Source organism: Tenrec ecaudatus, chromosome 14 (assembly GCF_050624435.1).
Source record: "Tenrec ecaudatus isolate mTenEca1 chromosome 14, mTenEca1.hap1, whole genome shotgun sequence".
Taxonomy (NCBI): Eukaryota; Metazoa; Chordata; class Mammalia; order Afrosoricida; family Tenrecidae; genus Tenrec; species Tenrec ecaudatus.
Window position 1 is genome coordinate 69,080,406 of NC_134543.1, and position 144,179 is coordinate 69,224,584.

At 46.1% G+C, this 144,179-nt stretch overlaps 3 protein-coding genes and 1 pseudogene across 3 annotated transcripts in view; 3 read left to right on the top strand and 1 right to left on the bottom strand.

Annotated features, from left to right (window-relative positions):
- Positions 1–4,897, top strand: part of SLC25A21 (solute carrier family 25 member 21) — a 584,085-nt gene extending 579,188 nt beyond the window's left edge. Inside the window, exons 8-10 of the mRNA XM_075530895.1 lie at positions 790–971; positions 1,988–2,040; positions 4,737–4,897. Of these exons, the coding sequence (XP_075387010.1) occupies positions 790–971; positions 1,988–2,040; positions 4,737–4,798 (297 nt within the window). The 3' untranslated portion in view covers positions 4,799–4,897. The remainder of the gene's footprint in view (positions 1–789; positions 972–1,987; positions 2,041–4,736) is intronic.
- A 3,429-nt stretch (positions 4,898–8,326) lies between these two features.
- PAX9 (paired box 9) lies at positions 8,327–27,795 on the bottom strand. The gene is made up of 6 exons (XM_075532210.1): positions 27,700–27,795; positions 26,955–27,534; positions 23,275–23,441; positions 21,963–22,689; positions 18,864–19,006; positions 8,327–9,342 (listed from the first exon to the last, which is right to left on the bottom strand). The coding sequence occupies exons 1-6, from the start codon at positions 27,793–27,795 to the stop codon at positions 9,088–9,090; spliced, it is 1,968 nt and encodes a 655-aa protein (XP_075388325.1). The 3' UTR covers positions 8,327–9,087.
- Positions 27,796–29,382: 1,587 nt separating this feature from the next.
- Positions 29,383–72,232, top strand: LOC142426604 (formin-like protein 3; annotated as a pseudogene).
- A 45,385-nt stretch (positions 72,233–117,617) lies between these two features.
- Positions 117,618–118,942, top strand: NKX2-8 (NK2 homeobox 8). Its single transcript, XM_075530584.1, has 2 exons — positions 117,618–117,777; positions 118,374–118,942. Exons 1-2 carry the CDS (start codon positions 117,618–117,620, stop codon positions 118,940–118,942), a joined length of 729 nt encoding a protein of 242 aa, XP_075386699.1.
- Positions 118,943–144,179: the final 25,237 nt, after the last annotated feature.

A 144,179-nucleotide genomic window follows, 5' to 3' on the forward strand; every position in this document is an offset into this window, starting at 1 on the left:
AATCAGACCAATTTGCAGGCCCTCAATTCAAATGGAAAGAAGAAAATCATATTCCTCTTTCAACCCCTCTCCGGCTCCCTCTCGCTTTTTCTTCCTTTGCCATGAAGCAAGAATAAGATTCAGAAACAATGGGTTGTAAATTCTTCGGCCAATTAGTCCAGTGCCTTACTACTGTTTATAATGCACAGAATGTCACAGGCTGTTTTGCAGCCGCCCCAAGTCGGTTTGTTAATAACAGGAAGCTAGCACTTCTCAGTACAGTGGATCAGCTACACGTGAAAATAAATGCAAAAAACCTGGAGGGGAATGGCAGCAGACGGGGAGTAGCCTTGATTTAATTTAACATTTGGGGGTCCACACACAAATGAGCATTTTAGTAGGCTTCATGGTGGAAGTTGCTGTCATTTGTAAAATATTCTGGCCAATTAGCTAATAGTGTGCTTGGATTTCTCCTGTTTTGATACAGTAATACTAAGTACATTGTGAAGCCCAATTATACAAATCATCCCCATATGCCATACCAGTCTCTCTTTATGAACTGTGTTTATAAATCCTGTGTGAGGAAATGTGTACTTCAGCAATTTAGACCATGTGTAAAAACATGGCCAATGGGATTGCGGAGAAAACAAGTTCCAGCCCAGGAGATCCTAATGTGTTCCACTGGAGAACAGGAGGGTGCCGGCGAGGGCCATGCTCGGGTAATACACAGTGCTTGACAGTGTGGAACCCACTTAGGGGCTTCCGCTTCCTTCCTCTGCCGTGACTCCTGTTCCTCTTCTGTTCTTTTAGGATCCGACCTTGGAGCTTTTGCGAAAGTTTGGGATCGGTCTTCTCTCGGGAACAATAGCGTCAGTCACTAACATCCCTTTCGATGTTGCCAAAAGTAGGATTCAAGGGCCCCAGCCAGTTCCTGGACAGATCAAATACAGAACCTGTTTTAAAACAATAGCCACCATCTACCAGGAAGAAGGGTAACACATTCTTCTTTGATGAGGATGCGACTGCTCAGGTTTTGCTGGGTGGGGGGGGGGGGGAGGCGGGGGCAGGCAGGCCGGGAGGATCCCTATTGTCCTTCCGTTTTGATGAGGGCTGGGAAGGCCTCCTAAATGGAATGTGTGTCTAAGAAGCTAGGATCACCTTTGCAAGATAAACATTGTCAGGGGATGTTGGCAACACCAGGAGTCACGATCGTACAAGATGCAGCACATTGGCCTTAGAACACCCAGGTGAACATTCCACTTCTGAGCGTGCATACACTGTGCTATTGCGCCTTATATCAGCACTGCTAAGAGGGGCGGGGCCGAGACATCTTCCCACCGTTCATCAGAATATCACCCAATTTTATTCTCCTGAGAAGATTAACTAGAGTTCCGCAGAATTGCTTTTTAAAATGTAAAGTGTGTGTCTCTTTTTTCTTATATTATTGTGCTTCTGATCATTATGTTGGCCTCTTCCTCTCGCCTCAGCCCCGTCAGTCACAAGTAAACAAGTGTTATTTTATTATTTTGATCTGAACTGCATCACATTTCCTAATGTGAAGACTGAGTCTGCGGTCTTTGAAATTCAATTGCAAACGTCATTTTGTCCATATGCACAGCTGTCTTGCAAGCAAAATCCATCTTGCTGATGAAAGTCTTATTTCTGATTGGACAAACTCAGCACAGCTTGGATAATAACGAATCGATTACCATACCTCTTTCCCCTCCTCTGCTTTGCTGCATAGACTACTCAGCCAGATACTGCCTGGCCTGGGGTGTGTGCGATTTAGTTATATATTGACTTTGAAGTGCTGAACTCCCTCCCTCTGTAGTGGTGTAATGGTTACGCATTGGGCAGCTAACCACAAAGTCAGCAGTTTGAAACCCTGGGAGGGAGACCGGGCTTCCTACTCCTGCAAAGGCTGAGCCAACATCTCCATGAAGTTGAGGGAACGCAACGTCATTTGATGATCAGAATAAGAATGTTGCTCTTTCCCTTCTGGTTATAGGTTTTTTGCTTTGTACAAAGGTCTGATTCCCAAGATTATGAGACTTGGACCAGGTAATGACATTTTTATTATTATTTATCGCCTTCCGTCTGTGTTCTTGTAGTTGGTGTCTTGTTCTTACTTGTATCTGTTAACAACACTAATGAAAGGTTAACCACACTTGTGAAAGACAGAAACCTGGAGGATATAAAGTTGTCTGGGAATATTCAAGCCACTGAAGGCATCCACTGGAAATGTTCTACCTTTGTTTATAAATTGCTGTTTGTGGACTTACCGGGGGCTGACAGGAGCCAAATAATGACTCGAGTAAATAGGACAGGACCCGCAGCCAGCTGGAGTTTGAGGCAGTGTTGTAACACACGGTGGCTTCTGGCTCAAGGGAAGGACTTCCACCTGAGTGAAGGCACAGGCTAACAACACTTTTCCTCGAGTTCCCAGTTCACTGTGCCCCTGCCGAACTTCACTGCGAAAGGAAATGAGGACCACTCGCCTGGACGAACAGCAAGAGCCGCTTGTCTTCACCGGCTATTCTGGAAAGTGGTAAAGCCACAGCCTGGCCCTCCTCACCTCTCCAAGCCTGCCTGTGGAGGCTTCTGGCTCAGAGCCCTACCTCAAAAGTAAAAAAAAAAAAAAAAAACCAGCTGCCATTCCCACAGGGAGAGTCAGCTGCCTCTATGTAAATAGATAAGAAAATGACTGCTGCCGACTCAACTGCCTGGGCAAATATTCCTGGATTATAAGCGGCCTGGTGAATCAGTCCGGAAGCATGCAGGAGACCGCACAGTTTGTTCCTTCTTTCCAAGCAGGTCACACTCACCTACCTGGTGCGCGTCCCTGGACCTTCTCCCCCTGCTCTTCCCCTCCTTTCCCAGCAGCCTGCTCGCCCACCACACTCACACACAAGCACCTTGGTCTTCAGGGCTCAGCCCACTGAGACCCCGAGATAGAGAGCAACAGTCTGGCAGTGCAGGCTGCTGAACACTTGGGATTTGGATGTATTTCACAAACACTTCCAAAATCCCTTGCCTTTGCACCCACTGATCCTACCCTTTCTAGGCATTTAAGCATGGATTTTGTTGCACTTTTGAGAGTCAGATCTGCCTTATGTTAATTACTGGCCTGTGTGTCAAAACTAACCCAATAATAAAAATGTTAGGAATTTTGTGCACTAGTAGACCTAGTCTTAAGTGTGTTTGTTGGGGTGGGGGGCGAGGCGGGGGGATAACAGAAGGGGCCCTAAACCCACTTTCTCAGAAGGATGTCACCTCAAAAGAGTGGTGACGTGGGCAAAGTTTAGCTAAAGTGGCAATTGACTGGAACCTCAATCCAAACCTCGGGAAAAAAAAAACCGCCGCCAAATTTTGTTGGAGGCTTGCAAGTATTTGCGCATGAGGTGTTCTAATTCGCTATGGTGGTAAGTCCACTGCGAAGGGCAGCTGTGATATACTGTCCAGGCTACTCCACACCGGGGGGAACTGGAAGCCTCAATCAGGAACCTCTGTCCACACGTGCAAATCTGAGCATCTTCAAAGGAAGAAGAGGTAGAACGCTAAGACTTTGGAGTTTAGGGTAAATTTTTTAAAAGAAAGGAAAGAGAAACCTAGACCGGTCCCCCTGCTGAAGCCTTCATGAGTTGAAATGAGAATTACAGGCAGATAGTGATCTTAGTATATGGTAGCAGAAACACGTGCAGCCTGTAGCTTTAAAGAGGGGGAAGCACATGGCCACATGTACAAATGAACTAAGATGAAAAATCAAGCTCTCTTTCTCGCTGTCTGCAGTCAGCCTTCTATTCCTGCGGCCAATCTCTCAGTTGTGCTCAGTATATTTGCCCACCGTCTGATTGTGTCACTTTTAATACAGTTACACAGGAGCAGATAAGGAGAGCGGACCCTAAAGGGCACCAGACACGCGTTGTCGCTGCTTCAACTGGGACCCAAAAGCACCCGCGTACCAACATTTCTCCCAGTGGCTAGTCAACTGCCTCCTTGTTTATTTTCCGTGTGATGTTCCTGCTGACACACTACGCAGCATCCCTCAGTGCAGCCAGTTACCTCGTGCTTCTCACCCAAGACAGGCAATGGTCTCGTGCCACCTAACCCCAACTACGAAATTTTCAAGTTCGTTCCATGCAGATCAGAGGCACAGAAGTGCACAAAAAGCAGCTTTCAAATTCCCCGTTTTTACAAAATATGCCGCAGCTATTGTTCACCCTGCAATCCAGTTTGAAAGGTGTAAAGGCAGACTTGTCTGCCAAGTGCCCTTTTTTAGAGACGGCCTCCCTCAACACAACTAAGACTAAGAGCCGGCTGCAAAGGCTTATGGTGGGACTTGGAGCAAGAAAGCCTTTGCCGACATAGGAAGAATCTGGACATTGCTGTTCACAAGAAAGCCACGCGCCCTTCCGTGACCACATGTGTCTACATGTATTCACTTTTGGAAGTGTAAGGTGCTTGAAAAAATATGATGAGAATTCATAAAAGTGAAAGAAACCCGTGAAAGGGTATGGATCTCGAAAGTCCAGGTGGTCTTGATTTTACCCGCGGCATTCCCACAGGAGTGGTGCATAGCCAGAGGTGGTGGGTGGATGGTGACTGGAAGATAAAGAGGTGGACATGCATATGCACTGGCGTTTCAGAACTGTTGAGCAAGGAGACGACGTGGGGCTTTATGAATTCAGAAGCCCAGTGGGAAAGATGTTGATGTTTCACAAGATTTATGACAAACAGCCAGCCCTTTTCTTTTCTAGGTGGTGCAGTGATGCTGCTGGTTTATGAATACACCTATTCATGGCTCCAGGAGAACTGGTGATTGCCTACGAAGTGTTTTCCACCCCCCTTGAGATAATGGGTATTTGCTAAGCAGCCCCACGAAGACGAAAGAACCCTGGTCAGCCAAGCTAGGCGTACAATTATACGGGGTGGGGTGGGGGGTGGGGTGGGGGGTGGTGGGGGGTGGGGGGGTGTAGGGATAGGACCAAACAGATTCTGATCCTTTCAGAATCCCTCTCGGGACATTGAAACTGCAGTTCTGACTGTATACATAAAACTGTGTGGAATAAATATAATACAAAGCAATGAGGTATGTAAATTGAATAAACAAATAGCATAGAAATCAGATGTCTAATAAAAATAATACAAGCTTTGTCACATATGTTCCTCCTACATTTTGTCACAATTAAAGTTATTCATTGTATCGATAATGTAGAGAAATGCTTGAAATAAAATCATTGGTGGCCAGTTTTTAGAGAATTATTTGAGAAAAGACTAGATGAACCTATTTAAACATGTTTCACAAGGAATTAAATTTGTCCATAAATAATGCTTAAAAGGCACAAGGAAAATGTTTTGAAAGCGCACTAATGCACATGTCCTTTTTTTAAAATGTTTTTTTAAGACGTTAGAAATATCAACCTGACAATTTTCTTTAGGAATAAAAGACACCTCAGCTATATTTTTTCAAATGTATTTTACACTTGAAACTGTGTTGAAAGAAAGACGTATTTGTCAATCATGATATATTTTTTACAAATATCATGAAATGACATTAAACTACTTTCTTTCACATAGTTCTCTTGGAAGGCAAGTTTTATTGCTGGGATTTCTTCATGTTAAATCCCACATTGGACCTACTCCTTGGGCTTATTTGTATCCTCTATATTTGGACCCAAATATCTTTGTTGAGTCCTCTTCTGTGCATCATGCTACATTACTGTGCATCATAATTAATGTGCACCTGCATTACAGTAGAGTGCATTCCAGGCTGGTCTATGAACTCTCAGGTGTAAAGTCAGCAGGCTATAGTATCAAAATAAATATTATGAAGGGGAAAATGTTGAAAATAGAAATACATTCTTAGCATTTCCAAGAACGCCTGTGCTAACATGCACTCCAGAAAATATCTCCTTGGTCTTGATAGAACCACATTTGATTTTCCTTCTATCCCCTAAAAGAACTTCCCTCGGTTGGTAACTGAAGTCAACAAAACACCTGCAGGTCCTAGATGCCCGTCTTCTTAACTGCCACGACAGAGGCATTCCACTATGTAGAACTGACACTAAAATAATTTGAAAATAAAAAGTAAAAGATAGCAGGATAATTATCACTTTTTATTAATTTAGAGCATTCAACGTATAAAAATAAAAGGCTTTTTTAACATACTGTATATACATACACAGCCTTCTGTTGTACATCCTTTCCAAGTGTTTTTTAATTTATATTTCAGCCCAATGTCAATATGAGGGTTATTGGAAGCAGAAAAACTAAAGGGAATGTGCTTCTGTTGCACAACTGAATTTCATCCTTGCAGGTGAGAGACAGCACAGCCTGCAGAGTGGAGGTCACGGAATTGAAGCTTGTCCCTGCCTGGGGGGGGTGGGGGGGGGCGGGAAGGGCAGGGGAAGGCTCTCTGAAGAGAGCATTTGCTAGCTTGAAAACAGCACCGTTGCCCTCTGAGGAGCAGGGGAGATGTGGCAGTATTAACCAACAATAGAAACTTTTAAATATTAGACAAACCAAATCCCATGTCCAATCCCATTTCCCATCTCTTATTTTTTGAAGCAGCTGTGAGTAATGATTTGCTTTGAATAGCGGATGGTATTGGGGTGCTCTGTTGCCTCTTCCAATGAAGTCCATGTGAACGCATTGTGGTTAAAATAAGACCTAGAGAGAAAGAAAGGAGAACACCTGGAGACCACTGGTTATTTGAATTTTTAAACTACAAGGACCAGGAAAAATATTATAAATAGCACAGTAACAAGATATTTCTTAACTTAAAGAAAATAACACTCAGTTGGGTTCTCATACAATTGAGTTTTTTTTTGAAGACTCATATCGCCACTTAAAAACATTTGACAAGGATCATTCTGTACCTTATGTCAGTTTTTCTGGACAGCAGGAGAGTCCCTGTATGGTGTGGTTTCCAACTTTCCACCCAAATATTGGACTGGTACTTTTATTCCATTCTGTTGCTGGTCTATTTGCTCACCAGCCTGGGAACTCCAGGTGTCAATGGGAGTTTGACTAGATCAAAGGAAGACTACAGCCCTGAGAGTTCACCTGCTCCTTCTGCTTATTCTTCTCCTGAACTTATAATCCTCTGTTTGTAGCACTGACATCTCGGTTGCTTTAGATACAAAATGCAGTTCAAGCTCTCTGTGAAATATCTGCTGCGTGGAAAAGCAGTGCCTTAGACATCACTGGAGTGTCAGAAATCTGCTTACTGTTTCTATCCTAGTGATTGGGGAAACGTAGCTAATCTGGCCATCTGAGTTTGAAAGGAAGCCATGAAACCAGTGTGGCCGAGCTGGATTGCATGTGGGCTGTGCACAGCCCAGACAGGAGGCCACCAAAACCACCTCGTGGTGCATCGTCAACATCCATCCCCCGGGATGTGCCCTTGGACCTATTGCACAGAAGTCACACCCAAAACTACGACACCCGCAATATATTAACAACTCCAACAGATGAACTGTCCCCATTTTTAAAGGCCTTTGCAAGCCCCTATTGCCAAGCGAGGAAGAGCTCTCTCAACAGCAGAGATTAAAAAACAAACTGTCGAATTATGCCCAAGAAAATCACTGGCTGTACGATACAGCGACACATAGTCTCACGATCACACTCAAACACCCATCCACATATCCCACAGCTCCGCAATTAACATTGAACAGAGAGCTCGATTGGCCTAGAAAGTCTCGTCAGTTGCACCGTGTCCTGTCACTCCAAAAATGAGTAAGGGGCGTTGGTTAAAATTAAATAGCATTGTATTTCTAGTACCACCACCGTTGCCTACACAGGAAACACGCTTCTGTACACCAACGTAAACTTCACCGCAAGCCATCGTTACATTCATGAGAGCAGAATTTTACATTTTCTTTAAATTACATGGAAGTTGGGGCTGAGATTGCTGGACACACAGGTAAGCCAACGGTAGCAGGACGGTAGCAGGGCGATTTCGTTTCACAGTGGTTTTCTCAACATCAAGTTCATGGTGAGTGTCTCCGCAAAGCACTTCACATTAAACATATGCTTCTAAGGGACTTCCCTTTAGGGCCTTCTTGTTCAGACCTCCCCCCCGCCCCCCCCTCGTGTCTTTATGTGCTTGGCATGTGTGTTGTTTAATCAGGGTACCACATGGGAGGCTGGCTTGTTTTATCTGCTTGTTTGCGTCCTCTGCTGTAGGACAAGGGGGGAAATGTCTGTCATCAGATGGTGAAGCCTTCCCTGCGCACACAGAATCTGGGGCGAGTCCAGGCCCAGGAGCCCGAGGTGCCCACCACCAAAGAGACAAAGAGGTTTCCAGAAAGTCACCTTTTCAAAAAGAAAGGGGGAAAAATGTCTGGGGTCAGGGGTAGGTGGATAACCCAGGGAATGAAAACACAAATAGCATTAAGAGCCCATATTTACAAATTCATAGAACATATAAACATAATTGTATTTGAAACCAAGTCAAAATGCCAGGGGGGCGGCGGGTGGAGGGAGCTAAATCCCGATATTGCTTGGGTCCTATGCATATTTCTTTCCACAAAATAGGTCATCTCTTAAAAATAAACAAAGGATCACTCAAGTCAATTATTGATTGGTTTTGTGAAGATGAATTAAGGCTTACTTGGTTACGGTGTTTGATTAGAGGGTGTAGCATAACATTTTTCTATATTTTCCTTTATTGATTTTGCAAAATCTCAACAATTGCACGTTTCAAAAGTTCAGGTTGATTTAGAATAAATATACATGTGTGGTTTTACCAAAGACTAGGCTTATTTGGTTTGGTTTTTTTGTTTTTGAAAGTTCTTTAAGCCCTTTGAGGGGTGCAGGATTCTTCACTACTTAAAAACAGTGTGTGGGCAGCCCAAAAAGTCTCATTCGATACTTAACATCGCTGTTGTTTTTAAATCCTGAAGTCAGGCCAGGTTTGCTGTGAGAGAGAAGTTATGGCAAGAAATATTTACGTGTCATCAGCACAAAGGATGTACGTCCGTTCAGCCAGCTTTCAACACAGGAGGGCTAGGGGCTGGCGGGGTGGGGTCTGAGACCGGGGAGAGGGGGAGGGCGTGCTGAGAGGGGCCCGAGCCGGGGCCATGCTGCTGGAGGCGGAATTTCCCATCAGAGCGCAGAAGCTGCAACCGAATGACTACCTTCTCTGGCTGCCTGCATTCCCTTGAACGCCAGCGACGCAGGAATGTCACAGTTGTGGGGGGTCAGCGGGGTGCCGCTGGCATGTTGCCATCCATGTCCAGCTACATAACCAGAAGGAGCAGCGCTGTAGGTCATATAAGGCGACACTTGGGCCGGGGTTGGGTAAGGAGCCATGCTGGATGCTGACACAAAACTGCTCACAGCTGGGAGGCCATTTGGTGCCTGGGAGGAGTGGGGAAAAGAGAAGACGTTTTAAAAAACAAAACCAAAAGAACCAAAACAAAACAAACAAAAAGCCCATAATCCCATGACAGTAGTCAACATTTCACAGGTTCTCAGAAGCAAAATGTAAGTTCTGAATAAGCTCACCATATTCTGACTCTACTCCCTGGTTTTGCAGTTTTGACCTTAATGGTACGTATTCTGAAAGGCAATCACGGTCTTGCTACCGAAGCAAACATGTCAAAAGGCAAGATGTGATTCTTTGCATAAAGGTTTTGAGGAGGTTACAGCCAGAAAACCGCAGCATCCGACTTTGCCATTGGGAACAATAGGAGAGAGACTCGGGGTGCAAAGGGAATTGAATGATGACTCCATACTCTTAGCATCTGTCCGCCCATCCCTACTGCCCTGGGTCAATGTCCCAGGGCTTCAGCTTGGTTCGGCTCGTTTGCTGAGGCTTTTGCAAAGGGCCTGGGCAGCTTTCGTTTCCAGCACAGAAGGGCGCAGAGTGTGGGCGACCACGGGAGACGCTCAAAGGGAGCACAGCCGTTGTTACAGGAAACAGGGCAGTGTGTCCTAGGACGTCACGTTGAAAACGCCTGGCTAGCAAAGGGCCTGCAAAACCAGACGGCTTGTCTTGTGAGGTCTTGCCGTGAAGAGTGGGTCTATTTCTCCTTTATCACAAAGGAAACTGCCTGTCCAAATATAAAAGAGCCGCATACGCGTGGTTTTGAAATTGGACTATTTGCTTCCAAAGTTTGGGGGCCCTGCGTGGGGAATTTTGAAAAGCCACATGAATAAATCTCTTGAAATGAATTTCAATGTAAAGTCTTAGTTTGAAAGCAAAATGCAGTCGCTCTGAAGCCAGTACGCACTTGGCATTCATTAAATGATTGTTGGTTTCATTACTATTAACAACCCCCAAAACCCTGTTTTCTAATCCTGGTTCTGGCAGAAATACTCAGCACCTCTGCTCAAGTAACTTAATTTCCCCCCTCAATTTCAACATTACTCAGGAATAAAGAATAAGTCGTGTTTCCTGGTGGCATGAATGAACGAACATATCCTTGTATTTCCTTGAGAACACAGGACCTAAATAATAGAATTATTATTAGAGGTAAAAACAATTTCATCCTTACAGCCAAGTGAATTCGACATATGTCAGCAAAGCCCTTTTTTATATTTAAGTTGTGAGATTCAGATTGTTTTCTCATTGAATTCATTTGATTATTATTTTTTCATCCCAACATCTATGAAAATACAATAGTGGAGGCTTATCAACTCCTCAAAGTAGAGCAGATAAGTAAAATAAGAATGAGTCCTTAGTCTGTAAGGACTCACACCTTATGATCTTGTTCCAAGTGCATGTACTTTGAATAATGGGGAAAGAAGAAAACGAAGGTTTCTTGAGTATGTGCAAAGTCCCAGACACCCAGGAATATCAAATATATTTAACCAAATAATGTAGATCAATGAATTATATAGCTCATTATAGACTCCTTGGTTTATAATAATTATAATCAGCAGAAACATAATATTCCATTGAAAATTTTAAGGTATTTCAGAGTCCCAGAGAATGATGCTGTAATTTTTTAACCATTGTATATCATAAGAATATAGATGAAAGGATTTAGCCATTTACTTAAAAGCCAATTAGTAAGTTGAAGTAGAGAGATGAGGCTTTCTCCTCCCATAAAGATTTGCAGTCTCAGAAACCCACTAGGACATTTCTCCCCCTGTCCTATAGGGTCGCATTAAGTTTGAATTGACTCAATGGCAGGGAAGGAATTACTAAGTCAGTGGCAGTGTGTTAAAATAGTTGATCGCCCCTGGCTGGTGCAGGGGCCAATGCAGCATGCTGTGCTGCCTGTCCTGGGCTATTCAGAAATAGGATCAAATCTGAAACTAGAACATCTCTTACGAGAGCATCTGATAAAAGATCCCTTCCCTTTCTAGAACTGATGTTCATTGGTAGATCCTCATTCTGTTCCTTGGGGGGAAAGGTGGTGCTGGTGGGGAGGGGGCGTGAGAACGGCTTATTCCTTCTCCAAGTGGACACACTTTGTGGATCTCAAGAGGTGAACATCAAGATCAAGAGCTATCAAATTTCAGGGGAAATCTAGTATTATGTAAAGATTACAGTTCTTTTTTTTAAATCATTTTATTGGGGCTCATACAACTCTTATCACAATCCATCCATCCATCCATTGTGTCAAGCACATTTGTTGACATCATCATTTTCTTTCTACTTGAGCCCTTGGAATCAACTTCTCATTTTCCCCTCCCTTTCCCACCCTCCCTCCCTCATGAACCCTTGATAATTTATGAATTATTATTTTTTCATATCTTACACTGACCAGTGTCTCCACCCATTTTGTGATTGGTCCCCCCTATCTGCCCCCACCTTCCTCTTCCCCTCCTGGTATGACTGCTCTCAATATTGGTCCTGAGATTACAGTTCTGATGATTTTTATGTAGGATTTCCAATAACCTGTGAGAAACTAATTTGGAAAGGTATCATTCCAATTTAGTAATGAAAAGATGTCCATGTCTATACTTTGCCTCTGCTAGAATTAATCAGTATTTTACAGAACTAACACGAGGATACATCAAGAATAATAAAATAGGGTAATAAGGAAAGGGGGAGGTTAAAATTACTTTTAAAATAATGAAAAGTTTAGCCCAGCATTTCTTAAGAACATATGGTTTAAAGAGTTAATATTAGACATGAGAAAAACAATGGTTTAGACAAGAAAATCTCTTGGTGATTTCTTTTTGTCACCACAACTTAAGTTTTTTTTTCCTTTGTATTGTTTTTCTACTATCTAAAATTACAGTGAAAGACTTGCTCTATTATCGCCTCTCCTTCCACCTTTGCCCAGGGAACCTATTGCTCTTTGAGCCTATATCTCTGACTGTAGCTAGTCTGCTGCGACATCTGCAATGCTGTTCTGTGAACCGACTTCTTTACCCAGAGATGTTCCTTCTTAGATTATGGGCCTCCCAGAAAGCAGACTGAATTGGACCTTCATCTCAGATGAGTTTAGAACATTGGTTTTAGGCTGCTGTTAACACCACTTGTATTTCATATATGCATTCAGCTGTCAAGCATGAAAAACAAAAATACTCTTTTTTTTTTTTTGCCTAGTTAGTGCTCCAAACTTGCTTTCATGTTATACTTCTTATTAGTGATCAAGAGCTCAATGTTCTCGCAATGGCACAATCCCCTCTGCAGAAAGGAGGGCTGCAGGGGACTCTTAGAGTGTTGACCTCCTTATCTTGTAGAAAAAGGGAAGCGGAGGCTAACGTGTTTGCTTTAAAGGCAAAAAAAAAAAAAAATACTAAAATAAGGATACACATCTTTAACCTTAAGCAATATAGCAACACCCCTGGGCTTTTCCTTATGTTAAATTGTGGCCCAGACTGGCGTAGGGGATCTGTCTTCATTTCATTTTTCACTTTTGAAGTTAAGATTTGGAAACTTGAAAAAATGGCTCACATGAGATGAGAAAGCTTCAAGTGTGCTTTAACTGTACCTGCCCCCACCTGGCCACCTTCACTATCCACTCATTCTGGCAGCGCAGTAAACACATCAATTCCTGACTATTAATTTTGAAACATGGCATTAGTAAAATAAATAAATCTCTACTGGGTAAAGTAATTGTATTTACGAAGCAGTTGCTGAAAGAGTAAAATTTTCCACTGCAAAGGAAAACAGCTACAGGTAGCATGGATTTGTTTATCCTTTTCCAGAAAAAGAGTACATGACTTAAACTTCCCAAATCTGCTTAATGTTTTCAGTGAAGGGCATGTAATTCATCTGAAAAGCCAGTTGAGTATAGACTAACAAATGTATACTATAAATATAGTGGGGCAAACACGCTAAATTACTCTATTTAATTGGATTGTAAATATGATTCATAAATCAACCAGCATATGGAATCCCCAGGGAAGAGTAAACAAATTTTCCAAATGAAGCCCCAGCAATGGGCATGTAATGGAAATTTCATTTTTGAAAATGGCTTTACCTAAAGATTCCATAAATAAGGGTTCAGCCCATCAACCCCTTTTGCATGTGAATCTTCTATTGGTGCCGAAGAGGGTTTCTTTCCCTCTGAAAACTCTGCAAGGGTCCTTCCTGAAGCAAGCTATTCGCCATCACACTTTGAGAATGGCAATTACTAATCCAAACCCAATAGTAAACTAATAATACACCAGATGGCACGCCCTGCCATAAAGAAGGTACTTGCTTTGTTGAATCGGTTTTAGAAAAAGACAGACTTCGTTTTCATAAGCAGGAAAGGCAGAGCCCTGAGGGTACTCTGCCGGATTTTATGCTGCTCTGCTACCTGCAAGGTCAGCCGTTCAAAACCACCTGTCGCTCCCTGGGAGAAATGAGGCTTTCAACTCTTGTACGGAGTTACAGGCTCTATTAGTATTGGCTTCTATTTTATTTTCTGTAAGATTTTATTCTCGGTAAAATTAGAAACCAGAGCAGTTCTACCCTGGCCTATGATGGCCCAATAGTAGGGATTGACCCCACAACTGCGAGAGATATGAAAAGAAATTGGGAAAATACACAAGATGAAATGTTTTTGTAGCAAGAATGAATGAAAGCACCGTTTCTTATTGACTCGTCCTAAAGAGAGAGAAAGTAGACTTGCTAGTTTGCAGAAATTCCCTTGAGTCAAAAGGTTGAGGCGCTGTTTTGGTAAGCGGGCCAAGCTGGACAGTGTGAGGGCCGGCCTTGCCTGTATCATCTGGGACTGGAGTCCACAGCCTGTGACAATGGCACGGTCCCCCAGGCAGGGCACACACCCTCGGGGTTTCATAAACTTTGGTAAATTTAAGTTAGGGCAGTCTTGTGGGGTGGGGGGAAAGATGTAATAGTCTGGCTTTCAAAAACAAATCAGAACAAAACTGAGCAAGCTTGGTCACAGAATAAGCATTACACTTTAAGTAAGCGACATGAATAAAGCTCTTGAAAAAAGTAAATAGAAGTTCTAACTTAGGTATTTCATTATTTGATTTATGGTTGTTCCATTTATTCCCCCTGGAGAAAAATGGAAATGCATTAGTATGCAAACACTTGTATCCACAGAGAGAAACTGGGATGGCGACTGTCCCGCACTCAGGTGTTATAGATTATTCTTCAATTCTAAGGAGCATCTACTCAACATTTTCTCTCTTGAAGAAAAAGTACAAAACTGCGCCTGGGCCTCGATCTACAATCTTTCATTCACTTGTCAGTGCTATATGGTCCTCCTCATATGATAAAATGAGTGCACCCCGGCTCTCTAATAAAGCACGCATGGCCACAAATACAGATGTTCTTCACAGAGAGTTGTAACCTCAGGATCGAAAAAGGTTTGGGTCTGAAAATAAACAGGGTTTTTCTCTCTTTAGGGGTGAAATCATGTTTCTGTCATTCTTCTTTTCTGAATTATGTAATAGCCTAGTAAAACAAATTTGATAATATTAAATGATGACTGTAAATACAGGTTCACCATTCAGTCAAAAGGATCTTAATTATGCTTGGCTAGCACCTTGCAAATCTAAATGTCTCGAGGGAATGTCAAGCTGCTGTTTAAATTTTGTTTCTAATCCTTCTTGCCAAAATTATATTAAAATTTTCAATGATCTTAAAAAATTCTTAATTGACATTTTTACTAGTATTTTTACTGACACATTCTCTACTTATACATTATCATTAATTTTGACTTAAAACACTCCTGATTAAAAGTCAATCAGGTTAAAGGATGTATTTCAGGTTTGGTAACATTATGGCTTTTAAAGGCTCTATTAGTATTGGCTTCTATTTTATGTTCTGTAAGATTTCATTCTCAGTAAAATTACAAATATTTCCCAAAAAGTACAACTTCCTTTATATTTTCAAGAGGCCACTGTAATTATATAGACAATTTAAAAAAATAATTCGCTAGAAAACTACACTCATGATTTTGAAATACTATCATTTAAAATCCCATGTTTCATACGCATTGCAGATTATTGTGCTTCCAAATTCAACCATTTTCTTAATTTGCTGAACTCTAATTTATGTCTGCTTAAATTCAAGCCTTTACAGATTACTCTCCATTTCTAACATATCAATTTACAGCTAGATTCTACATTAAACTTGTTTTTTCGAGTTAACATGTGTTATCCTAAAAGGAGGATACTCAAAATTACTAATCAAACATTCAAATTGCTTTTACTTGGGGTATCACATATACTATTTTTTCCAGTGAAAGTACATCCCATTGTAGAAAATGGTTCACAACTATTTGTAAAGAATTTTTTAAAGAAACTATCAATTTTCCAAATAATATTTTAAAAGGCAGATATAATCCTAGGTTTCGCTATACAATGGTTCTTTACTATGTGGTTATGTTCATAGGACTTTTAGACATTCAAAAGAAGATAAATTAAGAAGCAGAGAACATTGTTGTCATTCAGAATTAGATGAGATTAATGATTTCTAGCCCAATATTAAATGTGAGAGAAAGGAAAAGCCAAAGTAAACATTATTTTCCTCTCTCTTCAAAGGTGGTAATATGGAATCCAGAATGGTACTATAAAATATTAACTAGAGTGCAATATTAGTGTTTAAGATAAGTTTGAATATTTCAATGTTTCACACACCAAAGGTAAGAGTATATATAACTGAAATGTTCTGACCTCCAGGAACCAAGTATATTTCTTTGCGGTTTAAGTTGAAAATAGGAACTCTAGATGATAGCAATTAATTGTAACTATTGCAATAATCAAGTTTACCCATAACAATTGTCAATTCACCCACTTTGGTAATTTTACAGATGTCTTCTGGGAAAATAGTATGTGCTAAGCCCTATGGCTCTCAATTCTTAATTTCCTCCTTTATATATCAAAATGAAACTGATACTATGTAAGACTGACTGCCTTAGGTAAATCCCCTAAAATGTGTGCAAAAAATGTTGATACTTCCTTTCTTTGTTAACCAAAGCCTTTCAAATGGAGTAATACAAATGGAGGAAAAAAGCATGTAACCTGACTTTAATTTTACATTTTGGTTGAAATACACGGACGATACTTTGAAGAACAACTTTTAAGGATAAAGCTGCTCTTTAAATATGGGTGAGAGAAGCTGTTACATATATCATAACTAACCTTTGCATGTTTGTCTATGAGGAAATATTAATGTATGAAATACATTCCCTCAAGGAAATCAATGTTTAAATTCCAAAATTGCTCACAAAATGACATAGCTTAGGTTGTTATGACTACTTAGCACTCTTCAGTACTAAGCACTAAATGTGATCATTATATTAGAATATCCACCAATTTGCACTGTGCTCAGAAATTTTTCAGTGTTTTGAAAATTTGCATACTTAAATTGCCTTAATGCCTGGCACTGCTTACAATTTACAAACTATGATAAAAAATTTTCCAAATTTTTTTCTTCTGGGGAAAAAATACTTAATGTGTTCTCTTAAGGACTTAAAACAATATTTATTTCAGCACAATTTTTTGAGTTGCTTCCTTTTATGAGTTCCAAAATTTAGTCATTCAGTAACAACATAATTGATTCTTAATGTTGAGAATACACAAAGTAGGTTGTTTGAAATCATGTTTTCAATTTTCATTTAAAATACTTTATCAGTTTAGGCTTGAATTGATTGTGTAACCATTTCTAACGAAGTTGAAAATCCAGGTCTGTAATTCAAAGAACTAAAAATGAAAATAATCAGAAGGCATTTGGGGCATGTGAGATTGCTATGGCAAACTGGCTGCGTCAACTACATGTAGAAAATCTTCTCAGCCTGATACTTCACAGTGTTATTCTAAGAAATGAAGACCTAATAAAAATTAACTGCATGTCTATTACATGCTTGCTACTATGCTACATGCCTTAGATAGCTGCTATTGTTTGTAACTAAATGCCTTGAAATTTTTTGACTATGAGCTCTCGAAGCAAGGAATATTGTGGAGGGGGAGGGTATCACTTGTCATAAAATGTTATCTTTCATCACCACTCAGAACCAGAGGTAATATTTACTGAACATTTGCTGTGTACCATAGGGTTGCACGTGTACCTATCTTATGGGCCTGACAGCTCCCCAGGTTGAAACTATCCCTCCCCCTTTTTACAGATGAACAAACGGAGGTGTTGCAAGTTTAAACAACTTGTTTGAAAGTGGAGCCATAAGAGCGCAGGCCATCACCATGGCACCATACTGCTTCTTCCTGCAGTAAAATATGAGTGTTTACGATAAAGTTTGAATATGTCAGGGTTTCGCACACCAAAGCTAAGAGCGTATATAACTGAAATGTTCTGATCCCCAGGAACCAAGGATCTTTCTCTGCAGTTTAAGTTGAAAATAGGAACTCTAGATGACAGTAACCAATTTTAATCAATTACAGAACTACTGGCCTTGTTAAAGAAAGTTATATAGGTTCTTATAATTTCTGATTGGCATTCTTTTCCACAGGCAAAAGACTGGAGAAAGGGACTCTGCCAGCTGCCACCCAAGAGCTGGTGTGATGCTGTCCTAGCAGAACAGCTGGGAAGAGAGAGCGGAGGAGGCATTTGCTGGAGAAAATCACCACTAGGATATTTTTTCACAAGGGAACAGAAGTAGCAAATTTCATTTAGTTTAAAAAGCTGGATGTGGGCAGTTAGGAAAACATGAAAAGTTGTAAGGGTTCAAAAGACTCCAACGGAAATTGCGCACCTTGCGCCTCTGGAGCTGGGAGTTAGGATGGAGGCATTTGCAAACCTCTGTGAGTGGGAACCTGGGGAAGGGCAGGGAGTTTTGAAGGGTTTGCCCCAGTCCTGCTCAAGGAACCTATAAACGCCGTTAGCATCTTTTCCTTCCTTCTTTTTTTTTAAATTTGGCTGGCGGTGATGATAAATTTAGACACAGAATGCTTGCGCTTTTGTGGTAGCAGCTTTGCTCGGGAGCTGGCGGGGTGGGGGTAACTTTTCTTTGGGAGAGGAGGAGGAGGGACAGAGGGAAAGAAAAATTAAACGGTCCACAGCCAGGCGGTATAATTTGAGGTTTCTCACTAACCTCCCTTGGGAGATTACGACGTGACCTTTAATCGGGAAAAGGTAACTTCATTACGATCATCCGGCTGTCCCTCTTCCCGTGTGGCCCGCGCTGGGCAGGGAGAGCGCAGGAGAGGGCCGGCCCCGACCGCCCTACTCGCGATCCACCGGCCAGCGCTGCGGGCCGCTCCGCCAGCGCGGGTCCCCGAGCCACGGGCGGCCGGCCCCGCGCTCGCCGGCCCAGCGAAGGCCTGAGATGCGGCCTCGCGGCTCCTCCCGAGGCCACGCGGGCCTGGCCGCCCGGGCCGCTCGCAGCCCCACGAGCGCCCCGCCAGCGCCCCGCAGCCCGCGGGGAGGCCCGGGTCTGGCTAGCTCGAGGCCCCCCGGGGGCCGGGCCGGGCTCGATGACCGCCCTGAGAAGGCCCGGCTCCGCCCTGAGCCCCCAAGCCGCCCCCTGAGCCCGCGGCGGCCCGGCCCCAGCGCACCTCCTCACCTGACCGTACTTGGCTTCCTGCTCCAGGGCGCCCTTGTCCAGCCCGTTGACCGCGTGCGGCGCGGCCGCGGGGAAGTTGCTGCGGCCCAAGCTGCTCCACTCCTCCACCTTGGGGCTGTGGTAGGGGGAGCTGTCGCTCACTCCTGCGGGGGAGGAACAGGGTCAGCCTCCCTCCAGAGACAGGACCAGAACCCGCGACCTTGGGGCGACCCCCTGCCCTCGAACTCCCTGGGGCACGGGCCCCTGCTGTCTCCTCCGCTTCTAGCCTCGGGCCTGGGGGAACTTACATTTAGCTTCCGAGTAGGCCTTGCCAAACTCACCCCTGTGGGTAGAAAGTTGTCCCCCCCTACCCCCACCCCCAGCCCCCACTGGTCTTTGAGTTCCTCCTCTGTCCCCAGCTTCCTCGGTGCCAAGGAGTGAAATAAATTTCTCCGAGATGGAAAAACAACCTGTGAGGCTGAGCGCCGCATTTCTTGTCCTCCCCTGGACGAACCCAGGTCCGGCCAAAGTCTGGGACTGGGCCGAGCTAAGCACGGAAAGAGATGTGTCCGGGTCTAAGAGAGCCTGTGCTGATCCAGAGACCTTCATAAAAGTACTCACGGGGCTGGGAAGGTTGGGTACTTGAGTCAACAGACTGAACAAAAGATCCGCTGGGTCATTTGCAAACCAATAATTAACCGAAGCCTACTACATACTTGCAAGGTCTGCGTGCTTCGGTTTCTGCAGAAGGTATGCCTAGGACACTTGAGAAATACCTAAGGTTTGTGTTGTAAGAGTTAGAAAATGCATTTTACCGGCACCATTCTGCCCCGCACCAATGGCAGTGGCAGGGTTAAAGAGAGAAGGGGTTGTTGCTAACCCTTCTGCTGTTTGCAAATAGGACACATATAGAAAATAAAAGAGCAAAAACCAAGCAGAGTGAAGTGTTTAGCCATTAGTTGCCCTCTCAGTTCTTAAGGAGATGCAAAGAATATTATAAGGTGTGAAATAATTACCACAATGCTGAGGTTTGTGCCTATCTGATCATTGGTGTGTGTGTGTGTGTGTGTGAGAGAGAGAGAGAGAGAGAGAGAGAGAGAGAGAGAGAGAGAGAGAGAGAGAGAGAGAGAGAGAGAGAGAGAGAGAGAGAGAGAGAGATCAGGTGTAATTTTAAAGAGAATGAATATATTGCAAGGAGGCTACGGAGGAATGTATTTTTGTGTTTGGCACCTATGTTTGGAGGAGTCAAGTTTGACCAAACCTCTGCAACCTGATTTAAACACTTCCATCTGAGACTGTGTTCAGAAAAGATGGTCACTGTGTAGAAAGCTCTAGTCACAAATGAAATTGGGTTGTATGAAGTTGGCACTCAGAAGCCACAACCATATCTGGAATTAAGAGTTGCTTCGAACCATAATCCAATACTTTATGGACTGGCATTTGCTCTGCTTTTGGGAGTCCCTAGGGAAGACACGTTTTCTTTTCAACTCCATCAGCATTTTTTCCCACTTTGCCCCTCTCCCCCTAAAGAATTGGATTGTATTCTTATTTGCACCAAGAAAGCATGTTTGGGCCCAAAAGTGCCTGTCTCTCTTTGCTTTCCCAGACAAAAGGTAGTCCGTGGGCACAAGCCTAAAGTTATCTTAAGAAATTGAGATCCCCCTGTGAGCCCCCATTTCTGCTGATCTCACACTTTCCCATGAACAGGGGTTTCCTTTAAATGTCAGTGAGGTCAGGTTAGCCTATAAATCAAGGGCAAACTCTCTCCCACCATCTCAGAATACGACAAAACTGGGTTCTTCTAGAAGGGTTTTGTAAATTCACAGAAAACAAAAAGATGAGAAATCAGGGCACTATTTTAATTACTAACAAAGAGATAATTGTGATAAGTGTAACCAAGAAAGGCAGGAAATAATTTTTAAAAGCATTTTCTCTCTTTCCTAGTCCATCTTTCCGTTGTAAAAGGACCAGTAAGGAGACAGGCTCTCTATCTGCATTATTTGAATTCTCCGTTCAAGGCATTTGGATTTTCTTCTCTCCCAACCAAGAAAGACGTTAATGCCGGTTTAAAAAAAAAAGAAAACCGCAGTAAAGAAAACAAACTCGGGTCTCCAGCGGAAGTCGGGCCAAGCAAGAGGGCTCCCGGAGTCCAGGCCGCGCCGAAAAGATGCTGACGACCCGGCGGAGGTCAGAGGTGAGCATGGGATGGAACAGTGGGGTGGCATCGCCGAAAAGGTTTAGGGACTACTAGCTGTCCGCTCGCATTCCTGGGCACTGGCGGGCGGAGGGGCAAATGCGGAAGGCAGAGGAAAGGACGTCACTTTCTTTCCACCACCGCAGGGTTGGGGGCCACTGATTACAGATGTGAATCGAAGTCTGTTAAGGACAACGAGGAAATGAAGAGCGAGCGAGAGAACGAGCGAGCGCGAGAGAAGTAATAAAGCAGAAAATTAGTCCCGGAATGAGCTACATGCAAGTTACTAGTAGTAACTTCGGGACCTCCATTTCCGAGGAAAATGAAGTGAAGCATAAGAATGAAACCAATTAGGTGACATTTGAACTTCCTGCCGGAGCAAATTTGGCCTGATTGCCAGAACCCGAGAAGGAGAACTCAGCCATTTCCCCCTAGTGCCGGACTCTTCGCGGCCGCATCTGACCCCCACCCACCCACCCACCACCGAGCGGGCAACCTGCAGAGTCGCCTGCTGCCCGCGGCCCCACAAACCCGCCCGGGCCTCCCGGGCTGCGCCCCCGACCGGCCCTGGCCGCGCGCTCCGAGGGAGCCCGCCGGATCGAGGCCGCGACGGCGCAGGGGGCGGGGGAGGGTGGAAAATGTGAACCATGTGTCAGGGCTGGGGGATGTTCAGGGTCTGGTAGTTTGAGATGAGGCAGGCGACTGTGGGTGGCAAGGAAACGAGGGGCATGAATTTCAAGTTAATGAGAGCAGGGCACCACCCCCACCCCCACCCCGCCGCCCCCCAGAAGGACGCCTGATTTTCCAAAGGCAAAAAGGCCTGGTGGTAGCATGGGCAGGGGCCTGGCGGCCTCAGATCCTGGGATCTCAGCGAAGAGGAGGCGCGGCACACTCAAACTTACACACCCCCAATCCCGGAGACTGACCTTGGTCGGTGATGGAGCGGATGCCCAGTATGTCTGTGACGGAGTGCGAGGACGGCCAGGTGCGCGGCAGAGCCACGGAGCCGGGGATGGCGGGGACCCCCGGCGGTGTCGGTACCTTGGCGGCCGCCGCCGTTATGGGGCTGGGGTAGGAGTAAATGTGGTTGTAGGGGAGCGCGGGCTGTGGCGCCGGCTGGTGCTGCTTGTAGGAGTCGTAGTGGCCCTGCTGAGCCAGGTTGCCGATCTTGTTGCGCAGGATGCGGCTGATGGAGCTCACCGAAGGCACGTTGTATTTGTCGCACACGCCGTCCGCCAGCAGGCGGTCCCGAATCTCCCAGGCGAAGATGCCTGGGTCCCTCTGCTTGTAGGTCCGGATGTGTTTCACCACCGTGGGGGTGGTGACCCGGGGCTTGCTGCCCCCGATGGCCCCTGGCAAGATCGAGCCCGTCTCGTTGTAGCGCGCCAGGATCTTGCTGACGCAGCCGTGCGAGACCCGTAGCTGCCGGCTGATGTCACAAGGTCGAATGCCCAGTTGGGCCAGTTCCACGATACGAAGCCGGATGGCGTTGGGCAGCGGCCTCCCGTTCACAAACACTCCTCCCAACTGGTTCACCTCCCCGAAGGCTGGCTCTGCAAAACGAACACAAGGCGCGCGGGGACGCGCACCCGCCGCTTGGGACAGCTGCCTGACACCCGGCCTCCGCGCGCGGGTGGGGGCAGGGCGAACCCACTAGCCGCGGGACAGGGACAGGGATTGTTCCCAAATCACATGCTCCACGAACCACGCCGATCGGCTCAAAGCCGGGGTGGGGTCCGGGCCCCTGTCGGTCCTGAGGCGCTAGTGGCGCGATCGCCAGGGCACTGGAGTGCCCAAAAACCTCTGAAGCAAAGCAGGGAAATCGATCTTGATGTCCTACCACCGGCGCCTTCTCTCCTACTTGGACTGAAGACCTTGGACTTCTTCTCTGACCAGCGCCCCGCCCCGGGATCGCGCAGACAGACTAAGTCTGGGAGAAGCTCGAGAATTTTTTTGGTTTTGTTTACGTGTGTCTGAAACAAAACTTGGTCTGCCTCTTCTCTTAAAATCAGAAAATGGCATCGACAAGAACCCAGCTACCGGCGATCAGAAAGAACTGCTGTGCACCGCTGACCCTTAGCGTGTTCCTACAACTTGTAGAAACTCTAGCAAAGTCAATAAGGAGGGTGCGAGCGCCAGTGGCGCGCGCCCTCGCGCCCGCGCCCTCCCTCCTTTCTCGCGCCCGCTCGCTCCCTCCCTCCCTTCCCGGCTCTGACAGCGTCCCCCGCCGCCACTCACCCATTGCTCCAAGCAGTACACCAACCGGGTCCCAGTTCTGTTCTCCCAGAAAGAATCTTTTCGCACGGCCTCAGTGGACCGGCCTATGATTGCCCTGGGCCGCCGATGCCTCCGCTTCTCCCGGAGAGGAGGCGGCGAGAGTGCAAAAGGAAGGAGTAAAAGGAAGTCTGTGCGGGGATGAAAGAGGCTTGAGTTCTGCATTTCAATCTAAGCAGCAACGTGGGCTGGGTTGACCGGGGCCGGGCGGCTCCGGCTATCACTCACTAGGGACACGCCCCCAAAGAGGCGGGCCCCAGGACAAGCTGCGCGCTGATAGGGACGAGCCGTTGAGCGACTGCGCAGGCCGGGAAACTCCTTCCGTTGTCTCTTTCAGATTGCTCTGCACCTGGGTGACTAAATACAATGAAAATGGGTGTTTGACATCTTCCCAGGAGCAGCGTAAACAGACTGCAAAATGAGACTGGTGAAAATGCTGAATAAGCAAATGAGAGCGTTTAGTCTGAGAGTGACTCCGAGGGGGAAGCCTCCCCTCCCCCAGACCTTTTTCAGAGAGTGACTGACATCTCTGGATTGAAGTTAAGACTCTAGGTGGGAAGTGGGCGCCAACTGGTTCTGAGATGGGCCTTAGAATGACCTGTCATCCAGGCTTCCAACCGGTTGTCAGAAGGGGAGCAAGCGCAGCACCGGCTGATCCTACCCCCACTTCAGTCCACGCCAGGTGTCGAGATCGCAGGTGTAACAAGGTAGGCCCACGGATAGACCTGGAGGATGTCAGGAAGCAGAACCAGAAGCTTGGGGGCGGAGGGGGATGTCTGGGCTGTAGCTTCTCCATTGCGGTCCCCCAGTAGGTGCATCTGAGAGCGCAGCCTCACCAGCCAGGCAGGTTCAAGGCAGGGGCCATGCTTGCTGTACCCAGAACTTAACTACAAGCAAGCACAGTGCCCAACGTCAACTGACAGTGGGCAAGTGGGGTGCTCACCGGAGAGACCCACGCTCCACCAAGAAAGCTCAGCCATGAGGCTGGGCCTCTTCTCCCAAGCTTTTAAATATGCAAGGGATTTGGTTCAACGAAAGTGAGCCTGCACATGTATGTAATTCCCAAATCTTCCATGTCTCTACTAGAGGTCCTGAGATTCTGCCTACTTCTGCTATTTCACTTTTGTTCTCTCTAAATTGAGCCTGAAGTGTATCCTAGTTTGGGGGCTCCTAAAGTTACCCATATTTGGCAAATATAAATCAAAATAAAAAGAAGAGGTACTTTTAATGTATTTGAGAGTTTGTGCTGTTTCGGATGGAGGATACTGTTACCTGACAATCACCAAGTCTATTTCTTGTGCTTTCAGTATTGGGGCGGACCCTTCTACCGTCCTGAGAGACAGGGGTGTTATAATCAACGTCAAGCACACAGCGAAACTGGAAACTGACTGGGCTCAGACCCAGACTAGTAAGTGACAAAGACACAAGGAAAAACTAACCATCACCTGTGCTTCTTGAAGCTAACGATGATTCACTGAGCCAGGTTTGATGGTGAGGGTACATTCTAAGTTCAAATTTAGAGGTGTGAAGGGCTAGAGAGAGAAAAGGAAAGGTGGGTAAAAACAATACCCTTAATACTGTGTCGTCGGGATCTTAAGGCAAGTCCCATATTGAGAAGTACCACTTGAACTTGGCCTTGTATCCTTGAATTTGGTTTTAAATCTCGAATTTTGAGCAAATAGCGATTTCCTCCTTTTCTGACTCGATACCTGTTGTGCGCACCACCTGTTCCTTTACAGCACCAAGGATCTTTGGAACTCCAAGAATTCGGACGCAACATCAGCTTCTTCGGACTAGAGAACAAATTGGCTGAGTCTTGGAGATCACTGAGTACAATTTACGACGTTGCTTCTTCGGGATCTGCTCTTTTGCTCGTTTAAAAAACGAACGCGCCCGGCTTCTTGATCAGAAATTCCCTCCAAACGCCCTGCACAAACCCATAGACAAAAAATGGAGAATAACAACTCTGACTCCCGCGCCCAGGCTGTTCGCCTTCGGGCTGGCAAGGCCGAACGCGGCACAATGCAGAAGAGCACTCTGCGGACTTTCCAGGTCCTGCAACACAGGCCCAGATTGCTCCTCAGACTTGAATGATTTGGAGCGCCCACGATCAAGTGACCTAACTCACGACTCTCTCTCCTTCAACCCTGGACTGCCTCTTATCTCCAACTGCTGGCCTTGGCTGTGGTCATGGGTGACCTCAGCCGTTGTGGCCTCGTTGGGCCCTCAAAAGCAGGACCCAGTCCCTTCTGGGGGACAGGTGTTAGCGCTCTAGGCTCAGTCCATTCTCCAGAATGTGTCCGGAATCTCTGGTGCTTTGAGGCACCGAGTACCCGTGTCGCCACTGAGAGCAGGAAGGACCGGGTCAGGCGGAGGAAGCGGAAAGCTTCCCGGGGCCACCTGGAGCCCCTGGCCCTGCTGAGCCCTGCCGAGCGATGACCTTGTCCCAAGCAGCTCGCGGACTGACTGGAGGCGAAACAGAAGAGAGCCCTGCAGGACAGAAAGGCTAGACGGTGGACGAAGGGATGCAGGGCTGGGAAAGAGCAAGGGTCAGCTGGGGGCAGCGCCCCCTGGTTACTGCCTGGGGGAGATCACGCCGGGGTCGGAAGAATTTCGACCATAAAAAGGAAATTTAAGAAAACCAAAACGCAACCAGCAAGGCCTGCAGCTGACTCAGACAGGGAGAAGCCAAAAGTCCGTCCCTGGGCGCTGGAGAGGCCTCCTCCCAGGGGCGACCCGTTCTCTGGGTAAATATTTATTCAGTGGGGGCCTGGAAGCTGGCCGGCCCCGCGTGTAAAGGAAGGGACTCCAGTGGGGTGCGGCGGGGGGGGAGGGCGGGAATGGGGGGGGTGGAGAAGACCGGGACGCTTTGCACCGGCCGGCAGGGACCTGTCCAGCCCGAGGGGAGCCGCGGCCCCAGGGCTCCAAGGGCGGCTGGGCCTGCGCGAGCGGCAGGGGAGCTTCAGTCCGAGCGCGCCCGCCTCCGCCTCTGGCTCAGCGCCCTGCCCCAGCCAGATGCTGTTCAGCCTCCATCAATCTGTCAGCGGTCCCAGGGCCGCGGGCGGTCACCTGCGGCGGCCCCCTCCTGGCCCCCCGGGCGGTCAGAGGCGAGCTGCGGAGAAGGGATCAAAATCCAGCTCCTTCCGAGGTCTAGCACGCGGCCGGCCCCCGGGCTGCAGGCTGTGCCGGTAGCCGGTGCCCTCGGCTCTTCAGCCTGGATCCCTAGCGGGGCGGCTCAGCCGGACCTTCGGGTCTGCGGGTCGCTAGCGGCAGGCAAGGCGGAGATGGCCGGAGAGAGGCGGGTGGGTGCGCGGGAGGGGTGGGTCCCAGCCGCTGAGCTGAGCGGACTGAAGGAGAGCGGACTGCTCCGACCCGCAGGGGACACACGGGACCTCGGGCTGCCCGCCGCGCCCCCCTCCCAACCACCCTAGGGAGCCCCGGGGATCCGGGAGCAGCCCGGACCCCGCTTTCCCGAGCCGAGTGACGTCGGAGGGGAAAAGCGGTAGAGACCAGAGCTCCCGGCCGCTGGCCACGCGGGAGCCGGGGAGTCTCTTCGAGGGTGAGTGACAGCTTGTGCGCGCCGCAGACTTCGAGACTTCGCCTAACCGCGCCGCCATCCCCCACCCCCACCCACCGGGCCCGGCCTGGGGCCCCAGCCTCCAGGCGGCGGCGCGCGGCCGGGCTCCGCGGCTCCGAAGCCCACTCGGCCTCCTGGCGAGCGCGGCCCGAAGGAGCAGCCGGCAGCGCGGCCGCCGCGGATGGCCAGCGTGCGTCCCCGGGGGCCATCCGTCCCGCCCGCCTGGCGCGTGGGAACCCCCGCGGGACAGCGGCCAAGGACGAGCTCTGGGGCACTGAAGGTGCTCGGGAACCCTCGGCCCCAGCCCGGCTCGCCAGCGGCGCGGCACACTGACCTGCTGCGGGCCTGGACTCCCTGGGCCGGGGGCCGCCAGCCGGCACACCTGCCTGCGGAGACAGTCGCCCCGAGAGCAGCCGAGGGTCGCGGGGAGATGCTTTCCGGTCCTCGCAGTCTCCCAGCCTCGCCGTCTTCCCGGCCACCGGGCCTCCAGGGCCCAGAGAGTCCCCCAGTTCGCCCGGGTGGTGCGGGCGCCTGCCCGCCGCGTCGGCTGGAGCGCTGAAATTCCCCCGGGCGCGCGGCGGGTCCGCAGCCTCCAGTCCCGAGCGCGCGGACCGGGGAGCGGGCGGCGCGCGCTCGGAGTCGGCTTTCTGCTCCGAGAGCAGGGGAGGGGCCTACGGCCGCCTGGAACCCGCTTCTCTTTCTCCGCCTGCCTGTTTCCGATCACCCGGAGTTGGCGTTTCTGTTTGCTCACTCCTTCTGTTACAATAAAAACAATAGACATTTCTTTTCCAGTTTCCCCATATTAGCGTCACTCCGTAATTGTTCTCCACCCCAGTGGCCCCCCCCCGCCGGTGTCGAAGGCGAGCGGGGTTGCGGGTCCCCTCGCGTTGGAAGCCTTCCGAGTACATAAGCAAATTTCCCCTTAAAGACTTTAAAGTAAAAATAAATAATGGCCCGGGAAATTGCGGTGACCCTGACATCACTTTCTGAACGCAAATTACACCCATTTTTCAGTTTTCAACAGCGGAATTGCTTTCAGAAGGACGGCGAGGAGCCCCGTGTGATATGGTTACATTTGTTTATGAAATCCGCAAATGAAAGAGAGCACATTTTTGCGCGAGGGGGCAAAGCTCCTAGCTGGCGGGCGGCAGCGAGCAGCGAGGGCGAGCGAGGATGGGATCCCGGCGGAGGGGCCGAGGGGAGGGGCCCGGGCGGCTGCCTGGAGGTGGGCCCCAACGTTCGCCAGAAGGAGGGGGCTTTCGCCTGGAAAAGATCGCTAGGCTCAGGGGCAAGAGGACGCTCTGGACGGTCACTGTCCAGCCCTGGGCTGCGCAGGCTCCGTGCAGGGGGCAGCTGCGGGCTGCCTTCGGGTCCTTCGGAGCAGCTGTTTGATGCCCTGCCCTCCCTACTGCAGTCATCCACGCGAGGACAGCGGCGCTGCCTCCTTCCGGAGACCCAGGCGGCTGGCCTGACTAAGGGATGTCTGCACCCGACAATGGAGAGGCTGTCCCCCACCCTCGCGGCTCTGCTTTTGGGCTCCTGGAAACAGGGCGGCAGGAGGGTCGGGGGCGTGGGGGCGCGGGTTATGCTGAGTGCAGCTTTCATTGCTGGTCCTGTGGCCTGCCCGCTGACAGGCCCATTCCTCTATCCTCTAGCCAGACGGCCAGACAGTGGCCTAAAGAACCCCAAGAACCAGCTGGGCCCGACGCAGCTGATCCACAGACCGGGTTAACCGGGTCCGAGGGACCAGAATCTAAGCAGGAGCTGTCTCTCTGGTCATGGAAATTCATCTGATTTTCAGTGACATGCAGACCTAGTTTTGCTTAACCCAGGGGCCCTGACCAATAGCGAAGTGGCCCTGCCAGCCGCGACCCGCACACCCATCCTGCGTGGTTCTGTGAGTCGCTACGGGTTGACAGTAAATCAGGTGGCAAGGTCAACAAGCCCCGCACGGTCAAGGGGTAGGACGGCCAGACTTTTGCGTTTTCCGGGAGCATCCCACCAGTCCCTAACTGTGCTGAAAGCAAAGACTTGTGCTTCCCTGTTCTCGCCGTAACCTGGGAAACAGGGGGACTTAGGAGCAGCAGGTGAGGGTGGTGGGCACGCACCCTTTTCACCGCAGCCAGGAATCCCAGATCAATTCGCTTGCAGCCCCTGCACCTCGCCACAGCGCCGCCTACTGACTCCAGAGTCGATCCGCACTCCCGCAGTCATTTTTGCTAAACTTGGAAAAGGCCTTTGGAAATCCACAGGATTGTCACAACTGTCGCTCTCCCTTCCAGTTCCTCGCGCCTCCCCCAACTCTCCGCTGGACCTTAAATCCGCGCATCTTCTCCATCCGAACCAACACGAACTGTCCTCCCCCCCCACACCCCCCTATGAAAGTGCGAGCAAGTTGGAGACGAAGGCTCTGAGCACTGGGGAAAGGGAGGTTAAAGTTCCAACTTTCTTCTCCGCTCATCCTACCATGTGCTGCAGGTCACAAGAGAGCCAACATGACCACCATTGCCCGCTCAAACCTTCACAACAGCCGTGCTGTCAAGGAATCAGGACAATTGAAGATGTGTGAGAAAAACCAGGCTTTCTACTCCCATGAAGAGTTCTAGTCTCAGAAACCCACAGGGGCAGTTCTACCCTGTCCTATTGGGCTGCGACGAGTCGGAATCAGCTTGGCGGCAGCGACTTTACCGTTTGGAAAGTTATTCAACTGTTTGAAAGTGTATACAAAGATATTTCAGTGCCTACGTTCCCCTTTCGCGGAGGCAGTGAAAGCAGAGACTTGGACTAAGGCAGGGCACATCAAACTCTTCCAGTCCGTTGAAGTCACAGGGACATCAGTCACCAGAGTTGGGTTCCGATTGCCACTTTGCTCCCAGGGTCCAGCCTCCCCACCACCCACCCCTTCTGCTGCAGGAACAGCTCCGGGGACTGCCACCCAAGTCTGCAGGGCAAGCGGATGCTCCAGACCTCCCTGCAGGCGCTCACTCCCCATGCCCAGGTCAGGTGGACGGGACCCTTCTGCCAGTGCCCACCCTGCTGAGGCTATCTAAGGGGCATGGATTGAGGGATCTCAGGTACCTAGGCGTAGACGACATCCCCCAGGGCGCCAGGCCCAGTGACAGCCTAGGAACTTAGCGAGGCCCGGGAGCCCATTGGATTTGTTTCTCCACTGCCCGGCCTGGCTCCCCTGAGCTCTCGGAAAACCACTCTCACTGGGGACGCGTTCTGCTGGATCCCTGCGTGTGTTTCTTTTTAAGACCATTTGTAGTAGGCACAAACCAGGGGGAGCCGAGATGCAATAAAATTAGAACCCTTCATCAGCACCGGTACCTGGACCCAGGTGACTCCGAAGTGCCTGTCGCGCTTCTTTCCCGGCGTTTCCACCGCAATCACACTTCTCTTCCTCTAGGCATCTTGGGGCTGGGCTCAGATCCTTTCGTTCTCCTTCATTTAGAGGAGAAAGAAATGATTTTCTTTTAAAATTGTACTGAGGAAGGGTTGCCAGCGCCCCCTGGGAGAGATGGGCGCCAGGAGAAAAGGGAACCGCCGCACTGCGGGGCAGGGGGGTGGCTTTACCCGCTGAAGGGATGCCTGCTCCGCTGGCCTGCGGGCGGGCGAGCGAGCAAGGAATTGCTTCCGTGGTTGACACGCCGTCTGGGGAAGGGGCGGTGGGGGCGGTGGTTTTTGAGTGAACCCTTGAAACTGCGATCTAGAGCAAGATCCCGGGAGCTGGCGTCCCCAGAACTCTGCGGCCCGGAGGAACCTGCTCTGTGTCCTGGCGGCGGCGAGAGCCAGCTGTACCTAGAGCGCCCGCCGGACTGGGGGCGAGGGAGGGCCCAACCCGCTGGCCTTCTGTCTAGGTTAGCGCCTCCCTCCCTGGGGGCTGGGCAGGCTCGGGTCAGCCTAGCTGCCCAAAGGCATTGACCCCAAGGAACTCACTTGCTCCACCCAAGGCGCCCTCTTCTCCCCAATTCTGCCGCCCGTGGCGTCCTGCCAGCCTACAATTTTTACCCCACGGCCTCTGGCGAAAAAGCCGACCCAGTGGAGACACGCACTGAGCCAGTGCGAACACGGAGTCCAACCTTCCGGCGGGCAGGAGTGAAGAAATTGCCAAAGGACCCCACAACCTGGTGTGTCCTGTGTGCATGCCCCCGCTGAGGAGGAGAGATGTGGAAACGAAATAAATATAATCTGGCAAAACCATCTGAACTGTTTCCTAAATCGACAGAGATGAAACGAAGCACATCTGAAGAGTTTACGAGTCCCACCATCAGGGACAACTTGGATGGTTGAGGTTCTTATAACTATGGCAGAGAAGGGGCCAATACTGCCTTTAGATACTTTTTTCCATTCGATAAAATGTTGCAAAGTTAATTCAAATTAGTCCCAAACCCTCAGGAAAACCCAAGCCAGTGATTTCAGTTTGCTTCAGCAAGGACTTGGAAAGATCATTTAAAGCAGTTTGCCTATGCTGGAGTGGAATTTGCACTTCTTTAAGGTTTTTAGCCTTTAAACCTACGGGCACAGCTCTATCGGTGTTTATACTAGCACTGTAGTAGAGCACTTAATAAAAACTATCGTTTGGGAGTGACATTGGGTAAAAAGCTTTGGATTGCAATGATGGACATAGTAGAGACAAAGAAGAAAAACATTTCCTGGAGGAAGAGTTTAGAAAAGTAAACGGTTTGGGACAATAAGAATGCTTCCTGGGCTTTATCCCCATCCCTGCAGTTCTGTCACTTACACATGGACAGGCCCCTGCTGCTGCACCATCTCCAGCCCACAGATTTAATGGGTGCAGGAGGGACATGAGGAGAGTTGCAACACCTGCACCACTGGAGATGAGCACTCCCAGTACTGGGCAGTGTACTATGGATAATGCCTTAGTCTCAGTGAGGATCCCAAGTTTTTGTTTGTTTGTTTTTTGACAGACTCCAATAACAAAAGGACTGGGGGAAGTAGGTTGATTCCAGTTCCTGGTGTGTGTGTGTGTGTGTGTGTGTGTGTGTGTGAATCAAGATGCCAGCCCAAGATGGTGACTGACCAAAGAACCATTTCTTACAAGGATAGAAAGGCCATGACATCATCGGGGACCCTTTAAAAAGCCCCCTGCGCACCTTCTTTCAGAACCAGAGGTGTGAATCTCATGTTCAGGTGAGCTGGCAACACAAACTCCCTTAGCAGTTTTATCGCCTGTGCTGTTCCTAATTCTTTGGGGATTCCTTCTACTCAGCCACACCGTTCCATTCTTGGAGACACACCTTTCAGTAAGGGAGAAATAATGGCCCCATTACTCAATGTAAAAACCAAACCCAAACAAACGTCAGCAATGCCAGTTTAGGACTGAAAATTTAAGCCCATGGAAGGCAGGAAATAGAAATGCTAAAAATCCTGTAAGTCAAGTTAAATCACCCTTCTGCACATGCTGTATAATCTCCAGGCCATTTACAAGCCTCTCCAGCCAGGCCATTCCAGGAACCAGGCACTGCCTCTGCTGCGTTTCCAAGGAGCACAGCATGGCCACTTGCCTGGGCCACTCGCAGTTGGAACATTTCATGCTAGCAGTTTTCGATAGTCATGTGCTCGGTGAAAGTAGGGTGCTGAGTGTTTTGATGCAAGGAGTTGAGGCATCCGGAAAGCAAATAAATTTGTGGGTAACAAAAACTCAACACTGGACAGAGCCTTGATTTCAATGTCCACATACTTCTCAGCTCTTCCACATCTCAAATTCAGATTTCCGTTTCAAGACTAGGTGCCAACTCACTTAACAATGAAGCTCTTCCGTGACAGCTGGAGTGAGCAGGTGTACTTTCCTTATCACTGCCCCATTTTCTTGTTTGTTTAAAATCACCCAAAGCTTCCCCAAGAAGATAGTAGAAAGACAGATTACTTAAGGTCTCTGCTGGAATTGCAGACGTTGCTAAGTTGTCTGTTAACTATGACTTGCAGAAAAAACAGACATCTCAGCTCCTCCTTTAATTTAAGGGGAGCCCGAAAGTGTGCATAAATTTTCCTTTGCAATCCAACTTGCTTGGAAGATTTCAGCTGCTAAATGAGATCACCGTAAGGTTTCTTTTCTTAAGAGCTCTTTAAGGTAATGATGATTAAAAAAAAGAAGCAGAAAACAGAGGGTTAATCTTGTAAGGTTTTGTGTAAGATGAGCCATGGCTCGTGGCCACACAGCACTCACTCCAGGTGTTCATCATGGAACTGCTAAGGCACATGATGGGCTTGAGGGGATAAAGGTATTAGGTGCATAGGAGGTATTATTATTTCTATTACAGCAAATTAGTCTCATTGAGGAAAATATACCCTTGGGGTAAGGTAGACATTGAAATCTATAGGAAGAATGAATACCATACCCTTGGATGATACTACATAAAAGCTGCATTTCTCCACCTCCCCACCCCCACCCCCACCCCTTTAAGGGGAAGTTTCTGTGTCAATAGAAAGGATGAGGGCAAAAGCCATGCAGTTTGTACATGTCACCAGAACTCAAGGCATGATTTGGGATTTCACAACTCTATACTCCAGCTGTCCAAAAGGCTTCAAATAAATGTCTTTACAAGACCCCTGAAGACATGCTTCTCATCATGTAGTTAAGTCTTAATGAATCAGATCACTATGGGAAGCCAATACGGATGAAATTTGAAGAAGTACATAGTGCCTTGGGAACCATTTTCTGATGACCTGGGTATAGCAGGTCTCTGAACAGGGCAAGGCATGAGATAAGGAAGTGTCTGCACACGGTTATGTACTTTAGACAAGTTTTTACCTTAAAACCATTTTAAAAATCCACTTACATGTGTTTTAATATTTTTCTCCCACAATATGTATAGGGAGGAGTTCAGAAAGACAAACCCAAATGGATGCTTCTCTGGTAGCCAAGCTTTCTTGAAAAATACCATGCTTAAGTAGAGCTGAATGGATATCACTCGTGATCTATGAAGGTGGTGTAGAGAAAATCCATGTAGAAAGGCCAAAATGCCTTCTTAGATGCATAGAAGAGAAAGGCAAACACTTTTTGCTACTTTTTCTTCTCCTTTTACCACCCCCTCCAGGCATCTGGGAAATGTAGTAAATGCTGGATTCAAAGCAGAAGGATATAAATATTGTAAGTTAAATTTGCTGCTGAGGTGCAAACAATACCTATTGCCCACAAATTTGGGTCTGTCTGAATGTGTGTGCAAATCCGGATTTATTTATAAAAACATATTTTTTGCCAACATATGTTTGAAGTAAACCCTCAATGTGAGGCTTTCAAAAACGCCCTGGTTATAAAGGAATTTGCAGATCCCTCTTTTGGCTTCTTGAGTCCCGTGAAGATACTTTATTCAGCCTAGAGGCTGCTTTGTAGGCCCACAATTCCCCTTTGCCACATTGACCTCACAGAAAAAGTCAGTCCTCACTTGGAGAAACATAGGATCTTTCTTTTGGTGCATAACATCACTTGTGCTTAACCTGAGAGTATGGTATGGCTAACTGTACCCACCAGATGGAGAAGTTTGAGACAACAGAGAAGTTTGCTTTAAAATTGATACCTTGTCTCTACTGCTTCCTCTCCATAGTGCCTTCCTCACACTGCCTTTCTCTGAGACACCGTCACAGACACACACGGGCACACACCATCCCTATGCACTCCCCAGAAGAAAGAAGTGTTCTACATAAGATTTTGATTTTTAAAATGTTCCTTTCTAGTTAAAATTCCATGAAATCCTTGCAATGTTTTAAGGCATACCAGGAAACTAAGCATAACATTACCGAGATGAGTTACAGTGAGGTCATAAAGCAGTGAGCTTTCTTCATATTAGATTCCTAAACCACCATAAATGCTTATATACTTGGCTCTATCTTGAAGCTTATATTTTAAACAACCCATGAAAAGTATATCCAGACCTTTCCATGTTTGGGAGAAATTAGCATGTAGCTAACACAAGGTCAACCTGTGCTATCTGCGCTTGCTTGCAAATCTCTCTTCTAAAAGCAGCCTTAGATCTAGAGCAGTAGGGAAACTTGAGCATCAGCCAAACTCCGCTCTTGGAGAGACTAGATGGGACCAACGTTATCAGAATGATGTGGTGGCTGCTTCTCCTGATCTGTGGTTTAAGCTCACATATATAATTGTATCAGAATCAATGATTTCTACAGAGCATGGCATGGCTTCTCTCCTGTAGCGTTCTTCAAACATCAGGCAGTTCTTTGGTGTCATATAACCAACTCTAAATGCTGGTCATTCATGGGACCTGTCGGTAGCTCTAAATTCTAAAGTCTATTTTCAACAACTCGCTTTTCGGGTCATACGCCAAATAGTGTGTGACCATTTACATGTGTGTCAGGCTTCTTGTGGATAGTACAGAAAGCAAAGCTTTTGGACAATGCTTAAGGCATCTCATCGATCTTCCCAAGAACATTCTCCATCACAACCTGAAGCCAAGTGATGTGCTCCAAATGGATGCTTGGACAGCGAACATCACCAGGATTGTCTTTCGGCAAGAGTATGTACGGAAATGGACAGAACATTCATTTCCCGGCTTTATTTCTCCAATAGGAAGGCCAGCTTGCAGACCTTTGGTCCCCAATAAAGGACTGCTGTGTTTAACCTCCTTAACATCCCCCCACCCCCTTATAGGAAGGAACAAAATAAAAGGTTTTGTGGAAGTTTATATTGAAATGAGGTCAGGTAAACTAATGACTGCTCGGTATTTTATGACAAGTTTTACAACCTTGGCGTTGCCATAACTTTCAAACGATCATCAATAAAGTTTTATTGTGAAAGGGTTGCGGTGTGTCTGAATGCTTTTGCACTAGTCAAGGCCTGCAGTTCCATTGGCTTAGCTGGTCAACCCCTTTCCCCCCTGCCATGAAGCCCTCCTCTGAAGGTGGAAAGCTTCTCAGATCTGCTCTTTTCCATCAGACTGGCAGTTTAGGAATTCTTGGATGGTACTTCTGTATGATTAAATCATTTGGACATAACCACATCTACAGAATGTATGTGGGGGCGTGAAAAGATCTAAAATTAGATTGCCAAGGGGCTCTTTTAATAAAGGAAATGACAGTCTAATGTGGTGCGGGTGACAATAGTTTACTGTGGAAACGTGTTTTGTGGACACAAAACAAAGTTTATCAGTATACCCTAGAGGGCTACCATTAAATAATTAGGTGCTTAGGGATGGATAATGGTCTCAAAGACCAAACAATAACAAACTACTAAGCCTACTAGAGATTCTTAACTATTTAGGAAGAGTTGTACCCTGCCTTGAACTCTACCCTAGAAGGGAGAGAGGCTGGGGTGAGGGGTCTAGTTGTGCATTTCCTGCGCCGTGTGTCTGATTCAGACCGCTGTCTACTGTTCAAGTTCAAGTTCGCTACACTAACGCTTCTCTGTTCGCTGCCCCATTCCATGTTCGTGAACAAAAAGCTGAGATTTTAATGTCCTACTATCTGGACAGAAAGAACTGGAAGCAAAGATTGCCTAGAAATTAAGCCATATTTTAAAGCGCTTTTGGCCGTCTTTCTCCCGCAGGGTAGGGTGTCTTGTCCTGGAGGATGGGGAAGGAGGGCCAAACCTGGAAACCTGGCTGCTCGCTCCTGTCCAGTCAGGACCCTGAATGAGCAAGCCTGCTCAGAGTCTAGCAGGCCCAAGGTGGGGAGGCCTGGGGGTCCAGTTTAGTTTGGCTTTGGACCTCCCCCCTCCCCCCAAATCGCATGATTGTTCTCGGGTAGGGCCCGCTAAATACTGCGTTCTTTCAGGTCTCTGGACATTCTCCCCAGCGCGCCCAGGCTCCTCGTCCAGATGGGACCTCAGCCAAGCGGAGTTCCCTGGGGCGCGCCCCTCCTGAGCCCCTGTCCAGAGGACTGGCGTGGTGATTGCGACGCTGGCGGAAGGGCGGGAGCCCGAGGCTCTGTTGAGCACGCGAGCCCCCTGCGGCGAGCGGGAGGTCCAGGCAGAGCCCCCTAAGGGCGACACGCAGGAACTCAGGACTGCCGCCGGAGGGAATCCCCCACACTCTCCAGGGTTGGCGAGCCACCTATTTCGAATCCCCAGTAATTCGGACCTGACAGGCCTCTTATGTTAGGTGGCCCCCTGGAGCGGGCTGGGGAGGTCCCCGCAGTGGAGTGGGTGTGTTGGCTCTCAGTTCACCCCTCCTCTCCGACCCGTCATCAGCCCAGTCCTTGCCGGGGGCGCTCCCACTGAGGCCCAAGACCAATCGCGGCCATCAAATGGCGCGCGGCCACCAATTGGGCGAGCAGGGATAGAGCTCAGGCCCCTGCACCCCTGCGTCCCTCGCGTCGCTCGCCGAGGCTCGGGACGCGGCTGCGGGGGCCGGGTGGCGCCCGCCCGGGGAGAGCGAGCCTGCCGTCCTCCAGGCTCCACGGTGGCCGCTGGGCTCGGCCCAGGCGGAGAGCGCGCAGCGGCGGCCTGTGGCGCCATCTCCCGAGGAAAACCGAGCGTGAGTTCTGCTCGGGTGGTCCGAGCCAAGGCTGCCCCAGGGAAGCGCGAGGGCCCCTCGCCGTCCCCAAATGTCTGCAGAGGTCGGTGGCCACCGCGCTTAGCACGATGCCTGCTCCAAGAGCTGGCAGGAAAGTCTCCGTTGGCTGGGACCGGACGCAACACACACACACACACACACACACACACACACACACACACACACACACACACACATCGTGCTCTCCTGGGAAGGATGCAGTTACAGGGGGATTTACTCTTTCCGGGGGCCTGGACTCCGCACGCCTGAGGGACCCAGGTCCCACAGGGTCCAACAAGAAGTGGGGGGTGGAGGGACTAGCGGGGCTTGCGGGCCGGAGGCCGGTAGGAGCAAGGCTTCTAGAAGGGACTCCTTATTGGAGCAGAGCTGGGCTGCCTGTGGTCCCGTCGCCTCCCGCCGCGACCGCAGCCAGCCGCTCTCAGCGCCACCACTAGAGGGAAGGAAGCTTTTCCTGCCCGACTTTGCCACACGGCTAGATGTTCACGCTCAAAGTAACGTTTTCAACCAGAAATTCAGCCAGAGGCTGGCAACAAAACCCCACCCGCCTCGGAAGCATGGACTGAAGAGCATTGTTCAGGGCCAGGTTTCCCACGCTACTGAGGGTGGAGTTGAGGAAGGCATCCTGAGCCCCCTTCTCTGCTCCACCCCTGACGGTGTTACTCTAACCCAGGTGCACTCATATCCATTCTCATGGTCGCCCCCTTACAGGAGAACTGTGCTCCTTAGGGTTTCCAGTTGCTGGATCTTCATCCAACTCATAATGACTCTCTACAGGGTTTCCCCGGGCATCTTAACGGGCGCAGATCAAACCCACTGCCATAGATGATAAGGAAACTGACTTCATAGGACAGGGGAGAATTGCCCCTGTGGATTTCTGAGACGAACTCTTTACAGGAGTAGGAAGACTCATCTTTCGGAGGTGGGGGGGCGACGACACAGCCTGTGGTTTCTAACTACAAACATGGTGGTGAGCAGCCCCGCCCCGCAGGTAACTATTCTGTCATCAAGGCTCCTGGAAGCAGACAGCCTCCTCTGTCTCTTGCAGAGTTGCTGATGGATTTGAACTGCCCACCTTGTGGTTAGCAGTTTGACCCCTCTAGCTGGACTTGAAACTCCAACAATTTAATTAGCCGCCTAGTGGTAAACCATTTTCTGCAAGGCTCCTTATGAGCACCTAATTGTATCCATTCTCGGATGGCTGTGAAGGGAGACATGTGGGAGACGGGTTCTTCTGGTCCACTTGTGCCTTGCTTAACCACTCTGGGCAGATTCTTGCTGCAATTAGTCTGCCATCTTCATGCCGACCTGGGAGGCATTGCTGCCTACCCTTTTAAGGCTCTGGGGGACCTTACATACCTTCTGTCATTAGTCTGGAGCAGCACGTGGATTTCGTTTGACACGTATGTATTGAGTGTCTGTTCTATGTAAGGCACTGTGCTAGGCGCTGGGAACACAGCAGCAACGTGTCTACACAAGCACCGCTGGAGTATGCGATGCTAGGTTTCTACTCTCAGCTTGAGGGTCTCTATAAGATTAGTGGTTTCCTCCTTCTAAAGGCAACTCTTCTTTTCCTCCATGTGTCCTCAAACACAACCCCCATTGCACATCACAGAGAATGTGTTAACTCAGCAATGACACCAAGGGACTCCTGGATCGGAAGTGCGAGACACCTACCTGCCTAGGCTTCTGACAATTCCACCAACACGGTGTGCTCTTTCCTCTTCGCTTCAGGAGGAAAACAGTATCCAGATGCAGGGAAATGCTTGGACACTAACTGACTCCTCACAGGAATATCTTTTTGTCGCAGAGTAAACCCTGCGCTTGCTGGGACCCACTGGATAGGGCAAGGCCGCTGCCCTGCTTATCTCTCTCCTTTTCTTCCATCCTCTTTTCCAAGGGCAAAGGGCAACCCTGTGTTATAACCTTTAATGATCTACTGAGGATATTCCATAGCCAACCCAAAGAAAGAACTGCAGGAGGACCTCTCTGGAAAACCCCAGAGACCAAGCCAGAGGGCAAGTCCTGGGTGAGGAGCATCTCCTTTCCCCAAGAAGCTTGCTGGCACCGGGAGCCACAGGGTTGTGGTTGATTCGACTCCAGGCTTCCCCCTTTGAGCCTTTTCCTAGGACTCTGTCAGAGGCTTTGTTTCCTGCCCCTAAAGGGAAGCCACAAGCCACGAAGTCTTTCAAGGTTAATAAATATAATTTCCTTTTATGATAAGGCTACTAGAAGGAGGGAATGAGTCCAGTTTGCACCTGCACATCTGGCAGTTATATGAAGCATTTTTAACACATATGAGCTCATTTCTTAATCTTGATGAGTCTTTGCAGTCTACTCAGGGAAGCTGAGGTAGTGAGAGCGAAATTGCTTTATGGAAATGGAAGGAAGTAGAGCTGCACATCCATAGCCTTGCATTTCAGTAAGACTCTTGACAAGACTTGTGACCCAGAGACAGAAAAGTGACCTGGGGAGTTGAATTGGTTAAATGACTCATACATTCATTCTTCTAAATAAACACCTTTTCTTTTAATTCCATGTGTCAAGAGTTTTGTCTAGTACTGAAAATACAAAATAGATAAAGCATTGCCCTTAAGTAACTCACAGTTAAACAAGGCAAAGGACAGTTAAAAACTTAGCATCATAAAACAATCATATGACATTGTGATGGGGTTTAAATATGAAATGTGGGGAACTGATTACAAGAATCTACATATAGACTCCTCCCTAGGGGATGGACAGCAGAGAAGAAGGTGGGGGAGATGTCGGATAGTGCAATATATGACAAAATAATAATAATTTATGAATGACAAAGGGTTAATGAGGTGGGGGGAGTAGGGAGGGAGGGGGGAAATGAGCAGCAGATATTAAGGGCTCAAGTAGAAGGCAAATGGTTTGAGAATGGTGATGGCAACAAATGTACATATGTTCTTGACACAATGGATGGATGTATGGATTGTGTTAAGAATTGTACGAGCCCCCAATAAAATGAATTAAAAAAGAAAAAAGGACAAATATTAAAAATAATAATAATTTATCATTTATCAAGGGGCCACGAGGGTGGTGGGGGCGGGGAAAGAGGAGCTGACACCAAGGGTTCAATAGAAAATAAATTCTAGAAAATAATGATGTCAACATATGTACAAATGAGCTGTAAGAGCCTTCAATAAAATGTTCAAAAGAAAAAAAGGAAAAAAATATGAAATGCTATGGGGATCAAGAAATCCCCAAAGATGGTTTCCAGTGGCATCTGACTGATAATATTTTTGTTGGCATTCTCTCATGTGTGTGGAAAGCATAACTCTATAAGGGAAGAAGTTTGAAAGAGGACACATTCAGTACACACATAAAAATATTTTAATGGTCAAGAGTAACATCATAATTAACACTTGATATGAGTAACACAAGACCTCTTGTAAGTGTTAAAAAGCAAGGAGGTTATTTTTTTTAACATTTTATTAGGCGCGCATACAACTCTTTTCACAATCAATACATACATCAATTGTGTAAAGCACATTTGTACATTCTTTGCCCTCATCATTTTCAAAGCATTTGCTCTCCACTTAAGCCCTTTGCATTAGGTCCTCTTTTTTCCCCCTGCCTCCCCGCTCCCCACTCCCTCATGAGCCCTTGATAATTTATAAATTATTATTTTGTCATATCTTGGCCTGTCCAACATCTCCCTTCACCCCCTTTTCTGCTGTCTGTCCCTCAGGGAGGAGGTCACATGTAGATCCTTGTAATCGGTTCCCTCTTTCCAACCCACTCATCCTCTACCCTCCCAGTATCATCCCTCACCCCCCTGGTCCTGAAGGTATCATCCGCCCTAGATTCCCTGTGCCTCCAGCTCCTATCTGCACCAGTGTACATACATCCTCTGCTCTATCCAGACTTGCAAGGTAGAATTCGGATCATGATAGTTGGTGGGGAGGAAGCATTTAGGAACTGGAGGAAAGCTGTATTCTTCATCGGTGCTACATCACACCCTGACTGACTCATCTCCTCCCCTAGACCCCTCTGCAAGGGGATCTCCAGTGTCCGACAAATGGGCCTTGGGTCTCCACTCTGCACTTCCCCCTCCATTCACTGTGGTAAGATTTTTTTTCCTGATGATGCCTTATACCTCCCTGATCCCTTCGACACCTCATGATCGCACAGGCTGGTGTGCTTCTTCCATGTGGGCTTTGTTGCTTCTGAGCTAGATGGCCGCTTGTTTACCTTCAAGCCTTTAAGACCCTAGGCACTATCTCTTTTGATAGCCAGGCACCATCAGCTTTCTTCACCACATTTGCTTATGCACTCATTTGTCCTCAGCGATCGTATCATGGAGGTGTGCACCCAATGATATGATTTTTTTGTTCTTTGATGCCTGATAACTGATCCCTTCGGAACCACGTGATCACACAGGCTGGTGTGTTCTTCCATGTGGGTTTTGTTGCTTCTGAGCTAGATGGCCGCTTATTTTTCTTCAAGCCTTTAAGACCCCATACGCTATATCTTTTGATAGCCGGGCACCATTAGCTTTCTTCACATTTGCTTTTTCACTCGCTTTGGCTTCAGCGGTTGTGTCGGGAGGGTGAGCATTATAGAATGCCAATTTAATAGAAGAAAGTATTCATGCATTGAGGGAGTGCTTGAGTAGAGGCCCAAGGTCCTTCCGCCACCTTAATACTAAACCTATAAATATAGACACTTAGAGCTATTTCCCCATCCTCATATATAAATATATTTGCATATGTACATGTCTTTGTCTAGACCTCTATAAATGCCCAGCTCTTTCCTTTATTTCCCTAGACTTTCCTCCTGTCCCACTATCATGCTCCATCCCCACCTGGGTTTCAGCTATACCTCTTTGTTACCTTACCCTTGACCAATCCCTACCAGGCCTGCCACACCCACCTCACCACCAATTTGGATCCCTTGTTGTTCCCTTGTCCCTGGGTTTGTTGACACCACTTCACAGGAGGTTATTTTGAGGACTAAGGTGTACCTGACCCAAGCCATGGTATTTTCAACCACCTCAGATGCACGGGAGGTTGGACATGAACTAAGGAAGCCTGGAGGAGAATCTGTGCACTTGGAGAACAGCGTTGAAAGCATTGAAAGCACAGCGGACTGTCAAAAAGAACAGGCAAACCTGTCTCGGAAGAAGTACAACCAGAATGTTCCTTAGCAGCGAGGATGTCAAGACTTTGTCTCATGTACTTGGGACATGTTTTCAGGAGAAGGACATCGTTCTTGGTCAAGTGGAGGGACAGTGAAAAAGAGGAGGTAGCTCAAGGCCAGGTGGTGTTTAGCATTACTATGAGTCAGAACAGACTTGATGGCACCTAACAACAACATATTTTAATATATGAATAAGTCTAAAGTTCTACAGTTAAATACAATACAACTGTATTTGTTTATTAGGTATGAAGGGATTTCCAGAAAGGGAGCATAGGTACATGATCCTGGACTGTTAATGGACTTAACTTTGGCTAACAGAAGTAGAGTATCCGACATAATGATGATGAGTACTTTGGTCCATTGGTGTTGGAATATCTCTCAGTTCCTAGCTCAACACAGAAAGAAGAGATAGACACAGGGAGGCCACTAGGACGGTGAAGGACCTGAAATAAGTTATGGAGAACAGCTGGTGTCACTGAGATGGTTGATAGAAAGCAGAAGACTCAAAGAGGGCAATCAAACTTTTTTCAAATACTAGAAGGGCTCCCACATAAAAAACTATTCAACTAATTTTGTCAGAGGAACAGAGTAAACGTTTGATCAGTTTGCGACCCCGGCTTAATGGAGCACAGCCGCCCTCTCTGTGAACCAAACTATCCTTTCTTCGTGGAGTCGAAGCTCCATGAGCGCAAGGGCCAACTGGGTCATACTCAGCCTTTAACCTTGCTCATGAAATACTGTCAATAAAATTTTGAAATAAGAATAAATGAATTATTTTCTATGACTCCACAGGATAGGTCTGACACTCAAGAGCAAAAGTGTAAGGTCAGCTGACAAATGAAACCAATTAATTTGGCTACTAATTAGAATCATTCATGTAAGTGAATACCTGATCCAGGTTTTTAATTTCACCCACCCCTCATCTGTTAGGCAGGAACTTTGATTATTCTTACACCTGTTCTTCTAGAAAGGATTTGATTAAAGAAGAAAATGGGTCGTAATGGACCTTGGGTGGCATCCTAGTTCCATGAGAACTGGAGGCACACCAATACATAGATTTGTCTTTCAAAGGAGAGGACTAGAGGGTGGGGCATCGTCAGAGTTTGTGATCTTAGCTCTAACGCAGACATGTAAGTTTTGGTCCCAGGGTGATTTAGATCATGCAGGGAAATGATTATTTATGTTGGGCTTTGTGTGTATGTGTGTGTGTGTATGTCAGTTCAGTGGGTTTCGAACGTTTTTTTCTAGAGTCCTTTGCATGGCATGTAGAACAAGGTGGCAGTGAATTTAGTTTGGGAACGAGGTTGGCTCCTCCCTCAGAGGAGCCCTAGAATTCTTGGGAGTTCCAGCTCATAATCACTGACCTATTGGATCCCAGATGTAAGGCGACCATGTGTCCTGACCAAACCACAGTATTAAAATTCAGTTTGGCTGGGATGACTTTGACCTCTTTTCAAATTCAAACTGTTCATTTTTTTTAACCCACCAGTTATATACTTTGCTGCTTTCTCAACTGATACGTATTCCAAGTGTTACCAAGTAGCGGCTCCCTTAGACCAGGTGTGCTGCAGTTCCTCAGGAGGCTTCTCAGCATTCCGGAAGACAGATGAGAAGTGGTCAGGAATATCGCCCACTCGCTCAGGAGTGTCAATCCCCAGGTTTTAGGATGTTCTGTGTCATGCAAGGTCAAGAAAGGTGTCAGATACCAACTGTTTCCTAAAGCAAAGCATTGTTTCTTAAAGGACCAGTTCACAATACTCACTGATGAAGATTATAGTCGAAGAAGTGACAGGGAAGATGACCTCAGTCCGCCTCTGCTGAGGAGGGAACACGTTGTTGCCCCATCTTTCCCTTTCCTCTTCTTCCACGGACAGAAGTTGCCAGAAGAATGCTTAGCTGTTAATCTTACTGAGAAAATACACAAGTTACAATGATAAAAGCTAATATTTATTGAATGTGTCTTCAATTACAGGCATCGTGATAAGCCCCGAACAGTCGCGGTCTTATTTAAGGCTCACACGAATCCTGCAAGGCTGTTGTTGTTAGGGGTCAGGTCGGTGCTGACGCTTAGGCGCCCGTGTGCCGCGGAATGAAATGCCGCCGAGCCCTGTGCTGCCCTGTACTTGTTCGGCTTGGGTCCTTTCAGCCACCGTGTCCGTCCCTTGCCTTGAGGGGCTTCCTCTCCTTCACGGACCCTCCGCTTCACCAGACACGACGTCCTTCTCCAGGGGCAGGTCTCTACTGAAAACATACACAAAGTACCCAAGACGACGTCTCACCAGCCTTGCTCCTGAGGAGCATTCTGGCTGCACCTCTTTTAAGAGAGATTTGTTTGCTCTGGAAGTTCATGAGCCCTTTAGAAGCCTCATTTTGGAAATGAGGAAGTTCAGACAGGAAAGCTAGACAACTTGCTTAAGGTCACAGAGGGGTGATGGGGTGGCCTCAGAATCAGGGTCGTCATTAAACTCAGGCTTGCCTCGGTCAAGTTGAGGCTGACTCACGGCAACCCTGGAGGACAGCTCAGAACTGTCTCTGTGTGCTTCCAAGCCTGTAATTCTTTTTTGTGGTTTTAATTCCCTTTTTAGGAGCTTTAAAAACTATTTTGAGGTATAATTTATACATCGTACACTTCCAGAGCTAAGTCGCATTAAAAAGAGTTATATAATTATCACCACAGTCAGTTCTAGAACATTTTCTTGTCTTCATTCCACCCAACCTCCCCACTTGTACCTAATAAACATTACACCAGTTATTGCCTCTATAGACTTGTCTACCCTGGATTTCTTGAAAACATACCCCCCAAAACAGCATATGTATGTATGTGTACATATATGTATTATATATATACACCTATATAAGACCAACAACACAATCAAAACAAACCAGAGAAAAAGCTCACTTGAGGAGAAAAAAGGGAAACAATGAAAAACTAGAAAAAATTTTAAATGGTGCAAAGGGAGATAAAATGATTAGGTATGATATTTTAACCTCATTGCATCTGCCATGATCAGGCTTACAGTACTCTCTGTTGGGGAGCAGCGTTGTTCACATCTCTCAGCCACGGTCTGAGCGGGTTCATCAGGGGCTTCTTCCATGTCGGGACCTGCACATGGATTTTGAACTCCCACTGCTCCCCACAGCCTTCCGCACATTGGGAGTTCACGATGTAAGCTCTCATGCCAGCCCCTTATTTGGATTTTATTATTTATCATCCTTGGATCACATAGGCTGCTGTGCTTCCTCCATGTGTGTTTAGTTGACATCCTACTTAAATGGCTGCTTGTTTGAAGGCAATTCTCTAAGACCCCAATACATGTATATATGTATATGTATATATGTATATATGTATGTGTGTATGTGTTTGACACCCAGGCAACCGTCTGCTTTCTTCAGCACACTTTGCTGCAGCACCTACATCTCCAGTGATCTCTTTATGAGGGTGAGCCTCAAGCGGTGCCATGCCACAGAACGAATTGTTCCTAGATTGGTGCTAGAATTAAGTGCAAGACCCAAAGGCATTCACTTACCTGTCATTTATGTACATCTCTGGCCCACGTTAGAGGGTTCATTATCATTTCATGATAGAGAACATGATCATTCTACCTTTGGGGTATAAGATAATCTATTGATAGTGCCATTAATTTGTCCAATGATATAGAATTTAACATATGGCTGAGAAAAGGAAGTTATACAAATACAGACAAGCTCTGAACCACAATCCATGAGTTGCTAATGTGTACAAATTAAACTCTTAAATAATGGAGCACCACTTTCATTGACCATGGTTGGTTATAGGGGAAAACTTCCAGTACCAATCATTCACAAAGGCAGCATCATGCCTATCACATTAATATATGTCACAGCAAAGCACGGAGGTCATTGAAACTGTAACTATATGGTCGTCCGAGTCACCTGTCATTGAGCACCCACACAGCAAGTGATCCTAACAACTTTCAATAGCGTGGGGGTGGCAGCCACCTATTTTTTCTCAAACCAGGAAGTTTCAGTCTTATGTCTAAGGGCTACAGGCAAGTTTGAGGTAAAGCCCACTTGATTTAGTGGGATTTCCACAGCAAGTCCTTCTGGTGTGGCCTATGAAGGATGCTGTGTTCCTTGAAAGGACAGTCTAAGGCAGGGGTTCCCAGCCTTCCTAATGCCACGACCCTTTAATGCAGTTCCTCGTGAGGTGACCCCCCCCAACCATAAAATTATTTTTGTTGTTACTTCATAACTGCAATTTTGTAGTCATTTATAGCACACTGCCTGGGTCACCAAGGGCTGGATAAGAACTAGGTTAAGATGAGTCTCATTCCCCTCTCTAGAAATAGGTGTGACAGAGAACAACACTAAACCTACAGGGGGGCCAGCATGCCATATGGGAGCAGACCAGGAAGGAAGAAGAGAAAGAGAGAGCCAGACTGGAGCCCACACTGGCACACCAGGCCCAGAGGATGATGTCCCTGCAGGGAGCTAATGAAACACAGAGGAGACTGGGCAGCTGACAACAGTTCGTGTCACGTTGTCCCCTCACTGGAGCAGACTGTGACAGAGGACAATTCTGGGGTCACAGGGTTGGGAGGTAGTGTGGTCTGAACCCCCCACCTCGGGACTAATGAAGAAGGGAGCATACCAGACCAGCAGATGGAGCAAAGCAAGCTATGAAGCCCCTGAGGAGCCCCCAAAAAGAGACTCCAGGCCGGGAGGGGCAGTCACGAAGGTCAGCAACCAGACCCGGGATTTTAAAAAAAAATCATTTTATTGGGGGCTCGTACAACTTTCATAACAACTCATCCATACATCCATTGTGTCAAGCACATTTGTACATTTGTTGCCATCATCATTCTCAAAGCATTTGCTTTCTATTTGAGCCCTTGGTATCAGCTCCTCATTTTCTCCACTCCTTCCCTGCTCCCCCCTCCCTCAGGAACCCTTGAAAATTTATAAACTATTATTTTGTAATATATGTCTTACACTGTCGGGCATCTCCATTCACCCCCTTTTCTGTTGTCTGTCCCCCAGGGAGGGGGTTATATATATTTACATATAACTTATATGTAAATCCTTGTAATCAGTTCCCCCTTCCTACCCCACCTTCCCTTCACCCTCCCGTATCACCACTCTCAGCACTGGTCCTGAAGGGATCATCAGCCCTGGATTCCCTGTGTTTCTAGCTCCCATCTGTACCAGTGTCCATCCTCTGCAGACCCAGGATTTTTGTATACTTCTTCTCTTTTTGTTTTGTTCTTTTCTCCCTTTTCTTTGTCTTCTTGTTTCTTCTCCTTTTATCTTCTCAATCTTTTTCTTTCTTTTCTTTCCTTTTTATTTTTATCAGTTTGGGGCAATGTCATTGTTGTGTCCTGCCTATCTAACATAGGCATGGGAAGCGTATGGCAGGAGAAAGCAGTGGGGCCAACAGTCCCCAAGAGACCTGGGGGGGGGGAAGGGTGGTGGGAGAAGGGGGCAGTGAGCAGACTGTGCCATATACAGGGGGAAAACTAGGGTATTAGAGCCAATAACAAGGAGGAGATAGGGATCTGGGGAAGGGGGGTCGCAGAGCAACAGCAAACTAGCTAAGAGGAGGTACCAAGAGGCAGAAATAAGGGGAAAGTGATGGTGGGGCAGGAGGAAGGTAAAAGGAAACAAAGGAAGGGCCTAGGAAGCAAAGAATTGGATAGAGGTATAAACATAGCGGTGCACATATGTAAATACATTAATTCAAAAAATAGAGGTATTGGCCAGGTACATATATTTATAATAACAGAGGCATTGGCCTATGTACATATATTTATACGTCAATACACTGAGGTAGGGGATGGACTTTGGGCCTCTATGCATACCGTCCCTCAACACAAGAACACTTTGTTCTAACAAATTAGTAGTCTGAGATGTTCACCCTCCCAATACAATTGCTGAAGACAAATGGGTGCATAAGCAAATGTAGTAAAGAAGGTGGATGGTGGCCATCTGGGGTCTTAAAGGCTTGAAGTTACATAAGCCGCCATTCAGTAAAGAAGCAACAAGTCCCCATGGAAGAAGCACACTGCTGGTGCGATCATGAGGAGTCATAGAGACCAGAGGATAATCGGCATCAGCAGTCACAAAACAAACAAAAATATATTGTTGAGAACAAGGGGAGTTGGAGCGGAGATCCAAAGCCCATTTGTAGACAATAGAATAATCCCTTCACAAAGGGGCCACAGGGAAGGGCTTCGTCACCAGGGTGCAGTAAAGCATCAATGAAACACACTATATTCCTCGAGCTCCTTGAGGCTTCCTCACCCCCCACTATCAAGACCCCAGTGCTGCTTCTCAGTTCAGACTAGACCAGAGCATGTACCCAGGTATAGATAAGAGATGGGAGCTCACGACACACAGAACCAGGAACAGGGGTGGGAATAGTGATACCAGAAGGGTAGGGGGGAGAGGGGGAGAGGAAGGGAGAAAGAGGAACCCATCATAATGATTGACACACCCTTCTCCAGGAGGAAAAATAACAGAAAACATGGGGGAAGGGAGACAGCGGTTGGTGTGAGATATGAAAACAATAACAATTTACAATCTATCAAAGGGTTATGGGGGAGGAGGAAAAGAGGAGCTGATCCCAAGGGCTCAATAGAAAGTAAATGTCTAGAAAAGAATGAAGGCGACATATGTACAAATTCGCCTGATGCAGGCGGTGTATGGATTGTAACAAGAGTTGCAAAAGTCCCTAATAAAATGAGCTTTTAATTATAAAAAAGTCACAACCAAAAGAAGTGTTTCATTAGGAACATAGTTCTGGGCTGGAGTTCTCTATACCTATTGTTAAGCATCCCCTGCCACCCCTGCCCCAGGAAGCTGCTCCTTCCTGTTTACCCACCAACAGAAGCCTCAATGCCTCCCCTGAAGCTCTGACACCGCCCCCCCCCCCCACTCTGCCACCGACTGTGATTCTTTCTGAGTGTTGAAATCTTTACTGTTCCCTGCAGTGCTTGCTGGCTTTGAACTTCTGACCCTGTGGTTAACAGCCCAATGTGCTACCATTGCCAGGTGAGAATGTTTTATTTCTGCCTCTTTTCTGGCTAACATCATGAAATGATGGATTGAAAATTGAGGCAACTTTATTTTTATAAAGTATTATTGTTAACAAATATTTTTGTATAGTAATGTTGACAGTTAATTCCAACAGATTAGTTCATCACTCAGATTTATTGGTATTTCAGTCAGTGAGAAACAATGTTCTGTTGTATTTAGTATAGAAAGTTTTGAATTTCAATTAGTGTCCAGATTCATCCAAGTCCGTATCTGTTTCCTTTGAAGTTGGCACTGTGAGAGCCATCAGTACAGACTTGACAAGCTGGGATACAGACAACCTGACCTTAGTCTTCCAAATCCTGAAATATGATACCTTTGTCTTGTTAACAAGAAACAAATAATAGTTATCACTTATATGTCCTTTGCTTTGCGTCAGGCCCCATGATAAGCATTTATGTAAAATTATCTCACAATATCTATAAAGTAGATGCCATTATTAGTTGCCTTTTTCAGGTGAGGAGGCAGAAGCAAGAGGGGTCCAGGAGCTTGTCAAAGTTTACATAGAAAGGAAGTTTACATGGGGCCAAGTCAGCCCTCGACCAAGTAGATCCAACGACATGCTGGGCACTTTCTGTCTTAACTGGGGAGAGTCAGTTATTAAATTTTCAGGGTCTAGGGAGCCAAACCTTAAAAACAACCATTACTAATTTGAAATTACTTACATTTAAAATTAAATAATTATTTGAAAACAAAAGCACTTTTCTCCTCCCTGGACCATCGCTTCTTTTTAAAATTTTATTATTTTTCTTTATTTTATTAACATATGTTTAAATCATTTTATTGGGGATGCATACAATGCTTATCACAATCCATCCATCCATCCATTGTGTCAAGAACATATGTACATTTTTTTGCCGTCACCATCCTCAAAACATTTGCCTTCTACTTGAACCCTTGGTATCTGCTCCTCATTTTCCCCCTCCTTCCTCACTTCCTCTCCCTTTGAACCCTTGATAATTTATAAATTATTATTTTGTCATCTCTTACACTGTCCGACGTCTCCCTGCCTCCACTTTTCTTTATATGTATATGTAGATCCTTGTAATCAGCTCCTCCTTTCTCCCCCACCTTCCCTGCACCCTCCCGGTATCGCCATCCTCACCACTGGTCCTGAAGAGTTCATCTGGGGCCTTAAAGGCTTGAAGGTAAACAAGTGGCCATCTAGCTAAGAAGCAACAAAGCCTACATCAAGACTTTCCTGGATTTAATTGTAATTAACTGAGGATGTCCCTGAATTATGGTATGCCACCAAACAACAACCAAATCCATTGCCATCAAGTCAATTCTGACTCACTACAACTCTATGTGTTACAGAGTTTTCTTGATGGAGCAGTGGTGAGAACTTGACCTCTAACAGAGACTGGCCATTGGAATCCACAGCTGCTCCATGGGAGGAAGATGTGACATTCTGCTTCAGCTACACAATCTTGCTACTCCATGAGGCTGGGCCACTCTGTCCAATAAAGTCACATGAATTGGAATTGACTCCGAGGCAGTGCGTTTTGTTTGCTTGGTTAATCTGTAGGGCAGCTCTTTGCCAAGGAGCTGCTGGGTGAGTTTGAATCGACAGCCTTTAGGTTAGCAGATTATCACAGAACACTTGAACCACCAGGTGCCTAGAGTATAAAAGATGCTGTGAAAGAATTTCAGCATTTCCTGGGTCTCAGTGTTTGGGGGTGCACATTACACTTGTACAGGAGAACTACGGGGTAGGTGAGCTTCGCTAAAGATGAGGATTTGGAAAACCTGTCTATACACTCTTTTCTCTCAGCATCACGCTTTCTCATCTGGAATGTCTACTTTCACTGACACGTTTTCTTAAGCATCTTTATTCATTCTCACCCTCTCTGTCCTGTCCAACTTCCCCACCATGCCGCACATATCTTCCAGGGCTGATGATGGGTCGCTGCTACCAGCAACAGTACTTCCCTCACGCCACATTTCCCAGAGGAGCAAATATTGTACAGATAACATGAACAGATTAGGATTTTAAATCTTTTCCCTCTGTCTCTTCCTCCCATGTGGAACTCTATTGCTTTTAAAGAATTAGAAGTACTCCCGTGTGTGTGTGTGTGTGTGTGTGTGTGTGTGTGTGTGAACACATGGGAAGTAGCTGTTTCGAAAAAGCATAGCTTTAACGTCCCGGTGTTGGGAAATGCTTAAAGGGCAGAGTCAAATGTGGGTGCACATGTGCCGCTCAGATTGAGGCAAGAGGGGCCTCTTGCTAAGTCTCACATGCCATTCAGAATGAGTTTATTTTCTCTACTAGATGAAACCTTAAGGTTTCGATCAGCTATTTGTCAGCAAGAGCACATATGATGCTAAAACCCATCTTAACCTGGTGCATTGTTATGATCTGGGAAACGAATGTGCTAAGTCCTGACCCGCAGATATTCATACGTCTCCCATGGTGAGGCTGAGAAATTAAAAACACAAGGTGTGCACATGAAGCCTGAGCCGACTTAACACAGGGTAAATATAGGATGACTCAATGACGAAGCTCGTTGGCCTTAACGGTCGAGATTAACTGCCTATCAACAGTTGGCCTTTCCAGCAGTCAGACCCTGATGGACAGGAAGAAACCTGTTGGAACTATCTGATTCGTCGTTCACGGACGAAATGTTCACAGAAAAGAAAAGACTTTAAGGTGGAGGCAAAGTACATCGGGCCTAGAACCCACCAGGTAAGTTCTCAGCGGGAACTGCACAGCTTTTCATTATTACAAAAGCAGCACATATGATAGCAAATCAGAAAATAAAGACAAACATGTAAAGAAATAACATGCTCTGTCTGTACCAACCACTGTTCATTCTGTGTGTTTCTCTGTGTGTTTGTGTAGGTTTACACCAGGTGTGTATGTGTGTGTTTACTAAATGAGATCATGCCGCACCTGTTTCCTTACTCAACAATCCAACTTCCATGTTATGAAGTCTTCCGGTTTTTGTCTGATATAAACATGAAATCAAATTCAGATTTCCCAGTGACCCCAAAATGTCCTCTACAGGATCGAAACTAGCCCTCCTGTGGCATGTGGTTGTGTCTCTGGTGTCTCAGTCGGAATCAAGCATAGTTACAATCCGAACTTACTGAAGGTGTGGAGACACTTGTCAGCTAAAATTGGATGTGGCTTGTTGTTTCCTCAGGTGTTTGCTCAGCCTGTCTCTCCGCCCCTGATAGCTCTTAGATTGGGAGTTTGACTTTTGATTTGCAGGTTTGGAGTGGGAGCTGACCAGAGCTTTTGTGAGAAGCAAGGGGTTGTGACTGTTGTTAAATGTGATCTTCAAGAACACGCCCAGGACCGAGAGTGGAGAAGAAAACACAGCGAAGGGATCATGATGGCTGGGGCTGAAAGCTCGCTGTCGACATGTCTTAGGGATCGTTCTGGACTTCCCAGCAATAACTGAGAGACGCTAAGTGGGAGCGAGGCTCCTGCACATGCAAGGCAGGCTCAACACCTCTGCCCTTTGGGCATAAAGATCAATGTGATATCAATTATATCCCCCCCCCCAATTCTATCACCAGTCTGGCAACATTTGGGTTACAACATTTGGGTTACAGAAAGCTGTTCAAGATATCTAACTGTAAAGATAATACATACACATCATTTTAAAGCCATGCTGTAGAGGGATATCAGACATAAAAGTAAGTTTTCCCTTGCCTCAATCCCCACTGCCCCTCCCTATTAATAATTTCTGCTTCTGTTGGAAATTTTATTATTATTATTATTAACAAAATATATCATTGCACTTCTTCTTCCTTTTAAAAACTCAAGTTTAGTCATCACCCTTAGCCTGCAGGTGCCCATGTGAAGAGTCTGGAAGGAGATGTACCCCTCACCTTGATTGTTTTGCCCTTCACAAACATTTTAGCAGAACTATGGGCTGGTACAAAGCGATGGACTTCCCATGGGACAAGTTCAAGTGAGTGCCTTTGTACAGGAGTTTGGCTGGCAGAGTGCACTGCCTCTGGGCACTTAATCGGGGAAGTTGGGCTTGCTGACCCACAGTTGTGGACCTGGATGCCTTTGGGCTGAGGCATACCGGCATGGGGTCCCTCTGGGCACTTCATTCAGGGAGCTGGGATTGCTGACCCGTGGAGCTTGAGCTGAATGACGGCAGGTTGAGCAAAGTGGTGTGCCCCTCGGGGCATTTATTAGTAGACTGTACCATATCCTGATAAACACTGAAACCTTAAGCATTGATCACTTAAATTAAAGCTTGTTAACTTCCTTAGTAAACCTTTTATTTATTTTTAAAGCCCTTTAATAATAATAATAATAATAATAATAATAATAATAAAATCTTCTGAAAACCCCCGTCTAAATGAGTGCCTTAGACCCTTTCTTGGTCAAATCTGATCACTGCAGCTTCCTGTGTCTCACGCTTTCCTCTTTCCCGGCCGAGCTGTGGATTTTGCTGGGTTACTTCTCAAGCCATTCTTTCTTACTGGGCATGTGGATTGTAAACTTGTCGAATTCTTAGGCATCTCCGAGTCTGCAGATGCTTTTCATTAGCCCTCGCACGGAAAGCTGGCTAAATATAGAAAACTCGGTTCAGGTAGGTGCCCTCAGTGCAAAAGAGCGCCCATTCATTTCTGGAGCTTCTGATGCTGAATGAATCGGTGCTGTCAGGCTGGGAGCAATCGCCAGTCAGGAGAGCTTGTGTCTGCAGGTGAAGGTCTTCAAGGTGGTCTGCGAAGGTGACTCAGCCTTGATTTCCAGGGCTGTCGCAGAGGCCCAGCTTGATCTCACACTCAGAATTGTTTTCTCTGCAGTTTCCAGGAGCTCTCACATCTTCTCTGATCTACTTTCTGTGTCGTTTCGAAAGCACAAGGAGCCCTAGTTGTGTACTGGATTATGAGATGGGCTGCTAACTGGAAGGTCAGCAGTTTGAATCCACCCGCTGCTTGGTAGGAGAAAGATGAAGCTTTCTGTTGCAGTAAAGATGTATAGTCTTCGAAACCCAAAGGGACAGTCCTACTCTGTACTATACATTCTCTACCATGGTAGTGAGTGAGGTTGAAAGCAAAACCTACCTCACTGCTGTGCTGTTTACAGAGTGAGGGGAAGTAGCTCCAGATGGTGCAAATGCAAATTCTATAATAAAATATTCCAGGCTGGTTGGTAAATGTTAAGCTAGAAATGTGGGGAAGGGGCTCCATTGTGCAGGTCAGCCTTTATCTGTGTTTGGACTTCTGCAACCCCTGATCTCACTTCCTCATTGACCAGATTCCTCCCTTTCTGCCTCGATTGGAATCCTTCAGATGTTCAGGCTCACAGAATCTTGCTGGTCACTGAATTTTAAACTACTGTATAAAATCATTTCAATGGGACCTTTGAAGACAGAATGGGGAGACTGTGCAGCAAGGCAAGGCACATTGTGAACTGAATATGATTAAGTACAAACTAGTATGCCCACAAGAGAAATATTGAAATGACTGCATGGCCAAAGCCTAACACTAGTTATCCTGCATCCAGTAGGCAAATGCGTGTGTCTATAAAGAAGCAAATGACCACATCACAGAAAGATACAGAGCGAGGCTGTAAATCGAAACAGGGAGAAACGTTTTCAGTTGGCTCTGCAACTGTTGTCTGCGAATGCAAGTGAATTTTAGCAAGCCCTGGTCTGCAAATGTAAGCCAATTTCCCTCCTTAATACTAATTTTGCATGAGCGCTCCAATAAAATCAAAGAATACAAAACATTTACTCGGCACGGACTCTGGGAAACCCCCAGTAATGCAGTCTAAAGGAGGGAGCTGCTCCAGGCAAGGATGGATGTGAGGGAAGGCAAGCAGTCAAAGGCTACCTCTGGGTTGGATCCATCCAACAAGGTCCAGTCTGCTTTGTACTAGAGAGCCCCAAGAGACTGGGTAAGTTCTGGGCCTCCTTCCAGGTGTTCGAATCTCTGCGGCTATAAATGTCATGTTCCCCATTTAATCGGATGCCAAAAGGGCTTCTTGGCAGAAAAGTATGGGAACTACTGTGGCAAATCAACTACAAAGACAAACCAGTTTATTGGGTCAGTCTTCAGAAGAAACCCTAGATGAAACTAAAATTTGCTGCAAGAAAAATGTGATAAATCTAGTATTACTTAAAAGCTTCTAAAGCAATGGCAAATAATGATAATAATATGTTGCATACCTCATCCACGTGCACAACTTCTGCCCTGTGACTTCAAAGAAAGTTGCTTGCGTCCTTGGGGAGATGCACAGCTCTGCGGAGGAGAGCTTTATGGGGCTGTTACGGCGCCTCCGATGGTCGTATTATGGTCACCATTGGAAGGTCAAGATTGCCAGGTCCACGGAAAACAAAGGAGGCACTTAAATGGGGGTTGCTTTTACATATAACACAAACGGTCAGGTTCGTATTGCTGTTGAATTTTGAACTCTTGGCATTAATTCTACTTCTCATATGCGTCACCCATTTTAATATGAAGAAACAGAACCGGCCAAGTCCTGAAAGCAGCTTGAGTGGAACAGAGAGTGGGTAGCTAGCTATTTGGTTAATTGAGTAAACGTAAGCAGGGAAGGAGTCATAGCAGGTGAGGTTTGCACAAAGGAGTTTAGAAGGCTCAATTAAATCTAATAACCTGGTTGGGACAACACCAGCATGCTGCTCTTTGGCTAAAGGTCAGGGAGTGGCTGTACTGTTGGGGTTACAACCCCAGGGGCAGTGGTAGGTGGGGCATCCAAGTTGAAATGCAGAGGCCTCTTCTCCTGCCCTGCAGGGTTGCTCTCAGCTGCCAAGTTGTTAGCGTTGTTAGTCACAGGCAAATTGCCATCAACTCCTAACAAGTCCATGTGACAGAGTAGAGCTGCCCAGGGGGGTTTCTAGTCTGGAAAAGAGGAAGTCCTATCATGAGCTGGGTGGACACAGTGACCGCGACTATGAGCGCAAACATAGGCACGGGACAGGACCAGGCAGGGCTTCGTTTTGTTGTTGCCGCGGTGGCCCCGGGTCAGAGGCCACTCAGCAGCAAACAGCCCTCATGATGGGCACAGATCCGCAGGTCTTTCTCCCAACGGAGTCGCTAAGTCCATTGAGCTGCCAGCCTCTCGGAGCTTACTGCCACGGCTCCTTCAAGCTGCTCGCCTCCGAAGCAAACTCGCTACCATCACGTCGATTGCACCCACAGGACAGAATCGCCCCGTTAGGTTTCCCAGGCGACGGACAGAAAGGCTCCTCTCTTTCCCTGGGAGAGGCTCGTTGGATCCAACTGTGGCCCTGTGTGCTAACAGCCCAGCCTACAACTCCACCACCAGGGCTCCGCAGACTTCTGTCACGCAGGGGGAGAAAGCTGTAAGAAGCACTCTTTTGACCACTGGTAGGTATAAAAATTCTTTTTCAAGGTTGAATGCATTGAGATCGTGGTATTTTAAGAACACTTCTAGTGACGTAGTTGGCTATGAGTTGGGCTGCTATCGGCAAGGCCAGTGGTTTGAACCTACCAGTTGCTTTGTGGGGGGGAGATGAGGCTGGCTGGTCCTGTCAAGATGGACAGTTTCAGAAACCTTAGGGAGCTGCTTGACTCTGCCCTATAGGCTGGCTATCTGTTGGTGAGTTTGGTTTGGTTTGTCTGGGTGAAATTTTACATTGATTAAAAACAAAAGATAACTCTGAGATATTATTGGTGTTGTCTTGATCCTCTAAGTTCCCAAAGCAGTGAAAGATTCCATAATTTTATAAAAATATGAAAGAAGTCTAATTCTAAAGTAACTTACATGAAAATGATTTGACATCTTGTCAGATAACAGGCCACAGACAGGAGGCGCACTGTCTGCAAATATATACATAAGTGGATAATTGGGGGATTGTGTATTATACATGCAAGGCAATATGTATGTAAGACAAAGCGCTGTTTTGAAATGATCCTGCCGCAAATTGCTTCATTTCTCCTCACTTCCACAGAAGTGAAAAGAGTGATATGGTTCTTGTGGGTGCTCGTTCAGGTGACTAACCCTCAGATCATGAGACAGAACTTCTTAAACATCAATAACCATGCCCATCACCTGGGGATCTTGTCAAGCCATAGATCCTGTCTCAGTCAGTCTGCGGCGGGGGGGGGGGGGGGGTGAGGGGCAGCCTACTGCAATAGGAACAAGATCCCAGGTGATATCAACTGTTGCTCACCTGAGAAGTACCCCTCGGGCAGGGACGAGCTGCGTTGGGAAGCTGCACTACGTCACTGCATCGCTAGAGACAGATGCCCAACTTAAATGTATAAACTGAGAAACATTTTTAAAAGGTCTTTACTGATGTAGAACTGACTCTGAAAACATGAAATCATCCGATGAAGAGTTTTGACTGCTCTAGGTGATGGGTTAAGGGTGGGTTGCTAACTACGAGGGGCTGGTTCAAACCCACCAGCTGTTCCATGGGAGAAAGATGAGGTTATCTGCCCCGGTTTTATTTAGTCTCGGAAAACCCTGCCGAGGGTCTCTATGAGTTGGAATAGACTCAATGGCCATGAGATGGGTTTGTACGTCTCTCTCCCTACTTCTCCTCCATCTCCACCTTGCAATCATCTAAAAGCCAGACGAAGTGCCTAAAGCCCCTGGGTTTCCTCAGTCACCCCGTCTGAACCTAGCATCCGTGAATTTAATGAGGTCACCCAACAGAGAAATGTGAGACATCACTTCCTTACATGTTCCTTCGTCACCTCGAAATGTAATCAAGTACTTAGATCATTTGAATTCTCTTCAAAGAGTTATAAGGGGGGGGGCGTGATATTAGCACTGGCTTTATGATATGGCTGTGAGATACTTGTACACTTTAGTCAAAGACTTCAATTTATTTTCTTTTGTTATATAATTCATCCTTTCATTTTTCTAGTATTTTATTTTCTATCAATCCCAGACATTACATCATATCATGCTTATAAATGCTGACAAGCATGGGGCATTTCAAAAAAGTAGAATTATAATACCATTACCCTATCTATCAAAATGACAATAGGTCTTTGATATGATCCCCAAACTCAGGCAATATTAAAATGCCCATACTTATCTTTTGCAGGTGATCGTTTACACCCACTTCTTGAATGATTTGCTCATTATGTTCTAAGGAATCTTTCTCTCTCCTCATCATGCTGCTGCCTTGTTGAGGAAACCAAGTCAATTGCCCCTCTATCCTGTTTTGCAGAAGTTGAATCTGTTGAACCCGCCAGCTTTGGGAAGGAAGACACCTGCTCATTTATCTGAAGAGAAGTTCTTTGAAGCAGACCGAACCCGTACTCGCCTGATCTCGTTCATGGAAAAGATGGGGTGAAAAGACTGAGCGATGTGTCCAGTGAAGTGGCAGGAGATCAAAAACTAAATTCCCATTGCTCAGCTCGTTATCAAATTACATTTCTACTAAACTTAAAATCAAAGACAAAACTTTTAAATTGTGAATTAGGTGAAGGTTTCCAGAGGAAGTCATAGTTTTACATTAATCATTTCATAGGCATTCTGACTCAACTCATCCATTAGGATCCCTCCCTGGGCCTCTTATTTCCACTCCTCCTTCTCTCCCAGCTCTCTTAACTTTGTCCTTATATAAATGCTTCCCTTTTAATTTTAAATGGTGGGTTACTCTAACATCGAGGTAGGTTTAGGTACAGACCTGAAGGGCAAGGACCATGGTCTTGTGGGTCCCACCAGTCTCCATTTGACCAGTAAGCCTGATGGTCTCTTGTATGATTTTGAGTTTGGTTCTGCATTTTTAGCCCACTCTGTCTAGAACGTTTTACTATCATCCTTTTCAGAGCAGTTGGTAGTTGTAGTTGGGCAACATCTAGCTCTGGTCCCAGGGCTATAAAGATTCATGGTCTCATCATTTATTGGACTAATCATTTCCAGGTGTCTTTCAATTTTTACCATGCTTCCTTCCTCTGGCTAGTGAAAGGCCAATAGATTCACCTTAAATAAATGCTCACAGGGGTTTAAGACTCCGCTTGCTACTCGCCAATTAGGATTCTACTTAACTTTTTGGTTTTGTTTTTATGTTAAAGATGAAATTATGGTGAAGTGTCATAAATACTACTGCTTTCAAGTCTTTATCTTTACCATCTCCATGACTATATTACAATTTATTATCTTCTCTACGTGGATTGAGCCAGTTGTGCAAACAGAACAAGGGAATAGTATATGGTTTAAAATGAGGAAAGGTGTGCATCAGGGTTGTATGCTTTCACCATACTCATTTAATCTGTATGTTGAGCAAATATTCTTAGAAGTTGGATTATAAAGAGCGTGGCATTAGAATTGGATAAAGGCTTATGAACAACTTGCCATATGCTGATAACGCAGCCTTGCTTTCTGAAAGGGAAGAGGACTTGACGCACTGACCGAAGAAGATAAAGGACTGCAGCCTTCAGTGTGGATTATAGCTCAATGTAAAGAAGACCAAACTCCTCACAACTGGACCACTAGGTAACATCATAATACATGGAGAAAAGATTGAAGTTATCAAAGATTTCATTTTGCTTGGATCCACAATCAGTGCTCATGGCAGCAGCAGTCAAGAGATCAAACAACTCATTGCAGTGGGTAAATCTGCTGCACAAGGCCTCTTTAAAGTGTTGAAAAGCAGGGATGTTATTTTGTGGACTAAAGCATGCCTGACCCAAGCCATGGTATTTTCAATTGCCTCCTGTGCATGTTGGACATTGAATAAGGAAGACTGAAGAAAACTGATGCATTTGAATTAGGGTGCTGGTGAAGAATATTGCAAATGTCATAGACTGCCAGAAGAACAGACAAACTTGCTCAACCAGAATACCCCTTAGAAGACAGGATGGTGAGAGTTTGTTCACGTACTTTGGATAAGCTGACCTTGGGAAAGGACAGCATGCTTGGGAAAGTCGAAGAGGGGCAGCAGAAAGGAGGAAGGCACTCATCAGGATGGACTGACATAGTAGCTGCAACAATGAGCTCCCCTTTGAGAACAATTGTGAGGATGGGGCAGGACCCAGTGGTGTTTCGTCTTATTGGACATGGGTCACCATGAATCGGAACTGACTGGATGACCTCTAGCAATAACAACAGCAGAGCAGTCATGGCAGAGCCCTGGCAGTGGTAAAAGCACTTGGCAGCTAACCAGAGATTAGTGGAGATTCAACTTGACCAGTTGCTGTGTGGGAGAAAACCAAAGCCAAACTCAAAGTGCCATCAAGTTGATTCCAATTCATAGAGGCCCCGTGGGACAGGGTAGAACCATCTCTGTGGGTTTTCAAGACTGTGACTCTATCTGGGTGTAGAAAGCCTCACCTTTCTCCCATGGAGCAGCTGGTGGTTTTGAACTGCCAACCCTGTGGTTATCAGCCCAACACCTAACCACTATGCCAACAGGACTCTACTTCTGTGAGAGGAAGATGTGGCCATAGGCATTTGTAGGATGATCACGTTGGAAGCTCGTTGGAGCAGTTCTCCTCTGTCCTGTAGTGTTTCTAAGTCAGAACTGACTCAACAGGAACCAGTGGGGTTGGGTTGGGGCAGCCATGACTTGTGTATATATTATATCTTCCTTCTACTTTCCTCACCCCAGCCACTTCCATACTTATTATCTCCCTTCATGCAGCAGTAGGGATTTCACCTGTATTCGTCTAATTCATATTCTTAAACATGTGCAACGATTTCATGCTCTTAACTGACTGAGCATTTAGCTGATCAGTATTGTGGATGGTCTTTGTTTCAGGAATTCATAAATGTATGAACTAGAAATTCTTTGCTATTTGACATAAATTATTATGTACCCAAATTTACATTCCCAAAGCAAGTAGGCAATCAATGGGTAATGTCTCAGATGGTGAAAATCTGACCTGTTGAATAAGATATTTATCATTTGGGGTATACACACTTATATGCACTCCTTTTGTTTTTCCTTATAATAAAACAAATTGTTTACCAGTGCAGGCAAGTGACAATACTGGCTATAGCTCCAAATACTGCCCACCGTCTCTGTAACTCCCACCACATGACAGGGTCAAAACTCACTGCCATGAAGTTGATTCAGGGTCAAAACTCATAGCCATTAAGCTGATTCTGGCTCACCGTGACCTACAGAACAGAATAGAACTGTTCCTGTGGGTTTCAAAGACTGTAAATCTTTATACGAGTAGAAAGCCTCATTTTCTCCCAAGGAGTGGCTGAAGACTTCAAACTACTGACCTTGAAGTTAGCAACACAACATGAAACTGACTACACAACCAGGGCGTGCAAGTACAGCGGACTCTAACTCAGGGATTAGCTTCGCCATTCCACTGGGTATTTTGTGAACCATTTTAGAAGAAGGAATAAAAATCTCATGACCATCAAAAATAAGAACCACGAGCACGGAGCACATCGGAAATCCCTGCAGAGAGTCGCAGAGTAAGCATGTTGAGACAGCCCCAGGCTTCCTAGCCCACCGAAAGAGTAAAGCTGAGTGCCTTCAGGCAGACAGGTCTGCACACCGGGTGTCTTTTGGCATTCATCAGTGCTAAAGGAGCTTTGTAACATTTGCCTGAGCAGGTCAAAGAGTCTGGGGATCAGGGAGAAATGTGTCTGATGGGATGGCATGACTAAGAAGAGGTGCTGCTGCGGACCCAAAAGCTGTCTCCTTAACATTTCTGATGCTGATTTGTAACCTGCTAACTTCTTTGTAAACCTCATAATCATGAGGATTGTCTGTGAGCTCTGTGTGGCTTTTGCCCCAGATCAGTGAACTCAGCAGAGAAGTAGAATGCTGTGGGAGAACAGTTGGTATCAGAATAGGGTAAAGAAAGTTGGAAGTTAAAGGCACGTCTGCCCTCTGCCTCTTAGGAATTGTTCGGGGGTTAGTGTAGTGGGCAGTTGCTTTCTCTTCCCCTCAAACTGAAACCCGAGGATGTCAGATGTGGGCTCCAAGCCATTTCCTCAACTAGCCATTTAGAATATTTCTCCCCGCACGCCCCGGGTTTATTTTAAAGAGATTCTTTCTAAAGGGGTTGGGCACACGTACTTCTTCAATTTGATCTTGAACACAGGTCTTAGTAATGTGAGCGTATATGGCTTAGGATACCCTGCCCTGCCCCGCCCCGCACCACCTTTGGAAAATTACTTTGAAACATTTGGAAGGTTTGCGTTGGAGGGAAGATTGGGGGCGGGAGCCGCTTTTTCATGCGTGTCTTTTATGGGTTGTGGCCAGATATTTTCAATGTGCTATTACCCCCAGTTTTTATGGAGTTCTTGGACCCTGTGGATATAAACATCTGGGAATAAATGGTTGAGTGAAAGCAAAGCTATACGCTATTTTGCCTGAGAAGAAATGCATTTGTGTTGTATTTAAATTTTAATGAATTATTCACAAGGGAAGTCATAATTTAATAGGTATATGAGCTACTATATGCCAAATATGAGAACCACTTTAAAAATATATAAACAGCTCTTCTACAGGTTGTATACAAATATTTCATGTGTGTATTAACTACATGCATATGATCCAATCAGACGGATTCTTGTCTTCACCAATGGTTCTTCTGAACACTGGCGTTTTGGGGAAAGAGGCTCATAAGGGAATGAAGGAAGCAGTCTGCTACTGAAGTACTTTCAGGAGTTAGGCTGAGATGGGACATGAAATTGGATTTCATGGTACTCACTTTTTGAAGGGAGAAAATCGATATAGCGAAGATGAAACCCTCTTTTTAGATGTCTTCTTGATTCTCTTCTTTCTCAGACTTTAGTACTATAATTAAATAACTCTGAAAATGTTCTCTCATTTCCCCCCCAAAAGAATTCCTTTTATCTTTTAGCCTTACTTTCTCCCTCCATGTCTCCTTCTCCCCGTTTCCCACCCCCTCTGTGAGATGCTCTGGCACACGTGGAAGGGCAGACATGGGGTCCTGTGTCACTGCTGGTGCCCCATGCTCTGCCAGTGTAAGCTCCAGCTTTGGGCACCCAGTCTCTGTCTGGGCCAGTTCTGATCGGACTCAGGACAGCGATCCTATTTCAGCTCTGCAGGGAGGCTAGTCCCTCTGGCCACAACTTTACCAACAATTCAGGAAACCGGGTTCTTCCAATTGTCCCTTCGCCTGGGCAGAGCTTCGGAAATCGGCGAGGACGGCGCTAGAGGAAAACAGCTACTTGTCTCTCGGGTGGCTACGGCTCCAACAGGCAGCAGTCACCAAATCACAGATGCCAGGACGACAGGAGCTCAAATGCTTATGGGTGAACGGAGACTGGGGTATATCCAGCTTTGATTTTGTTCTTCTGATGAAAATTGATCCAAGCTGAGAAAAGCGATGAAAGATAGAGCGAAGGAAAAGGAGGGAGGGGGTGAGAAAGAAAAAGAGGACCCGAACACATGTGCATGTTCAAAACCCCATTAGGATTGGGTGAGAGCCATCGAATACCTGGTCCACTGCGATAGTAAAGTCTGCTTTCACCATCAGGAGTGGGCTCTGTCATCTGGAAGTGATTTCATTCTGTGATTACCTTTGGACTGCAATGCTTGTTGGTTCTTTACTAACAAGCAAGCCCAGACCCAGACCAAGGCTTTCATGCTAATAAGCACGTAAGTCATCATGCTGCAGATTTCAAAACCAGAGGCAGAAAGCGGATGTGAAGTGGGTCAAGATGCTGTGGCTTCTCGGGGGAAGAAAATTGGGAGTCGGGGGAAAGTGCCTTTGTCTACCTTAGTCTCCTCATAAAGTACGGAGAAAAGCCAACAATTATTTCATCAATCATATGTCCAACTCAAGTATTTATCAATTTTTGGAATGCATCAAACAGCGCCTTAAGCAAGACACCGGGTTCTGTAATTGTGTACTGGCAGTGCAAGATACCAGATTCTGTCCAACAGCAGAATCCAGCATCACCGAGCCATGTGCCTGAGGGCTATCTTCCTCTGGAATACTTGGGACCCACAAACCCAGTGAGAAGATCTGTGACGATATTCTCCCCTCTCAACAGAATTGCCAAATGTGCCAGGAAACCTTTGACCACTCACTTTCACAATGCACGCATTCAAAGGTGGGCAAGGCATAGAGATGGCATCTGAACGACCAGCTTCGCTTCTCTCAATCTGTGACACTTGCCTCTGTGGAACCATCCGAGTGACCTGCTCTACTCTTGAGAAGCCTCCTTTTGAAGGGTCAGCTACGAGCATCAAGTTTCCCAAGACTGTGGCCACAATTGACACATGCTGGTCTCATCAAAATGAATTTTTACCATTGGCCAGTTGTATAGATCCTTGGGAGAAATAAGCCAGCCTTTTTTTAAAAAGCCTTTTTATTTCCATATAAAAGGAAATAAAATAGATTAAAATACACTACTGGAAGAATAATCAGGCCGTCGGGGCTGCTGCTGTTAGATGCCATTGACATGGCTCCAAGTCAGGGACCCTGTGCACTGCAGAATGAAACGCTGTCTGCTCCCGTGTCATCATCACAGTGCTGTTACGTCTGAACCCATCTTGAAGCCACCGTGTCAGTCTGTCTCATGGAGGAGATTCCACTGTCCCTCCCACTTGCCCAACAAAATGTCATCTTCCAGGGACTGATCCCTCCCGATAACATATCCAAAGTACACGAGACCTTGCCAACCTTGACTTTGAATAGCATGCTGGCTGTGCTTCTTCCGAGGCAGATTGTCCCTTTTCTTTTGCTATCTAATTCAGTATTCTTGGCCAACACCACAACCCAAAGGCATCAGCTCTTCTTCGGTGTCTGGCTCTCACATGCATATGAGATGGTGGAACAAAGATTTCCAAGGGAAATCTTTGCTTGTCCACACTTGCAAGAAGTCCTTTGCTACAGATTTCTGAATGTAATTACATCGTTCGATTTCTTGACTTCCATGGCAGTGATTGTGGTTCCACGTAAAATGAAATTACTGACAACTTCAATCCTTTCTCTGCTTGTTACGTACACGTCAAATTGTGAGGCTTTTTGTGTTCTTTAAGTTTATGTGCAAATCATACTGACGGCTGTAGTGTTTTATCCTCGCCAGCAGTTGATTCACTTTCTCCCCTGGAGTGTGAGAATGACTTAGTGACTGAACGAATAGATTAAGGCAAAATTGTTGCAGTGTCACCACTGCCACGTTGATGTCAGTTCTTCCTCAGATGGACTCTGTACAGTAGCACGAAGCACTCGCCAGTCCTGCGCCATCCTCACTGCTAGGTTTGAGCCCGCTGTTTCACCCACCATGTTAACTAATCTCCTGGATGGTCTGGCTCCTTTTACTATCCTACTTTACCAAGCATGATGTCCTTCCTTCCCAACTGGTCTCTCCTGATGACACATCCAGGGTAGATGAGATGAAGTCCTACCACCGTCGCTTCCAAGGGGGCTTCTGGCGATACTTCCTCCACGACAGATTTGTTTGTTCCTGGAAGTCCCTGGTATTTTCAATATTAACTACAGAGAAATCACAAGATACGTTTCTCACTGGTTCGCTTTGAAGGAGCCAACTAACGTGATAAGCTGACATAGCTAGCTTATCAGGAGTGCAGGGACAGAGAATTATTTAATGTAGCTCTATTGGCCAAAGTCTCTACCTACCACCAAATGACCTTTACCTCCCTGGGTCTGGTCAGAGGGTGAGGGAAGATACAGATAGGATTGAGTCTCCTTTGAGTAATTGCAAGCAGGTGTCCCTGGAACGCCATCCTGCTAGGTATCAAATGAGGCCTCTGAGAAGCAGGCAAGAGCCAGGACCGGAGATCCCTGCCCAGTGACCTTCCTGGATCTAGATGACAGCTATACATCAAAGGAGCAGCAGAAGCAGGAGCCAGAGCCCAGACTCCAATGATGGGCTTCCCCACCTGCAGAGCAAGCAAGATGAGTGTTTGGGCTTGTGGGGTGGGATGCCTCTGGACACTTAACTGGGGAAGCTGAACTTGCTGGCCGCAGAAGTGGATGTGAGTGCCTTCAGGCTGAGGCCTCTGGGCGCTTAATTTGCTGCTGTGTGGAGCTTAAGCTGAATGTTTTGGGGTGAGATTCACAGCAGAGCGATATGCCCTTTGGGCATATGTTAGAGACTTGGCCGAACTTTGAAGAATGTCCCGATAAACAATTGAAAGCATTTCTCACTGGCTTTCCAACTTGTTAACTTCCTTAATAAACCCTTTAATGGTGAAGGTTGTTGTGAGTTCTGTGGAGCTATTGCAGTGGATATTAGAACCTAGAGCTCAAGTGGAGAAGTACAAGAGGGAAACACTCATTCAGGCATTGCAGGGAGCTCCTTGCCCACTAGGTAAGGAAGTTGCATTTCTGGCTCACAGCCCTCAGGACCTGAGAGCTGCCAGCAACCAGGAAAGTCCCTTTTGAAAGGGACTCTCCCTTAGCCAAGCCTTGAGAAGACTGCCACTCTGCAGACACATGATGGCAGCTGAGCCAACGCTCAACCGACTCCCGGATTATCAACAGTCAGAAACTAAGATCAAACCTCATTGTTTGAGACCAGTCGGTGTTGGAGTGATCCCACGCCCCCGCCCACGCAGCCACAGATTTTCTATGGGGGAAAGGCGGAGAGAAGATTAAGGTTTACCCTCTACAAGAAACCAGTGGGACACCTGACCTGACCGAGAACCCCAGTTCAAGGACTGCGCCAACCCACGGCTTCTTTAAGCTATTTCCTGTCACCAGACGGGCAGCCTAGCTGGAGCCAGATTGGAACACCAGGAGCGCCCATCCCATCTTGACTGCTCAGCTGCTTTCGCCGCTTCCTCCCACTCGGCTTATTGGAGCGTGATTGATTGGCGTGTTGATTGGCTCCGGAGAAAGAGGAAAGTGAATTAAAATGTTTACCCCTTAGACAAAGGCCAAAACCAAGGCAGAAATGGGGCATTCCCTCAACTAAGAGCGACGATCCAAACAGGCTCACAGCCTGCCCTCCCTGAGGGAGACCACGCACCCTGTGAAGGTAGACCCACACCAGAGTCGCGGGACCGTGGGCCATCTTTAGAGATCAAACGGTCCCATGGCACGGCCTGGCCTAGCCCACTGCTGTTGAGTGGACATCCTCATGAGTCCTTAGGAACGCAGACTGCCTCATCCCGCTCCTGTGGAGTAGCCGTTGGGCTCAAACCGCCGTTTTAGCAGGGATCCTTGCCTAGCATAGAGTTAACTCAAAAACAGTGCAGCGTGCTGACCAAAGAATAAAGAAATGTACTTTAAATCTTCATTCCGTCTTGGGAGGTAATATCCAATTGGAGATTTCCATTCTCAAAGCCTTAGCAAACATCGTTTAAATCTCCTCTCCCAGTTTCAGCCAGTCTTAAAATTCTCCTGACTCTTGGCAGTTCCTCTTCCTAATTCTCTCTCCCTTTCTCTTAATTCCCTGTGTTGGATTCTTTAAAACCTGGCTTCGGACTCCTGTGCCCTTTGCTCCACTGTCCTGCCCCCTTCCTGTGTACCTCCTCTCACCCACTGCAGGCTGCGGGCAACAGGAGGCTTGTAGTTTGCTTCGTTTGGCTCCCACATCAATCAAAGACATTTGTACAGAAATCCACGGCTTGCCTTGAAAAATGGTTAGGGCTGCCCAAACTAGACCTTCCCTTTTGCCTGGCAAAATTTGGGTGGACAGAGCTGAGCTCAGGGCTTCAGCTCCTGTATTATTTCATGGTCCGGCCTCTCTGCTGCTTCCACAACCACAGGCTCACCATCGTATACCCAGCCCTGCCCCCACAAGGGCTACCTGTTGTGACTCCAATTTTAGCTTCACACCTTGCTCCCCACACTGATCCCATGGTGAAGAAGCAAAGAACACATCAAGTGGAGAATTCCAGGACTCTCTTTAGCAGGGAGAAGGAAGAAAAGGTTAGCGGCTGAGAATACATCTGAGTTAAAAACGTGTGACTGCTACATGTAAAACTGCAGACTGACAAAAGCTACAGGAGAAACACATGGATTCTCCCTCAGTGATGGGCAAGCACGTGCTCTTAACCCTCAGGCTGTGTGGCCTTACTAGAGGCTGGAGTGTGGCTTGGACGGAGGATTGGTGGTGTCTGCTGCCCATGTCAGCACTGGGAAGGGGCTGTGAGAGCTGCTCGCATGCCACGGGAGCCTGGTGAGAACAGACAGAGGGCATGCGCGCTGCAGAGTGCCATGGCCCTGTCCTGTTCAGAGAAGGAAATCAGAAATGAGCTGATGGGTTTGCTCTGGCAGCAAGATACAGAGCTTGCTTAGGGAGGAAGACCAAGGTTTATTATGATTGGGTAAAGTCCTTAATTGCCACTTTGGCTGGAGCTTAGCTTTTAAATTCATATTCTGCTGCTAAAGGGCCTCTCTTCATACAGAAGCACGGCAGCTAATTAGTGTCTGGGCATCTTGTAAGAAATGGCTATTTTCTCTATTTTTAGAAAAACCTTCTTGGAATTTTCCTGACTTCTGCCCACTTTCAGTGGCCGTGGCTGCCAGAGGTTGTTAACAGGAATGAACAGGGTTGGAGTTTGCTCACAGCCAGGGGCCTTTTGACCCCACCCCACCCCACCAATGGAGAAAAGAGCATGGCTTCTAGGTCCTTTCAGGCTGCCTCACCTGGTGGCTCACGTGGTTGTGGCAAGAGCAGGATCCCAACAGTGACCCCTGATAGTTTTTCCTTCCAGGATCTGCATTTTAACAAGGGCTTAGCGATGTAGTGGTCTTGTAAAAAAGGGGTGTGTTGAAGAAGAAGCCCTACAGCGCACACCTATTAACTGGATGTCATCCAGATCCACTACCTTCTGTCCTCCCCCTGCTCCGAGCCCCAGAAGGCCCACCTGGTTGGACCGCACCAACCAGCTTCCCGTCCCTCTGCTTTTTATATTGACCAGTGAAGTGGAATTACATGGTATGGCCCTTCTGTCCATAGTCTTTGTCACTTCTATACAGTGACTGTGTGGGGAGCATGCAAATAAGGTGTAGAGTACTCGCACTCAGGGATCGATTGGTTTTGCCTTTCCACTGGGTTTAAAAAAGGAGTCATCTCAGGAGCAAGACCGGGGCTTCCAGAACCCTTAAGAAAGAAGAGCCAGCAGTGGAGTGTGCGTGCGATCCTTGCCTGAAGCGGTGGAGACAGTAGAGGCAAAAGAGGCTGAAGCACTGAGAGGAAGAGGCCCAGGAACAGGGTGGTTGGGAGGCCAGGGCTAGAGAGCAGCATGTCTGCAGCATGGCCGGAAGGACCGTGACAGGAAACAAACAAAACGATATCTTTACTGTTTTGTAACTTATTAGCTTCCCCAGTAGATTCCATCAAAGATCATGTTGTCTGTGAGCTCTGCATGGCCACTGCACCGAATGAGCAAACCCAGCCAGGAAGGAGAGTGTTGTAGGAGGGACTTCATCCTGTCGGAATTGGATGAAGAAGGATGGAGGGTGGAGTCACGCCTGACCTCTGCCTCATAGGAATCATCTGTGGGCAGATGTGGCCGTGGCCTTGGAGGCTTCCTCCGTCTTGCGTAACCACAGGAAGTCAGAGGTGATTTCCATGGCATTTCCTCAGTGATGTGGCATGGTTTAGAATCTGGAAAGGTGCACGTTAGGGTTGCATCCTTCTTCAAACTTCTTCAGTTTGTATGTTGAGCACATAATCCGAGAAGCAGGACTGTGTGAAGAAGAATACAGCATCAGGATTATAGGATGTTTTATTAAGAACCTCTGAGAAGCAAATGGCCATGCCTGTGGAAAGTGAGGAGGACTTGAAGCAACTACGGAGGAAGATCAAGGACTACCGCCTTCAGTGTGGGTTACAACTCGGCGTAAAGCAAGCAAAAATCTTCATAACTTGACCAAAACAAAAAAGATGGAAGCTGTCAAGGATTTCATTTTGCTTAGATCCACAATCAATGCTCATGGAAGCAGCCGTCAAGATTTCAAACATTGAATTGTATTGGGTAAATCTGCTGCACCAGACGTCTGTAAAGTTCTGAAGAATAAGGATCTCACTTTGAAGGTGAAGTGTGCCTGACTCAAGCCACGCTCTTTTTCATCATCTTATTCATATGGAAATTGGACACTGTCTCCAGCGAACTTACCGATGAGAAGGTCTTGGAGGACCTGGAGCTGAACAAATTTGAAGAACTATGCAAGATGAAAGGCCAGGGCCCTGCACTTGACCTCATCTGCTCTGAGAATAAGATAGTACAATAGGCAAGGTGACCCTAATTGGAAGTTAATCGTACCAGTTACCTAGCCATCAGCCGTCACATGGCTGGCCACTTGGCTAGGAGATCTGCCATCCATGCAATTGACCTACAGACATTACCAGTGGACTTCATGGAGTGGCTGATGAGCTTCCTGCCCACTGAGGCCTAGGCCAAGCTGCTGCAGCAATACGAGCAGGACTTGCAATCCCTGGAAGAGCTGATGACTCAAGATTACTTCCTGCTGCTCTATCAGCAAAGTGGAGCAGCTGACATCGAGAGTGGCTGGCATTGCCTTCCTGGGCAATTTCCAGGACAACTTGCAGATGCTTACACAACTCAATGCCATCATTGAAGACGTGGTCGCTGTCAAGTCCTCACAGAAACTGAAGCAGGTGATGAAGATCATTCTTACTCTAGGGAACGACATGAACAGAAGTAAGAGATAAGCTGTGATGAGCCCTTCAGGACCAGGGTGTGAGTGGCGATACTGGGAGCGTAGAGGGAGGGTGGGGTGGAAAGGGGGAGCCGATTAAAAGGATCTACATGTCACCTCCTCCCTAGGGGACAGACAACAGAAAAGTGGGTAAGGGAGATGTCGGACAGGGCAAGATATTACAAAATAATTTATAAATTTAAGGGTTTGTGAGGGAGGGGGGAGGGGGAGGGAGGAGGGAGGGGAAAAATGAGGAGATGATGCCAGGGGCTTAAGTGGAGAGCAAATGTTTTGAGAATGATGAGGGCAATGAATGTACAGGTGTACTTTGCACAATTGATGTATGTATGGATTGTGATAAAAGTTGTATGAGCCCCTAATAAAACGATTTTAAAAAGAGAGAGAGAGAGAGAGAAGCTGTGTGTGGCTTCAAGCTCTACAGCCCGGACCTGCCTCTGGGCACCAAGTCTACCGACAGAAAGATGTCATTGCTGTGTTTCATTGCCTTGATGGTGAAGGAGAAATCCCCTGACCTGGCTAACTTTTTGGCATGAGCTGCACATTTTGGAGAAGGCTAGAGCAGTGTCCGCGGAGAACGTGCCTGGAGACGTGCGGGAGTTGGGCAGGGCCGGTCCTGATTTGGTAGGAGTGCAGTCTTCGGCAGCACCGGTAAAGGCAAACTGGACAAGCTTGAATGAGATGCCAAGATGGCTAATGAAGCCTGCCACACAGGTAGTCACCACTTTGGGGAGAGTCCCAAGACCATACCTTCCTTTGTATCTTTCCCAATGTTTGCTAGTTTCATTCATTCTGATGAGGAAGCAGGGCACGAAAATGAAGCCCACCATAGGCAGGAGGAGGTACGGCGGGGGAAGCCGCTGTCTCAGGAAGCTTATCAATGGGCCACCAAGACACCCTTTCCTCTCCCTGTGGAATGAGGTGCAGTTCATTGCAAATTTGAGGAGGTGCCAGGCCATGGAGCACCAGTTTGTGTTTGAGAAGGATGGGACCATTGAGGACAACATCACAGAGCTGAAGTGTCCCCTTCACAGCCCCTGCTGCCAAGGGAGGGTTTTTCTTCTTCTGCAATGCATCCCAGGATGCTGAGTCAAACTCCTAACCTCAAGACTTCCACCATCAGCCCACAGTCATTAGACATGCACCGCCCAGCAGACCCCCTCAGAGTCCAGGCCCCCACCCAAACCCGATGAGGGGGCCAGAGTCCTGCTAGTCCAACCAGTGGACCTGGAGCCCTGGAATCTGCCTAGGGCCTAGCAAGGGTCCTGCAGTTTTCATGATGGAAAGGAGCTTAACAGTTCCCTGGTGCCTTCATGACTGCACTTTTCCCAAGGCCTTTAATGTCATTTCCCTAAGTCTCATCAAGGGCCAGTGCAGTGCTGGGAAAATTCATCCTCTGTTTTAGTTTACAGGGGCCCCGGGCCCCTCTCCCACAATGGTCCAGAGAGGAGAAACAACTGTTTCTGTTTTCCTCCTCCTTCTTCCTAGGTCCACCAATCATCTCTGGTCAAGAGAAGTAACCCGATTGAGTCACCTGGTCCCAGGAACAAGGACCTCCAGAGCTGGGCACCAACCAGCCGTGTCCTAGTGATAAGGGTAGAGGACAGACACAAGAGGGCCACCCTCAGCCATGCGTGTGTTTCAGTCTAGGCAGCTCTGGCCTGCCCGAGGTGGGCAGACGTGTAGGAGTTTTCTCTGCAGTCACAGCTGGAGGTAGGATATGCCAGCAAGCCTCACTTTCTTTCCAGAAGGTGGGAATTTAGTAGAAAAGGGATGGTGGCCTCAACTGGCGGTGACTCAGTTTCCTGCCAACTCCTTCTTAGTCCTTTTTGTACATCTGTTTCCCCTTCTCTCTTGTACCTAAACATCAGCACCAGGAAAAATAATTGTAGGTTTTGCATAAATTTTCAGGAAAGGAAGAAAATAATCCCTAAGTCGTTTCATGAGGGCAGTTATATCCTTACACTTAAGCCAGGCAAGAGCATTAGAAGAAAATGACGGGACAGAAATTCTCATAAGCAGAAATGCAAACATCCTCAACAACATATGAGGAAATTGAATTCAGTAATATGTGTTAATACATCAGGATCATCAATAAATACAATCTTCGTTCAATGGTTGAAAATCAGATCTAATTTATCATGTCAACCAACTAAAGAAGGAAAACCCTATCCTTGTGTCAATAGATACAGTGAGGAGAAAGCCTTTGACAGAAATCTAAAATCTGTAACAATGGTGCCCTAAGGAGCACTCTGGCCTTGCTTCTTGCAAAATAGATTGGTTTGTCATGTTGGCGGTCCATGGTATTTTCTTCCCAAGCAGCACAGTTGAAATGCATTTGAAAGTCTCCTGTGGTCTTCTTTCACCAATGTCCAACTTTCACATGCAAATGGGGCAATTGAAAAATACCATGGCTTGGGTCAGGTGCACCTTAGTCCTTAATGGAACCTCCCTGCTTTCTCACACTCTAAAGAGGTTTTCTGCAGAAGATTTGCCTAATGGAACTCAACTTTCGATCTCTTGACTGCTGCTTCCATGAGCCTTGATGGCGGATCCAACCAAGATGAAATCCTGGACAACTTCGTGGATTCCGGTTGTTGTTGTCATGTCGTTGCCTGCTGGTCCAGTTGTAGCGACTTTGTTCTTTATGTCAAGTTGCAATCCATCCAGAGGCTGTAATCCTTGATCTTCATCAGCGAGGGCTTCCGGTCCTCCTCACTTTCAGCAAGTGGTGTACGTCATTATATCAGCCCCGCTCTACAGAAAGGCAGCACTTATGACGAGTAAGAGAGCTTAAGCCCTCCGACGAGATAGCCTCGCACAGAGAAAAGAGTAAAGGCTCCCGGTGCTCCAGTCCTGGTCGCTCCCTCACTAACGGTGAGCTTCATAATATTGCACTGGATTATACTTAACATCTACTGAGCCTTGGTTTCCTTTTCTATAGATTAGGGAAATTACACCTCCTTTAGGGGTGGCAATAGATTATATGAGATTAGATACGTGGAAAAGTTAGAACATACAATTTCTCAACCAACACTTATTATAATTATTATACTCATTTATTTCATTGACCTAACAAAGAATGCTGTAAGAAGTGAAATAAAACGTGTGGTTGTGTAAGGGAAAGATAGAACTGGAGTTGCAGTTTAGTTTGTAAGGCAATTCACAAAAATCCGTACAAGTAGAAGGGTGAAAAGCAATACTCAAGAAAGAAAATATGGGTAGGAAGTAGTAATATTCGTACCAAGAACTACGTATATATCCTAGGTCTTGATAGCTGCTCAGTGTGAGTCACACATTTGTCTTTGAAATATTTTGATAATTCATTATAAGAAGGAAGATGTGCTGAGATTCAGGATCCATACTTCCCAGAGGCTGAAAACAAGGGAGCTCAGGGGGAGAAGCACATCTTTTCCTTGCCCCCCAGAGACCTCCTACGGCAGCGAAAGTGCTGCCATGGAGTGGACGGTTTCTCAGCCACAGCCATAAATTTAATAGCGCATCTCTCATAAAATCCTTCAATACAGGCCAAAGCACAGACCCATAATTCTACAAAGAAGCACAATCCTAAGGTAGAATTTAGAGATATCTAGAGGAATGCCTGCCTGTCCTTCCAAGCCAGTCTATAAATACTTCTTGAAAACTGCTTTTTGGGTGCCGGAGACCAGACGGTCTCAAAATTGTCATTTCTGACCAGGACCTGACAGTGGCTATTTTGGGTTTTGAAGAGACAGCCATGGGGACAATGGTAGGATTAAGCTCCATTGCAAATTCAAGAAGGAACACTGGTGGCACTGTGGTTACAGTGCTCAGCGAGTAACTGACAGGTCAGTATCCTGAACACCCTGGCTACCCCATGGGCGTGTCTGTGTGTAAATATCCAGGGCCTTGGAAACCTCAGGGGCACATCTGCACTGTCCTACAAGGTTGCCAGCACTCAACATTGACTGCCTCTATGACATGGGTTGTTTTGGTAACTAAAACCCACTTCCGCCTGGCGGTGGTCTGAGGACCGTGCGTAGGGTCAAAAGCCCTCCTAAGGACCAGTCTTGGGGCGTGCTCTCACACAGTGAAGAGCAGGCAGTTGAGACCCAAAATTCTAAGCTAAAGCATAAGGCCATTCTGAGCTGAACCTGGAAAAATTTCAGAGCAGATGTTAGCAATCACCCACCACGGGCATTGAAAAAAACACACAACAAAACTCAATAAAATACACGTAGCATTTCTAATTTTAGGCAGTGTAGATTCTAGTCAAATACTTCAAGATGAGTTAGTTGCAAATCCCATTCTCTGATAGCAAAATGATTTGACCAGTTGTGGGGAACTATTGGCCATAAACCACATGGAACGTGGAACATGTGTGCCAAAGATGATGGATGGGGTTGGGAGGAGTTGTCTTTTTTCCTGGCAAGATTTAGATAGCAGGGTGAATGTGTGTGTGTGTGTGTGTGTGTGTGTGTGTGTGTGTGTGTGTGTGTGTGAGAGAGAGAGAGAGAGAGAGAGAGAGAGAGAGAGAGAGAGAGAGAGAGGTAGTGGGGGTGGGGGTGGTTTGTTTGCTTTGTCTTCGTTTTCCCAGATCATTTCCTGGATATGCTAGAAACATTTCTGCCCCTCTGGAAGTGGCTGGACTGGGCCAGGTGGTAACTGGGCGTGGGCGGAAGACCGCAACAGAAGAGTAGCTTTCGGACTGCAGGCCATTGGGTGAGTTTCAGTGGAAGAGGCATCAACCGAAAGAAGATCTGCAGTTCTGAAGGATTTCCAGAGAATCGAGGGGCCACGAGCAAGAAAAAGTATCAGCCTTTGGAATCTACCATTACATAATGCCCAGATCAACCTCTCAGGACCGAAGCATGTATTCCCCCAGCTCACAGAGGAGGCCCCCCTCCCTCCCCCCTCTCGCCTAGGAATTGCCTTTGCCAGAAAGAAGCCACTGTACTCTCTGGAGGCATCCTGAATCCAGTTTCTTTTCTTTCTTTCTTATTTTTAAAATCATTTTATTGGGGGCTCATACAACTCTTATCACAATCCATACATACATCAATTGTGTAAAGCACATTTGTACATTCATTGCCCTCATCATTCTCACAACAGTTGCTCTCCACTTAAGCCCCTGGCATCAGTTCATTTCCCCCCCACCCGAATCCAGCTTTCTTTAGAAGCTGGGCTTGGGTCTGTGGTACCATTGAAAGACCATCCCTGCTCTGAGCACCGTTGGGCTTGGCTGAGCCTCCGTGGTACCTGCATTGCAGCCCACCTTCTCCTTTTGCTCAGTCCTGCTTCTCTCACTCCCACATAGGTGTTTTCCTGTGATCACCCTCCCCCCCATACCGTTCTCCTGTACCCAGAGACCTTTTATAGAGCCTATTTCCCTGAGCTTGAAAACATCGGTCAAATAAGACTTTTCCTCATCCCAGTATCTCCTCTCCTCCTTCTCTCCCTGTCCTGGAGGAGCCACAAACAATGGTTCCTAACTAAGGAGAGGAGGAAGCCGGGGTACCCGAGTCCTGGTGGATCAGCACTCCACAGACAGATGAAAGGTCAGTGGCTCAAACTCACCAGAGGCGACACAGGAGAGAAGGCTTGTCTCTGCCCCGATTCAAGAAACTCAAAACCCAAACCCATGCCAGAGTCATGGCGATCCTATGGGGCAGGGTAAACCTGTCCCTGTGGGTTTCCGATATGAAAGCTCTGTAGGGAGTAGAAAGTCTCATCTTTCTTCCCAGGAAGAGCTGGTGGTTTCAAACTGCTGACTCTGCAGATCAAGCCTGCCGCGTGACCACTACACCATCAAGGTTTCCTTGGTGATTACAACCCAGGAACTTGGGGGTGGGGGAGAAGTTCGGCCCTGCCCCATAGGGTGGCTTTCAGTCAAAATCATAAGAGTAAGTAGAATAGGGGAAAGACTTAGAAGACAAAGAATCAATCCTAATTTTCTTCCCCACTTCAGACTTTCAAGGCTGAGGCAAGCCTGAGATGGGCGATTGAAGGCACTTCAATGAAATTAGTGCTGGTCGTAATGCTATGACTGTGTCCGATTTTTTAATAACTAAAAATAATTGTGAAAAGTATTGAGCAGCATGAGATCCCAAGCAGAAGTAGGAAGAAATGGGCTTACATGGGAGATATCTGAAATGGTCGGGGGTGGGGTGGCAAGAGGAGAATTGCTTTCCAATTACACACTATCCAGTCCCATGCATTCAATGGGTGGGTGAGATGCCCCAGAGAGTGAAGGAATGAACAGCAATGATGTCTTGGGGATTCTACAGGGTCTGAACAAAGGGAAGAAATGAATGCATCATTAGGGACACAGATCGGCAACCTGTCCAGGAAGCAGGTGTGGGAGTACAGATGGTATGGGGTGAGGGTTTTTGTACCCTCTGGACATCTTCTATAACTGTCCTTTGGCCCGGAAACACCTCCCACTTTTTTACGTACACTTGCTGCATGAGCAGCGGTCCCAAGTGCTCTTTTTGCTCCAGTTGCTTGAGAATCTGCGGGAAACAAACGCGGCACCATGACTCAGAGGATGAAATCAGAAAGCAACTTTATTTTTTACCGCCTTCATATGGAGAGGGAAGAGCCCAGAATTAGCAGAGAACTTCTCAGGAAGAAGAACACAGTGGGAGGGTTTGCTTTACCTGACTTTAGCACATCCTAAACAGCCACAGTTGTCAAAACCGCCTGGTATTGGTACACTGACAGATACGTAGATCAATGGAAAGGAACTGAAAACCCAGAAATAAAATCATCAGCATACAGACAACTGATCTTTGATAAGGGCCCCCAAAATATCAAATGGTAAGTGGATGCCCTCTTTAACAAGTGGTACTGGAAAAAATGGATATTTAACTGCAGAAAAATGAAGGAAGACCCGTATCTCACTCCATGCACAAGAATAAAGTCAAGGTGGATCACAGACCTTGAAGTTAAACCCCAAATTATTAGGGCCATCAGTGAGGGATTTGGGACCAACTTGAGAAGTTTGGCACAGGGAATACATAGGCTATCAGAAATAGGGAAGGGCAGAAACACAGAGGAGGCACAAATTGACAAATGGGATATACTGAAGATAAAACACCTGTGTATATTGAAAGACTTAATCAAGACAGCAATAAGAGAGTTCACGGACTGGGAAAACATCTTTAGTAACGACACATCAGACAAAGGCCTTATTACTAAAATCTACAATACTCTGTTAGCTTTCAAAAAGAAAAAAACTAATTGCCCACTTGAGAAGTGGGCAAAGGACTTGAGCAGAAGTTTCACAGGGGCAGAAATCCGAATGGCCAGCAAACATATGAGAAAATGTTCCTGATCTTTAGCCATAAGAGAAATGCAAATTAAAACAACAATGAGGTATCACCTAATACCATCAAAGGTAGCCTAATTCAAAAAATCAGAAAACAACAAGTGTTGGAGGGACTCTGGGGAGATGGGGACTCTCATCCACTGCTGGGGGACTTGTAAGTATGTACGACCACTATGGAAATCGATCTGGCGATATCTAAAACAGATGGAAATTGAGTTACAATACAACCAAGCAATACCCCTACTGGGCATATACCCAGAAGAAGCAAGAAACAAACCAAGGCCAGACATCTGTGCTCCAGTGTTCATTGCAGCACAGTTCACAATTGCAAGGTCTTGGAAGCAACCCAAATTTCCATCAGCTGACGATTGGATTAAAAAAACTGTGGTATATACATACAATGGAGTACTACACATCACTAAAAAGCAGTGATGAACGTATGAGGCACATCACTGCATGGGAAGAACTGGAGGAAATCATGCTAAGCAAAGTAAGTCAGGCACAAAAGGACAAGTACAACATGAGTCCGCTGAGGTAAATGTTAAAAAAAAATGCAAAAGGGGCATAGGGAAAAAGCTACTATATACAAACATTCTTGGGGTGAGGACTGTGTAGTATCCCAGGGGCCAGATCAAATGCAGGGATACACATGGTAGACAACTGGGGAGGAGGTGGGGAAAGGAAAAAAATTATGAAAATTAGGAAGAAATGGGTAGCGGGGCTAAGGGGCACTAACCCATGCAAGGGGAGGGTATTGTTTATATCTCCACAGAGAAAGAGGGACCAGACTTCAACCCAGTGCCCCAAGGTGTGAATGCAACATTCTGGAATGGAGTAGATAAACAGTGGAGAGGTCTGAGGGGGGCTGGCCCCAGTCCCAAATACTAAATGGATGCCTGCCCCTCCCCCCCCAGAAGAATTTCTTTCAAAGCACGGCATTGAATCTGCAGCTCTGGTAGAGGGACATATCTGATTGGAGCTTAGGGGAACAGATGAAAGGGGAGGAGGAGAGAGTGGAGCACATCCTGGCCCACCAGGCCTTGAGGACGATGACCCCAATTAGAGCAGCCAGTCCACAGAGAGGACCACATGGCCAGGCTCACTATGAGACATGATGCCCCTCATTGGCCCATGGCCCTGGGGGGAGGGGAGAGCACCGGAGACACAGTGTGGAAATTGCACCTGATCTGATCCCGCCACACCGAGGCAAAGTACTGGGGGAGTGCAGCAGAACAGCAAGGGAATGGAGCGGCAAGGTCCCCAGAGAATGCTGAAGGTGGACTTTGGGGGCCAGGGCGTGGTGCTCCAACAGACTGGACAGGAAAACACTCCTAAAGGCCAACAAACAGTCCCTGAACTAACTACAAGCTTTTCTTTCTTGTTGTCTTTTGTTTTGTTCTTTGTCAGTGGTTTGTTGTTGTAGTATATTATTGCTTGGTTTTGCTCTGTCTTGTTTTTGGGCATGTTATTATCTCAACAGGTCTGTATAAATAAGGTAGGCTGGATGAACAATCTGAAGGAGAAAACGAGATTGATAGTTCCGGGGGGGCATGGGATAGGGAGAAGGTGGGGGTAAGGTAGTGGTGTTAACAAACCCAGGGACAAGGGAACAACAAGTGATCCAAATTGGTGGTGAGGTGGGTGTGGGAGGCCTGGTAGGACATGATCAAAGGTAATGTAACCAAGAAGAATTGGTGAAACCCAGTTGGGGACTGAGCATGATAGTGGGACAGGAGGAAAGTCAAGGGAAATAGGGGAAAGAGCTAGAAGGCAAAGGGCATTTATAGAGTTCTAAATAAAGACATGTACATATACAAATATATTTATATATGAGGATGGAGAAATAGCTCTATGTGCCTATATTTATAGGTTTAGTAGTAAGGTAGCAGAAAGACATTGGGCCTCCACTCAAGTTCTCCCTCAATGCAAGAATACTTTCTTCTATTAAATTGGCATTCTGTGGTGCTCACCTTCCCGACACAACCGCTGAAGACAAAGTAGGTGAATAAGCAAATGTGGTGAAGAAAGCTGATGGTGCCTGGCTATCAAAAGAGATAGTGTCTGGGGTCTTAAAGGCTTGAAGGTAAATAAGTGACCATCTAGTTCAGAAGCAACAAAGCCCACATGGAAGAAGCACACCAGCCTGTGTGATCACGCAGTGTTGAAGGGATCAGATATCAGGCATCATCAGAATAAAAAAATCTTACCATAGTGAATGAAGGGGGTAGTGTGGAGTGGAGACCCAAAGGCCATTTGTAGGCCACAGAGGTTCCCTTGCAGAGGGGTCTCTGGAGGAGACTAGCCTGACAGGGTGCGATGTAGCAACGATGAAAAATTCAACTTTCCTCTAGTTCCTAAATGCTTGCCCCATCTCCCCACTATCATGATCCCAATTCTACCTTGCAAGTCTGGCTAGACCATAGGATGTACACTGGTACAGGTAGGAACCAGAAACACAGGGAATCCAGGGCAGATGATCCCTTTAGGACAAGTGGTGTAAGTGGAGATACTGGGAACGTAGAGGGAGGGTGGGTTGGAAAGGGGGACCTGATTACAAGGATCTATGTGTGACCTCCTCCCTGGGGAACGGACCACAGAAAAGTAGGTGAACACAGATGTCAGACAGGGAAAGATATGACAAAATAATAATTTATAAATTATCAAGGGCTCATGAAGGAGGGGGGAGAGGGGAGGGAGGGAAAAATGAGGACTTGATGCCAGGGGCTTAAGTGGAGAGCAAATGTTTTGAGAATGATGAGGGCAATGAATGTACAGATGTGCTTTACACAATTGATGTATGTATGGATTGTGATAAGAGTTGTATGAGCCCCTAATAAAACGATTAAATAAATAAACAAAAATGAGACACATTAAAATAAAAGAAAAAAAACGGAAGGAACGAACAATATGTTGCTGGGGGAAAACACAAAACCAAACCAAACCCTGTGCCGGCCACTTAAAGGAGCCATCAGGGCTCCAAGTTACCAGCAAGGAAGTCACGAATTTTTTTTGTTTAAACGTGTGTAGGTTTGAGACTGAACTCTAGAGGGCAGCAAAGACACAGTTTCCTCGATAAGCTTGCATTCACAATGCACACTTTCTGCGGAGGGAGCGAAAGTCTCTGACTGGCGTCTGTCGAGTCTAGATTATTGTCGAAGCACAGAAATTTAGTGACACCACATTAAATCAATTTTTCATTAAGGCAGGCATCCAGTTAGATAGTGGCAAGTGAGACCCATCCAGATCTCGTCTCTCGGTCTTTCTTACATGCACACATGTGAATTTCCTTCCAAAATTTAAGCCAGACTTTGGAAACCGCCTGGAAAAAAAGTTGCTTTATCATTCTGGCGGCTTGAACTCAGTCCTGTATTGTCTTGTGAAAAGGGCCCGATTGGTATCGGTAAGCCTGAAGCTGGTGGTATTCAAGGGCTGCAGAAATCTGAGCAGAGCTTTCTTCCAAGTACCACATCCATTTCCATGTCCTGAGCGTACACTTCCAGGCTTTGGAGCCTAGGTGGCGGCATTGGACCTTTGTTGTGCTTTCTAAGAGTGCCAGTGATTCAGGAAGAATAGCTAGAAAACCGTTTCGGAAGACTTGATTCTTGTGGCTCTTAAGCGCAGGTGGACTAATAGCATTTTCTCTTAGCTCAGCTAATGATCGGGCCTGGACGCTCATTTCTCAAATGCTATAATTACCTTCATCAGTGACCGCTATCTAACGCATACTGCTCAGTTCTGCCATGTTTGGCAGGGTCACAGCCAGAGCGAAGAGCAGTTTTGTTGATTTTAACTTCTTACTGTATTCATGCTGCCGCCCCTGGCACCGTCGCTGCCTGCCGCCTCTTCCCAAGGTCCCCCATCCAGTCGGGCAGTGGGACTCGAAACACCCCCACCCCGCCTATATTCCTCACTCCGTATTCTTACTGCAAGGAATCATCTTAAAATGGTTATAAAGGATCGCCCAAAAGGAAAATAGGGTTCAGAGGACGCAGTCTAGTCGATTGGAAATCAAGGACAGCTGCCGCCCAGCGGGATTTCGCCAGAAGTCGTCTTGTGAGAACGTGCGAATAATCCTGGGTCCCACTCCAGACCTGCTGGGTCAGAGTCTCTTGAGAAACCGTCGTCGTTGACTCTGCCTGCTTAACGAGTTCCCAAAGAGACTGTTTGGGGTGCACTTGGTCAGTACGCTCAGCGACTGCCCACGCGGTTGGAAGTAGGTGCCCATGCAAAGGTGCCTCGGAAGAAAGGCCTGAAACCTTAGCTATTGGCCACCCCATGGAGCAGTCGTCTCGGCCAGAGCAGGCTTCTGTTTGCGCTGGATTCTGCTCAGTGACAACTGGTGGTGAGTCCCAAGGGTTCCCGAGTGATAAATGATTTGTGCTCTATTGTTCGCCTAAAGGCCGGCAGTTCAAGCTAACCCAGAGATGCGACTGAAGAAAGGCCAGCCCAACTGCTTTGGTCAAGATTAAAAAAAACCCATGCTGTGCTTCTGACTCAAGTTACTGTATTTTGGTGCCATCAAGTCGGTTCTGACTCATAGCGATCTTGAGAACAACAGAATCAAGCATAGCCCAGTCCCACACCACGCCGACACCAGCTGTTAACGTAAGAGCCCATTGTTGTGGCCACTTTGTCATCAATATAGCTCCTTGACCATCCTACCCCGTTTTGGCTTTCCCTCCACTGTACCAAGCATGCTAGCCTCTGAGAACATGCCCAAACTATATGAGATGAAGTCTGCCAACCTGGCTTCTGAGGAGCATTTGTGGTTGAACTACCTCCGAGACAGATTGCTTTGCCCTTCCCTTAGTCCCCGGCCCTCCATAGGGTTTCCAAGACTGAATCTTCACTGGAACGCGCGCACAGTTCAACTCTGTCACACGAAGGGTCGACACAAATCCACTAGAAGGCAAGGGATTTGGTCTTTGTGTTTTGTGTATTCACGTAAAGAAGTTGTGAATCTTTTTGGATCAGTGGGTGGCGCTATCTCCATCTCCCTCACTACCGCCTCCAAACCAAACCAATCTTAACTCACCGCCATCGGCTGGGTAATTCTGACTCATAGACACCACCTCCTACTATCAGAACGAATTTAAGGCCCAGTTTCTATTGCTGAATGTGGAACCCCAAAGTCCACCAATGAAAACTAACAGAACCCGCTCTTTCTTCCGCTTTCCCCTGCAGTCACCTGGCCTCGTAGCACCTAACTAAGGCCTTCAACTGAGTTATAATCCCTTAATGTGGCCCTTCTAGCTGTGATGTCTTATGTGATACCCTTCTGGACTTTATCTGCCGATGGCTCTAGTCTCATTTTGGAAGGACGAGGAACAGGATTTCATTGAGACTTGACCTTCATAAAGGGTGTGAATTGGGCTACACTCCTTGTTTACTCGGGCTTTCTTGGTACAGTGGTGTCGCTATACAATTCTACACAGCCATTGCCTCACCTGGAAAGCCAGACCTCTACTTCCCCCCTGAGCTTCATGTTAGTCAGGGGACTTGCTGTGGACATTTTTTGCTTCTGCCTCTGAACCCTACATGTAGCTCAACCCTGACCTGACCTTGGGACTTTGGACTGAGCAGCACCCACCACCTGAGGCAGTTCCTCAAAGCGTCTTTCAGTTTCTATGGGACAGATGTGACAGCAGTTGCCAGAACCCGGGAGTGCGAGGGAGATACTCACAGGAGGACTGGGGAGCGGGAGGTTCGGTGGGCATGGAGCAGAATAGCCTTGGAAAAGTTGGACATTTGGGACACCAGTAGTCTCCATCTTTGGGACTAGTCTGGAATTAGTTCTTCTAAATGCGATCCCTACCCCACCACTAAGTGCGAAGGTCATGTGGAAGTTGTCACAGAGACCTAGGTTTGAACTTGGGTGTGTGGATGAGTTATTCACCATGGAAGGGCATCCATTTCATCAACTGTGAAATGAGGCTCTTAGTTTCTGTATCTTAAGGGTGTGGTGGGGGCACAGTAGTTCAATGCTTAGCTGCTAATCTAAAGGCTCATGGTTCAAGCCCACTAGCCACTCCATGAGAGAAGGATGTCGCAGTCAGCTACCATAAAGATTTACAGTCTTGGAAACCCTATGGGGAGAGGGCAGCTCTTCTCTGCCCTGTAGGGTCCACATGAGTTGAGATTAACTCAATGCAATGGGGTTGATTTTTGTTATAAACTTGGTTTTCCTCCCCTCTCCTCAGACACAACTGATGCGAAATGAAGAACTGCTTTCTTAGAGCAGGTGAGCGTCTTCACAATCTGAGGGGAAGTTTGCAATCAGTGTCTTTAACGGAAACGCACTCTTTTAAAATTAATCCATGCATGACTTGGAGGACGCGAGCTGCTTAGGAATTGATTAAATTAAAGGGGCTCCTTAAAATCAGAAATACTTGGGGCTCATCACCTCTGCTGGGTGATTGACAGGGGTCTTCAACCATCATCCTTCTTGGAACAACTTGCCACAGAATCCTCTCCATTTCAGAGTCTTCTGGATTAGGATCGATTAAGACCCCAAATAGAAATGAGCTATGACTATGATCCCTAAACTGATGCCCTAACACCTTCACCTGGCAGGCTTCTGTGTCATAGAGGAGTGACACACAGCCAGGCAGCACCACAGGGGCAGCCATAAGGACCATGACAGCCCTGGGAGCGATCCCTGGGTTTTAAGCCAAAAATGAGCTCTGTAGCTGTCTTGCCCCTCTAAAAATATTAGGAGAGCAGAAGACATAATTTCTACCCTTTAAAACAGAACCCCAAACCCCTCACTGCCTTTGAGCCTATTCGGACTCAAAGTGATCCAACAGGGCAGGGGCAGGCTGCTCTGATGAGTCTCAGAGACTGTCACCATTTAAACCTCGTCTTTCTCCTTCAGAGTGGGAGGTAGTTTCAAACTGCTAACCAGAGGTTAGCAGCCAGACACGTAACCACGACACTACCAGGATTCTTAATATCTTCCCTCGGGGATGTTTTAATCACGTATCCTTGCATGCAGCAACATTCCTGCTCCCAGTGACTCCACGAGACAGTAGAACTTCGTCCCACCCCACCCAGGGGATCCTAGCTATCATCTAGGGGAGCAGATCACCAAGTGTAGCTGCAGAGGCATACTGCACGACTCTGAACCACCGATTTTTCAGCTAGTGTCTGATTGCTTAACCATTGTGCTTAACCCAGGGCTCCGCAGGAGCACAAGGAGTCAGAATCAACTAGACAGTCCCCACCATGGACAGCAGCACGTGGCCACTAAATGAGAAGCTTTACCGGTAAAAGGAGACGCCACCGTGGCTGGCGGCAGATTGAAATAGCACAGAGAAGGAAATGAACCGCATTACAATTTGCTACATGCGAGAGGAATGTGGAGCGTGCCATTTTCTCCTAGAATTTCAATGCTCTTTGACTCAGGGAAGCCCTGCTGGTGTAGTGACCATGCATTGGGCTGCTAACCAAAAGGTCAGTAGTTCAAAGCCACCAGCTCACTCTTGGAGAGAAAGACTGAGGTTCTCCCTTCCCATAAAAGCTCAGTCTCAGAAACCCACGGGGAAGTTCTACCCTGTCCTCAAGGGTCATTATGAGTCAGAATTGACTCAATGGCAATGTCTGGTTTTTGTTTGACTCTGAAGCACTTAGGTAATTTGAAGTACAATTTAAGTTTTGATGATTTCCGTGATTGAATATTTACCATCATTGGATACTATGAGTTAGGCGCTGGGCCACTAACCACAAGACTGGAGGTTCAAGCCTACCAGCCATTCTGTGGGAGGAAGATGAGGCTGCCTGAAAAAAATCCTGTAAAGATGTAGTGCCTCAGAAATCCCAAATCAGGCGGCTGTAAGTGAGATTTGACTGGCTGGCAGTATGTTACCTGTGGCTTGCAGGAGCCCCCCGTAGTGCTGTGAGTCAGGTGTTAGTGGTTCAACCCCACCAGCTGCTCCCCAGGAGAAAGATGAGGCTGTCTGCTCTCATGAAGATTTGTTGTCACCTGTTCCGTCATATTGGAGCTTGTGGCAGCCTGCTGGGAACAGGTCTTTTAAAGCAAACATATGTCTGGTAGGCGGTGATCCAAGGCCATTTTTGCTGGCTACAGACTGGGTCTTCTCAACCAGAGGACACTCACAACTCTTCCTAAAATCGAAGGTGTTCATGCCTGAGAGGAAACTGAGTCCTCTCTAGGCAAAGAGATGTGCTTATGTGCACAGAGCAAAGAACGGCACCGTGACTCCTGGCAGCAAACCTTACAAAGCAGGGTCCTCGGGGCAAGGTGACGCGCGCCATGGGCACAGTGGCGTGGTCCCTGCCACATCCCGGAGCAAACCATGTGACACAGAATCCATGTGACACTGTGCTCTTCAAGCATGTCAACTTACTGAAAAGCAAATAAATAAAATTGTGCATTTGTTTTTTAAAAATTGCTGACTCAAAAGAGGACCTGATGCAAGGGGCTTAAGTGGAGAGCAAATGCTTTGAGAATGATTGGGGCAGGGAATGTACGGATGTGCTTTATACAATTGATGGATGTTTATGTATGGATTGGGATAAGAGTTGTATGAGTCCCTAATAAAATGTAAAAAAAGAAAAGAGGAGAAAAATGATTAGGGCAAAGACTGTACAGATGTGCTTTATACAATTGATGTATGTATATGTATGAACTTTGATAAGAATTGTATGAGCCCCAATAAATTGTTAAAAAAATAAAATAAAATTGCATTTTTCATTTTAAAAAAATTGCTGACTCAGAAGCCCTCTCTAGACAGGGTCGCTATGAGTCAGAATCGACTCAATGGTTGTGAGCATTCCTATCTGCGGCTGTCAGGAGGCCTGGTGGCAGGCTACTGCTGTGGCTAAGTGTCATCAAGCCACTTCCAACCCGTAATGACCCAATGCACAACAGAAGGAAACACTGGCTCGTCCTGGGCCACCCTCATAACTGCCCTAAGCGACATAGTGACTAAGTGTTCAGGTGCTAACTGAAAGGTTGGCAGTTCAAAACCACCAGCCACTCCATGGGAGAAAGAGTACAGACTTGGAAATCCTCTGGGGCCATTCTACTCTGTCTTCCAGGGACACCAGAAGTGGACTTTACTTAAGGGCAACACCTTTGTTTTGTTTCTTAATCATTTTTGTCTTGTGATTTGAGGTGCAGTAGCCTTAGATGAGATTTCCCTCCTCCCTACCTGAGTCTCCTGATTCCACAGGAGCTTGGTGGCATAGTGGCTACATGTTGAGCTGTAAACCGCAAAGTTGGCAGTTCCAAAACACCACCAACTCCGAAGGATAAAGATGAGGCTTTCTATTCTCATAAACAGTTATGGTTTTGGAAACCCACAGGGCCAGTTCACCTCCGTCCTGTCGGGTTGCTGTGAGTCCTAAGTGATTCAATGGGAATGGGTTTGGTCTTTTGGTTCAAGAGGAAAACAATCAGACTAAGGACACTGACTATACAGCACGGTCCTTTGTGGTTTCTGTGCTTCTCCACTGCCCTCCATAGTGCTGGGGACGGAACTCCTGTCTCCGCTTCACGGAGAGGAGAGTGAGGCAGGACTGAGTGAATGGCTTGCTGGCCACCCAGCTAGCCCACGGCAAAGGCAGGATTAGGACACTCAGCTTTTTAAAGGACCATGCCTTTCTCTTTCAGCCCTCGTTTCCATTTTGACCCCAAAGATGCTTGCTTTCTGGTTACAAACCTTTCTTTCACTTGTGTTTAACCACCAGTCAATGCCCCACCCTTTGGCAAGGTTCTGGGTGGAACTCTGTTTTTCAGTCATTCCCTTTTCAGGCATAACCTCCGCCCGGTGATTAGACACTGGATCTCCAGGGAATTCTTGCTGGGAGCCCGAGGGTGAAAGGTCACTTCCCTCTCCAGCCCCTGCTCCTCTTTTGGCGAATTGTCAGGCGGCCTCTCAACCACTGATCAATCAACCCGGCCACCAACTGCTTACCAAGCAGCCAGCACTCATTCTGTCAGGATCCTGCTCTTCTTCCCGACCCATCTGGCCTCCCCCTGCCGGCCTTGTCTTCCCCAGCATTCCTTCCCAGTCTCACTTGCCCCTTTCTGTTCCTCACGGTCACTCTGCTTTTCGCCTCAGGAATCAATCACTCATGTTTTGCTGGCATGGGGGGATTTTTAAAAAAATCGCTTTCAGCACCTCATCTCATGCAGTCAAATCATCCAGGAATGTGAGTCGTGGTGCATATGAGGTGGGTAGTGTAGGGCCATCTGTGGATGGTAGCCAATGCCTTCTAGAGCCAAGAGGAAATTTGCAGATTGACTGATTCAACCAGTTTGTTTTTATAAATGAAGACACGTAGATGAAAAGAGGCTCAATGGCCCTTCTGGGCTATACAGTTAGAGACCCAGATATTCTGACGTTCAAGGGTGCTTCTCTTCAGCCTCCCCACCCCACCCCCTGCCAATGAAACTACTTAGCTCCTACTGACTCTTTGCATGATGTTTGACTCATTCTTGTTTCTCGTGGTTTTCATGTGCTCTCTTGCCTTTATTTGTTTACAACATGCTATGCTGCATCGTATGCACTATTTTCGCACCTAAACATACGGTTTTTCTAAATATTAATACATTTACAAGGGAGCTTCAAACAGTTTGTATTAATCTGGGTTGACTAAAGAGACAAATCCAGAAACACTCATATGTATATAAGAAAGAGCCTTATATAAAACAGTAATTGGATATTAAGAGAACATCGCAGATCATGTCCTTAAGTCCGATATTAGCCCATATGGTCTATAAATCCCTCTTCAGACTCACACAACACATGCAATGATGCCGAATGCAAGGAGATCAAAGGCCAGTGGGTGGAAATTTTGTGGACCCAGTAGTGGTGGTCCCCATGTGGCTCCTCCAGCTCCAGGGCTGTAGCTCCATCAGGGTCGCTCCATGTGGCTTCTCCACAGGAATGTCTGGCAGGGACATTTCTGTTTACAAACCAGAATGTATGTGTACCGCCTCCAGGGAGCAAGACAGGAGTTCCCAGAATCCTCAGGAGAGGAACATGCCCACATGGAGGCCTCATTGACTGAGACCTGATTGACAGACTAGACTCCACTCCTTAGCAAGTTGACAGCAGATTCTGTAACTGCCACACAGTTCATGGAAAGATTCCATTATTTTTGAAGGCTCCTCCTATAACGTGTAAGATGTGACTCCTGGGGTGCCACACCAAGTGTTTCGCCTGCTCTGCTGACATCCTAACCAGTAGAGATCGAATCCGCCCGGTGGTACTTCAGAGAGCAAGGCTAAGTGGTCCACATGCCAAAAGCCAGTCCCTGAAAAGCCTGCGAAGCACACTTCCACTCCAGCACTCAGGGGTCATTGTGAATGGAGGTCAGACTCCACAGCAACCAGCGACAGGTATAAAACTTGGAAAGTAAAAGAATTTGTAAAGAAAACAACAACAATAAAGTATCTGGCTTCAGTGATTAGAGAAACCCGCTATTCGCATGGTAGCATATCCCGTCCGGGTTTCCATTCACTTTTACCTGCTTGACATCGTGGTGCTCATAGAATTTTCTGTTTTCGGTTTGTCTGTAATACTTGTTGCTTTACAAGTTCTTTGTACACAGGATGTCAGCAGCTGTGCAGCCCCTGGCTTGGTTTTAAAAGATAACTTATCATGCCCCAGTCCTGGGCATTGAGGTAGCTTCCGACTCTCCATTCTTTGAAGTACCACTACGGGCATCTTCTGCATCCATGCGTCTATGCATTTTTTATATCTTTTTTTGGGAAAAACAAAACCCTAGAACTAGAATTCCTGTCCCAGCTCTTTACACGTGTAAGACCCTTGGTGCATTTTGCGCAATTGCATTCAGAGGTGACAGCAATTGTTACGGCAAGAATGTATAATGTTTTTAGGGTACATGTTCAAAACCAATGCCTCAGTTTTATCATCTGTCCAGGCTTAACTGGCCCATGGTGCTGCCAAGCACCAGTTCTGAACTAACATAGCAAACGTGGCTCCCGGGCCTCTCTGCCGTGTGCTTTTTAGACAGTGGGTGCTCCTCCGTAGAAGCCAGACCCATCCCCGCCATGGTTCTGCACAGGGCGGGCGATGTGCCAGCAGAGAGCCCGGCATGCTGGTCCCTGGCAGCTCTTTACAACTTGCTCTCAGACAGTGAGCAGTATGCTGTGTTACGTGCATCTGAGAACCTATGGTTGTCCCTAGAGACAGCGATAAAAGACAGAGTTTCTCATCTCAGGCTGTTATCAACACAGAGGGGGAGACGGTGGGTGAGGAGAACAGTGGCTGACGCTCCCTGGAGCGAGTGTGTGCTGTGGGCACTCGGATCAAGCACAGAGCCACCACCCTGTGAAGGCACCGTGGCTTTTAAGGAGACACATTTACACTGTGTCTTCAAGGAGGAAGAGTGTGCCAGACTCAAGAACTGAGGGGACAGTGGGGGACATGGTCAGGCCATCATGGAACTCAGGAGTTCCTGTTGCTTTCAGGAACTGACCACTAGAGAGGGCAGCCTCCATCTCTAACACCCGAGGTGTGTGATCTCAGAAATGTTACTTAACCTTTCTGTGCCTCAGAGTTCTCATTTTACAAAACTACTGCAAAGATAAGCCTTCCCCTCCTCCCCCCAATACATGAGAAGACACAGGCAAAGGGCTTAAACTGCTGGGTACACAGCAAGCAACTACAACTACGTTAGTATATCCCCATCCCCATTACCTGCAACAGGGACTGTTTATGAAGAAGCGATTAACAAGAGCGAGGGCCAGTGTGGGGAGCCTGTTGCAGACAGTCGGCGATGGCCATATTTTCCCCCTGACATCCCTAAGTCCCCTAGAAGTGTGTTTGGAGTTTGGGAGTTGTGTGTCTAGAGGCAAGAGGCTGAACCGATAATCTCCTTGGATTCTTTCCAGCTCTGAGGCATGCTTCCAGCTGAGAGCAAACGAATTCCGTCTCAGTCTTGGGCACACAGTCTTCACCATATCAGCTTCGTGCTGATCACCAAAGAAAGCTCTCTCTTCCTTGCTGGCTGGAATATTCAACACTCACTAGTGGGAATAGTTATTTTAATAATAAAAAGCTATTTTACCAGAGAATAAGTTCCTGGAAAGGAGAGTTTGAAAAAGACTACAAGTCTCTCTTCCCTCCTTCCCCCAAAAAATGATACTGAAAAAATCCCGGGGTCTTCACCCACTGAGGGGCTTAGTGTGACTGGAAGCGAACTGTGAACTAAGATGGACTGATTTCATCCAGAGGATGGAGTCTCTGCCCACTTGGTTCCCTTTCTCGTGCAGCTTCAAGCAAAGTAGCAGGATCCAGCGGTCTGGTGCCAGCAGCATCTCCTACCTCCCCAACTGAGAATACGATAGGCTATCCCCAAAAAAAGCCAGATTTTTTTCAAAGTTAGGTATTATTATTATTTTTTAACAAAACAATCTATCACCTTCAAAGTACTCTCCTTTACACTTAATACATTTGTCCAATCTGCAATTCCATTCTTGGAAACAGTTTTCAAACTCATCTGTTTGGATGGCTGACAGCACCTTCCTGGTTTTTCTCTTCACCTCTTCTGCGCTGTGAAATCACTGTCCTTCCATGTCCCTCTGCATTCACAGAAACAAACGGAAGTCACATGGAGGGTGGTCAGGTGAGCCAGGTGCGTAGGGCAAGAGAGGCGTGTTGAGTTGTTTTTTCTTTGGTGAACAACTGGTGCACTGAGATGGCTGTGTGAGCAGGTATTGTCATGATGGCAAAACCAGTCTGCCACAAATCAGGCCTTTTTAATCGCAGCGTTAAACAATCTTTTCAGGACCTCTAAAGAGAAAGTGTGATGAACAGTCTGACCTGGTGGAATGAACTCCAAATGCACTGTGTTGACATTTTTGTCTGTTCAGGAAGTTGATGGGCGTCCAGAATGAGGTTTGTCATCAGTCAATATTTCACCTTTTTTTGAAAGGAGAAAACCACTTGTACACTTGAATGTTTCCCATAGCACTGTCATTGTAAGCTATGTTCAACATCACAACAGTTTCTGCAGCATTTTTCCCGAGCAGGAAACAGAATTTCAGAGCAATACCCACTGTTCTTTGAAATTGACCATCACAAAAGGCGAGGTTCAATGGAAACTGCTTTAACAAAAATATTCACTGTGACCTGAGGGAACCGTCCCAGGAGACGCCACTGGGTGCACTAACTCAGAGGGAGTTGCTGATGCTTGTCTAGAAGGAAAAATGTGTACTAGGAAAGCTCTACCCAGCAGAGCCTTTTTAGTTTTTGGTTTGTTTTTTTGTTTTTTAGAGGGGGTACCTCCTTGTGTTTCTATCAGGCTAGTACTTAAAGTCAGTCCAGGTACCCTGCCCTTCCCCTCTTTTTTCCTGACTCTACTTCAAACACTCTGTGCCCCCTCATCAATATCAGTATGTCTGCAGAAAGTCATTGCTTGGTTTATCAAGGAGGAGGGAGCAGGGGATGGGAGGGAAGTTAGGGAGCAAACAAAGAATGGGAAGGAGCATTAGAATTGATTGTGATGACGTATATACAATTCTTTTTGAAAGCAATTTAACTATGGAAGTGTATGATATGTGAATATCGTTATCAAGAAAACTATTTAAAAAAACTAAACTTGGCCCATGGTTCTCATGGGTGAAGGAGGAAGAGTTGCTGCTCATGGGGCATTGAGTTATGTTAAAGGTGGCAGGATAATTTGGAAAAGGATATCATAACGGTTGTACAACACAAAGTATAATTAATGGCACAGAGTTATGTAGAAGTTGTTGAATTGGAGAATGTCTTCTTGTGTATACTTTTGCCACAAATAAAAAAAATAATTACATGAATAACACTGAGTACAAGGCAGGAGAAAATGTTCTAGAATTGCTTGTGATGGGGATTGTATAACTCTCCTTGATATAATTGAACTATTTAATTGTATGACATGTGGATGAAGTGTCAATAAAACTATTTTGTTGTTGTTGTTTGTTCTGTTTTATTTTAAGGGAATTCTCTTTGAATAGATAGGTTAGGAAATATGGGAAAGAAATGTAGAACGAGGTCATGATGCATCCCAGTTATCATCAGTTATCCTGCTGTAATTATTATAACATCTCCTTTTACTGCTCAAAGTGTCCTCTTTGGAGAACAAAATATCTGAGAACCCCAAGTCGCACGTCTATTAAGTATTTAGTCCCCCAAAGCCAAGCACCAGATCGCTGTTCATTAGGAAGTCCCAGCACAGGTGCACAGAGAGCATCAGATAATCTTTTGTGCTCTTCGCAGTTTAACGTTACATGATAGCCATGACTTTGATGAACGCTTTGGGATCTGAGTCTTACTTTTGGCATCTGTGAAGTGCAGCCAATCATACTCACTGTATAGATTGCAAACAAAACAAAGGGTAACTGTGGAAGTTACATTCCAGAAATTGAAGAACATTATTCAGATACCATTTCCCAGAGCTTAGCACAGCAACTGTCTCATTGTAATCAGTCCATAAGTGCTTGTTGGTTGATTGATGGATTGAAGAAATGAATGAGAGCTGCCAACAATAAACTAGCAGCCCTCAGTGGGAAAATGATTGATTCTCTTAAAATTTGAACTTCACGTAGCAACCAAAATTTTGGTTCACAATCCTACTCTGGAGCTAATTTTGTAGACAAGATAGACCACTCTGTCATGGGCTTGCTATAAGGATTAGAAATGAAATAAGTATTTAAATTTGGGCAAATGGTAAATGCAGCTGGAGAGGACAGGTCCCCATTGTGGAAGCCCAAGACTGGCAGGTGATGGGAAAGGCGGTTCTCAACCTGTGGGTCGAAACCCTTTTGGGGGGTCAAATGACCCGTTCACAGGGGTCACCCGATTCATAACAGTCACAAAATGACAGTTATGAAATAGCAAAGAAGATCATTTTTTTAGTTGGGGGGCCACCACAACATGAGGAGCTGTTTTAAAGGGTCGTGGCACTAGGAAGGTTGAGAACCACTGTGCCGGATGGACAGGACCTGCCCTGCCTGGCTTTCAGTCAGGTGGTGGTTCATTACTCAAGCCAGGATCCCTGCCTGTTGCTTTTCCTCGGGAGCAGGCTAGGACCCAGAGAAGGTGATGGCTTAAACTGTATGAAAATGTCTGTGCCTGGTGCACTTTTATGGCCTGAGCACACCATAAAATGATCATTGATTTCCCCCAAAAAATTGCAAGGGGGAAGCACAATAATTTCTAGAAAACAAAGCATGGCTGCGAATTTATTATCAGCTGGTTTTCAGAAAAATGTGATTTTTGGAATTAAAGATGTCGGACTTCCAGAAGAGATCAGATTTTCAGATTCTTGGCCTAAAAAGAGGAGATCCTATCCAAGAAGCAGGACTCTCCATATTGATTCTGCATATTTCCTCTAATGTTGGAATTGCCCCCCCACCCCCTACTCCCCGTGCAGATCAGTTACAAACGCTGCAGACTGTCGTGAGTCATAAAATGCTGGGTGCAAACAGAGCGTTCCTTTCTTTCCTTTGTGAAAATGAGAACGGATCCAGCTCGTTAATAAGGGAGCTCTCCGTTCATTTATGCTGATCAGACGTGGCAAATCCTAGTGATCAGATGAGTTCTTGGGGCTCGGGGGCCTGTTCGTAATCGTGAAGACAAAAGACCGGTTCCTCCATGCGCTGGTTATCAAGTTCAGCTGATAGGACAGAAACGGAAGACCAGTGATCCTCAACAATCCGTTTTTTAACAAAAGGGCAGACGACGTGACAAATCAATAAAGATGACATCCAGGTGATGAGCAATCATGAAGAGATGTTCTCCATCGTTAGTAAGAAGAGAAGAAAAATGAAAACAATGAGGAGATACCACCTCACATTAGCACTGAGTGAAAAAAAATTAAAAGCAACAACAGAAAGCAGCAAATGCTGGAGAGACTGTGAAGCTACAGGAACATGTATACACTGCTGGGGGACTGCACACTTGTAGAGCCACTGTGGACAACAATATAGTGCTTTCTTAAGCAAATACAAATTGAAATACCGTGTGACACCATAATATCTCTACGTGGTATGTGCCCCAAAGATGTAACAAAACACTCACAGACAGATGTGCGCCCATGTTTATTACAGCACTACCCATAATAGCAAAAAAGAAAAAGGAAACAAGTAGCTAGGCCTTCGGTAGAGGAGTGGATAAATAAACTCTGGTACATGCATACAACAGAATATTATGCACCTTTAAAAAATGACGAAACTGTCAAATGCCTCATCACTTGGCTGAAATTTCATGCTCAGCAAAGTTAGCCAATCTCAAAAGGACAAATCCTGCTCGGCGCCACTGTTATAAAAGGAAAATGATTTCAAACAAAAAGGAGCAGACGCTGAAGGCTATGGGAAGCAGGAGTGTGAGGGAGGGGGTTAATGGCCCCTTAAAAAAAGAAGAAGAAGAAGAAGACCAGGAAATAACTCCAGGTGGAAATGGTAAGCAGCCACTTGCTTTGGGAGATTGAATGAGAAGCAAGGAAATGGTTTGATAAAGGCAAAGAAGCAAACATTTCCCAAACAAACGGAGAGGGGATGTAATACTTTTGACCCACAATACTTGCAAGTATGGGCATGAGATTTATCAGTAGTTCTTTCCTGTTTGGTGAATATCATCCAACATCCCCTGGTGTGGGACAAGTCCCTCACCTGACATTTCATTTCAGTTTTGATGATTTCATCCAAATGTTTAGCCTTTCTCACCAGAGCCCAGAACCAATTCCTGTGCTCAGAATTTAGGGCTTCCCACCCCACCCCCTTTCATATTTGAACCTGTGCTGATCTTATTTCTTCTGCTTTGATTTACTAGGGAGCCATCAATAAAGAATCTTTTATGAGATGATCGAATGTGCCCACTCCTAATCAATATGTGTTTCCAAGTTCTTAGCCCGGTCACCTGGGTGATGCGACCTCCTTGGAACCAGAGGACACTGATGAACGGTGTAGCAACATGGAGCACCGAGCAAGGCTGAAGCACGACACAGAGCATTGCTGGGCAAGCCTGGGAAGACAGCAGGAAGCAATACAGGCATCTCCCGAAGGCAAATTGCAAAGACCTAGGAACAGACGTATTTTAATTTGTATCCTGTAAGATTTGGAACCCTGTTTTCATCCATGTCCGTCTTTTCAGCTATGAAAAGCAGTACTGTAGTATAAAACAATTCCTGACACTCTGGAAGATGAGCTAAATGGTTAGCACTGTGGCTGGGGTACGATGGCTCCTTTTCAGGAAGCACGGGAAGAATTGTCCTTTGTTTACACCTGGAAGACCTAGCCACAAGTTATAGTCAATAATAACAATGAGGCCCTTGAAGAGAAGCGGTATTATCAAATAAAGATCAGAAGCTTTGCTTGTCAAAAACAGGTGAGAATGAGGTGGTTTGGGTAACTGGATAGCCTGTCTAAGAGAGAATACTATCACGTTTTTCATGTAATGGTGATTGAATAAGTATTTCTTGAATATATTACACACTGGTGATGTAATGGTCAATTTCTTTTTGGAAGTAGATTGTCAGGTCCTCCTTCCTAGTCTGGGTCCGGCCGGAGGCTATGGTGAAGCCTCTCGACCACGGGCAGCCCTGCTTCCTATTGCAATATTGGTCACATAGCTTCTAGCAACATAGCAGCTTGCAAGCTACGACAGCAAGGCAAACTGCCAAACAATGCCCGAGGCGTTCTCCACTGCGATGGGCTGGTATTGCCATTGTTAATTAGACAACTATATGATCTACTAAGCTAGGAATGACAAATTGAAGAGGAAAGCTGGCTCAGTCATTGTCAAAAAGAACAAAAAGAGCAATCCTAAAGTCTGACACAGCAGCGTCAGTGATGACATTCACATGCCTACAAGGAAACCAGACGAAACTACTGTTATTGAAACTGACATACCATTAATTCCAAAGATGAAGAAGTTTAAGATATTTCTGCAGGCTAAATTTGATTGAATATGTGATCAACATGAATTCTTAATGGTTGAAAATACGCAAATACAAAGGTTGGAGATAAAGAAGAATAATCGATAGTTGGAAAATATGACTTTAGTGAAATTATGCCAAAGATCACGTGACAGAATTTTGCATGACCAATGACTTATTCATTAAACACACCATTTCCAACAACATAAGTGGTGACTATATCGATAGGGATCTTGCTGGATATATCTGTGGAAAGAGACACTGGAGGTGCTCAATATCATGAGTCAGAGCAAAGTCAGAGACCCACCAACTGTAGGACAGACCACCAATTGTTCACATGCAAGTACAAGTTGAAGCTGAATAAAATTTGAACAAGTCGTGTAAATCAAAGTACAGCCTTAAGTATTTCCAACCTGGATTTAGAGACCATCTCAAGACAGGTGAGATATATTGGATACTAACCACCCAAGACCCAACATCAAGGGCATCACACACGATAAGAGCAAATGGAAAGAATACAAACAAAAAAACAAATTGGACATGAGAAGAAACTCCAAAATTTGTCAAAATGAACAGAAGGAATGATGAAATAGGAGTGTTAAACAGAACATTTCCAAGGGCAGCTTGATACAAGCAAATAAAGTATTATAATAAAATATGTAGACCTGCAATTAAAAACCAAAAGGGTAGGGGGATGTTGGGAGTCTGGGGGATAAGAAAGGGGGAACCCATTACAAGGTTGGATATGTAGCCCACCCCCCAGGGGACAAGTAACAGTCATATGAGTGAAGGGAGACAATAGACAGTGTAGAACACAAAATAACAACAATAATATATAATTGACCAAGGATTTATGGGGGTAGGAGTGGGGGAGGGAGGAAAAAAGGAGGAGCTGATACCAAGGGCTGAAGTAGAAAGAATATGCTTTGGATATGTCGATGGCAACATCTGTACAAGTGTGCTTAATACAATTGAATGATGTATTGTCTAAGATCTGTAAGAGCTCCTCAACAAAGTGATTCGATAAATAAATAAACAAACAATAAAACAAATACCAACCCCCCCAAAAGAAACCTGAAAGGGAAGAACACGTTCAGCATTTCTCAAGCTGAAAGAAATGCCAAAAAATGAAGCCTTGATTTTCAATCTTGAATGGTGCAGAAATAGCAAAATAAGATGGAAAGAATTCAGTCACTCTACCAAAAAGAATCGCTCACTTCAGGAGGTGGTAGAGCATCTGACTAAGAACCGATGTGATTGAAGGCAGAAGTCCAAGATGCACTGAAGACATGTACATGAAGAATTTTGAAGACAGCTACCTGGTCACTAACTGGAGAGCTCACTCCAAAAACCAGTGACCCAATAGATGGTGGAAAGAATCTTATACTGTCATTAATATCAGAGGCAAGAAAATTTTGTGGAAGACACTGAAAAAGCCGTAGCAGCAGCACAGCAACCAGGAAGCTCCCAAATTTAAAGTCGATACAGAACAGGCTGTGGGGTGAGGAGTGTTGCTGCTGACACCGGCGGCTCCTGATGGGAGACAGAGCGTACGAGGGGGGTGTGCACCCAAAGGAATACGAAAGGAGCATTTTCCCCGCTCGGTGAGCATCAGCAACTTGCTCTGAGTGAGTGGACGTGGTGTCGTCTCCTGGGAAGGCTCTGATCTCTCTGGTCCCAGTGAATTTTTTCATAAAAGCAGTTTTGCTAGAACCTCGTTTTTTTTGTGATGGCCGATTCAAGAGAACAGTGTGTGGTTATGAAATTTTGCTTCCTGCTCAGGGAAAATTGCCACAGAAGCTATTGAGATGTTGAGCACAGCTTACAAGGACAGCACTATGGGGAAAACACAAGTGTACAAGTGGTTTTCTCGTTTCAAAAAAAGGTGAAATGTCAATTGAGGACGAACCTTGTTCTGGACATCCGTCAATTTCCCAGACAGATGAAAATGTTGACTCATAGTGCATTTGGAGTTCATTCCACCAGGTCAGATTGTTCATCAAGCTTTCTCTTTAGAGATTCTGAAAAGATTGCATAACAGTGTATGACAAAAAAGGCCTGGTTTGTGACAGATGGGAGACTGGTTTTGCCACCACGACAATGCACCTGCTCACACAGCCATCTCAGTGCACCAGTTGTTCGCCAAAGAAAAAACAACTCAGCATGCCTCTCTTGTCCCACGTACCTGACTCACCTGACCACCTTCCATGTGACTTCTTTTTGTTTCTGTGAATGCAGAGGGACATGAAAGGACAGTGATTTGACAGTGCAGAAAAGGTGAAGAAAAAAACGAGGGAGGTGCTGTCAGCCATCCAAACAGATGAGTTTGAAACTGTTTCCAAGAATGGAATCAGAGATTTGACAAATGTAATAAACGCAATGGAGAGTACTTTGAAGGTGATACAGTTGTTTTGTTAAAAAAAAAATTCGCTCTCGCTCTCGCTCAAAAAAAAATTAAATGCATAGATTTGGGAAAAAAATTCTGGTTTTTTTTTGGAGGTATACCCCCTCAAGTGTGTTTGACTGAGTATACAAAGGCATTGGACTATGTGAATCCTAACAAACTACAGTGGATAATATTGAGAATATAGGCAGTTGTTCGAGCAGTTCAAAATCAGGAAAGGTATGGGTGATAGTTAGGTTTATTGTGCCAAACGATCAATAGGAACATGTGGGATTAATCCATTTGATTGGAGGCCAAAGAAATATCTCTACAAGGCCTTTCCCTCCCCACCCCCACCACCCTCACTTGCTCCCATTGCTCTCTAGTGCTAGGAGTGTGCTGGAGCCTGCTGCTGCAGGTAGTTCTCTGCCTCAACCTGTGAGCTACACTACCTGTGTGCCAGGCCAACCCGTGGATCATGTTGCTAGAGCTTGAGGCTCGCTTCGATAACTGCTTCACCATGCTGCTGGTGCATACATCACTTGAGCTCGAGGCTGCTGGCGCTCAATATCCCATCCAGGCCTGCTTTGCTAAGCTCATGAGCTACTGACTGTTGGTAACCCACCCTGCTGCTTGCTGTCTGAAGGCAGACTCTGCTTGCCTCGCCCCAGGGAGGACTCTGATGTCAGCTTCCTTGACCTGAACCCTGCAGCCCAAGAGAGTTGAAGAACTTCCAGTATATTAACTGTTCCACGGAAGTGAGTTGAATTGAACCCTCTGTACTGCTGTGTGGACTAAAATGAGCTGTTATATTCCTTATTACTGTATAAACATATATAAAACCGTAAGTATCCTGGTTTCATTTCCTTAGAGAACCTTACCTAATATAGTATGTGTCATGGTTGTATTCTTTCACCGTACTTCATAGAGTCTGTTTGCTGAACGAGCCCTCTTAGAAGTTGAACTACATGAAGAACAGTGTGGCATCAGAATTGGAGGAAAGCTTTAACAACCTGTGATGTGCAGTGATCCCACCTTGCTTGCTGAAAGTGATGAGGACTCGAAGCAGCTGCCAACGAGAATCAAGGACTGCAGCCTTCAGCATGAATTACAACTCAGTGCAAAGAAAACCAAGGTCCTCACAACTGGAGCAAGAGACAATATAATGATAGAGAAAATATAGAAGCTTTAAAGGATTTCATTTTGCCTAGATCTATAGTCAATGCTCATGGAAGCAGTAATCAAGAAAGCAAGCGATGGGTTGCATTGAACCAGTCTGCTGCACAAGCCCTCCTTAAAGTGTTGAAAAACAAGGATGTCACTTTGAGGACTAAGGGGCCTCTTATCCAAGCCATGCATTTTCAATTGCTTCATATGCATGTGAAAGTTGGATGTGATTCAGGAAGAGTGAAAAAGAAATGATGTGTATGGACAAGGGCCTTGGTGGAGAATATTGGAAGTATCATGGACTGCCATAAATAAAATCTGTCTTGGAAGAAGTACAGCTAATATACTCCTTTGAAGTGAGGATAGGAAGACTTCATCTCACATACTTAGGGTATGGTTATCAGGAAAGACCAGTTCCTGGTAAAAGACATCATGCTTGGGAAAGTAGAGGGTCTTGATCTATTAAAAAGAGGAAGATCCTCAAGGAAATGAATTAGCACAGTGGTTGCAACAATGGAGTCAAACCTAACAATTGAGAGAATGGTGCAGGACTGACTGTATTAGACACAGGATCCCTATGAGTCGGAACCAACTTAATGGCACTGCCAACTATTAACAATACCCAGCAGAATGAACACATTTGTCTTGGAAGAAATGCAGTTAGAATGCTCCTCAGAAGTGGAGATGGTGAGACTTTGTTTCACATGGTTTGGATAGGTGATTGTGAGAGAGCTGTCCCGGCAGAAGGATCTGGTGCTTGGAAATAAAGGCTCGGGACCCATGAGAAAGAGCACAACCCTCGATGAGATGGAGTAACACAGTGGCCGCAACAACGAGCTCAAACCTAACGATTGTGTGGGTGCTACAGAAGCAAGCGGTGTTTCCTTCTGTTATACTGACAGTCACTGTGAGTGACATCCCATTGCATGACATCAAAACACAACAGGATCTAGAGTAGATGCTGTTGTCAATCTATGCCAGCCGTATCGGACAGAGCAGCACTGACCTGGTTAGGTTGTTACAGGAGCAGGTTGCCAGACCTTGTCTTCTCTGGAACTACTGCGGTGCTGAATCTCTGCGGAGTGCTTAACCAGTGCTCCGCCAGGGTTTCTATCCTTCATATACTCAAGATGAATTTCTAATTTTTCATATAATATTGCATAGTGTCCTGGTTTGTTATCTTAAAGCTATTCAAAAGAACAAATTATTCTTTGGGAAAGGGTAATTCAGAGACTATTTCAGGGTCCTCCAGGGTCCAAGGACAGTACCTTGCATATTGGGTCTCTCTCTTTGGGTAAAATCAAAGTGGAAGTTTCGACAGTCACTTTTTCTCCCAACAGCTTTATTTACATATAACTCACATATTATACAATTAATAGTTCAATCACATCAAGAAGAGTTGTGCAATCATCACCACAATCAGTTTTAGAACATTTTCTTCATTCTTGTACACATTGATGTTAGCTCCTCAATTTCCATCAACTTCCCCTGTCATCCCTCCAAGGAACCATTAATCCAGTTACTGCCTCTATCGATTCTGCCTAACCCAGTTTTAATATACTGCAAAACGTTTAAAAAATAAACAAAAACTAACAAGAATAACAAATTAAAGTGATAAAAAACCTCAATCAAAAAGAAAGCAGAAAGTATTTTTTTAATGAGAAAAAATGTAAATGGATCCTAAAGGAGATCAAATGACAGGGTACTTAATTGTCTCCTAATGGCATCCGCAAACATCTTCTCAGTGTGCTCTGCATGTTAGCAGGACTCTGCACATCCCTAGTCTGTGGTCAGAAAGGATTCACTGCCAGCTTAATCCATGTATATTTCCCCTTCAATTAAAAAAAAATGTTCCCTTCAATTTTTTAAAAACTGAAACAGCTTTTTTTTTCCTGAAAAGTGGTTGAGATCCACTTTTATTAGTTGCTCTCATAAAAGCAGTGTTATATTAAAAAATAGTTCTATTTTAAGGATGAATGTGCTTTTGTGCCTCTGAAAGCATGCTTGGGAATACAATAATATACTTTAAAAATGAACAGTATATTATGAAAAACTTCTGTGTGCATCAAATTGTGCTATCATGAGCAATATGCTAAATAATATGCTAAATATTCTAAGGGAATTCATTCAACATTCGCTTTCAGTGAAAATACTTGTTAAGCAATCCCTCGTTCCTATGCACAAAATGGTCAGGAGCAAGATGACATTTCATTACTTCTCTTTCAGTCACCTTTTCTTTTAAACTTTTGTCCTTCCATTAAATTAGATATTATTTAAACTTGCCAGAATTACCAAAAACTAGATGCTATTTCAAACAAAATGCTCTTTCTTCCCCCTGTAAGGTAAAAACTTAGCATAAAACTCTAAGCACGAGAAAGTTCGCATTGCCTTTTATTTACAGTCTTTATCGAGCAGATAATATTCATATTTTGAATTATGCAAATAAGCATTTACATGATAAATTGTAATTGCTCTCAGACAGCTGTTTATAATTGGGTAAATGAGACACACTTTTAAATTGTCTAAATACATACTTAGCCATGTTTACATATTTATACACTAGACTCTTAACTGTTCTGCATCAGCTGTTATCATCTATTGTGTCTTATACAGACCAGAACTTTTGAGAACAAATAGCAGCATCTTGTTATTAACTTGTTCTGGGATCGAGACAACCAGTTCCTTCAGATAAGAGGAGGCCCGCTAAACCCGTCAACATGGCCCTTGTCTGTGGCATTTCACAGTACCATACTGCAATCAGGTAAAGACCTTGGACCACTTTGGTTTGATGGGAAATTAATCCAGTTTCCTAGTCTTCTCTGACTAGATATACTGTAGCAATGAAGAAACATTCTTTCTCCTTCTATTGCTACATTTTCACTCCTAGAAGTCCGTTATTCTCCCATTTAGCAATGTCACCCTTGTCAATCAAAAAAACAAGTATTCCTTTGGCAGGATGCTGAAGCAGTGTAGAGCACTGTACTTGTCCTGAAGAGGCTTACCCTCTGATTACGAAGATGAAATGAGCACATTAAAAATAGAGCGCAATTAGGAGGAAGAGCAAATAATGTTGACTGTAAGGGGTAAGTGAGTTTCAGAAAAGGAGAGAGGGCCTTGTGAGGCCTTGGGTGAACTGGCCTAGATGTTGAGGATGGAAGGCGTGAACTCTGAGGCTGTTGCAGGGCAGGCACGTGCCCCTGGAGGGTGATGCTTACTGGATCCAGGCACGTGCCCCCGGAGCGTGGTGCTCACAGGATCCAGGCACCTGCCCTCGGAGTGTGGTGCTCACCGGATCCAGGCACGTGCCCCCGGAGCGTGATGCTTACTGGATCCAGGCATGTGCCCCCGGAGCGTGGTGCTCACCGGATCCAGGCACCTGCCCTCAGAGTGTGGTGCTCACCGGATCCAGACACGTGCACCTGGAGCGTGGTGCTCACCGGATCCAGGCACATGCCCCCGAAGTGTGGTGCTCACCGGATCCAGGCATGTGCCCCCGGAGCGTGGTGCTCATCGGATCCAGGCACCTGCCCTCAGAGTGTGGTGCTCACTGGATCCAGACACGTGCACCTGGAGCGTGGTGCTCACCGGATCCAGGCACATGCCCCCGAAGTGTGGTGCTCACCGGATCCAGGCATGTGCCCCCGAAGTGTGGTGCTCACCGGATCCAGGCACGTGCCCCCTGAGCGTGGTGCTCACCGGATCCAGACACGTGCACCTGGAGCGTGGTGCTCACCGGATCCAGGCACCTGCCCCCGAAGTGTGGTGCTCACCGGATCCAGGCACCTGCCCCCGAAGTGTGGTGCTCACCGGATCCAGACACGTGCTCCCGGAGCGTGGTGCTCACAGGATCCAGGCACATGCCCCTGGAGTGTGGTGCTCACAGGATCCAGGCATGTGCTCCCGGAGTGTGGTGCTCACAGGATCCAGGCACGTGCTCCCGGAGTGTGGTGCTCACAGGATCCAGGCACCTGCCCCTGGAGTGTGGCGCTCACAGGATCCAGGCACGTGCCCCCGGAGTGTGGTGCTCACAGGATGCAGACACGTGCACCCGGAGTGAGGTGCTCCCCGGATCCAGACACGTGCACCGGAGCGTGGTGCTCACAGGATGCAGACAACCTTCTTCCCCACCACATTCATACCTACCCTCCCTGGAAATTCAAGAGCTCTACTAGACCCAGCCTTCCCATGAAACACATCCTCTGTAAAACATTTTTTTCCTAGTAGGTGAAGAAATGTGAGTTATTCCACTACGACGACGACGATGACAACTACCACTCACACACACACAGACACACACACACTTTAAAAAATTTAATAATTTATTCAATTAGTGGAATCATAGTTCATATATATTTTTGCATATCATATATGTTGTTTTTCTTTCTTTTTAAAATCATTTTATTGGAAACTCTTACAGCTCTTATCACAATCCATACACGCACATGTGTCAAGCACATTTGTACATATGTTGCCATCATTATTTTCAAAACATTTTCTATCTGAGCCCTTGTTATCAGCTCATTTCCCCCTCTCCCTCCCTCATAAACCCTTGATATGTATATATAACGATAGAAAAATAGATCTATGTACATATATTTAAATGTATTGAGGTAGCAGATGGACATTGGACCTCCACTCAAGTTCTCCCCCACACACTTATTTTTATCTTAGTGGCCTTTCCTTGGTTGTCCTAAAGCTCAGGGGTGAAATCCAGGAGCTACCTGCAGTGGGCTGTCAATTCACACTTGCCTCTTCCTGTTTTGTTGTTGTTGTTGCTGTTCAATGGCACCAAGTCAGTTCCAGCACCTAGCGACCGACTCTCTGTGCAACAGAACAAGACACTGCCCGGCCCTGCACCATCTCCACAACCGTTCTGTGTTTGAGTCCGTTGGTGGAGCTACTGTGTCAATCCATCTTGTTGAGGGTGTTCCCCCGCCTCACCCGCCCACCTTTTTTTTTTTTTTGCTGACTCTCTTTTACTAAGCACGACGTTCTTCTCCTAGGACCAGCCCCTCCCGATAACATGTCCAAAATATGTGCAACAAAGGCTCCCATCTTTGTTTCTAAGAAACTGTCTGGGCCTCATTCTGAAACTGGTGTTGGATCAGGATGGACAAGACAATGAAAGGCCAGAGTGAGTCTTGGGAGGGGAGTGAACTATACTGGGCTCTGGGAGCCATGGGGGCCATATGGGTTCTGGGTGGAGGCTTGGGGTTAGGGCTCTCCTGGGATGGGGGGGCTCTCCTGGGATGGGGGGAGGCTCTCCTGGGATGGAGGGGCTCTCCTGGGATGGGGGGCTCTCCTGGGATGGAGGGGGCTCTCCTGGGATGGGGGGAGGCTCTCCCGGGATGGGGGAAGGCTCTCCTGGGATGGGGGGAGGCTCTCCCGGGATGGGGGGGGCTCTCCTGGGATGGGGGTTCTCCTGGGATGGGGGGGGCTCTCCTGGGATGGGGGGAGGCTCTCCCGGGATGGGGGGCTCTCCTGGGATGGGGGGTTCTCCTGGGATGGGGGGAGGCTCTCCTGGGATGGGGGGCTCTCCTGGGATGGGGGGTTCTCCTGGGATGGGGGGGCTCTCCTGGGATGGGGAAATGAAGAACAGGCCCCCGTGCTATGCCATGGGTGTTGGAGGCTGGGATTGAATTGTGCAGGGTGAGCTGGGCAGAGTGCTGAAGAGCCAGGGATCTAGCACAACTCAGTGCGAGGTGGCAGCAGACATCAGCACCCCTGGGGTTGCTGCAGGGGGGTAGAGGAGTGGGGGCACATGGAGACAAAAAAAAAAGAAACAGTCTGGCTTGTTCTTCTAGCAGTTCACAGCACGTTGAGTATTTTTCTCCAACACTATAATTCAATGCCATCAATTCTTCCTTATTTTTTTCAGATCCTACATGCATATGAGGTAATTAAAAATATTGGGGCTCAGGTCAGGTGCACTTTAGTCTCAAAGTGATGTCTTTCTCTTTTTTTAAACATGTCCAAGAGGTCTTTGGCAGCAGATCTGCCCAATGCAATGTGACATTTGACTCTTGACTGTTGCGTCCATGTCCTGATCACCTTCAGGCAAAAGCATTTGTCCAGTTCATCTGATTCTGGTCTTACATGGCATCTCACAAAATGTTCTGGCTAAAATGAGAGGTTCTCAAATGCTACCAGGAAGCATAAATCCTGAACTGTAAGCAATGGAGGATGGAGAGGGCACTGATGCATCCACAGAGGCACCCACAGAAATGACACCCTGAGACTTGGGAGGCTAGGCCTTCGTGCTTCTGCTCAGTGTAGCCAGAGCCTTTGCATCGTGAGCAGAGATCAGTGTGCTTTTCAGCAAGTACCCTTGAAGGCCCAAATCCGAAGCTGGAGGGTCCAGGTAATACTGCTGAGTTAATAGGCCCCTTGTCCCATTAGGAGAAGCAAAGCTACTGCAGATACTAGCAATTCAGGGTATGTCCAAGTAGAAAGAACCCTGGTTAGAAAGATCCAGGCCCTGAGCCAGACTCCGTGTGAGGCTGGCTGGTCCAGTTTCTTCTATGGAAGGAGGGGTTGAACTAGATAGAGTGACCTAGCTCTGTGACTAAGGGTCTTTAGTCCTACACTTGCTCAAAGGACAAACTCCCTGCCCTACGATCCCTGATTATAATCACCATCCTTAGGACACCCCAGGCTGGTGTTAGTCCCATGGAGTGAATTCTGAGGTGTGGTGACCCCACTGTGCGGAGCAGAATCCCTCAGTAGAGTTTTCAAGGCTGTGCCCTTTTGGAAGCAGATTGACAGGCCTTTCTTGCAAGGAGCCTCTGGGTGGGTTCCAACTCCCAACATCTTGGCTAGTAGTTGCTGCTTAACCACGTGTGCCCACCCAGGGGCTCCCGGAGGCACAGCTCACGGTGGTCAAGCCCTGTGCCCGGTACTTTACATGGAATCCCTTCTTAGTCCTCCCAGTGCTGCGTCCCGGTAAAATGGGAATGCTTTCCGTTTCGTAGATAAGGAAGTTTGACCTAGTTCATTAAGCTCATCTTGGTCAAGGAGTCTGATCCCCACATCCGGTGGCTTAGTCCAGTCCCTGCCTTCACATTTTACTTCATCAGCCTAGGCACCCAGCACTCATGAATATATACTTATATTTGTGGAGAACAATTTTCCAAAACTTGTTCCTCTTGAGGAACCTGCCTGCTAAGGCTGGCTTGGTAGGCAGCTTTGTGGTGTTGCGTGTGTGTGTGTGTGTGTGTGTGTGTGTGTGTGTGCAAGCGAGGGTCCGCAATTGGTGCGATTCAATGGATTCTCCTTAGTGTTCATTTGGTCTGATTAACAGCTCCTGTATCTACCAAGAGGGTGACAGCTGGACACAGAAACCAGAGGTCCTCTGCCATTTTTGCTGTGCTTGGAGGAAGAAAAGTGGCCGTGGACACAAGAGTGACATGAACCAGGACTGTTCCCCCTGAGCAGGGATCTGGGTGGCTGGCTGGGCCTCAGGCTCCAGGCCTCCAGAACTGAAGCCGATCCCCTTGGGTGGTCTCCCCCAGGGCCATTATGCACGTGCAGCTTTCTGCCTATTGACATTGGGGGATGTGCCCCCACCTTCCCTTTGTGTCATCCTCCATTGAAGATCCATTTGTTCTCACTGGCTTTTAACCAGTTTTCAATCCATGGTCATTGGTAGGGTGAGTTAACTTCAGAAGAAGAAAAAAAACAACTTGCAAAGGGTTTCTGAGCCACCCAATTAGTGTTGTATAGAGAGCCTGGCTGTTTGGAAACAACTAGAGCCTAGAGCAATGAAATCACACTCTAAGAGAGACATTGCTAAAATACCAGCCACAATCCCCATTCCCTGAGGGACTTTTCAAATGCTCCAAACCCTCCAGGGGCATCTGAACTGAGCCCACAGCCTCTCCTCCTTTACATTCTGTGGTGTGCTGCTCCAGAGGGGAGAAAGCTCACTCTCTCCTCCCCACTTTCCACCGCCATGCTCAGCTGCTTGGATGGAGATTGGTGATTCTCAAGCGGGGCTAGGCACCCACCATCTTCTCCCTTCTTCCTGCCAGTCTTCTCTCTTCACTGCTGCCCCCCCCCCGCCGCACCTCCAGTCCCTGCAAAGTACCCCAGATTCAGTTAGAGACACTGGGGTTTTCCTTTTATGGTGCTGTTCATGTAATAATAACCTGAGGTTGGAAGAATCAAGATCCTACCCTGACTTTCCTAGGATTTGGAGAGTACAAATTTTCAATAATGGAAGATGAGTGTGAATCATGAAAAGGAATATTTTTGTGCTTCTCCGACAGGCTCTAGAAAACAAGGCTCAATCCCCAGGGATGGCCGGTTTATGGTGCCGAGAAACCTGCACGATGGCCTCCAAGCTGCCGCCACACTCGTTCATCATGACAAGATCACGTTGATAAGTAAGAAATGGAGTGCCTAACTGGAAGGACATATATTATTGCCTGATCTTCCCCTTATTTATGAATTTGTTTTATAGCTCATTCCCTTTGCTTAAGGGGGAAAAGATTTGTTGTTGTTTATTTGCTTTAAGCACCAAAGAAACAACTAAAATCCAATGTTTGAAAATATATAATATACATAAACTTCCAGAGCTGAAGAAATAAATTCCTATTGTCTTTTTTTTTAAGTGTGCATGTCTTGATGGTGTAACCAATCTAGCAATATATCAGTCTAAGTTTTGTCTAGATTGATTTGATGTTCGGAGCTGGAAAGGAAATCGTGCCCTGGAAACTCCTGTGTGGGCTATGGACAGTGTCAAGCTGGACGCAGACTTGCTTAAACCACCTGGCAGTGACTCAGGGCTCATTGTAAATGAAATGAGAGTTTGATAAGCCGAGTGGAATTAAAATAATAATCAATGAAATTTTCTAAAGTGCTTCCTTAAGTTTCCTTAACTTTAGATTACAAAGCAAAATACTAGATCTTAACATCAGCCACAGAGAGTTGAGGGTGAAGTTTGTTAAGAGAAACTTATCCCGTTGGAAAATTTCAATCTTTTTGCATCATGCCAAATTAAAAAACCTATAAAAGCATGTATTAAAGACTAACTCCTTACCTTGGGGATAGCTGGAGCTATCCTTTAAAAAAAAAGCGATAAAAAGTATAGCTTTAGCCTGCACGATTTTTGTAAACATATACTAGCTACATTTTCGTATCAAAGAGCATGTCCTTAGGTAGTGCCATTTCTTCATTTCTTCCACACTTGAGTCAGTCTAACGCATGGGTGTTAAGATTCAGGCAAAACAACTAAAACAATACAATTTTCAAGAAATTCTAAACACCCTTCTGCATCCCCCATTGTTGAGCTAAGGCTAACTCAAAACGCCCCACTGTTGAGCTGAGTCTGATGGCCCCGAGGGAGTTTCCATGGTAAGTTCCCCTTGCCGAGAAGCAGGGTGAGTGGAATGTCTCCTTCTAATGAAGAACTTTTCACTGACACTGATAAAGGCCGAGAACCTCCTTCACACAAATGATTGAAAAACAGAACACGGAGGACATTTTTATTTTGTTTTGTTTTCTTTGTGTGGTATGCGACTTCAATGCAAATACCCATTTAATCAGGAACACAAAGGCAGCCACCTTTACTGGGCCAGGGATTGCCGAGTCTGCAGTAAACAGTGCTTTACAGGCCTTTTGCTTGCTTTTTGTGGTGAGATTCCTCTAGGTTGTCATTTCATGCTTCAGCTGTTGTGCACTTTTGCCTTCTCGGAAAAAAAAAGAGAGGGGATAATATTTTGTCTCCAAAGCAAAGTCTAAAGTATACACAAAACAGAATCTTTATACCAACAACTTGAGGCACTTTGAAAGTTAATCTATTGTCATGAGTATTTTTAGAAGTGTTTCTTAGAAAAGAATATCAAACCATCACTCACTGGACATTTGATAAGATCAAATTTAACCTGTAGTTCTAAAAATGAAGATTTACTCTCTCTTCTATTTTTATCATTATCTCCTAGTATTCTCTGTTGCAACAAACTAAAACCAAACTCTCTGCATGGGGTCCAGTCTAATTAGAATCGACTCTCCTAATTCTGCAGTTCTTACCACTTACACAAGGGGCTGCTTTCCCATCTCCCCTTCAGCTTTGACTCTTCAAGGAAACCCCTCTTGACTCAGGAAAACAAGTGAGTGAACTTCGTAAACATTTTCAAATGTATAAAAACATTCAATGGCATTACTACTACTCTCATTACTATAAATAAGAAAGTCTATTATTTGGTTCTTTAGTCCTGGGAGACAGACTGTAGGTTCTTGACACTACCCAAAAGTAACATATTCCTCCAGATAAGCAACTGGTTTAAAAACTGGTTCAGTTTAAATAACTGTGCATTTTTTATAACTCACTTTAATAATGCAACCCTTTAAAATGTCCACAGTTGCTCTCAGGACAATGTGAAGGTATTTTAAAATTAAGGGTGAAGGGGGCTGTTATAATGCCTGGATTTTAAAAATATCATTTTATTGGGGGTTCTTTCAGCTCTTAGCACAATCCATACACACATCCATTGTGTCAAGCACATTTGTACATTTGTTGCCGTCATCATTTTCAAGACATTTGCTTTTTATTTGAGCCCTTGATATCAGCTCATTTCCCCCAACTTCCTCAGCCTCTCCCATGAACTCTTAATAATTTATAAATCATTATTGTCATGTCTTACACCGACCACTGTCTCCCCCCCCCCATTTTCGGTTGTCCACCCCCTGGGAGGGGGTTATATGTAAACATTGTGATTGGTTTCATCTGTCTCCCCTTACCTTCCCCTTCCCCTCCTGGTATTGCTACTCTCATTATTGGTCCTGAGGTGTGGGGGCTTGATCTGTCCTGGATTCCCTGTGCTCTGTGCTTTTTTTTTTTCCCCCAACACATTTTTTATTAAAATATGTTTGGGTTTTTTAATTATTTTGTTGGGTTCATACAACTCTTATCACAATCCATACATACATCCATTGTGTCAAGCACATTTGTACATTTGTTGCCATCATCATTCTCAAAACATTTGCTTTTTATTTGAGCCCTTGGTATTAGTTCCTCAATGCCCCCCCACGAACCCTTGATAATTTATAAATTATTATTATTTTGTCATATCTTACACTGTCTGACATCTCCCTTCACACACTTTTCTGTTGTCTATCTCCCAGGGAGGGGGTTATATGTAGATCTTTGTAATTGGTTCCCCCTTTCTACCCCACTTTCACTACTGGTCCTGAGAGGTTCATCTATACTAGATTCCTTGTGTTTCCAGTTCTTATCTGTCCCAGTGTACATCCTCTGGTCTACCATGATGTGTAAGGTAGAATTGGGATCATGATAGTGGGGAGAAGGGGGGAGAAAGCATTTAAGAACTAGAGGAAAGTTGTATGTTCCATAGATATTACACTGCACCCTGACTGGCTCGTCTCCTCCCTGAAACCCTTCTGTAAGGGGGTGTCCAGTTGCCTACAGATGGGCTTTGGGTCCCCACTCGCACTCCCCCTCATTCACAATGACGTGATTTTTTGTTCTTTGATGCCTGATACCTGATCTCATGGACACTTCATGATCACACAGGCTGGTGTGCTTCTCCCATGTGGGCTTTGTTGCTTCTCAGCTAGATGGCTGCTTGTTTATCTTCAAGCCTTTAAGACCCCAGGTGCTATATTTTTTTGATAGCCAGGCACCATCAGCTTGTGCTCTTATCTGTGCCAGTGTACATGCTCTGATCTAGCTGGATTTGTAAGGTAAAACTGGGGTCATGATAGTGAGGGGAAGGAAGCATTAAAGAACTAGAGGAAAGAGTATGTTTCATCAGTCCCTGACTGGTTTGTCTCTTCCTTCTGACTCTTCTGTGATGGGATGTTCAATTGTCTACAGATGGGCTTTGGGTCTTCACTCCCCCTCATTCACATCGATATGATTTTTTGTTCTGGGTCTTTGATGCCTGATACTTGATCCCATTGACACCTCATGATCACACAGGCTGGTGTGCTTCTTCCATGTGGGCTTTGTTGCTTCTCAGCTAGAAGGTCATTTGTTTACCTTCAAGGCTTTAAGATCCCAGATACTATATCTTTTGATAACTTGACACCATCAGCTTTCTTCAGCATGCCTGAATTATTGAAGAAGAGAAAGAACTGACTTGAATGGAAGTGGCTATAGCATGGACTGCAGACAGGCAGAGAGTATATTCTTAGGGTCAATCCACCATGTCAATAAGTAAAGACCTGGGTGCCACATAAACTATACGTACATTAGTCAAGCAAAGGACTATGACAGTAAGTATATATTTGAAAAATCAGATTAAAAATAACAAGGTTATGAATACATAAATCTGACCACTCTTTCCCCCAACTTATCTTTTAATTTTTATTCTGATACCCCTGATATTACATTGATTTACATTCCCTGACATGCCTGACATTACATTGACACCTCTTAACATCGCAGCTACCCTTACTTTACCACTTGGAGGCAAAGGAAAGACCCAAAATATGTAGTGATCTAGTTTAAAACACTTTAGAGTGACTGCTAGCTCTTTAGGAAATAGAGACTAGCTGATTATATCAAATACATTTGTTTCTCAATCAATGGACCCATCTGACTTCTATACATATTGTCATGTATATACCGAGACAACTAGATACATATATTAAGCACGGATATCTTTCCCCTCAAAGACTAAAAGAAAAAAGTCCATGGAAAACTAATATTTTCAGGGACTTGGGTGAGATCTTTCAAATCTTACTATTTTGAATAAAACAGTAATATAATATATAAAACAGTAATATATGAATTTCCAGACACACTGAACCCTCAGCCTGAAAGTAATTGCTGTCATGTATATGGGAAAGAACCCCAGCCAGGCCTATGCCACCATCAAGTAATTGATCTTTAGTCATTAAGAGGGAACTGTTTACTTATTTATGGCAACTAGTTTTCAGAAGGAAAGGCAAACTGGCTCGATTCTAATTGCTGCCTTTTCTTCTCATCTCTAAGCTGAACCAAGATCACCCCCCTTCCTCTTGGAAGTATCAAAAGCCCGTTCCTATTTTCCGTTCACTATTGCAGCCAGATACTGATGGCAGGAAGAGGAGAACGCAGTTACTACGAGGCCAAGAGCAATGTCGTGGCAGTTGAAGGCCCTCCATCTATCAAGGGGAATCTGCAATGTTATCTCTCTTCAGTGCTGTATGAAGTTGCAGGATTTTATAAAACACTTAACCAAAATGAAAGGATTTAAGCACGGAATGCAAGATATAAATGCAATCATTTTCTTTTCAAATCAATGATACTTTAGTATTATTTCTGAATTTTCTAGTCTTAAACCTTAAGCACGCGCAACTCTGGGGGATATTTTTGAGAAGACGGTGCTGGAGACGGCTTAATTACACTCACTATTTCACAGATGCCTAAAGATAAAAAAACCTCCGACACAGGCTGGGATGGACCACTTTCCATGAGTGGGGGAAACAAATCCCTGTCTAATTCAATGACCGCAGTCACCGGTTACAGTGAACTGCAAAGTAAGTTCAGCTGCAGGAGACATGGAAAATACTTGAGAATCTGTGGATTTCAGATGTTAATATGTGAATATGTTTATCTTTCCTACATTGGAGGGTGTACATCTGGAAAGCACAATGCCGTTTGACTGGTTCTCAGGGGGTTTCTCTTCCCACATCTCCAAGTTTATCTGATGTGAAAAGACAAGAAAACAACTTAAAAAAATCATTTGGCTCTCCTCTCGGCCCCCTCCCCCAGTTCTTCAGAAGGCATGGTTTAATTAGAGCCATTTTCTGGGTCCCAGCCTCTATCTCCCAAAGATACTTTAGACAAGGTCCTACATCAGAGCAGAGCGGAAGACTGGACTACTGTAGATGCACCTAAAGCCAAGGTTACCCAGGGGCTCAGAACCGCAGGAAGGTTGCAGGGCTCTCTAGACCCAATCCAGACAGGCTCTCCCTAGGACATCCCAAAAGGGGCCAAACCAGGGAATGTGAGGTTCGATGCAATGGAAGGAGCTAATCCCAGAGCTAGAGCCTCCCTGGAAGACAACTGCTAGATGGGCAAGTATCTCTGCTTTGGGAGCTAGACACTAAGAATAAAAGCAAATATTTGATGCTGAAGAGCTCTTAAGAACTGAAGAGCGCCATTTACTTATTTCTACACGTCAGCGTGGGCTTAGGATGTTAAATAGATTAAAAGGCTAAGAGAGGTCAGTCACTCGAGGAGAGACATTCTTTTGCTTCTCCTAACCTGGTTCTCTTTCCAAAATTGGGATTCATCCCACTCTCCTCCTGTGGAGAATTCTAGGGGAAAGGCACCGAGGACAGGAGCCTTTGTGAGCATCCTGCAGAGTGCCTAGTCAGGGTCCTGGGGATGAGGGTACAGGACCCCAAGAGGGGACGGAGTCCCAGGCCTACCGGCAAACCTTACAATAAAGAAAGGTGTTAGAAAAGTCCCAAAGGCTTAGGGGATATAAAAACCCAAACCAAACAGGCCTGGTCCTTAGAAATCACCCATGGATTCCCTGTCCTCAGAGACTAGCTTAGAGAGGCTAGTGATTGCAGCAAGTTTGGGGCAAAACTGGAACTTGAACCCGACATCCCTGATTTCCAGGCCAGCGTTCCTCCTTCCCGGAGAATTTTGCTCTGTCCCAACGCATCTAAGTCGTTGTCAGCATCCTCCCTCCGCTTCTCACCTGGCAGATGCTGCCAGCCATCTCTGGCTCGGAGAAGTCCACCAGGCCGTGTGGGCCAGGCTCCCACGTGCCTACCCACTGGACCGCCCAAGGGAGCGAAATGCCACTTTTTCCGACTCCGCCTGCAACGCCACCGGCTGCCCACTCCCTTTCCTGTTCCCTCCGAGGCCCCTGTCTGCAGGGAGGACAGCCAAGTCATTTCAGTGTAATCTTATTTAAAAAGACATAACTAATAAATCTGTATTACCCCAGCCTCCGAGAGACGGCCAGCAGAGTCGATCGTGCTCCCAATCCCATTGAACTCCATTGAAAACCATGACAACACGGGACAAGCTCCGATTTATCCAGGCGCACTAAAGCGCATTGTGCGCTGGTGTCAATCACACATTATTCCTGGACTGAACAAATGCAAAATCTTGACTGGAACAAATGCTTCCAACAGGTCCGGGGCGTCGAGCTCCATTTCCCCTTTGTCCAAGACCTAGCAGTTGGCCTGTATTGGGGTAGCCTCTGGCCGACCACCCAGCGCGCCTAGGCCCAGCCGCTTAGCCCCAGGCGCCCTGGGCACGCTTGGCCAGGAGGTTGTGCATGGGGTGCGCCAGTCCGATGGGGGCCATGGCCGCTGCACCCAACTCAGGCCCACCTTTAGCTTTAGCTTAGATCACAGGTAAACCAGGCTACTCTGTGGCCTTCACTAAACTGAAAATCCAGATATCCTAGCCACTGGCTGTGGAGCAAGACCTGGGAGCGCTCGCCAGGCGCTTCCCAGGCTGAAGTGCAGTGCCCTGCGTGCTGGAAATTTTCTTGGTGAGGGGAAAAGGGGGCTGGAAGATCCTGGAGTGACCTCAGCAGCCTGCTCTCAGGAACTGTGATTCTTTCGGTAGTCCAGGACCAGAAGGGCCTGGCTGGTGCCTTAAATCCGCACCACAATGCCGGCCCTGGGCCTGACGTTGAGGCCTGGCAAGCAGGTAGCATTTCAGCGGCTGCCACTGCCCAGGAGGCAGTCCAACCTCAGAAGGCAGCTGTGTGGAACGCTGTCGCCCAACAGCCCCAAAACGAACCTGGACCAAGTGCGGCAGGGCACAGCCAGTAGGCTCGCGACCAGGAAGTGACAGGGCTAGGGCTGGGGTAGGCAGCAGCTGGCCTCGGGAGCTGGTGGTGGAACTAAGGTTCCCCGGTTGCTACTAACTCTGGTCCAAGACTCCTGAGACTATTAGGGACTTTAGTGATGTAAGGAGGCTTCTCCAGGCCCTGAAACTCCGAGGAGGGGACACAGAAGTGCCAGTAGGGCCAGGACGCCACTGGCCTGGAACTTCATGGCCCTGAGTCCTCAGAGGGGCCCAAGCCCAGAAAGGGAGAGCTTCGGAGTTGAACACCACCTTGTAAATCACTGCCACCTTGTAAATCACTTTCCGGATCGTGGTGGGGAAAGGAACCCCGCAGCAAACAAACAGGAGGAATAAAGCAAACAGGGAATAAATTCCTGGGTGCTCATAAACCCACCCATGGCACCCCACCCTCCTAGGCTCTCCCGCCAGGCCAGGTCCTGAGTTAACCCAGGAGGAGGAGGAGGAGGAGGAGGAAGCTGGGGGCTGGGAGGGACTTGTGGTGGTCATAGCTTGCCACCCAAGATGTTATTCAGTGGTAACAATCCCCATTATCTGTTCCCACTTTGGGCTAATCAGACAGAATCGCTAATGCCCAGAGCTGCTTCCTGCCTCCTCAGGGAGGTAACGGGGCGCCAGGGGGCAGAGGAAGGGGGAGGACTGGGGGTGGGGAGGACTGGGCGGGGCGGTGGGCGGAGGTGACACCTTCCGGGCTTGCAGGGGGGCCTTGGGCCCGGCACTCATTCAGGTACTTAACACCCCAGAGGGACCCTTACCGCCCCTTTCAAAGCGACCTGGTGGGGAAAGCGGCCTATATAAACAGGGCTGGGGCTGTAAACGCGCTAATATCCCGGAGGCCGGCGCATGGGGAGCGCCTCCCACGCCCACTGCTAGGCGCGGCGTCCCCCGCCGCCCCTCGGTTCCGAGCCTGCCCTGCCCCCGCCTATTTGTAGGCCATGGCCGCCCCTGGACGCCTCAGCTTCACGGTGCGCAGCCTCCTGGATCTGCCGGAGCAGGACTCGCAGCACCTGCGGAGGCGGGAGCCGGCGCCGCGCTCGGCCCTGCGCCTGCGGCCCTGCGACGTGTGGCTGGAGCCGGAGCGCGGCCACTGGCCCTGTGAGTGGGTGGGCGGGCGGGGATGGCGGGGGCGTGGGGTCCGGAGGCTGGGAAAGCCCAGCGCCTGGGCTCCAGACGGCCTCCCTGGGAACCGGGAGCTTCCGTCCCATTCAAGCAGGGACGCGCGCGCGAGCCCTGGACAAGACCCCTAAGAGCAGATGTCCGCGCCGCACCCGGCACTTGGGCTTCTGTTCCTGGGGATTCCTAGAAGTCGGAATATTGAACGATTTTCAGAATGGTACAGTTCCCCCCACCTCGGTTTGGAAGGCAGCCCACCTCTCCGCCTTTGGGAGGTTGCAAACCTAAACAAACCTCAGTGCGGCCAACCTGGGAGTGGCCCGTGCTGGGACTCGGTCACGGTTAAGTCGTCGGCCAGTGTAGCAGCGAGTGCGTGTAAGGGGGCCTCGCGGTGGGTTTCTCTGGGGCGCGGTCTGAGGCCCAAGGACGACGTGCTGCAAGGAATAAGGTCACTGGGTCCCGACTGGCAGGCGTTGAGTGTGGGCACAAGGCAAGAAGGGCATGGCCTCGCCCGGCCGGGGACCCCCGGTGTAGCAGACGCGCCTCCCCAGCCTGGGTCTTCTCTGCCGTTTTCCCAGCCTCCGACGAGAGCAGCCCGGAGTCCGGTTCGCCGGATCCGTCCCAGCGGCCTTCCCCGCGACCCGCGACGCCAGGCTCGGACTCCGAAAAGAGGAAGAAGCGGCGGGTGCTGTTCTCCAAGGCGCAGACGCTGGCGCTGGAGCGGCGGTTCCGGCAGCAGCGCTACCTGTCTGCACCGGAGCGCGAACAGCTGGCGCGCCTGCTGCGCCTCACGCCCACGCAGGTCAAGATCTGGTTCCAGAACCACCGCTACAAGCTGAAGCGCGCGCGCACGGCCGGAGCCGCAGGCTCGCCCGACCTGGCCGCCGCCGCGGAGCTGCGCGCAGCGCCGGGCCTGCTGCGCCGCGTGGTGGTGCCGGTGCTGGTGCGCGACGGGCAGCCGTGCGGCGGCGGCTGCGGCGGAGGCGAGGCGGGCCCGGCAGCGACCCTGGACAAGTGCGGTGCACCCCGGGTCGCCGCAGCCTGTCCTCTGCCGGGTTATGCCGCCTTCGGTCCTGGCCCAGCTCTGGGCCTCTTCCCCGGCTATCAACACTTAGCCCCCTCTGCCCTGGTTTCCTGGCACTGGTGAGGTCGCCGCGGGCTGCGGGACCCTGGGGCTGCCCTGGACCTTGGAGCGAGCGCCGTGCGGCTGAGCCTGGCTGGAGCGACCCCGGCAGCCACCCCGGCGGACCCACCCCCTGCGGCGGCACCGAGCCCGGACTCGCCCAGTCCCGCTGGCTGGGGGCGCGCGCGGGGCACTTACACCTAGCGCCCTCCTTTCCCCTTCCTTAGAGCACTAACCCCCAGCTAGGTTTGACTGTTTGAACCTTATTTGTATATTTTTAAATAGCTATTTGTAAGGGAAACACGTATTTTAAAAGAAATAGAATATTTTTTCCTCGTTGTGGTGCCAGAATAAAGTATGTGGAGTGAGGTCCCTGTGCGCCTGCTGGGAACGTGAGGTGGGAGTCAGGACCCCGGCCCAGAGGTTTGGGTGACCAGCCGCTCCAGCCCAACTCCATTGGAGTTCACCCCAAATTGGATGAAGGAGCAGACTGCAGTCCCAACAAGGCTTTAGGAAGACAGAGTGTTTGGGGCGGGTATGGCGACTGGAGGAGGCAGATGTAACCCTAGGGTGTCAGTCAGCGGGAGGAGGGTTGGATCCTAGTGGCACTGGCCCCTTTGGACTCCAGGAGCCTTTAGTATGTCCAACCCCATTCGGCCAAGATAGGGATCGAGCTATTCCAAAGGATATTTGGGAGATGTGCCCTCAGGGTGGGGTGCCGAGCGCACAGCCCCCTGCCGCCACTTTGCAAGGTGTAAGAGTTGATCCTGATGCAGAGAGCACACCGACTTGTAATTAAGCGGGTGCCTGATTTCGCAGCTGTGGTTCCTGCCTTCACTTGGAGCCGCACTTGGCCTGGGTGGGACAGGGGGCAGCGTGGTGAAGAAAGCAAAAGGTGGCAGAGCACAGCTGTGGTGTGGCAGAGGACTGCCTCTGGGCGGTACCCGGAAAACTCAGCTTCCAGCTAAGGGAGGAGGACCGCCTGGGTGCACCCGCAGAAGAGCCGGCCAGACTGTGTGGTGAGATCCCTGGTCGACTTCTTTTTCCACACGCTCATCAGCCTTCATGGGAGAAGAGGTTGATGACCTAGCCAACTTCAGGGACCTGCGCCAGCAGTTAGGGGCGTCATGTTCTGGGAATGGAGGGGGCTGAGGGGCGTGGGGTGGGGCAGGCAGGGCCCTCTTATCTCTCTGTAGAGGAGAGGAGTGGTGAGGACTAAGCATTAACACCTGGAATTTTGGAAGCTAGAGGGAAAAAGCGAAGAGGGCAGAGGGGGAAGGGAGTGGGGTGTTTGGGTCTCAGCTGCCGGCCACCTTGTCTTCCATATGGATGCAGCTATCTTAGAGGAATCTCGATCCTTAAACCTCCTTTTGTCTTCGGGTGTGAAAAGGGCATTGTGGGGCCTGAAAAGGACCTAGACAAAATCCGCACTGTTTTGATTCAGGATTCTGTTTAATCAGTCCCTGGTGACAATGTAGTGGGTGTTAGGCAGGACAATGGTATCTTTTAAAACCTTGTGGCCTTCAGGAAGACAAAGGGCTTGGATTTTATGGGCTTACAACTTCAATTAGAACAGTGCCAGCGAGCATGGGAGATTATCAAATTTGTATCATAAAACCTCTTTCTAATAAATGATTGCGGAGAGCCTGGACATTGTAAGCCATCCAGGAGTATTGGGACCTGCCAGGGCAGTCCCCAGTTAGGCCTGGCCCAGCAGATGGGAAAGAGGAGAAACAGATTCTGAAGAAAGCGAGTGAGCCTCGGGACCCATTTCATAGCTCATGCCGTTCCAGAAGCAGAGTGTTATTTTCCCACCAAATATGGGTGTGGGGGAAGAGTCAGAGCTTGTTTTCTGCTACTGACAAGGGTGACAGAGACCTCCTGAGGATTCCTCAGGACACCCAGGAAGGCACTAGCATGTTCAGTTCCTTGCTTTTTCTTTTCCTAGAGCTCCCCAGAGAGTAGGTCTCAGGGTGTGTAAAGTGGATCAGGACCTCTTTCCAGGAGGCTCTTTGGGAAAGCAGGTTCCCAACTGAATTCATCCTGGCCCTAAATGGGGAGACAGAGGCCCGGTGCCACAGCAGATGCCCACCTGGTGAGCCAAAGGGTGCTGGGGCGGGAGAACTGCCTTTCCTAAGAGAGCAGCATCAGGGGCCGTCACATGGAACTGTGTCCAGCTTGCTCTTTGTTTTGTTAAGGCTGATACCACCCAAACTGACTGCCATCGAGTTCATGCCGACTCATAGTGACTCAGTGACTGGTTTCTGAGGCTGTAAATCTCTGTGGAAGCAGACACTCTCGTCTTTCTCATGCATAGCACCTGCTGGGATTGAACCACAGGCCTCACGGTTAGCAACCCAGTGCTGATAAAGGTCCTTTTAGAGAGGAAAGGTCATAGAAGAAATTCACTCCTATTTCAGAGACTCAGGTTGCCTTTCCCTTACCTTCTCCAATAAGAGCATCTCAAACCTGTCACCCATCACCAGACTGTCACTCAGCAAACTTTTATTGAGACTTACTGTATTCCAGACATTGTTCCAGGCCCTTTCACATTTCTTATCTATCTGTCTGTCTAATAGTCCCATTGCACAAATGAGGACCTGAGACTCACTGGGAATATAGGTAAGTGACTTAAAGATAGTAGTTATAAACCTGAAAGAATAAATAGTAATACTGCCCTTGACTTAGCCCATAGCCAGTAACCTTAGAAGCTTCTTTCAATGAAAGCACATGAAATATTTTTATTGACATATAATTTACATACTATAAAATTCCATAATTTAAACATATTAAAAAGAGTATGTAATCATCACCACAAATTTTTTAATTTTTCTTTTTTGTAATCATTGTTAGCTCCCCATTTCCCACCAGGTTCTCCTTCCATAACCCCCCAAAACTATTAATCCAATTATGGTCTCTACAGATTTATCTATCCTTCCATAGTTCATGCTGTTCATAGAAAGAAAAACATACAAAGACAAAAAGAAAATAATAATAATAACAAAATAAAACATTGGAAAACGTTTGTTGAAAGATAACGGAAACTAATAAAAACTACAACAAATTTAAAATGGGTCAAGAGGTAGAACAACTGGTAAAGTGTTAAATTTTGACCTATCTACATTAGGCCCTTTTCCAGCGTATGCTGTCCGATAGCAACACTATTCACATCACTGGTTGACGGTCAGAGGGCACTCGCTGGAGGTTTTTTCCAAGAGAACATGGCAAATGGATTTTGCGCTGCATTGTCAATCACAGCTTTCTGCAAACTCGGTGCTCAGAATTCAAGCTCTAATACCATTTCCTTCTCCAGTCTTGGATTTCATTGTTTACAGTCCTTGGATCCCCAGGCTGGTTGGTTCTTTGGGGCAGACTTAGCTGCCAAATCACTTAGATGCCTGCTTGTTTTAAGGCAAGCCTTTAAGATTTCAGACAAAATTCATTCTGATGGTTGGGACAATTGAAATCTTGATGTGGTGATACAGTTATCTACTTTTCTCTATATATATAGATATTAAATTTTAAAAACTCACTGACAATGAGTTGATCCAGATTCAAAGCAACCCTTTAGAGTTTCTGAGGCTGTAAGCCTTTTATAAGAACAACAAACCTCATTTTTCTCCCTTGGAGAGACTAGTGGGTTTGAGCCATTGCCCTTGCAGTACCAGTCTAAAGTTTCCTTGTCAGTCAGTGCCACCAGGCCTCCGTAGATAGATAAAGACAGGAATCGCTCAGCTGTCCTAAACTGTCCCATGGATAGTCTGCAAAGAAAGGGTTCATCAAAAGAATGTCACTTCTCTCAGGACCTCTCACAGAGGGGGATCACATGACCAATGAATGTAGTTGCTAACTGTTGATGTTTCCCGTGTGCCAGACAGGAGTCTAAGTTCTTTGTGACAATGTTTAATTAATTGTACAAGTCTAAGTTCTTTTATCCTCCCAACAACCTCACAAAGCGGAACTACTCTCTCACTTTCACAGGGTCATAGAGGTGATAAGCAACGCGTCTGAGGTCACGAAGCCAATGAAGCGACAGATCTGAACCTCAGCAGTCTAACTGCGGGTCTCATGTCTTTAACCACATGGAGGGTCTTTCTTTCCCATCATTGTGTCTGTTTCCTTTCTCCGGGTCTGTTACCTTCAGCATAGCTGGGTCCTGTGGGTTTCTTCTTCAGCATCTTTCCCTCTGTATTCCTTCTTCCTTCTTTCCTTTCTCCCACTCCCCCTCTCTCCCTGTCCTTCTTCCTCCTGCTCATCCAGCATGCCTCCAGCTGTGGGCCTCAGCCCCTCTGTTTCCCCCAGTGTTGGTCTGCATTCTTTCCCAGCTGCCAGTGAAACACAGCTCTTGTCTGCAGGTCACAATATTCTTCTGTGACTATCATTCCACCATTATTCTTCCAGAAAACAGCTGCTGCTCCCCGCCTTGACACGAATTGTCCCCTCGGGCTGTTGTGGAGTAGCTGCTGATTCTGATAAGCATTTCTAAGCTTTTTCCACCACCCAGGCCCAGATCCCCGGGGAGCTTTTCTAGCCCCCTCTCCAGGCCTCTTTCCCTCCCTTGGTCTCCAGTTATATCTGTATTACTGACTCTCATCCTTGTTTCACATGTTTCCAGCTCTTCTTCCATTGTCAACATTTTCACTTCATCTCACTTACGGCTCTTGTCAGTGGGGATTGCAGTTTTCACTTCAATGTTCTTTCCTTCGTGTACAAAGGAGCTCGCATCTGAGCACATCTCTCATATGACCGATTTAGCACTTTGCTATCTTAGATAATATGCTACTGATGCTTCAAAGGGAAGCTATTGGAGCCCAAGGTTTAACCTAGATGTTTCCTTCTAACAATGATGTTTTTATGTTTCTCATGATCTTACTTTGTTGATAAAATTCATTCGCCTCTCCACAACACTTCACTGCCTCTAACACAATTTTGATTCGTGGATCAGATGCCTAGGCAGGATGCTCATGGACTTGGTATGGTTGAATCTTTTTTACCGTGCTGATATGTTCTGGGTGTTTCAGTAAACTAGCCTACCTAGGATCTCTGTAAGCATGACCAACAGGCAATTGAAGGGTCGTTGGGAATGCTAAGAGAGCACTGTCTCTACCCCAGGACATGACCATTTCTATGGAGGTGATTGCCTTTTTTTTTTTTTGTCCTCAAAATTTCCAGGAGAAATAATATTCCTCTGGGTTGCTCATCATGTTTCCAAGCCATGGTGTACTGCAGGATGTATTAAATTGCCTTTTAAATGTTTCCAGAATTCCAAGTGTGCCCTCTTCCCCAGCCCTCTCCACTCGTGACTAAAGTTGTAGGTTTCTTCTTTGAATCGCCACTCTTATTCTTCAGTGGATAAGCTCCACCAAAGAAATGACGGTAATATTTCCTAATTGATGACCCTCAAAGTAATGGTTTAACTTTAGGGGGCAACCAGGAATAATCAATCAACTACTCAGCAGTTGCAAGTTCTCCTCCCACCCCAACTCCTGTGCATATTTATTTACCTTCACATGTCAAGCACACATAGCAAAGTTTGGTGAAGAAAGCGGATGGTGCCCACTTATCAGAAACAATAGTTTCTGGGGCCTTAAAACAAGCCGTCATCTAAGTGTCATCTGAGCATCAGCTGAGTCCACACGAAGAAGCATGCCAGCCTCTGTGATCCAAGAATTGTACACAATACAAACCAAATCCAGAGGAGGGAAGAGTATTAGAGACAAAAAGTCTGAGCACCTGGTTTGTGAATGGCTGTGGTGGACAGAGAGGGCTCCAAATCCATTTGCAGGGTTCCCCAAAAGGATAAAGCCTCAAGTGAATCGTCTCTGCATATAGACCGGGATGGAAAAGGCCTTGTTCTCAGACAGAGGACGTTGGAGGACAGATGGCTACAGTTGGAGTTAGGTCAAAAGTGACACCCTGTCATTTGATCTCTCTCTCATGATCCAAAGTGTAATAGTTCCAGTTTTCAATATTCTTTTAAATTTTGGTTTTGGTTGAGATTGTTCTGTTTCATCCTGTCATTATTATTGGGCTGTTTATCTTTTGTTTTGATTTTGTATGTTTTTCTGTAGATGAAACCCAGGAGAAGTGAACCTATGTAGACACCACTTGGGCATGTTTCAAAGGGACTTGGCAGGGGATGTGGGTGGGCAGTAGGGAGCTGGCAAGATGGAGTACAAGGAAAAAGAAATCTCCTCGGATGGAGAGAGGTGATGGTTACGCAATGCCTACGGATGTGACTGGGTTATTTCTCCAAAGGTATGATACATAAATTGATGGCAATGAAACTGTTAAAAATAAAGAGATGAATTAATTTTTCTTTTCTTTTTAAAAATAATTTTATTGGGGGCTCGTACAACTCTTACCACAATCCATCCATCCATTGTGTCAAGCACATTTGTTGCCATCATCATTCTCAAAACATTTTCTTTCTACTTGAGTGAGCTCTTCATAGCAGCTCCTCATTTTTTCCTTCCTCCTCACACGCCCTCCCTCATGAACTCTTGATAAATGATGAAGTATTGCTTTCATATCTTACATCATCCACTGTCTCCCTTCACCCACTTTTCTGTTGTTTGTCCCTATGGCTGGGGGGTGGATCATTGTGATCCATTCCCCTTTTCTCCCCTACCATCCCCCTTATCCTTCTGGTATGGCTACTCTCAATATGCTCCTGAGGGGTTTGGCTGTCCTAGTTTCCCTGTGTTTCCAGCTCTTATCTGTACCCATGGACAAACTGTCGTCTAGCTGGACCTGTAAGGTAGAATTGGGGTCATAAGTGTGGGGTGGAGAAAGCATTAAAGAACTAGGGGGAAATTGTGTGTTTCATTGGTGCAATGCCGTACCCTGCCTGGCTCATCTCTTGTTCTCATTTGTTCCAGTTCTATCCAGTGAAGAGTTTCTATCCTTCATAAAAATAGCAGCATTATATTTTAGAGGGAGATCGTGGTCTCATTTATACCTGGCCCTCGAAACCAATAAACATCTCTGTCCTTAGAGCGGTCGTGTACTTTCCAATGCTGCCATCACTTCGCTGTAGCTTCGGTGAGCAGGGTGCTGTAGAAAGGACATCAGAGGGACCTTCCTTGGTGATGCTTAATTTCCTCCTGTATTCCGACTGGGGGTCCCTGATGAGTCGATAGGATTTCAAATGCTTTCACCCAGTTAAAAGCTCTGCACTGAACTCTCTTTTCTCATACCGACTGTTCTCACCTTCTGTTTGCCCCTTCCTTCCTCCCTTAGAGCTGGAGAGAACACTTCGCATAGCTCTCTAGGAAGGGTGGAGAGGCTATTTGCAAATTAAAGTGGAGACAAAAGTGTCCAAAAATCCATTAAAAGGGCCCTAGGATCTCCCACCTGAGACATCTTCTATTATAACTTCGCCCTCCAATTTCGCTTAAGCAACGTGGTAAGTATATTTGTTTAAGTGCATTAAGTAGCGCTTTCTCCAGCCTTAAAGAAGTTATCAGCTTAGGTTCAAATTACCTCTTGGGAGATGAGTCTTTAAGCAAAGGCAACCCAGTCTTCCACTGAGTCCAAGTGTCAGGATCTGGTTTAGTCAGGGAAGCAAACGTATAACGAGAAGAAAGTATCTCTATCTATACATCAAACAAAATTGAATGCAAAAGGAGAGACACAAAACCCGGGCGAGAGAGAAGCAGGAGAAATTTGGAATGGTGAGTAAAGAAACAACTGCTTCTCAGAGGAGCTGGTTATACTGTCGAGTTACACCGATGGGTTCCGTGAGTTGTCTGGCCAGATGTGCAAAGGTGTCCACAAATCATTGGTGGGAATATTTCATATTCAACTAAAGTTAAGCATAGAGGTACTATAGACTTTTGTTATAGGGATACAATATTTTCTTCAATAAAGCTAGTTATTTTACCAAGTTGGGGTACATATCTGTATAAGATAGAACCTTCAAAATTCTGTTGTCAAGGAAAAACTACAAGAATCCTCTCTTTCTTCCCTTACCCACTGACTGAAAGGTAAAGTAATACTCAGGCATGCCTGCCAACAACCTGATTTCATACCTGTCATACCACTGCCACCAAGTTGATTCCAAACTCATTGTAACTCTATACAAGCTTTTCGAGACTGGAAATCTTCATGGGAGCAGGCAGCTTCATCTTTTCTTAATTATAGCCATGGTCCCAGGAGGTTATCATAGAATTTGGACATGAAACCGCTTCCTCCATGCCCCCTTGTATGCAAAGTGAATGTGCTGCCAGGTATGGAGCACATATAGAACCTTTGGTGCATGTGCCTGGTAGTCTCAATGAACACCCGTGTTACTGGCTTTTTTATGTACCTTACTATGTTTTCTATCTGTATTTATTGTAAATCCCCCTCTTTGCAAATAAACAGTTTACTGTATAGCATTGTATGCTTTGATGTGTAGGCAGCAGAACCCAATCTTGTATTTCACACATGTCTTGAGTATTATCTCTGTTTACTTTTTGGCTAAGTGTGCTGTTCTTTTCCAGGGACTGGTCACTTCTCAAAGCATCTCCAAAGGTGAGGCAAGGCCTTTGGCTGTCTTTTATCTAAAACATATTTGCCTGTTCTTCTGGAAGCTCATGGTACTGTCCATATTCTTGGCTAACCCTAGAATTTCAATATATCATTTTTTCTCTGGTCTTCCTTATGCATGGTCTAACTTCCACATGCCCACTAGGTGATTGAAGATACCATGGCCTGGGTCAGGCACACTCTAGTCTTCAAAGTGACACCCTTGTTCTTCAACACAGTAAAGGGTTCTTGTGTAGCAGATGGCCCAATGCAATCCACCATGTGATTCCTTGTGCCCACGAGCATTGCTTATGAATCCAAGGAAAATGAAATCCTTGACAATTTCCACATTTTCTTCTTTCATCATGTTGTTGTCTACTGATCAAGTTGTGAGGACGTGGGTTTTCTTTACCTTGAGTTGCAATCCACACTGAAGGCTGCAGTCTTGATCTTCAGCAGCATCTGCGTTAAGTCCTCCTGGCTTTCAGCAGGCAAGATTATGTCTTCAGCATCTCACAGGTTTTTAAGTAGCTTTCCTCCAATCCCGATGCTGCATTCTTCTTCATATAGTCTAGCTTCTCTAGTTATTTGTTGACAATACAGATGGAATAACTGTGGTGAAAGGACACAACACCGATGCACGTCTGTCCTGTCTTTAAACAGTGCAGTTCTCCCTTATTCTGTTCAAACAACTGCCAGTTGGTCAGTGCAGTTTAGACTTCTCCCTTCAATGCCAGAGGCTCTTGATCATGACCAGATGCTGCCTCTTGAAGTGGTTGGATGTCAACTCTTTAGTTTGAAATATGCTGAGTGTGTGTGTTAGACTAGGTTGTGTTGGGGCTGCCTAGAGAAACAAATCCAGTGATACTCATATATGTGTAAGAAAGAGCTTTATATTAAGAGGTAACTTTATGTCAAGCAGGTACCCCAGCCCAGTTCAACTCAAGTTCTTAAGTCTGATGCTAATCCATAAGTCCCTCCTCAGATTCATGTGGTCATTTGCCAGTGATGCAGAATGGTACCAGGAAGCAGTAAGATCACAGGCTGGTGGGTGCAGAGTTTTGTGGATCCAAAGTTGGTGGAAATCTAGCAGCGTGCCAACAGCTCTCAGTGTAGGTGGTAGAGTCTCAGCAAGCAGGAAGGTGGAGAGGCAGAGAGAGAAAGAGAGAGAGAGAGTTCCCAGAATCCCTAACTCTTATACCAAAGGGTTGTGGAATCAAGAAGTTGTCATCAGACAGAGACTTAATTGACAGGTTTGACTCCACCTCTAACCAGAGTGTCAAGTTGACATAAAACCATCCAAGGATAGAGTGTGCTTCCTTTTTTGTTTTCTAACTCTAGGTCTCGGCACATTTTATTGTAATACTTTACTTGGTCATCTGGAGCTGTCCTTTGGAATTTTCTGTTTAGCTTTATCATTTCACTTTGCATTAACTGCATTATGATCAAAAGCATGTTTCAGACTCTCTTCTGCCATCCACTTTGATCTTTTTTTTCCTTTGTTCTTTTTAAAATATCTGATCACCGCCTTAAGACGATTGGCCTGGAGCTAGTGAGGAGCTACATTCTCCTCCTTTGGGTTTCCCCAGGTGTACCCTCTACACGAGTTCTTGGGTTTCCTGCCCCTTGCCTGTCGGTCATAATGTGGTGTGTGCGCCTGTGATGCTGGGAGCTGTCGCTGGTATTCTAAATACCATTAGGGCCACCCCAAGTGAATATGCGTCCACAGATCTTCATGTATGATGTTCTTTACGTCATCTCGCCGACTGTTAGGTCTTTTGTTGTTAGTGTTCAATGTGACGAATACATCCTTGAGATCTCCCAAAGTGCAAGGGGAATGTGCCCAAGGTCATATTTGGGCTCTTGTGGACTTGTTTTGATTTTCTTCAATTTCAACCTGAACATTTTGGCTCTTCATGTTGAGCTTCTCATTATCTCTTCCGAATTTAATTTCCTGTGTATTATGTCTAGTAAGGTCCATGTGTACAGCCACTGCTTACACTGTTGTAAAAAGGTATTTGCAGTGAAGAAGTAATTGGACTTGCAAAATTCTATCATCGGATGTCTAGCTTCATTTCCACCACCAAGGCCATATTTTCCAAGTAGTAGCCTTCCTCACCCCCACAATGTTGTACTTCCAATGACCAATAATTATCAATGCCTCTTGACTGCCTATCTGGTCAATTTTAGACTGAAGAAGTTTGAGGAATTCATAGATCTTTCATTGTTAGCTTTATTGGTTGTTGTGTGAATTGACATAATAGTTGTAGTGACTGGACTTCTGTGTAGGCATATAGGTATTATCCTCTCATAGCTAACATTGTACTTCAAGACAGATCAGGAAACGTTCCTTTTGGTGATGCACGCAATGCCCTTCCTCTTGAATTTGTCCTTCCTGGCCTATAAACCCTATGTTACCTCATTCAAAATGGCCAGTAATGGTACATTTCAGCTCACTAATGCCTAAGATATTGATCTTTATGCTTTCCACGTTTTTTTGTGTGACTTAAAAATTTCCTAGATTCAAACTTTGTATCTTCATATTCTTAGTACTAATGGGGGTTGACAACTGTTTCTTTTCATTTTAAATTGTGGCCAATAGCTTTCCTGAATGCTTTTCTCAATCGACATTATTATGCCAAACTCTACTTTTCAGAGGCAGCATTCCCCAGTTGTACTGTTAGTGCCTAGCAACGTGAGAGGCTCATCTTATGGTATCTAGCAATGTTTCACTGCTACTCATAAGGTTCTCAGTGGCTTCCGTGCACACTTCAGAAGTGTCCAGTCAATTCCATCTTCATGCTCTGTCCTTAGTTGGGAAGCTCAACTGAAATGGATTCACATTAGGTGACCCTACTGACATTTGAAATACCAGTGACATAGCTTCCAGCATCACAGCAAGACACGAGGGACCACATTATGCAAACAAGTGGTGTCTAACTAAGGAAATAGTGTAGAGGCTGCACCTGACCTCCTCTGAAATCCCAAAGAAGGCCAATGCAGCTCCTCCCCAGCTCCAGGCCAATTGTCACAAGGCAGTGAGTAAATAGGCCTCTACCCTCCATTCTGCTTTTACCCAATACTGACACAAACTAGAACTCCCACAGCACTCTAGGTCTCTGCTGGGTTTAAAAATTCATTGAAATGGCCCCACAGAACTCACATACCATGTCAGTGACTATGAGGGATTATAAGGGAAATTAACAGGCTATCACAGGCCGGATAGAAACCAGTAAGGGTACAGTCATAGGTGTATAGCAGCGCCTCTTCTTGGGCAGCAGTCAAATCTCTGAGAGCCACAGCCTGTCGGCCACGTGCTCCATTTGCCTCAGCCTCTGTGGACCAGGAAGCCCGCCCGCCACTCTACTTCACTGCTGAATAGCATGGTCTGGTGCCACGCCATTGCCCCACAGCTTCAAGTCAGGATCTCAGACATGCTCCATGGGTGGCTCTTCTGCTGGGAATTCTCTCCTTTGGTTTCTGAGATGCCTCATTCTTCTACCCACTAATCTCTCCTCCTAGTGTTTCCCACACCCTATTTTCATGGTCTCACCCAATCACTTGGTGGGAATTACAAAGACCTGGAGAGACGAGGCATTCCGAGTAAGGCCAGTTCACCCCATGGTCTTAAAGGTAGAGTAGTATTTACAAACTGGGCTGCTAACAGCAAGGTCTGTGTTTTGAAACCAGCAGCTGCTCCCTGAGAGAAAGATGGGGCTTCTGACTCCTGTAAAGAGTTACAGTCTCGGAAGCTCAGAGCAGTTCCACCCTCTCCTATAGGGTTGCTGTGAGTCAGCAGACTGTGAGTGAGCACACCATCTTAGGATACGTTCTATTACAAGACATGTTATCTGCAAAGGAAGGTTATGTCGCTTCTTTGCTTCTGTGTCCCTTTGACTTACACTTTTGCTTTGCTGCACAATCTAAAACCTCTAGTATAATATTGGGTTGAAGGATTTAGAAAGGAATTCTGGTTTTATTCCTGATTATAAGTGGAAACAGCCTTTCATCATTGAGTATGATATTAGTTTTATGGATTTTTAGATGTTTTTGTCAGACTGAGAAAGTTATGTTTTATTTCCATGTTATAAATCGATGTTGAATGTTCTCAAATAGTATTCTTCTCAAATGATGTCTCTGCATATACCATTGGAATTATTTGGTTCTTGTTTTAGTCCAATAACATTAGTTAAAAGTTTGGGGGATGGGGAAAATGATCAAATGTTTTGATTATTAGTCAAAAGGTTGGCAGTTCAAACCCATCCAGAGACACCTTGGAAGACAGGCTTGAGTATCTGTTGCTGAAATATCCCAGTATTGAAAACACAATGGGGCAATTCTACTCTGCATACGTGGAGAACCCAAAAATGAACAAAGCCCCAGTCCACGGGCACAGCGTTACTTCCCACTCACAGCGACCTGGTAGACCAGGGCAGTATTTCCCCAGTGGGTGTCCAGACTGCAACTCTGCACTGGAGTAGAAAGCTTTATCTTGCTCCTAAGGAACAGCTGTTGGTTTTGAACTCTTGACCTTGCAATTAGCAGCCAACCTATAAGCACTATGACACCATGGTTTCTTTGGGGTCCAGCTAACAACATGGTGAGTTATATTGGTTGATTTTAAAAAATTGTTCAACCAAATTTGCAAACCTGGAATAAACTTCCACTTGGTTGTGATGTATTATCCTTTTTGCTTATTGCTGAATTTGATTTTCTAAAACTTATAAAAGAATTTTGTACCTTTTCATGAAGAATTATGGCTTAAAGTTTGTGTGTTTTTAATGTTAGCTTGATTTAGTAAGAGGGAAGTGCTTGCCTCATAAAAATGAGTGGGAAATGGTTCTTTCCTCTTCTATTTTCTGAAAAATTTGAGTAGACTAAAGAAGAATCAATGCACTTGAATTATGGTGCTGGCAAAACAACAACAACAAACAAATCTGTCTTGGAAGAAGTACAGCCAGAATGTTCCTTAGAAGCAAGGATGGCGAGACTTTGTCGCACATACTTGGGGCATGTTGTCAGGAGAGGTCAGTCCCTTGAAAAGGACATCACGCTTGGCAAAGCAAAGAAGTGGAAGACTCTTGAGAAGATGGATTGACACAGTGACTGTAACAATGAGCTCCAACCTAATAACAATTATGAGGATGGTGCAGGACCAATCCACAAGGTTGCTATGAGTCTGAACTGACTCCGGCCCCTAACAACAACAGAATGGGTGTGAGTTCATCCTTAGATGTTTGGTTCAACTGACCAGAGACACCTGGTATTTTCTCTGAGGAAAGTTTTTAAAAGTAGTGTTATTGGCATGGAATGCGCATATTATACAATTCAATCCTCCAATCATATTTTTAGATCATGCAATCATCACCACAATCAATTTCAGACCATTTTCTTTCTGTACTCATTGTGAGCACCTCATTTTCCCCATATTCTCCTGAAAGACCCCCTTGGTAATTACGAATCCACTTACTGTCTCTATAGATTTACCTATCCTGGATCTCAACAAAGAAAACTATAAAACACAAGCAGGCAAACAAAACTAACAACACTGGCAAAGCAGAATAGAGAAAACCTCCATTCTGTTTCCTCTCATTCTGAAAGAAAGCAGAAAATGTGAAAAATTGAAACAGCTTTAAAAATGGGTCAAAAGAGATCAAGTGGAAAAAGTGTTACATTTGAACCTTACTACATGAGCATGCGCCATAATCAATTTGACAGTCTTCTCTGTCGGATGGCAAGACAATTCCCCGCCCTAGACGACTGGAGCCAGAGTCCATGTGGGGGCCCTGCAAATGGACTTTAGGGCCCCACTGTCATCCATGACATTCTGCATGGTGAGTGCCCAGAATTTAAGCTCTGTATTTTGTATTCCTTCCTTTACATTTAAATTTTATGATGTACACTCCTGGATCACACAGGCTGCTGCGCTTCTTCCATTCGGACTTAGTTGATGCTGCCCTGAGAGGGCTACTTGTGGGAAGACAAGCCTTTAAGGCCCCATATGCTATTCTTTTTGATAGTCGGGCACCATCTGGTTCCTTCTCCACACTTTACTATAGCACCCCTATCTTCAATGATCTCTTCATGAGTGTAAGTACCAAGTAGGACCATGTCATAAGAAATAATTTTTCTTAGATTGGGGCTAGAATTGAGTGGGAACTACAAATCCATTCATATATATAAGTGGTTTATATGCGTCTCTAATTCACTTTATCTTTTCCCCTCTAATTCACTTTAAAGACATCATTATCATTTTATGATAGAGAATATAAATCATCCCCCTTGAGCACATAAAGTGATTATGTTGGTAGTATCATTAATTTAGCTAATAGTTAAATAAATAGTATAGAATTTAAAACACTATTGAGAAAAAATGTTATAGATGAATAGGACTGCTTATCAGACACAACAACACATGAGTTGTTGACTTGTACAGAATCAGCGCTTACATGAATCACTATTTACATGAACCATGAAGCCTCGTGATAGGGCACAAGTCATCCCCAGAGGCGGCGGGCCCATGGCTACCAGACACGTCATAAGAAAGGAAGGCAGGCATTCAAACAGTAACCACATGGCAGTCTCAGCCACTAGTCCCTGGGCACCCTCAAAGCAAGAATAAAAATCCCACAGCCACCAGTTGCATAACCTCGAGGAAGCAGTGATTTGCTTCTCACACTAGGCGTTTCAGCCTTCAGTCCAAGGGAGTGTGTCAGCTCCGTACATCTGCCACCCGTGACTTTGAGGTAAAGCCAGTTTGCTTAGTGGAGTTTTCAGTGGAAAGATTTAAACTACAAATTAGATTTATTTGATAGATATCAGGCTAGTTCTACTTGAATGAGCTTTGGTAATCTGTGTTTTCCAAGCCATGCATTCATTTCATCTAAGTTGTTGGCTAGATTGACATGCATATGTGGGTAAGATTCCCTAAATATCATTTTGGTAAAATGAAGGGTCAGCCCAGAAAAAGGCAGTGGATTGGCACAAACATATAAATTTTGAGGATGGTGCAGGACAGAGCCAGGCAGTGTTTGTTCGGTGGCACCTAGAGTCACGGCGATGAGTCATTGCACCTAACAGCAAGAACAGTGATCACGTTGATGTCTTAGAATCTGCGTGGTGCACTAGAAGGTCCTGGGGAGAATAGGAGAAAACTGTGAACAAAATTTAAAAAGCATAGAAGAGACCAGGCTGAGTGGTCAGAAAGAGACAGGCAGGACCCCTAAGACTATGACCCTTAGTCCCCCTGCAGGTCTGGAAGGGAACCCGCCCTGTGTTAGTGGGTTAGACTAATCAACCATTTAGGATCAAAAGGGCAGCACTCACTGCAGGACAAAGTTTTTAGAGATTGAGGAACAAAGGAAGAGCAGGAAACACAGGAAGAAAATGGAATAAGTACATTGTTTTGTAATTCAGGATGCAGTCTGTGCTGGTGAATGCCTCCTAGGCATTGGAAATATATGTGCACTCTGTGGTTGGGTGAGGGTTCTATACATGTCGATTAGATCAGCCTTATGTGTATTTTCTCTATCCATTACCGAGGGAGGCGTACAGAATCTGCACCTCTAATTGTGGATTTATCTGCTTTCTCACTTCAGTTCTATCTGTTTTTTATTTAAGTTTTTAGAAACCATATTGCTATTATTTGCATACAGGTTTCGGATTGCCATGTGTTCTTGAAGGAGTGATCTCTTTAACAATATGAAACAGACTTCTTTATTCTTAGTCTTATTATTTGTTCTGGGGTCTGTCTTTTTATTATCAAAAAATTTGTTTGCTTGCTACATATTTTTCATCTTTTGTTTTTAATTTATCTATGTATTTTATTTTTCAGGTGAGTTTCTTATAGCCAGCATATATTGGCTAAATATCTTGTTATCTGATGTGCTAATCTTTGTCTTATGATGCAATTTACATGTAATGTGATTATTGATATGGCTGAGTGTTTGCCTTCTCTTTGTGTCAACTGAGCTTTCTTCCTTTTTGCCTCTTTTCCTGCTTTCTTTGGATTAAATGGGTTGTTGTTTTTTTAAAATGCTTCTTTTTTATTGTCACTATCGGTTTACTGGGAACCACGATGGCATCTTAGTTACTCATTAGGCTGCTAACTGCAAGGTCAGCAGTTTGAAACCACTAGCAGCTCCAGGGCAGAAAGATTAGGTTTTTACTCTCATAAAGAGTCCCTCGGAAGGGCTGTGAGACGCCAGTGCCAGTCTGAGCCCTCCTCCAAGCCAAAGGCTGACCTGGGTTTTATCTTCCCTTGTTGTTTTCCTCCTCTTGGTGCTTAATTAATTAAAATAGTCACGGTATCATTTATTTTCATAAACTATAAAAAATGACTAAATAGTTAAAATAGAGTTACAAGCCAATACTAAATGGCGGATGGATTGAGGGGTGTGGGGAAAGGTAAAGATGTTTTGATATCGAGAAAACAAATACATTTGGGTGTTTTGGTATTTTTCTGGGGAATGAAGAAGTGGGTATTGGGATGTCCTTGTAGATTAGTTCCAAAACGGAGTGTTTTACACCTTCATTCATAGGCATGTCTGACCCTCATAAAGGGACATAGCAGCTGCTGCATGTTCTGCTAGGAAACCCTATGAACAGCTCCCAGGTTTTTTGTGAATGCCAACCTGGAAGACATTTAACTCTTGTGCTGTTCTGACCCACATCTTTTTGGAGAGGAGTGAAAAAAGATAGTCTTGGAAACTCAAAGGGGCAGTTCTATCCTGTCCTATAGGGTTGCTGTAAGTTGGCATCATCTCGATGGCTGTGAGATTTTTTAGTTTTTATAAGTCTATTAGAAATACTGATATTTTTAAAGCCATGCTTATACTGTGCAGCTTAAACGTATCACAGTCTACTTTCAAAAAATATTAAACTCTTCATGTGCAATTTAAAAACTGTATGAAAATATTATTTCCACTCCCACCTCCTCATCCTTTGTGTTCTACCATACATTTTACTTCTCTGTAGGAGATGTTGTTTTTAGGTGTCCTCAAGTTCATTTCAGCTCACGATGCCCGTGTGACACTGTAGACCTGTCCCAAAGTTGTTTGGGGCTGCAAGGTTTTGGAAACAGGTCACCCAGGCTTTCTCTTGTGAAACCACTGAGTGAGTTTAAACTGCCCACCTTTTGGTTAGCAACTGAACACCTAACTGTTGGACCAACTGTTGGCATCTCATGCGTGCTATAAACTCCACAACGCGGTTGCTATTAACTTTGCTTTGGAGAGTCAATTCTATTATAAATAATTTTTAAACAATAAAATAACCTTAATATTTACACACACCTCATTTCTGGCACTCTGGATTTCTTTACATAGGGCCAAAATTTTCAATGACTGTTATTTTCCTTCCATCTAAATAACTTCATTTTTTTCTTACTGTACAGAGATATTGGCAATGGATTTTCTTGTTTTGGGTTGGCCCTAAAGTTTTAAAAATTTACCTTTAAAATTTTTTTAAAAGTCAGACTTCTTATAGAATGCAGGGTTGACAGTAATTTATCTTCCATCCACTTAAAGATGTTCTATTGTCTTCTGACCTGTGAGGTTTCTGGTGATGAGCTTGCTATGGGTCTTTCTCTTTATTTCTCTGCATGTCACGAGTCTTTTCCTTTGGCATGGTTTTCTTTGTCACTGTGTTTCAGCAGTTTGATTACAATGTGCCTTAAATCGGTTTAATTTTGTGTTCGTTAGTATAATAAACACATTGTACATGGGTTTACTGAGCTTTGGGGCTTTATGAGTTTATCATTTTCAGCAAATCTGAAAGGTTCGTGTCATGGCTTTTTCAATGGTGTCTTATACCCCTATCTCCCTTCTTCCCAAGGCTCTTTGGGGACGACATTGGCATGTGCATGGTTGTTGTTGGCCCTGATTCTTGGTGATCCTACAAACAACAAACAACGGAAGGAAGCACAGCTGGTCCTGCTCCACCCTGAGCATTGTTGTCAGACCGCAGCCATGGGGTCACTCCCCCCACCCCTTCTTTTAATGATTAGAGTCTATCTTCCCAAGCATGGCGGCCTTCTCCAGGGACTGCGCTCTCCGGATGCCATGCCCATAGTCCATGAGGCAAAGTCTTGCCGTCCTCGCTTCCAAGAAACATTCTAGCTGTCCTTCTTCCAAGACATAGTTGTTTATGTTTGGAAACCCACAGTACTTTCAATGTTCTTCTTTGACACCTATAGACGCATAGCATACATATAGACTGCCGAGCCCATGAGGAAACCCGGGAGCAGCTTCGGCTCTTTCTTCTAGGTGACCGGAGAGATGGCGGACATTCGGACTGAGCGCGCCTACCCAAAGCAGCTGGACATCTTCCCCAACAAGAGGGTCCTCTTGGAGACGCCGGCCAGGAGAAGCGCCCACCTTCTTCCCAGAGCATCGCTAGGAGGCCGTGGAGGGCACCGGCATGGACCAGACAGACCCCTGCCCCAGCCACGTCTCCATCCGAGATGAAGGTGCAGGAACCAATGTCATCCGCTCCATCTCCATCCATCTCCACCTCCACTCCATCCGCCACTGCGACCGCTTCGTGAAACGCCGCGAGAACACGGCCGTGTGCCTGTCCCCCACCCCAGCCCCAGCCCCACCCCCGCCTCGGGGACGTCCAGATTGGCGACATCGCAAGACTAGGCTCTTCCACGTGCGTAAGGCCACCAAGGAGGCGGACACCTAGAAGCAGTTTCAGACGTTCCAAGCTGCCCCCCTCCCAGAGAAATAAAGTTATTTTCATCCCTCTGGAAAACAGAAACAAACAAAAACAGCTCTTCAAACTCATTGCCATTGAATCGATGTCAACTCACAGTGACTCCGTAAGAGGCTAGAACCGCTGCGCTAAGTCTCCGCGACGGTAACTCTACCGCAGTAGAACGCGGCGTCTTTTCCTAGGAGCAGCTGGTAGTTTATGAGCTACTGACCTTGCAGATCGCAGCCCACAGCGTAACCACCATGCCACCAGGGGTCCTCTATCAGTTAGACACTTTTATTAGTTACACGGCTCTCTAAGATGGTGTTCTCCCCCCACCCCCCAATATGTGTTCATTTCCCTCTGTGCCTAATTGTGGTAGTTATATAATTGTCCATTTAAGGATTAAGTGTGTAAGGGTGGAGTCATAAGGTCATAGGCAATGAGGCTTCTGTGTGGGCATAGCCTTTCCCTAAAGATTCTGGGAATTCTGGTATTTCCTCCTTGGACACGTGGACCCACCCTGATGCAGCCCTGGGTGCTGGAGAAGCCATGCAGCGACCCCTGCCAGGGCTGAGATGTTTCCAATGCCACTGGATCCAAAGCCTTTCTACCCACTGGCCTGTGATCTGCATTTCACATCATGCATGTGTTTTGTGAATCTGAAGAGGACTTTATAGATTGGTATCAGACATATGGGCTAATATCGAACTTAAGGACTTGGCTGGGCTGTTTTCTCGGTGTTCAATTGCTCTTGTATCTAAATCTCTTTCTTATACACAGATGTGTGTCCATGGCTCAGTTCTCTAGTCTACCCAGACTAACACACTATGTTGGTTGCAGCCCACTTATCTTTGCTGATACTGCATTTTTAAATGTCTTGCTTTGGTTTTTAAATCTCTCTTCATCATGCTTATGTTTTGATTGACATACAAGCATATTTACAAGCTCTATAGTACTTGTTTGAAAGTGCTTATCTTAAGAAATTTAAGAGATCATAAGGACCTATGATGCCTGCCATTTCTGGGCTTATTCTTATTTATTGATTTTTATTCTGGGTCATAGTTCTCTACTTTTCTGAAGGACTACTATTTTTTTGTTTATTTTATTTTTTTTAGGACTACTAATTTTTAATTGGTTACACAATAGAGAATTTAGCCTTATTTGTTTCTAGGTTCAGTTATTTTATTTGTAATAATCACTTTTTTCTTCTGGAAAGTAGTTCAGGACCTTGTGGATAATGTCTATCCCTTTGAGGCTTGCTTTTAAGATTTGTTACTGGGGGTCTGGAGCAGCCTTTGTTTTAAGACTCAAAATGAAAGGACGGCTCTTTTGAGGAATCTAACCAATGTATTGTGAGGTCTCTTTCTTCTGGTTGATGGGAATGTAAACTCCTTCTGACACCGTGAAAAAATGTCCTGAGTACTCCATTCACAGCATTGGGGCATTTTCTCTCATGCACATGCCTAGCAACACCCAGCTAAAGACCTGAGAGGACGCCTCTGAAGAGCTTCAGTTGCCTGGGAAGCAGCATCCTTTTTGATACCCTACCTAATACATTCTTTTTCTACTTTGCAGTGATTTGTTGGCAAGATTCTTCTAGCCATAGTCTTTGTGACTCCCACCTAGTGACTGGATGGAAGCATGCACACAAAACATAGAGGACGATAAAGCAAGAGATTGGTCAGTGCAAGATTGAACTATTTCAAAAGTAGGAAGAGGAATTCTGTAACCATCAAGAAAGGAAAGCCACCAGCAAGCGCATAGAAGACTCCTGCCTGAGTTAGCAGAGGCACCAGAGGCCACAGCATGCAGATGATGAGACCAAGCAGAGGAGCATTGCTGAGACCTTGTGGCAGAGTGGTGGGTGGGCTTATTGGCCAATGGAATGACAAAGATACCAAGAAACCACGTGGCTGAGAGGCCTTGGAGAGAGACATACCTGTCAGCATGGTTGAGAAGAGCTACAGCAGACAACAGAACTGTATCCTTAACATGTTGTAACCTATTATCTCCCTTAATAAACATCATCATTGTGAGTATTGTTGTGTGTTGTGTCACCATTGCGATGGATTATTGAACCCACCAGTAAAGTAGAACATTGTAGAACTAGAGTAGATAGTTGGTGTCTAGGACAGGATAAAGAAGGTCGGAGGGTGAAGGCATGGCTGGTCTCTGCCACATAGGAATCACCATTGGAGAGATGTGGAGTTAGATTCTCTTCCTTTGTGTATCCAGAGAATGTCAGATGTGGCCCCACATCGTGTTCTCAACCTTAATTTTTTTAGTAAATGCAATATCTTCCACTTTATCTCCTCAACTAAGGAGGCTCTTTGCATTCTCCCTATCTATTCTTGGCCTTAAAATCAGCTCTGGATAGTAAGCTAACAATCATAAGACTCATCTCATTTGTTTTCTTTCTTTCAGTGCAGCAGTCTTATGCTGAATGGTGTCTGATGCTGAACATCATTATCTCACCTATTTTATTCAGTTTTGTAGTTGTGTGTAGCTAACGGGCAACATCCATAGCTGCTCAATCTTCATGAGTAAAAGAAGATATATCCTACAGTTTTGTCCTGCATGTCTTGTAAACTTACTCTAATCAACTTTTGCCCCAGCATTTTGCTGAAACTCTTCATCAAGTTTACCAATGCTATCCAGATTGTTGAATCGAACACTATACTTAAGACTCTATACAAAACACTATACACAAGACAACTATACAAAAGATTGTTGACTGTCCTTCAAAACTCAGAGAACGAGCATAGGTGACATAAAGAGAGGGCAGTTGAAGATCACTACGTGAAATTGTGTAGCACTTTAGAGCCAAAGGAAATTAGTCATGGCTTCTCAACACTTTCTTTGATAATGTGGGTTCACCTAGGTGAAATGAAACGATACAAACCAACCCAACTCACAGAGCTCTACCTTTGTCTGAGAATGACTTCCGCAAAAACTCACTGCCATTGCGTCAATCCTGACTCATAGGGACCCTACAGGACCAAATAGCATGGACCCTTTGATTTCCTGAGATTGTAACTCTTTACAGGAGTAGAAAGCTGCAGCTTTCTCTTGAGGAGCAGCTGGGGGTTCAAAGTGCTGGTCTTGAGGTTAGTAGCCCGACCCACTGTGCCACTGGGGCTCCTGCTTATCAAGGAAGGAGAAGAGGCAATATAATGATTCCAGGTGACTGGGATCCATGCTGGGTCTCTGCGGCAGGTCCTCGAGCATGGCAGTTGGCCACCCTCACTTCTCACTCGGGTTCTACAGCGTCCTTCCTGCTGTTGGTTGTCCTCCCCCCATCCCCTGCCATCATCGCTGTGCTTATTAAATGCACGTCTGCACACGTTGTTCATCTGCTTACAGCTTTGCAGTAGCTATCCCCTACTTCTAGAATCAAGTCCAGACGTCCTAACATGAGTTACCGTTAGGATTTAGCCTAAATCCTTGTCACGAGCTACTTCGTTCTCTCAATGTCCTGCCCTCGCCTCTCCTATTGTCTTAGGAACCAGTGTTGCCGTAACAGGAAAACACGAGTTGCAGAAAGAACCTAAATTCATTTGGTCACAGTGCTGCAGCCCAAATGAGGGTCTTGGCCATGTTGATTCCATCTCCTAGTTTCCGATGTTTGCCTGGGACGCTTCTCTTCCCTTGGCGTCCCTTGGCCTCTGTTTTCCCCATGTGTCTGCCTCTGCGCCTCTCCTTGTCCTTTCGCCACGCCACTCACAAGGAGGCATTTGTTCATTAGCATAACAAAAGACAAGTCACTTTCCCAAATAAGATCCTATCCATAGCTATAAGGGCCAATATTCGTGACACATTGGGGGCGGGAGACACCATTCATTCCATAATACCAAAATATAGTCAGTTATACGGAATTTCCTCATGTTATTAAACACATCAAGCTCTTCTTTCTAATTTTTCTTTTTGTCCAAGCAGTGTTGTACAAGGGCTAACAAAATCAGTCTCTAAACATTTTCTTCTTTCTTGAGCTTCCTGGTATCAGCTCCCCTGAACCCCTTGGCCTTCCCCCACCATGCCCTCCAGGAACCCTTCCTATAGTTGTTGCTTCTGTAAATCCCCCTCTACAAGGAAACATGGAAAAACAATAATACAGATTTCAGAAGGCTGCCAACAACAACAAAATACAACAGAGATAAACCCCAATATTAAAAAACACACCCAAAATATTAAAAACCAGATGAAGCCTAAGGTATGCCAGACGGGTGGTCAAATGACAGAATTTTAACTGTTCAAGTCAGATTTATCATTTAATCTACTATAGTTATTTATATGATCATTTAATCTACTATATTATATGATCATTTAATCTAAATGATTATTATACTAATCATTTAATCTACTGTAGTCATTTCTCCAATACTCTTTGTCTGCGAGTCAGGGCAACCCCTCTCTCAATTAGAGTTAGAGGGAAATCACTGGAGCCTAAATCCGTGTGGAGAGCCTGTACATGCATTTTGGACTTCCATTCTCATTCACAGCCTTCTGCACACCTGACTCTCACAATTGAAGCTCTGACACCATTCCCTCTTTCAGATTTGGATTATATGCTTTACAATCCTTGATAACAGATGTTGGTGTGCTTCCTCCATGTGGACTTAGTTGGCATCTCACTTAGATGGCTGTTTATTTGGAACTAAGCCATTCAGACCCCAGGTACTATTCTATCTGATAACCAGGCATCATCTAATTTCTTCACCACCTTTTGATACAGCACCCATATCTCCTGTGTTTCCTTCCTGAGGGTGAGCATCGAGCAGGCCCACGTCATAAAAAGTAATTGTTCTTAGGTTGGAGCTAGGATTAAGTGGGAGCCCAAAATCTATTCCTTAATCTATGTTTTTATCTACTTCTGGTTTAACTTAGAGCCAGCCTTGTTACTTTATGGTAGGGAATCTTACTGATCATCTCCCTGGAGCATAAGGACTTTATGCTTATAGTGTCATTGATTAGCTCATGGTCCTACTTTGTAAAACACTATTGAGAGAGAGAGAGATTGAGCAAGTGTAGGCTGACTTCATATTGCAATACCTGGATTATTCACATGTATAGAATACTTCCTTATGTGGCTAGACACGACTTACACAAACAATGGGAGTTGGTAGTCAGGCAAAATTGACAATAATATTCACTGATAATGTCAGTCCCAGGTCTGCCAGGATAATATGTTTTAGTACAGCACAGGGGGCATTGATGTATCATGTCAATGTCGGTCCACCCATGGACAGTTCAGTACTCTTGGTATAGCCGAACTGTTTTTCTGCTTCTTCACACAGCATGTAATTTCAATCTTAAATTCTCTGGTTACAGATGTGTTTGAAGTAGAGCATAGTTCACCTAGTGGAGTTTCCACATCAGATCCCTCTGGTATGTCATTTGGATCGTGTTGTGTGTCTTCTAGATCCAGGACTCAATGTCCCAGTGTTCCATGGCACATGGCCTGGCCCCCAGGAGGTGTACAGAAACTAGGACCAGTGCGGCTTATTAGGTGCATATTATCAGGCATACACACCCCCATTTATGGTTCTTAAAAGTATTATTAGTCATTTTCTCCCCACTAGGAAGTTGGCGCTCCCCCTTTTTCTACAAACAGACATGCACTTGTCTTCTCCCAGACATGTCTTAACTTTCTCATTAGTATACTTCTTCCTAATTTTTCATATCTGTTTCTCTTGTTTCAACTTTGAAGAATCCTGTGGACCTTAATTTCAAACATATATTCCTCAGAGTTTGAGTATCTTTTCCGTGATTATCCCCAATTCAGATCTGCTTCCCATGGCACTTTCTGCTTCCCCATTGATGATCTAATCAGCTGACAATGTCTGTTTACTACTCTTACTTGCTGAGAGGATGTGGACCATGTTAATTGTATTTGTCTACCTCTGCATTATAGTATATAAGGAGCCACACCATGATGTGTGTTAAGCATTGGGGTGCTAACCTCAGAGTTGGGGGTTCAAACACACCAGCTACCTCATAGGAAAAAGATGAGGCTCTCTGCTCCTATAAAATTTTGCATTCTCAGAAACCCTGT

Coding starts and splice junctions, on each gene's coding strand:
- PAX9 (XM_075532210.1), bottom strand. CDS start 27,795: ATGTACTCGGAAGGCTTCCAACGCGAGGGGACCCGCAACCCCGCTCGC. Junction 23,442..26,954: donor CCTGGAGGCTGGGGCCCCAG/GCCGGGCCCGGT, acceptor ATCCCCGCACAG/ACTTCCTTTTACTCCTTCCT. Junction 9,343..18,863: donor AGGAAGCCAAGTACGGTCAG/GTGAGGAGGTGC, acceptor CACTCCTCCCAG/GCACCAAATGGCCTCCCAGC.
- NKX2-8 (XM_075530584.1), top strand. CDS start 117,618: ATGGCCGCCCCTGGACGCCTCAGCTTCACGGTGCGCAGCCTCCTGGAT. Junction 117,778..118,373: donor GGAGCGCGGCCACTGGCCCT/GTGAGTGGGTGG, acceptor CCGTTTTCCCAG/CCTCCGACGAGAGCAGCCCG.